Source organism: Magnolia sinica, chromosome 13, assembly GCF_029962835.1.
Source record: "Magnolia sinica isolate HGM2019 chromosome 13, MsV1, whole genome shotgun sequence".
NCBI classification, from domain to species: Eukaryota; Viridiplantae; Streptophyta; class Magnoliopsida; order Magnoliales; family Magnoliaceae; genus Magnolia; species Magnolia sinica.
The window spans coordinates 58,906,822-59,051,000 of record NC_080585.1 but is presented as its reverse complement, the minus strand read 5'-3'; the positions used below and the strand labels follow the sequence as shown (position 1 = coordinate 59,051,000).

Below are 144,179 nucleotides of genomic sequence, written 5' to 3'. Positions count from 1 at the left end.
TCAAACTCAAGCATGGAGACTATAAGAGGGCAACAAATGTAAAATAATAACAAAGCAAATGCCCTTGTAGTTGATTTTCCTGTGTAACCCATGTTGTGTGAGTGTTGTTCAAGGTATATCAACAACGATCATAAATGGTCACCTCCAGTCATTGCGCATAGTGCTTTGTCTTGACCATCATAGTCATATGGTGCGTATTCTAGATCCACACACTAGACAACTGTGGCCATTCCTCACCAACAACCCCGAAGGCCATGCCCACAAACCGAATATGCTGAAAGAGTCCACCATAATCGCATCGCACTCTGGGACAGGGCGAGGAGACCCGTTTAAAACTGAAACTGGGGTGGGGTCCAAGGAATTATGATCTGAGGATTCGGCAACAACCTCACAGTGCCCCAAAGAGATGTGTCTTAGAGGGGTATGACTACCCATCTAAGAGATCATCCGAGCATGAAGAATGGTCAAACCAACAGCGGCCAGGATAGATCGTTAGACCATAGTTGTTCATTAAAATTTTCCACAGATACCTAAGGGCTAAAAATGCATGCTACAAAGATAGAGGTCTGCAGTTAGAGCATTCACGATAGCAGAACATATTATCCAAAAGAAGCACGACTGATAGTTGAACGCCTAGGGCCTCAAATTAAAGACCGAACACCCCAGGAAACGAATGCAAATAATAATAATAATAATAATAACCAAATGACACCATCATGAATGAAGATTTCAGAGAAGAAAACCTTTACCTCTAAAGGGTTGTTTTTATGAATGAGCAATCATTCGAAGACTCTCTCCAAAGTGGAGACCTTTCAAGGAACATCAAAGATGAAACCGGGTCATCAGAGCACATGAAAGAAGCCAAAAATACCATGGTTTGATTTGAGACCCTACCTATCCTTGCACTCAACTATAGCATGGTCTTTGTACTTTCGATGGTGTTCTAAGAAAAGCATGACCAACCCAATCATATGGTACGGGATGTGGAAGAAGAATGGGAGAGCTCGAAACAAACCGAGTCATCATCTACTACTATGGATCGTGGTTATAAGGCTAAGCTAGCTATTGCCATTAAATAGGGAGATGAAGCAGAAAAGGTTGTGATCACTAAGTCATCTCACCTAATGACGAAGCATCTCAAGCCCCTGTATGAATCAACACACATGGATAGCTGCCCAGTTACTTGAGTTTTGGTTGACAATGGCATTGTCGTCAACATTATGCCTATGACTATGGTCTGAAAGCTTAGAAAATGCCATGGAATTTAATGCCAACCGAAGTTATGGTCTCTAGCTTTACCGACGGATCACAAATACCAAAGGTGTTCTATTCATTGAGCTATGAGTAGGAAGTAGAAAAGTTATGGCCGCTTTTTTCATCATCAAACCTACCCTTAATTATAATGCACCATTGGTCAGGATTGGATTCATTCCAATTTTTGCATCCCTCTATCCCTTCACCAATTCCTGATAATTTGGAACAGAAATAAGGTTAAGATTGTTTGTTAGGATAATCGACCATTTTTAGCTAAGTCTAACACGGTCGAAGCCCACCTTTATGATGGGTAGATAGGGCCATTGCAATTCATTGATCAAGACAAATATGACCATCTGACGGGATCACAGCCGCAACAGACCTCGATTCGGACCTTAGCTCCCTGATTAGCAGTGTTTCTACTCTAATGCAAGAAATGTCAAGCGAGTTGAATGCGATCATTCCATATCTGCCGCTTGTGAACTACTTTGTCAAAGAAGCTCCCTGATGGATTACAAATCTAAGATTGAGAAAGAAGTTGAAACCATGGCTACCCTTCAAAGGGAAAAAGATTACCTTGAACATGCAGAAGTTCATAATAGACACCACTTCAATATAGCAAAGTGTCTACTCGAGAAGGACGAGGTTGCTAAGGATGGTGTGGCAGTCCATGAACTTGAGTCAACACCTGTAAAGATGGACAATGCTATGGCTGATGTCTAGGACTTGCTATTAAAGTTATATCTCGGCACGACAGAGAACCCACATGCGACCTATATCAGTGTAGCAACGGATCCTCAAGCTCAAATAGAGATGATTGCATTGCTTAAGGAGTTCTCTAACTATTTTGTCTGAGATTATCATGAGATGTCTTGCCTAGACAGAGACCTAAGGAGGAGTTCAAGCTATTCAAACAAGAAGTAAGGAGGATGACTCTTAAAGTTGAGCAACTACTAAAGGATGGTTTCATACAACCAATCTATTATACTGACTAGATCCCGAACATCATACTAGTCATAAAGAAGAATAGGAAACTGAGAGTTTGTATTGACTTCAGAAACCTCAATCTAGCAACTCTAAAAGTTAAGTATCCAATGTCAATTGCACATCAGCTAATGAATAGAGCCACTGAACATAAGATTTTGTTGCTCATGAATAGCCATTCAAGATATAATCAAATCTACATTGCCACCGAAGACATCCACAAAGCAGCCTTCATGTGTCCAAGAGCTATTGGGACCTCTTGTTGGGTTGTGATTCCTTTTGGACTAAAGAATGCCAGTACAATACATTAGAGAGCCATGAATGTGATATTTGATGACACGATTGGAAAATTCATGAAGGTCTACATCAAAGAATATTTGATGAAGCTGCAGATGTTAATTCTTCAATGAAGAGAGTGGTCGTTCCGGCTTTATATTATGGTAGATGAAGAGTTGATCAAAGTGTTATTAGCCCAAGAAAATAATGAAGGTCTACATCAAAGAATATTTGATGAAGCTGTAGATGTTAATTCCTCAATGAAGAGATTGGTCGTTCCAAATTTATATTGTGGCGGATGAAGAGTTGATCAAAGCGTTATTAGCCCAAGAAAATAATGAATGAAAAGAGCAGAAAATCTAATGTCTCTCCAGAACTATCTATGATACCGAGCGACGATATTCATCCATAGAGAAGTTTTGCCTATCTTTGTTCTTTACCACCACCAAACTCTAACATTATTTACTTATAGGTACAATTTACATTATTGTTTCAACCAATCTTATAAATACATACTTACATAGTCAATTCTCAAGGGGAGAATCGAAAAATGGATTATGGCTTCGTCAGAGTTCTGCTTCAAGTATGTTCCTCAGAAGGCCATCAAGGGTTGGGTCTTGGCAAATTTCCTGAGTGACTACCCATTGAGAGTAAACAACCAAATTTCATCAGATATTCTAGGGATATACGATGTCCACCTCAATCCTTATAGGCCGACCTTCGACAGATCAAAGATAGATTGGTCGTCTGGAGTTGGGATTATTATTATATCTCCAAATGAAAAGAAGAAGACTACACTTTCCAACTCGAATTCGAAAATACAAATAATTAAGTAGAGCATGAGGCCTTGATTATTAGACTTGAAATATTAATGATGCTCAGGCAAGGAATGTGAAAATCATCAGAGATTTTTAACTAGTCATCAATCAGTTCATCGACTTATATAAATATTTGAGTTGGTCGTTGATGCCTTACTATGGGATGATGTTGCAGATAATGTCAGACTTCGATGACGTAGTCTTAGACTACATCCCCCGAGAGTGAAATGCCAACATGAATGAGATAGCGTAGATTACAGCGGGACTCGTGTTGCTTGAATGGATGACCTTCCTCATAGTCCAAAGACAATCACTCCCAGTCGCCCAAAAAAGAGTAATGACCATGGAGATCATCTCTTTGGATATTCATAAAGACAATTAGAGAGTGTCGATCATTCATTATTTTATGAGACTTATCAATAGGACTAATCGTTCTATTCAGAGGATTGCCCGTTAAGCGGGACAAAAAAATGTGGTAGCTTATCTGGAGACACTATTATTATTAACCGACAATATTATAACATGTCTCTGACATCAAATTACATTTTATTCTTAAGACATGGCCTTTTTGTGGATGGGTTATTAATCTTATTGGAAAAATATTGTCGTCATCTTCAGACCAGCATTGTTTCATAATCGTGGTGACCTATTATTTCACCAAGTGGGTAGAAACAACATCGATGAGGAAAGTTGGCCAAGTGAAAGTTATTGATTTTATCGAAGAACATATCATCCATTGGTTTAGTATTCCTTAAACCATTACAGTAGACAAAGGAGCTACATTTTCAGGCAACCGGATACAAGCTTTAGCCAACACCTATAAGTTCAAGCTGGTGTATTTGACTTCGTACTATACTTAGGCCAATGGATAGGCTGATTCAACTAATAAAATCTTGAATAACATGTTGAAGCGTATGACGAAAGAGGACCCACGATCATGGAATAAGATCCTGTTAGAAGTTTTATGAGCCTATTGGACATCCCAAAAGACAAGCACAGGGGTCACGCCATTTTCCTTAACATACGGGCACGACATTGTGTTGCCTATGGAGGTAAATATAACATCTCTTCAAGTTACTTTTCAGCATTAGTTAACTCCACAAGAGTTCACTGAGTCAGTGATGATTGCTCTGGAAGAGTTGGATCATGTAAGGATGCGAGAAATAAACTCACTGAAAGTTCATAAAGCTAAGGTGGTCAAGGCATATAACAAGAAAGTAAAAGGGAAGTTATTCGATGAAGGTGAACTAGTTTGGAAAATCATACTTCCTATTATTGCCAAAAATGCCCGAATTTGAAAAATAGTCCTCGACTTGGGAAGGACCATTCATCATAAAGAAAGTACTATAAGGAAGTGTTTATCTGTTGCAAGATTTAAATGGCCATGAAAGCTAGAATTCCATTAACAATCGTTATTTGAAAAAGTGCGTGCCCACTTTATGAGAATTCATGTAGTCACAGACTTAAATGACCAAAGAGATTTTTCTTTTTAAATCATTCATCTTCTTACATAAAAGACGCCGAAAATTATCAAATAAAAGAGAAAATCTAATCTATATATGGTTGATTGTCCATGCAAAAGGATAGATCCTTAGCTTAATGGTTTTTAAAATAGTGGTCGAGCCTTTGACTTTTGGCCACCGCCCGTACAAAGCATCACTCTTTCAGACCTTCATTCCACAAACAGTTGAGTGAAGGAAGAACGACATTAGCAAGCTAGAATGCTGATGAGAGGAGGAGGCAATGAAAGTCGAGTAGTGAGGTCAATCGAGCTGAGAAGTCCATTCATATAATGCCATGTCATCAATTGTTTCGTTGACAATAAATTCAAGGCAATTTTTGATGCAAGAGGATGCATGCGATAACCAAATCCTAACCCCGTGCCGGCACGCGTCGCCTACCACTCCTGATGAGAAGCCAAAAGGATGCAACATCTCTTCACATTCTTCAAATGCAAAGAGACGTGAGGGGCATTGTTTGCACCTGACTTGACACAATCCAAATCAGTGAATGAGAAGGCACCATGTATTGGCACACTCAAACGAAAGATGGGAGAGAAACATGCTTGCACTAGGAGAGACCGCTGACACTTATCTCTCGATGACATGTATCGTGCTAAAAGAGTTGGATGCTTAGAGTCGTACGCACAACCAGGACCTAAAAGGGCAGTTATCTCTTGTATGACACGTGGCCGACGGAAGCAAGGGGTGAACGATTCTTAGCATGCACAAGAAGTTTTTCAAGACATACTGTTGTTGGATTCTTCATAGTTAGCATACACATGACATGATCGTCCGATAAACCTAGAAGGAAAAATTTTCTAGAAAACATCCGAGATCTTCTCGGAAGTCGTAAGAAAGTTAGAGCGAACAACAGAAAGTCATTTGAAAATAGAAGCAAATTGTCTAAGATGGCATAACCCATCAAGGACTCCAAATTCGAGTAGGATACAACCGCTTTGTAATTAGAAGATTCATATGCAAGTCACGGGACCTCGCCAATACAAATCGATCAATCTCTTCTCAGCTCTATATTGCTCATCCCTTTTGTCCTCCATGTACACATTAGTTTAGCTTCTTAGCTTAGTATCTTCACTTCTGTCTAACCATACTATAGTAAGTTTATAGCAATTAGTTCTTAGCATAGTTTTGCTACTGTCCAGCACAGCGTTGCAATATGAGCATAGGAGCAGTTTAAATATCAACAAGCTAGTCGCTGGACCCTCAAATTACTAAGTTCTTACTTGGTACATATTTGGTTAAGTCTTGTAGATCTCACGCCATGACCATCACACAATTATCTGGTCTTTTCCACAACCACTTTACCAGCACAGACTGCCATATTTTTCTTCTGCTTATTTTCTTTCTTTTTACCGATTATACTTATCGAATATCTTTATTAATAAAATTAGCGACCAAATCTTTATTTTTAATTTATTTTTCTTTCTTGTTTTATTGACAAATGCGGTTTAAACTATCACGATTGAAAGAAAGTTCTTGTCTTCAAGACAAAAAGATTTCATTTGGAACAAACCTCTCCTTTTAAAATCTCATGATCATTGTAACAATTAGTGACTTAACAATCAAGCCAATCTTCATAAATTTGATCCTAATCCAGCTACTTAGCCCATATGGTCACAAAAATTATGTTAGTTTTGAGTCGAACATGACTCTAGGGTACCCGGCATCTATTCTAATCACACGTGTTTAATTGAAATCGAGCCATTAATCATACGCCTGGCCATGTGTCTGGATTTACCATCTACAGATACAAGTTCCTCTTGCCAATTGATTTCATCCATCTGGATTCATCTCATCTCTTGTCAATGTATGTGCCTTTGTGGAGTTTGTTAGGGAAAAATCTACAAGTCCATAAGTCAATTTATGGAATGGACCAACTCTATTGAACCAGCATGGGCCCATGGGAACCCGAGCCTAATAAGGCCTCTACGTCCAAAAATAAAGCACCCTCCAAGGAGAGCGATGCAATTGTAAGGTCACACAAAGAGCTTCCAAGCTCACACTAGTGGTTGAAAGACCGACCTAATTAATAGGTCGGCTAAAGGACAGTTATGGATCGCCTATAAATCAGCCATGTGTTGATTACAGATCCATCATAGATCAGTCATAGATCGATCACAAATCAATTACAGATTGGTCACAGACCGGCCATATCTCGGTCATAGATCGGCCATAGATCGACGAGGTCAAAATGTCTCAACACCCAGATGAAGGGAACACAAACCTTTCGGCCCATCTGATGGTCAAGAATGGTGAATGTCGATCTGTCGATCAGGACAGTATCATCAGTTCCAACTCCGCGCCCGCCTTGGGATCCGACCAAAAGCCGAACTATAAATTTGAGGAATCCTCGTAAGACTCGAAGATCTCTCCCAAAATCTTTGGGAGATAAGATTAAATCCCGATGACCGTGGGAACCTACAATCTCAGGAAGATCCTGAATCATATCAGATCTCCAAGATATCAGGAAAGGATTCCCATGACGAGGGATCCTCTCTCTCCTATAAATATATGAGCATCTCTCACCGTTTGAAGTACGTTCACTCAAACCCTAATACTCGACTGGTCTCTTTTTTGAAGACCCTACCCTACTTCAAAGACCTCAAGCCTAACTTAGGCATCAGAGAGTCCCCTGTACAAGTCAAGGCCTCCTTTGTTTCTCACCTTTGCCTGTGCAGGTACAGGAAGGTGAGCTTGGAGGGTCTATTAGAAAATTGCATCAACAGTTTAGCGCTGTCTATGGGAACGACATAGTTAAGCCGTTCTAGTTCTACCGGTGAACGTTTCAAGTCCAGTAATGGTGAAAGGAAAGAAGAAAGCCCAATCCCCTCCCGTAGCCATTCCGATCACCGCTATGCCTGCGCCCGCTCAGGCCCGTAACCTATCGAGCATCCTGAATGACATGAGAGCCGTTAGGGCTCTCCGCAGCATCAGGCCACTTCAGGTTCGAGTCAGCGCGGTCAGCAAAGGCACAGTAGAAATGGTCGACGGGACGCTCTCGAGAGGGAGGTTGGAGATATTAGGGCTGACCTAGGCTATTTGAAGTAAATGATGGAAAATATGTAGCCCCAATGTGTTCATGAGCCCGATCATCAGAGGGAAGGACAGTCGAGCTATGTTCGACCATGCGCTAATCCTCCCCAACCCTCTATTGTGCAGGTCGCCTCACAACCAAGCCGACAAAATGCTCCTGCTGAACCTGCTCTATCCCATGTTTCAAGGACTGTTCCATTGCCTGCCTCCGACCTACGGCATGAAATAGATCGGAGAAGGCGTAGCAGAGCCCTAGTCGAGGCCAATGCTAACAACGAGGAACCTTGGAGGACCGAGTTGCAAAGCCTACAACGACAGATCGTGGACATGAAGTAGACCTACCGAGGCAATGTGACTGTCCTAAAAGAGATTGAATCCCCATTCACGGTTGACATCATGCGAGCGCGATTGCCGGATAGGTTCTAACTACCCCAGATCACACCTTACACAGGAAATACCGACCCGTCGGAGCACATGGAATCTTTTCGAACCTATATGGAACTCCATAATGCTTCCGACGTGGTCATGTGCTGAGCCTTCTCACTAACTCTAGCCGATGCTGCTCAACTCTGGTTCAAGCAGTTAAAATCGAGGTCCATCAACTCATTTTCCGAACTTAGTCAGACCTTCCTCACTAATTTCATCGGAGGGAAAAAGAGGCTCAAAGCACCAGCCCACCTTATGAACATAGTTCAAAAAGATGGCGAGCTCCTAAAGGATTACATTAAATGCTTCAATTTGAAGGCATTACAGGTTTGGAAACACTTGGATGAGACTGCATTGAACGCCATCATGACTGGGCTGAGAGACAAGTCGTTCCTCTTTTCTCTAGACAAGAATCCTCCTACTACATTGGCCGAGTTCCTGAAATGATTGCAAAAGTACATAATGCCGAGGAATCTTGAATTTTGTGAGACGCTATCCAAAACAAAAACCTCCCAGCCAAAGAACAGACGAAGAAGGAACTTGATCCGACCAACAGAAGTAAAAAAAGCAGAAGGATGATCGTTCTCGGGATGATTGTAGGTCGAACAAATGACCTAATAGTAAGTTCACCACTTACGCACTACTCAACAAATCCCAAGAACAGGTCCTGATGGAGATAAAAGATGAGAGCTTCATTCAATGGCCGAACAAGTTACAAGGGAATCTTGATCGAAGAAGTAAGAACAAATACTGCTATTTTCATGGTGATCATGGGCATAACACGAGCGACTTCTATCACCTCTAATAGAAAATTGGGAGGCTCATCTGAGAGGGTTACCTCAGCGAACATGTAGATCAGAAAGGAAGTTGGATTATAGCTACCGAAGAGCAACCGATCGACAACTGACCGACTGGGGAGATCCGCATGATTATCGAGGGCCACAAAGGTGGAGGCAATTCGAATAATGCCCGAAAGATACATGCGAGAAGCATCAGCCACCCTGAGGCAGAAATTATGGTCCTCGCTCGACCCTCGAAAGAGATAAAGCTAGAAAGGTACAGTGTAGCCTTCACCGACAAAGACACCGGAGGTGTTCACCACCCACATGAGGATGCGTTGGTGATTACTATTACCATAGCCAATCAGAAGGTCTTCTGGATTCTCATTGATACAGGGTTGTCTGCGGACGTACTTTTCCTCCAAGCCTTCGATAAGATGGGCATTGGTTGGGCTTCACTCTGACCCATGAAGACTCCCCTGGTTAGGTTTTCGGGGGAACAGGTTATGTCAGAAGGAGCTCTCTAGCTCTCTCTCATGGCCGGAGATGACCAAAATCAAACCACCATACTAATTGACTTCCTAGTAGTCGACTAGTCATCTGTCTACAATGCCATCCTTGGCCGACCATCATTATACCTCCTTAGGGCAGTGGTATCAACCTACCACCTCACCATGAAGTTTCCAACTGAGCATGGTGTACGAATTCTCGAGGGTGACCAACAGGACTCTCGACAATGCTACACGACGGCATTAAGGGCTCCACATGACACGATTACATTGAATCCTTGGATCCGCACGAGGAATCTCAAGAACGAGGCCGACCCATGGAAGATCTTGTTCTGATCCCTCTAGATGAGTTCGATCACTCCAAGACCGTACAGATTGGGTCGTCCCTGACGCCACCGCTGCGAGACAAGTTGGTAGCCCTCCTTCGACGCTTTGTTGACATTTTCGCGTGGTCCCATGAGGACATGCCGGGCATTGACCCCAACATCATCACACATCGACTATATATCGACTCGTCCTACCGGCCAGTTCGACAGAAGTGACGCACCCTTGGCCCGGAGAGATATGTAGCGATTGGAGAAGAGTATGGTTGTACACGAGTCGAGCTAGCTCGAAAAGCTCGCTCGACTTGGCTCGAGTCAACTTGGATTGACTCGGCTTGAAAGGTCGACTCAAGCCGAGTTAAGCTTGTTTTCTAAAGCTCGAGTTGAGTTCGAGCCAAGTTTGACCATGGTGCATTTCAACTCGACTCGACTCGAAGCTCGAGCTCAACTCAGCTCGAGTAATATATTATATTAATATTAAATACATATAATATATATTTAAGTTAAAAAAAGTTAAAATTTAAAGGTTTTTACTAAAAAAATCCTATCCAACCCTACCCGTACCCATTCCTTCTTTTTCTTTCCCTTACCCTACTGAGGTAAACTAGACTCGACTCGAACCACTAGCTCGACTCAAACTCGACTCGAAAGTTTTGGCAAACAAGCCAAGCTTCAATGTTGAGCTTGAGCTCGAACTCGAGTATAGCATGGATGAGTCGAGCCGAGCTTGGCCTACCTTGACTCGACTCGGCTCGGTGTATAGCCATAGAGAAGAGGTCGGCAAGCTCCTCAGAGCCAACTTCATCGAAGAAGTCTACTACTCGGACTGGGTGGCCAACGTCGTATTGGTCAAGAAAGCTAATGGGAAGTGGCGTATCTGTGTAGACTATACAGACCTAAACAAAGTCTGCCCCAAGGACAACTTTCTTCTTCTCAGAATCAATCAGTTAGTCGACAATACCACGGGCCATGAACTGCTTAGTTTTATGGATGCATATTTAGGATATAATCAGATTGTAATGCACCCAGTAGATAAATCTAAGACCACCTTTGTCACTGACAAAGGTCTTTATTGTTACTGCGTGATGCCTTTCGGTTTAAAGAATGCAGGTGCGACCTATCAGAGGTTGGTCAACATGATGTTCACTTGCCAAATAGGGTGAACCATGGAGGTCTATATTGACGACATGCTCGTCAAGAGAATAAAAGGCATAGATCACATGGCCAACCTAGAGGAGATGTTTCTCATTCTCTGTAAATACCGGATGAAACTAAACCCGAGTAAATACGCTTTCGGCGTAAGCTCGAGAAAGTTCCTCGGGTTTTTGGCAAGCCATTGAGGGATCGAGGCGAATCCAAAAAAAATTCAAGCCCTCCTCGACATGCACTCTCCAAAGACGATCAAAGACATACAGAGGCTAACTTGAAGAATAGTTGCTCTCAACCGCTTCGTGTCCAAAGCTACTGATAAATGCCTCCCTTTCTTCAAACAGTTGAAGGGGATACAAACTATAGAATGGACCGAAGATTGTGAGACAGCTTTCCAGCAGCTCAAAGAATACCAGGGATCGTTGCCTTTACTCTCCAAACCCGAGCTGGGCGAATCTCTGCTACTGTATCTGGCCGTTGTTGCGCAGCACGCCAACAACGCAGTGTGCTTAGATCTAATCTCAGGCCTCACCCACAAACGATAAATAAGAAGAAATATAAACTAGAAATAGATCAAAGTAATGCAAACAAACCACAAGACAAGATATACGTGGAAAAACTCCAAACTAGGGTAAAAAACTACAGATGCAAACTTCCACTATGAAGAACGAACAGAGATTACAAGGCAATATACTAAGTTCTCCCTTTGAAGTACAGAGAAAATCCCTTGCCCACACTTAAGAAATATTTCTTAATATTCACCTTAACCCTAGAATAACCCTAGGGACCCCAATTTATAGTTTTGGCAACTTCCTTTTTGCACCCTTGCGAAAGGCGACATAGAAATCAACAGTCCACATCAGATTCGGAAACGAATCTGCGTAACTATGACCGGTCGAGCAGATTGTACGACCGGTCGAGCGGACCCCACGACCAGTCGAGCATGGGCTACGACCAGTCGAGCACCTCGAAACCAAAAACTAATGCTCGTTGGACTTTGAGTCGAGCCAGTCAACGATTGGTCGAGCAGGGGGCCACGACCGGTCGAGGAGATCCCACGACCGGTTGTGCGCGGCCCTAGATGTGGCTGTTAAGGGTCAAATATTGCATATCAGACCCCAGCTATTAGAACACGATATTATTTAATGTCTTATTTTAATCATGTTGTGGTGCAAGGTGAATTTAGAAAGCTTGGACTAAAAATGATGCTGAATGCATGGAATTGACGTTCCGAAGCCACCAAGGCAGGGGACGGACTCCAGGGGACTGATATCGATGGATTTACATGCCAGAGATCCGAGAAAATCTAGAAATTGAAGCTCAAGTGGCCCGAAATTGGTCTAAAATGCAAGATCACAGGGTTCCCACCATCTACTTGGCTCGAAACTCCATACATGGCCTGATGACCATAAATTAACCGTACACGTCGAATTTCAATGATTCGATCCCTCTGAAAGTGGCCCAACGGATAGATCATTATATAAATCAGCGAATTGGGGCCCACATAAGATCTGGATATACTTCAATTTTGGTCTCGGCCATTTAAATTAGATGGGGAAGAAGATGGACGGAGAAGATTTCATATATACATCACGAGTGGACCCCACTGGCAGTGCCAGTGCACAGTGCACAAGTGCACTCGATGTGCACTGGATCGGGACAACCGGTCAGCACCCGCTGACCCATTCCATCTCACACATGGAGACAGCGGACGGACGATGTCCATCCGTTTTTGTGTAGTGGGCCCCATCCATCATCTGTATCAATGATCTGGACCGTTCATTCGTCCTTTGGGGCGGCAAAAACTCATGCCTAGGTGGAATAATTGCAAAATATCGTGAAGATTGGTTTTTAGCCCTTCAAACGCAATTCATACAGCGGAGTAAACTATTCTGTGAGCCAAACCGAATCCAATATGAAACCAGCCATTTCTTACTGGTTTTTCGATGTAATTGCAATGGACGGAGTGGATTTCGTAGAAACTGAAAGGAGTGGGCCCCACCGACAGCCAGCGCAAGAAGCGCTGGCTCTGCTTCGCAGTCTGAAAAAACCGGACGTAACGTGAAGCTAGTGGGCCACCATCATGGTCCATCTGTCTAATCCAAACCGTCCATCAGGTAGCCTGGACAAAACCGTCCCAACCTAAGAAATTTCAGGAGAAATAGTAAGCAGGTACACATTCAATGTTCAGCCAAAGTTAGCCTTTGCACTACAACATTAATAGGAAGCCGACCGTTTGAGGGACGTTGTGGACCACTATCAAGACTCCTCTGAACAATCTACACCGTTCATTTGTTTGGCCATAAAAAATAGACCGTAGGGACGTTCTCCCTTTTTGAAGGAGCAGCGTTATGCATGAAATATGCAAGCAGAATTCCTGTCTTTCCAGTCGGTTACGCAAGACAGTTGGCTGTGTCGCTGCATAAACAGGTTGCGTAAAGAGGTCTTCGTAGGAGGATCCAAAGGGAGTGGGCCACGCATGGAGAAGGTTGAAAGAAAAAAAATGGAAAGTAATTTTGCAAGGAATCCCGGAATCAATGGGATTTTCCATTGCACACGTGAACAGGGTAGCCTTACTGTTGTACTTGATGTGGCCACCCCTGTGATCGGACTGGGTAATCCAATCTGTCTATCATGTTCAGAGGATAGGTTTAGCCCTAACCTAGCTTGTTTTGCACTCATAAAACACTCACCGAGCATGCAAATTGGTCGGCAACCGGGCTCGTTACACAATCTTTTGCTCAATCTGTTTACGCAACTGCTCTTCCTACGCACGTGACTCCCTTCGCCGACTGATACAGCCAACTGACTCCACCTAGCTTCTTGCTGCCTATAAGAAGGAGAGAAAGAAGTGGAGGGGATGGAATTTTTCAGGGAGTGCTTGAAGTCAGAGAACGTCAAAGATAGAGAGTTTGTTATTTAGAGTGTTAATTTTTTATTATTTTTATTTATTTATTATTTGAGAGATCAAGCCCAATCATGTTGGGCTAAACCTCTTAGCTAGGGCTAAGAGGTGAAGCTTTTAGCGTGATGGGGGACTTTTAGCTGGTGCTTTTTATTTACACTGAATTAAATTTGATATTAGTTTGATTTTAAGGGAATGTTTTTAGTTTTTAATGGCCTATTATGACTAAAATTACAATAGGTCTGCGATAGCTTTGAGTATGTTCCTTTCCTTTTATGTTTATGACGTCAGGAAGCCCTATTATTCACTATCGTCTCCTGGGCATGGTCGGATGATGGTACCCTTCCTAACCTTCATATGACGTTGATTAGCTTTTAATTAGTTTAATTATGTTGTTTACTTTGTCTCCTGGGCATGGTTTGGTGATGGAATCCATTCTAATTCATATACCTTTCATCTCTTGAAAACTATATCAAAGGAAGTTCAGTTGATTACACCCTTCAACTGGATGAAGATGAGACTCTAAGTCCAGTTGAGTTCTTGAAACAGGCATAAGATCTCCCTGATCTCTACAAGTGGATCCTCTAAATCCCTAGTTTCCTACCTCTGAATTCTCTAAGTTTTAGATAAGTATTTCACCATTATTCGTCAAATTTCATTCGATTTAAATTTCATCTTATTCTAGTTCTAGTTCTATTTAATTTCAAATTACGTACAGGTTTCAGTCCCTTGGGATTCGACCTCGGTCTTACCAAGTTTATTACTACATCACAACCCTATACTTAGGGAGTGAATAAGTTTTTGGTGCAGTTGCCGGGGATTGACGGTTACGATTCTTTGAAAGTAATTAGTTTTAGAATTAGTTTGAGATTAGGACTTTACTAACTTTAGTTTTAGATTTTTATTTGAACTAACTTGTTTCCTGTTTTGTAGGATCTTGACATAAACTTCTAAATTGGTAATCCTTTTCTAATTCCTCTACTTTTTCTACTTTTAGAATTAGGGCTTGAGTTTTAGAAATTTTCTAATTCTAGTGGTTTTCTATTTTTAGGAAATAGTTTATTTTTAGAAACTTTCCTCTTTTGTTTTTAGAAACTAGGTTAGTTATTTCCCTTTTTAGAAATTCTTTCTAATTTTAGAAACTAACTCATCTTTCCTTTATTTTATTTTTAAAAACTTTCTAATTCTGGATCTTCTTTTTAGCAACTAACTTTCTATTTTTATTTTTAGTAACTTTCTAATTCTAACTCTTTTAGAATCTAACTTTGTTTCCTAATTTATTTTTAGAAATTTTCTACTTGTAGATTTTTTGTTTAAAAACTAACTTTCCTATTTTGTAGGCTTTTAAGATAGAAATTTCTAATTCGGTAAGCTCCTTCTCTACTTTCTATTTTCCAGATCTCTTTTAATAACCTACTTTCTAGTTTAGGACTTTCCTAATTTATTTTAGAAATTTTCACTTTCCTTTAGGAATTTCTTCTTTTAGAAACTAGTTTACTTCTATCTTTCTTTTTAAGGATTTTCTAATTTTAGATCTTCTCTTTAGAAATTGACTTGTTTTTTCTTTTGCAGGTTTTTTTTTAACTTAGGGATTCTAATCTGGTAACTTCTTTCCAACCCTCTCTTTCTTTCTAGATTTTCTTTTCCTTTCTTAGGATTAGGTTTCAAATTTGATTGAGGGCTGTAAGTGTTTCATGCCCAAGTGGGCCCGTGACAACATTCGACGTCTCCTGACTGAAGGAGGATTGGTTGAGGGGTTAACTATCCATCGCAGGACTAGACACCACTCGAAATCCTCTGAGTTAATTGAAGTGATGGTTGAAAACCAACCTCTTCTACCCCATCCTAGGGTGGAAGACATTCAGGATGAGAATGAGGTGCATCAAGCACCCCCGCCTCATACTTTACGAGATTATTTACAACCAGCGGGGGTGAGTACGCCCTCATGCATGATTTTTTCTGAAAATGCAGGACATATGGACATCAAGCCAGGGGTTATCCAACTCCTTCCTAAGTTCCATGGGCTTGAATCTGAAGAACCATATCTACATTTGAAAGAGTTTGATGAGATCATAGCCACTTTATATTTTCAAAATGTGTCTGAGGACACAGTCAGGCTGAGACTCTTTCCTTTTTCCTTAAAGGAGAAGGCTAAGACGTAGTTACATTCACTGCGTCCTAGATCCATTGGCACATGGAATGATATGCAGAGGGAATTTATAAAGAAATTTTTTCCACATCATAAAACGATTACCCTTAGAAAAGCAATCATGAACTTCACCCAAAGGAGGATGAAACATTTTACCAATGTTGGGAAAGGTTCAAGGATTTGGTCAGTTCATGCCCACAACACGGCTTTGAAACGTGGCGCATTACAAATTTTTTATATGATGGACTGACATCTTCCATGCGCCAAATGGTTGAGACAATGTGTAATGGGGAATTCATTAATAAAAATGTTGACGAGGTATGGGATTACCTCGATAGTCTTGCTGAAAAAACATAATCATGGGACTATTACCCAAAATCGAACACCATGTCTAGGCCGACTCAATCTAAGGAGAAAGGTGGATTGTATCTCTTGAAAGAAGAGGATGATCTCAAGTATAAAGTGACTACGCTCATAAGAAAAGTTGAGGCCATGGAAGGAAAGAAGGATAAGGTTAATGAAAGTGTTTGCGGCATCTGTGATTGCAACATTCATACAACTGAAAATTGTCCTACGATACCCGCTTTTCGAGAAGTGTTGAATGAACAATCCAATGCCGTAAATAATTATCAAAAACCTTTCAATGGACCAACCTCTAATACGTATAATCCTGGTTGGAAAAATCATCCAAACTTTAGTTGGAGAAATGGACAAACTGCTACCCCTCAAGGTTTCTTCAATCAAAATCCAAATCAGGGGAAACCTCAAGAAGAACCGGTTCAAAATTCCATGCAAGAGCTAACCCAGGCAATGCGAGACTTTATGCAAAAGATGGATTCACGTATGACGGTTATAGAAAAGGGGATGCTTCCGGCACAACCGCTCCCCAATCCTAAACCGCAATATGAGATAAGTGATCCCAGGGCACGCTAAATCCATCACCACTCTTAGGAGTGGGAAGATCATTGATAAAACCCTTCCGGTTAGGCCCGAAAAGCCTCAAGAACTAGAAGAGGATAATAATAATGGATCTAGTGAGGCCCCATAAAAATTAGAACCAGAACTTCTAGAAAAGCCAGTTGCTCCATTTCCCCAACGGTTGGTCGCACCAAAACCTCTCTCTAACTCTCAGGATATCCTAGAGGTGTTGAAACAAGTGAAAGTCAACATTCCTCTGCTTGATGTCGTAAAACAGATACCTTCATATGCCAAATTCCTGAAAGACTTATGCACGACCAAACGACGGCAGAATATTCAAAAGAAGATCTTCTTGACTGAGAAAGTGAGTGCTATCCTAAAGCAAGACGTGCCACAGAAATTCAAAGATCCTGGTAGCCCAACCATATCATGTGTAATCGGGAACTATTGAATTGATCACGCACTTCTTGACTTAGGAGCGAGCGTCAATCTGATTCCCTACTCGGTATACAAACAGTTAGGTTTGGGTGAATTAAAACTCACCCTAACCACACTACAACTTGCTGATCGCTCTGTTTGTGTACCCAGAGGGATAATTGAGGATGTGTTGGTCTAAGTTGATAGATTTTACATCCCTATAGATTTTATCATCCTGGACACCGAACCCATCAATAACATGAGCACTCAGATCCCCGTCATTCTTGGTCGCCCATTCCTTGCCACTTCAAACGCAATTATCAATTGCAGGAATGGTGTCATGACTATGTCTTTTGGGAATATGACATTGGAGTCAAACATCTTTTTCAATAACAGTAGAAACTTAGAGGACGATGACGATTTCCACGACGTTAACATAATTGACTCTTTAGTGGAAGATACGACACCTCTGACCTTATCCTCTGACCCTCTAGAAACGTGCCTGGCCCACTCCCATGATTTTGATGATGAAATGATTAGGGAGACGTATGTCTTGCTTAATACTGCACCGGTACTTGAAGTTAACCGGTGGAGGCCACAATTTAAAGAGTTGCCCGAACTGATGTAGTGCCTCTACCGTCTAACCTCAAGCCGCCGAAGCTTGACCTAAAACATTTGCCCTCTAATTTGAAATATGTCTATTTAGGTCAAGATGAGACATAACCGGTGGTGATCTCGGCCCACCTGGAGAAAGAACAAGAGAGTATTCTTATATCTACTCTCATTGAGCATAAGGGAGCCCTTGGATGGACGATAGCGGATCTCAAGGGAATCGACCCCTCGATTTCTACTCACTGCATATATCTTGAGGATAATGCGAAGACTGCTCGGCAATCACAACGTAGACTAAATCCAAACATGAGGGAGGTGGTTAAGGCCGAGGTTCTTAAACTATTGGATGTGGGTATCATATACCCCATATCCGATAGTCAATGGGTGAGTCCAACTCAGGTGGTTCCTAAGAAGTCCGGGATCACCATCGTAGCCAATGCTAATAATGAACTCGTACCAACAAGAGTTACTACTGGTTGGAGAATGTGCATTGACTATAGGAAGCTGAATACCGTCACGAGGAAAGACCACTTTTCTTTACCCTTCATTGATCAAATCTTGGAAAAGCTAGCTGGTCATTCCTATTACTGTTTCCTTGACGGGTATTCAGGCTACAATCATATTGAAATCGCTCCTGAGGATCAGAAAAAGACCACATTTACATGTCCCTACGGCACCTTTGCCTACAGAAGGATGACATTTGGATTATGTAATGCCCCTGCCACCTTTCAGCGATGTATGATAAGTATCTTTTCTGACATTGTGGGGAAATATCTAGAGGTCTTCATGGATGATTTCTCTATTTTCGGTTCATCTTTCAGCGAGTGCTTAGAGAGTCTTTAATGTGTGCTGAAAAGATGTGAAGAAAAGAACTTGGTACTTAATTAGGAGAAGTGTCATTTCATGGTTCATAAGGGAATTGTCCTCGGGCATATCATCTCGTCCAAGGGAATCGAGGTAGATAAGGCAAAAATCGATCTTATCTCTAACCTACCTCCACCCAAGAACATCAGAGATGTACGATCCTTCTTAGGACACGCAAGGTTTTACAGACGATTCATAAAGGACTTTAGTCTCCTCTCTCATATCTTATATAATTTTTTACAAAAGGATGCACCATACGAGTGGACTGAACAATGCCAGGAAGCTTTCACCAAGCTTAAGGGCATGTTAACTACTGCACCTATCATGCAGCCACCCGATTGGAGCCTTCCTTTTGAGCTTATGTGCGACGCTTCTGATTATGCTCTTGGAGCGGTTCTAGGCCAGAGAAAAGATAAGAGGCCCTACGTCATTCATTACACAAGTAGAACTTTAAATTCTGCCCAAGTGAACTACTCGACTACGGAAAAGGAGCTCTTGGCCGTAGTGTTCGCTTTGGATAAATTTAGGTCCTACCTGATCGGATCCAAGATCATTATCTACACAGATCATGCGGTACTTAAGTATCTTCTTTCTAAGAATGATTCTAAGCCCCATTTGATACGAGGGATCCTTCTACTCCAAGAATTTGATTTGGAAATTAAAGATAAAAAGGGAGTAGAGAACGTAGTGGTCGATCATCTGTCTCGCCTTAATACCTCTGATTCCCCTGAGGCAACCCATATCAATGACATGTTCCCTGATGAACAACTGTTCAGAGTCTCACATTCACCTTGGTTCGCTGATATTGCTAATTATCTTGCCACAGGTTCCATACCGACACATTGGACTGCGCAAGATAAGAAGAAATTCTTTACCAAGGTACGCAACTTTTTCTGGGACGATCTATATTTATTCAAATGTTGCCCAGACCAAATTCTAAGGAGATGTGTGCCAGATGACGAGTATCAGAGTGTCATCTCCTTCTGTCATTCACAGGCCTGTGGTGGTCACTTTTCTGCTAAAAAGACCACGGCCAAGATTTTACAGTGTGGCTTTTATTGGCCCACTATGTTCAGGGACACTCATGAGTTTTGCAAGGCTTGTGAGCATTGTCAAAAATTGGGAGCATTATCCCGTCGAAATATGATGCCTTTGAATCCCATCCTTATCATAGAAGCATTTGACTGCTGGGGCATTGATTTCATGGGACCATTCCCCCAATCATTTGGAAATTTATATATTTTGCTCGCCGTAGATTATGTTACTAAATGGGTTGAAGCAATTCCGTGCCGAAATAATGACCATCGCACGGTCATTAAATTCTTAAAAGAGAACATCCTTTCGCGGTTCGGGATGCCTCGAGCCATCATTAGTGATGGGGGCTCACACTTTTGTAATAGACCATTCGAGAGCTTAATGAAGAAATACGGTATCTCTCATAAGGTGAGCACCCCATATCACCCACAGACAAGTGGACAAGTTGAGATTTCTAATAGGGAGATCAAATATATTTTGGAAAAAACGGTTAACCCTGACTGTAAGGATTGGTCAATCCGATTGACCAATGCCTTATGGGCTTACCGTACTGCATTTAAAACCCCTATTGGAATGTCTCCCTTTAGACTTGTCTATGGAAAGGCTTGCCACTTGCCTGTGGAGTTGGAACATAGAGCCTACTGGGCAATCAAAAAATTGAATTTCAATCTGGACAACGCTGGCTCGCTACGTAAACTTCAGTTGAATGAACTCGAAGAAATCCGGAACGATGCATATGAGAACTCGAGAATTTATAAGGACAGAATGAAGGCGTTTCATGACCAACGTATTCTACGAAAATCATTCACACCTGGTCAGAAAGTTCTTTTGTATAATTCTCGATTACATCTCTTTCCAGGTAAGCTTTGATCTCGTTGGACTGGCCCTTACATTGTGGTCACTGCCTATCCTCATGGGGCCGTTGAGATAAGAGATCCTGACAATGGCAAGGAGTTTAAAGTAAATGGACATCGCTTAAAGCCATTTGTCGAGAAATTTGATTCAGAGGACATGTCCATACCTCTGACTGATCCTATTTACCAGGATTAATCTCCTAATCTGATGGAGGTATAGGTAGGTTTCCTGTTTTCATAGAACTAGGGTAGTTTGCTTCATGCTTTTTTTTATTTTTATTCCATTTCATTTTCCTAGTTCAATGTTTGTGGGTAACATTACTGCAAACCCTCACAAGACTATAACTCGTCCACTAAGGGCAACCTAGGGGTTTAAAGGCTTATTGTAAAAGCTAAATGCAATCAAGAGCACCTGCGAAGTGGTATAGGTAAGATCTTCTTTTTGTGATGTTATTTTTATTATTTTGCTTTTGTTGATTTCTCTCTTGTGCTGACACGCTCTCACGCTGATGTATCTTTGGAAAAAGCTTCTTGAGCCCTTCGTCTAGGTACTATCTTTCCATCACTTCTCTTTCAATTTCATTGTCTCATATACATTGCATGATCATATCTTTTACATTGAGGACAATGTAGATTTTAGGTTGGGGGTGGGAGATTAGGTGTCCTAATCAATGTTTTCTTAGTCATGAGCAAAAATTGTGAAAATTTTTAAATTTTTCTGGAATTTCGCATGAATTCGAAGTGATTTGGACGCCCATCTCGGATTCAAACTTGTAAAATACATGATGTTGGTAATTTATGACTCTTGGATTCAGTATCTGTTAAACTTCACAGTTAAGTTCGAACTATTAATCCATGATTAGAAGTTTTAAACATTGATTGAGTCATAATTTCACATGCCACATCTCGCTTACACATTGAGGTTTCAATTCAATATTAAAGGATTAAATTGGTGATCACTAAGCTTGAAAGGAACCAACCAGGGAAATTGAAAGGATTGGACGAATGGTCTTCACCATAGGTTTGCTCCCTATAGGTGCAGTTGATATTTGGAAAAGGTAGGGCGTACGGTCTTCACCATAGGTTTGCTCCCTATAGGTGCAGATTCGATTCCCCTCCTTGGCGTTACTGGTAAAAAGTTGATATAGTGTGAAAATCATTAAAAGCTGGAAGAATGGGGCAAGTTTAATTTAGGTTTTGGTTGTCCTAAATGCTTTTGTTGAGTACCAATGACATCATGAAATAGAGAAGTGAACCTTGATGATAAGCAGAGATTTCATTATACACTCATGGTACTCAATGTTTAGAATTGTTCTAATTAATACATAAATACTTTAAACTTGATTATGAAATTTACTGGGGCTTGATTTCAGGAGGAAGTAATGTCCAACATTCATGCATCTTAGAATTCTCGTATCTAGATTGCTTTTCAAAAATCACTCGAGTTCATAGAAATTGTCCTGTAATTCTCAACTAATTTTTCGCGTACTTTGCTCCGGACTAGCAAAATGCTGGTTGGGGTTGTGTTAAGGGTCAAATATTGCATATCAGACCCCAGTTATTACCTGCTTTTACGAACATGATATTATTTAATGTCTTATTTTAATCGTGTTGTGGTGCAAGGTGAATTTAGAAAGCTTGGACTAAAAATGATGCTGAATGCATGGAATTGACGTTCCGAAGCCACCAAGACAAGGGACGGACCCCAGGGGACTGATATCGATGGATTTACATGCCAGAGATCCGAGAAAATCTAGAAATTGAAGCTCAAGTGGCCCGAAATTGGTCTAGAATGCAAGATCACAGGGTTCCCACCATCTACTTGGCTCGAAACTCCATACATGGCCTGATGACCATAAATTAACCGTACACGTTGAATTTCAATGATTCGATCCCTCTGAAAGTGGCCCAACGGATAGATCATTATATAAATCAGCGAATTGGGGCCCACATAAGATCTGGATATACTTCAATTTTGGTCTCGGCCATTTAAATTAGATGGGGAAGAAGATGGACGGAGAAGATTTCATATATACATCACGAGTGGACCCCACTGGCAGTGCCAGTGCACAGTGCACAAGTGCACTCGATGTGCACTGGATCGGGACAACCGGTCAGCGCCCGCTGACCCAATCCATCTCACACACGGAGACAGCGGACGGACGTTGTCCCTCCGTTTTTGTGTAATGGGCACCACCCATCATCTGTATCAACGATCTGGACTGTTCATTCATCCATTGGGGCGGCAAAAACTAAGCCTAGGTGGAATAATTTCAAAATATCGTGAAGATTGGTTTTTAGCCCTTCAAACGCAATTCGGACGGCGGAGTAAACTATTTTGTGGGCCACACCGAATCCAATATGAAACCAGCCATTTCTTACTGGTTTTCCGATGTAATTGCAATGGACGGAGTGGATTTCGTAGAAACTGAAAGGAGTGGGCCCCACCGACAGCCAGCGCAAGAAGCGCTGGCCCTGCTTCGCAGTCCGAAAAAATAGGACACAACATGAAGATGGTGGCCACCGTCAAGGACCATCTATCTAATCCAAACCATCCATTAGGTAGCCTGGACAAAACCGTCCCAACCCAAGAAATTTCAGGAGAAATAGTAAGCAGGTACACATTCAATGTTCAGCCAAAGTTAGCCTTTGCACTACAACATTAATAGGAAGCCGACCGTTTGAGGGACGTTGTGGACCACTATCAAGACTCCTCTGAACAATCTACACCGTTCATTTGTTTGGCGATAAAAAATAGACCGTAGGGACGTTCTCCCTTTTTGAAGGAGTAGCGTTGTGCATGAAATATGCAAGCAGAATTCATGTCTTTCCAGTCGGTTACGCAAGACAGCTGGCTGTGTCACTGCATAAACAGGTTGCGTAAAGTGGTCTTCGCAGGAGGATCCGAAGGGAGTGGGCCACGCATGGAGAAGGTTGAAAGAAAAAAAAAATGGAAAGTAATTTCCCAAGGAATCCCGGAATCAATAGGATTTTCCATTGTGCACGTGAACATGGCAGCCTTATCGTTGTACTTGATGTGACCACCCCTGTGATCGGACTAGGTAATCCAATCCGTCTATCATGTTCAGAGGATAGGTTTAGCCCTAACCTAGCTTGTTTTGCACTCATAAAACACTCACCGAGCATGCAAATTGGTCGGCAACCGGGCTCGTTACACAATCTTTTGCGCAATCTATTTACGCAACTACTCTTCCTACGCACGTGACTCCCTTTGCCGACTGATATAGCCAGCTGACTCCACCTAGCTTCTTGCTGCCTATAAGAAGGAGAGAGAAAGAAGTGGAGGGGATGGAATTTTTCAGGGAGTGCTTGAAGTCAGAGAACGTCAGAGATAGAGAGTTTGTTATTTAGAGTGTTAATTTTTTATTATTTTTATTTATTTATTATTTGAGAGATCAAGCCCAATCATGTTGGGCTAAACCTCTTAGCTAGGGCTAAGAGGTGAAGCTTTTAGCGTGATGGGGGACTTTTAGCTGGTGCTTTTTATTTACACTGAATTAAATTTGATATTAGTTTGATTTTAAGGGAATGTTTTTAGTTTTTAATGGTCTATTATGACTAAAATTACAATAGGTCTGCGATAGCTTTGAGTATGTTCTTTTCCTTTTATGTTTATGACGTCAGGAAGCCCTATTGTTCACTATCGTCTCCTGGGCATGGTCGGATGATGGTACCCTTCCTAACCTGCATATCACGTTGATTAGTTTTTAATTAGTTTAATTCTGTTGTTTACTTTGTCTCCTAGGCATGGTTTGGTGATGAAATCCATTCTAATTCATATACCTTTCATCTCTTGAAAACTATATCAAAAGAATTTCAGTTGATTACACCCTTCAACTGGATGAAGATGAGACTCTAAGTCCAGTTGAGTTCTTGAAACAGGCATAAGATCTCCCTGATCTCTACAAGTGGATCATCTGAATCCCTAGTTTCCTACCTCTGAATTCTCTAAGTTTTAGATAAGTATTTCACCATTATTCGTCAAATTTCATTTGATTTAAATTTCATCTTATTCTAGTTCTAGTTCTATTTAATTTCAAATTACGTACAGGTTTCAGTCCCTTGGGATTCGACGTCGGTCTTACCAAGTTTATTAGTACATCACAACCCTATACTTAGGGAGTGAACAGTGGCTCCACTTCTCAACAATCTCCCACTTAGAGACACATCGCCATAAACATCGTCTTCTTCATCCAGAGTGTACCACCTCCCCGTCTTCAAGCCTAAAGACCAATCAAAGCTGAACAGAGCTTCAGCTTCTTTCGTGTGACCACCTTTGTCAGCATATCCGCAGGATTCTCACTTGTATGAATCTTCTCCAGAGCAATCGATCCATCTTCTAGTAATGAACGTATGAAGTAATATCTGATGGCAATATGCTTGGTCCTTAAATGAAAGGCTGAATTCTTAGCCAAGTGTATTGCACTCTGACTATCACTGTACAGCTTGCAATCTGCTTGCTTCTTACCCAACTCTTTCATGAAACCTTGCATCCACACCATCTCCTTGCATGCTTCTGTAGTCGCAACATAATCTGCTTCCGTCGTACTGATAGATACTATCTTCTGTAACTGAGAGACCCAAGTGACTGCAGCACTACCCAGAGTAAAGACATAACCTGTAGTGCTTCTTCTGCTGTCGATATCTCCTGCCAAATCTGAATCCACGTAGCCTTGTAGCTTGATTTTTGATCCACCATATCACAGCCCTACATCCTTAGTACCTACAAGGTATCTAAGAATCCACTTCACAGCTTCCCAATGTTCCTTCCCGGGGTTGTTCATGAACCTGCTAACAACTCCCACTGCTTGAGCAATGTCTGGCCTCGTGCTCACCATAGCATATATGAGACTCCCAATAGCTGACGCGTATAGGACTTTAGCCATGTAGTCTCGTTCCTCCTGCGTCTTTGCCCCTTGCTCCTTAGATAACTTGAAGTGGTTGGCTAATGGAGTGTTAACCGGCTTAGCACCTCCCATATTGAATCGATCAAATACCTTGGCTATGTACTCTGCCTGTAACAGAACTAATTTCTTATTTTCCCTGTCACACTTTATCCTCATGCTTAGGATTTGTTTTACAGCTCCTAAATCCTTCATGGTAAATTCTCTACACAGTTGTCTTTTGAGATCTGAGATGTCCTTCATGTTTGAACCGGCCACAAGCATATCATCAATGTACAGAAGAATGATGATGTACGGCGTATCAAACTTCTTCAAGTAACAACAGTGGTCTGCATAACATCTCCTGAAATCATTTCCTGACATGAAACTGTCGAACTTCTTGTACCACTGCCTCGGGGCCTGATTCAAGCCATATAAACTCTTCTTTAGTCTGCATACCTTGTTCTCCTTTCCTGGTGCCACGTATCCTGTCGGCTGATACATATATATCTCTTCTTCAAGGTCCCCATGAAGAAAGGCTATCTTAACATCTAGCTGCTTTAGATGTAAGTCTTTTGTAGCCACTATACTCAAGACCATACAAATCATAGACATTTTCACCACAGGTGAAAATATTTTAGTGAAATCAATACCTGCCTTTTATTGAAAACCTTTTACAACCAATCTAGTCTTGACCATTTCGAACCATCGTGCTCCTCCTTCAATCTGTAAACCCACTTGTTACGAAGAGCTTTCTTACCCTTGGGTAGAGTGACTAGCTCCCATGTAAGATTAGACTCAAGAGAGTCCATCTCATCATCCATGGCCTGTTCCTACTTAACTCATGTATCCGACTGTAATGCCTCTTCAAAACACTCTAGTTCACCATTATCTATCAGCAGTAGATAATGTAAGGAAGGTGAGTATCGGACCGTCAGTCTCCTCTCCTAAGTAGACCTCCTCACAACCGGTGTATGCGGCTCTGCCTCATAATGCTCATGTGTATGATCATCATGTGGCACTGTAACACTCTTGTCCGGTAACTCTTCCATCTCTACGAACTCCTTTTTATCAGCCTTATTTTCCTGCACACTGTCTTTATGCATCACTTTTTCATTGAAGACTACGTCCTTTCTTCTGATGATTTTCCTATTTTTTGCATCCCAAAACCTGTAGCCAAAATCATGCTGCCCGTAGCCTATAAACATCACCTTCTGGACTTCGCATCCAGCTTGCTTCTGTGCCCTGCATCAATGTGAAGATATGAAGTGCAACTGAACACTCTGAGATGTGCAAGGTTCACCTCCTTCCCAGTCCATGTTTCTTTTGGTAGCCCACCATCCAATGGTGCTGAGGGACTTCTATTGATGAGATATGCGGCAGTATTCACAGATCTGCCCACAAGGTCTTGGGCAACCCTGCATGTAACCTCATGCTCATGGCGCGCTCAAGGATGGTCCTGTTAATACGCTCAGCCATACCGTTCTACTGCAATGTCCCTAGAATTATTTTTTGATGCTTGATTCCATTTGCTGCACAATACTACTCAAACCTTTTATCACAGTACTCTCCCCCATTATCAGATTTGAGACATTTTACTGTTTTACCTGTCTCGTTTTCTAACATAACTTTTCATTTCTTAAATACATCAAATACATCAGATTTATTCTTTAAGAAATAGACCCACAGTTTTCTACTAGCATCATCAATAAAAGAAACAAAATAACGTGAGCAACCAAGAGATAATACCTGTGTCGGTCCCCACACATCAGTGTGTACAAGCTCCAACAGATGCATCTTTGGAACGCGTCCCGTCTTCTTAAAACTTATCCTCTTCTGCTTGCATACACGCAATCCTCACAGAATTTCAAGTCAATAGACTTTAGCCCTGATAGCTTCCCTTTTGACAATAACACTTTCATCCCTTTCTCACTCATATGTCCCAACCTCTGATGCCATAACTGCCCATTCACTCCAGTTGATGCGACTGTGAGTGAACTATATGATCCTGAAGTCACGTACAAAGTACCTTCCTTTTTGCCTCGAGATATCACCAATGCACCTTTTGTGATCTTTCAGGAATCACTGGTGAATGTCGTCACATATACGGTATCGGCCAATTGCCCCACTGAGATCAGATTCCTTATCAAACTCGGTACATGTCTAACATCCTTTAATTTCAACATCGTTCCGTCTTTCTGATTCATATGAACGTCTCCCTTTCCAACAATACTGCACGGCTCATCATCACCGAGGTAGACTCTTCCGAAGTCACCTGATACATAGTTACGCAGAACTTCCTTACACGAAGTGGCATGAAATGAAGCACCTGAGTCTATAACCCAAGACTCATTCCTCGCATCAAGAGACAAGATCAATGCCTCTGTGTCACTCTCCTCAAATAGATTCACTGAATCCCTCCCACCTTGAGAGCTTCCTTCTTGTTTCTTGAGCGCCCTGCAATCACGTTTCATGTGCCCCTTCTTGCCGCAATGCCAACACCCGTCTTTGTCTTTCGGTCTCTTAGACTTCTTCCTCGACTTAGAACGCCCGTGTTTATTGCCTCCTTTGTTCAGCGATCTTCCTCTTCCTTCAATGTTTAGAGCATTCCCTGAATCCCCTAAAACTCTTGATGCCTTTCTTCTAGATTCTTCGCTGAGAATTAGACCGGCCACATCATCAAATTTCAGCTTTGTCGACCCTGAAGAATTGCTCACAGCAATCACCAAACCATCCCAACTGTCTGGCAAACTGGATAAGATCAATAAAGCCCTGACCTCATCCTCAAAAATAATGCCAACGGATTTCAACTAGCTCGTGACTGTATTGAACTCGTTTAGATGTTCAGCCACGCTCCCACCATCTGACATCTTCATGTTGAATAGCTGTTTCATAAGATGAACCTTGTTGGATGCTGAGGGCTTTTCATACATGGTGGTTAAGGCTTCCATTAATTCTTTTGTAGTTTTCATCTTAAATATGTTGAAGGTGACGCTCTTAGACAAAGAGAGTCAGATCGTTCCTAAAGCCTTCCTATCCAGTAAAAACCATTCATCATCTGTTATCTTTTCTGGTCTCTTCTCTTTTCCTCCTAGAGGAATATAGAGGTCCTTCTGATACAGATAATCTTCCATCTGCATCTTCCAGAAGGCAAAGTTTGAACCATCAAACTTCTCAATTCTAGTTTTCCCTTCTTCTGTCATCGCTCGCAATAGAATTAAACCAATAGCTCTGATAACAGTTGTTGCGCAGCACGCCAACAACGCAGTTAGCCTAGATCCAATCTCAGGCCTCACCCACAAATGATAAACAAGAAGAAATATAAACTAGAAACAGATCAAAGCAGTGCAAACAAACCACGAGACAAGATATATATGGAAAAACCCCAAACTAGGGTAAAAAAACCATAGATGCAAACTTCCACTATGAAGAACGAACAGAGATTACAAGGCAATATACTAAGCTCTCCCTTTGAAGTACAGAGAAAATCCCTTGCCCACACCTTAGAAATATTTCTCAATATTCACCTTAACCCTAGAATAGCCCTAGGGACCCCAAGTTATAGTTTTGACAACTTTCCTTTCGTACCCTTGCGAAAAGCGATACAGAAATTCGCAGTCCGCATCAGATTCAGAAACGAATCTGCATAACTACGACCGGTCGAGCAGACTGCACAATCGATCGAGTGGACCCCATGACCGGTCGAGTATGGGCCATGACCGGTCGAGCACCTCGGAACCAAAAACTAATGTTTTCTGAACTTTGAGTCGAGCCAATCCACGACTGGTCGAGCAGGGGGCCACGACCGGTCGAGCAGATCCCACGACCGGTCGTGCGCGGCCCTAGATGTGGCTCCACTTCTCAACAGCCGTATCCAATGAAGCAGTCAACTCGACATTGATAAGGGAATATGAGGGAAAGCAATTGTCAGTCTATTACGTCAGCAAAGCATTAGTTCCTGCAGAGATAAGGTATCCGACCTCGGAAAAGTTGGCTCTGGCTCTAGTCACATCCTCCCGACTCGCGGCCATATTTCCAAGCTCACTTGATCGTCGTTTTAACCGATCACCCACTGCACTAAGTCTTATAGAAACCTGACGCCTCAGGCTGGCTGACTAAGTGGGTGATCGAGCTAAGTGAGTTCGACATCAAGTATCAGCCACGAGCCGCAATCAAAGGCCAAACAGTGGCCAACTTCATTATTGAACTGACAAAATCTCTAGAGCAAGAACTGACCGATGACCGATACATGGCCGACTTACCTAGGTTAAGGTTCCTCCCAGAGAGGTCGGCGGAATAACATCTTGCAGGACCGTCCGACACCCAAGCTCTTCTCGACCCTACCCTATGGACGCTTTACATTGATGGCTCCTCCAACTCCAAGGCAAGCGGGGTCGGGATACTCCTGGAGACTCCTGACCATATGTGCATGCAGTATGCCTTAAGATTTAGATTCCAAGCCTCCAACAATACGGCAAAATATGAAACCTTGATTATCAGACTCAAACTAGCTGCAAACATGGGGACTCATCATCTAGAAGTCTTCAGTGACTCACAATTGATTGTCAACCAAATAGCTAACATTTACCAAGCCAAGAAAGAACACCTAAAAGCCTATCTCTAAAAATCCAAGGAATTGATCGAAAGTTTCCAGAAGTGCAACATCACCTTGATTCTACGAGCAGAGAATTTCAAAGCCGACATGTTGGCAAAGCTTGCTACAACAAATGAGGACGAAATCCCAAGATCCATCCCGATTGAGTTCTTAGCTAAACCGAGCATCGATGAGGTCGACCCTACGCCCATCCTTCTGGTTAGTTCAGAACTAACATGGATGGACCTGATTATCCAATACCTCGAGAGCAACGAACTTCCCGAGGACCGAGTGAAAGCGCGATAAATGAAAGTCAAGGCTACCCAGTATACCATACTCAATGGCTTGATCTACAAGAAAGGATGTTACCTCCCTTACTCAAGGTGTGTCAAACCAAAGGAAGCAAAGTATGTCCTAAGGGAGATCCATGAAGGAATTTGTGGAAATCACTCGGGAGGACGCTCACTGGCACACAAAGTTGTCCGATAAGGATATTACTGGCCGACCATCCAGCACAATGCCCGAAAGCTCATCCAGAGATGTAACAAGTGCCAGAGGTTCGCGAACATCCCTCGGCAACCACTGGAAGAGCTCACACCAATGGCTAGACCTTGGCTGTTTGCTCAATGGGGGGTCGACATCACCGGCCCACTCCCTACAAGCAAAGGCTAGACCATGTTTGCCGTAGTGGTAGAAACGTTAGCGAAGATAACCGAACAAAAGATTACAGATTTCGTTTAGAAAAATATCATATGTAAGTTCAGAATACCTCGGACTATTGTCTCTGATCATGGAAAATAGATCTACAATAAGCAATATAAAAAGATGTGCAAGAACCTTGGGATTTGCAATGTTTACTCATCACCACAACATCCACAGGCAAATGGGCAAGTAGAAGCAGTCAACGAGATCATTAAAAATCATCTTCAGACCAAGCTCGAGAATGCTAAAGGAGCGTAGGCCGAGGAACTTTCCAAAGTTTTATGGGCTTATTGAACTACCGCCCGGACAGCCACTGGAGAGACCTCGTTCTCTCTGACATAAGGAGCAGAGGCAGTTACCCCCATAGAGATCGAATTACCTATAGCCCGAATGGTCTCGTTCGACGAACAGGCCAATAGCGAGCTTATGTTCCTCAGTCTCGACCTCCTGAAAGAGCAAAGGGAGCAAGTTCAACTTTGAACCGTTGTCCATCAGCAGCAAGTATCACGGTTTTACAATGCTCGGGTCAAGATCAGAAGGTTTCAAGTTGGGGATCTAGTTCTCTGAAAGATATTCTAGAACACCAAAGAAGCAGGAATAGGAGCCCTGGGCCCGAACTGGGAAGGACCCTACGTGGTATCACATACAAGCCAACCTAGATCGTATCGACTAGAAGAACTCGATGGCTAATTGCTCCCACACCCATGGAATGCCGAACATCTAAAGATCTACTACCCGTAAACGAGTCAGAGCGATAAATCATTTTTTGTACTGATTAAAGTTACATCAATAAAGTCACCGGTTCTCTGACCGACCAAGATCTGACCTATATTTGATCAGGATCTGACCAAGATCTGGCAAAGATCTAACTAAGATCCAATCTACCCGGCCGCAGGAACTTTGATAAAATTCTGATCAACACTGGATTGATGACTGAGCAATAGCTCAGCTTCAATCTGACCAAACAGTAGCAAAGTTAAAGAGACAATTCTGATTGTTCGACTCAAACAAATGAAGATCAACAAAAAAGGAATGTTTCACCTTGATAAAACCCAAAATGGTTTGATTACATCGGCTTTACATCAACTACAAAGTCAAGTTTGTACATCAGACAATGAACAGAATCTTAAAGAAGGAAAATACAAAAGGAAGCTCGGGCGCTTGGTGTGCATGAAGTGCCTGAAGTTGAAAAAGGGAGGAAATACTTCTCTACAAAATTAACTTCAAGACTCGAGCGCCGACTCAGAAGCTGCATCGGGGGCCGCATCATCGCCTGACCCATCAGAGCTCTACTAAACCTCGTCGAAAGTAGAGAGATCGAGGTCGAGGAAGGAAGCCCTCATGTCCTTCATACACTCGGCGTAACCTTGGCGAAAGAGGTCGTCTCTCTCTTCCATGAACGCCTGGGAAGATACGAACTAACGAATGGCCTCCTCCTGAGCATTGGTAATGATGCCCTTGGTCTCTGCCTTCAGCTTGTTGAGCTTCCCCTCAGCCTTGAGCAGCTTGGTGTGACATTCATTGTGCACACGCCTGGCCTCCTCCAGCTGCGTAGCCATCGCAGCCTTCTCAGCAAAAGACGCTTCAAGAGTCGTCTTCGTCTCAAGCTCAGCATCCAGCTGAGCTACCTTTTGCTCGGCTCCCTTAGCCCGATCATACATCTGAGAAAAATTTGCACGCACGGAGCAAACTATAGAAGAAAAAGAAGAAAGATGAGTACGAGCAAATCTGGAAGACGGGATCTACTTTGGACATACTTACCCCAAGAAGGGTGGTCGTCACATGAGCGAGAATCGTCTCTATCGAAGAGTCAAACAAGGTGACATATTCCGCGTCGGCCGTATGGCAATCGACCTAAGGGAGGATCTCCTCCACAGTTTGACAAAGGCTCGGCTTCCGCCCCTTCAAGAGGGTAAGCCTCAGAAAGAAGCTCTGCAGCTCCTTGAGCTTCAGCAAGAACAGGGCGGTCAGGGATGACCATCCCCGCCACTCCAGAGGAGGTCTCCACCTCCCTGCCTTCTCCCTTGTCCTCGATGATGACCGGGCAAGAGGGACCGACCTTCCCCTTGGATTTCTAGGAGGTCTTCTGCCGCTTCTTCTTCGGGGTAGCCACCTCATCTCGAGGAGGCGCACGGACCTTAGAGAGAGGGAGGATGAAGGGTCGAGCCTCAGGCATCTCTACATAAAGATAAATGCATCAAAAGTCTTCAAGCAAGGAAATTTCTCAAAATCGCGAAGCTCGGCTAAAGGTCTTACCCAAGGTCGTACCTATGAGGGCCGAATCTAAGCCTACCTGGAGAAGTCACTCAAGTTGGAGAAGCACTCTCCAAGATCACCTACCTTCGTCCAGGGTCCGCAGATCCCTAATCCAAGTTAACGACCCGCTATCAAGCAAAGGATGATGCTTAGGAACAACTGCGACAAGAGACAAGTGAACAAGGTTAGCCGACAGTGTAAGCCTAACAATAAAAGATGAACGACCGTAGCAATGCGAACCTGCTTCGGAGAAAGCTCGGGGGATGAGAGACTGTCTCTATTCTGGGTCGACCGTCTCCCAGCATCCATAGGCCCAGAACCATTTATCCCTCCAGTGTTTATTGGAGGAGGGATGATCAGTTATCAAGGCCCCGTCGGTGTTTCACCATGCAGAAAAGTAATACCAGTCGGGTTGAAGGGTGTTCGGTTTTACTTGGTACAAGTGGAGGAACTCATCCACTAATAGCTTGGGCTGCTCCAGCTCAGCCCATAAGACTGCACAGCCGAACAAGTCCCTCCACTCATTCGGAGTCAGTTGCCCCGAGGCCAAGCCGAGGCAAGACAGAAGACACTGAACAATTCCCGGAAGTGGGAATCGCAGGCCACACTTCAGGGCAACCTGAAAAATCGTCACTACCCCTTAAGGAGGTCGGTTTGGGAGTTCATCGCCAATGGAAGCCTAAGAATCACAGACTCGGGGACTTGATACCCGAGCCTGATCCGGACTAACTCCTCCTCGAATAAGGTCGAAGGCACCGGCCCTCGGGTTCCCCGACTTTAACCTCATCGGGTGGGTCACATGCTTCAGTGACTTGTTTAGTCACCGAGGGCGCGTTCACTTCCCATGCTCCGGGCACCGTCTCACGCCTGGGAGACAGATTCAATGCCCTAGCAGCGGGCGCCAGTCTCTACGTTGGGGACCGCTCCAGCGCTCTCCTCGACGATGAATACCGAAAAGCGGCATTCGCCATCACCACCAATGGCAATGGTGGGTTCAACATTACCCTAAGGCGACTACTCGACCCACTTTCACCACCGAAAACCTCCCCTGTAAGCTCATGGAGCCAGACATGATGATTGAATAGAAAAGCTAAATGAGGAGGGGGAAGAGAGGCTCACTGGTGTTGAGATTTGCAGAACGACTAGGTTGCGGCAAGAACAGTTGCAGGAATGCACGCAAAAGAAGCAGAAAGGGGGAGAGGACGAAATGTGAAAGAGAAAAGCCCTAAGCATTAGGGCACCCCTTAAATAGCTAGGCCACGTGGTAACCATTTAAGGCGCTCATCAATGCTGCACCATACAACACCCCATCGGCTACCCCGACTCGACACATGGCGAGACCGGTCGCACTACTCGACCCTAACATCGAGTACGACACCACGTGTCGCGACCCCGTTAGACTGTCACCGAAGTGACGGCTTGACGCCCCACGTGACCTCGAGTCACGAGACAACACGTCATGATTACGGACTGATAATGCTTTGACTACCGTGCAGGCCGCCATACCTGGCATTAATGACAATGCGACTCGACCTAGTCCATGCATAACACGACCTAGCTACAACTGAGCTTACTTTCCGAACTTCGATCAAAAAGCAAGGGGGGCTCACTGTTGGGGAAAAATCTACAAGTCCATAAGTCAGTTTATGGAATGGACCAACTCTACTGAACTAGCATAGGCCCATGGGAACCCGAGCCTGATAAGGCCTCTACGTCCAAAAACAAAGCACCCTCCAAGGAGAGCGATACAATTGTAAGGACACACAAAGAGCTCCAAGCTCACACCAGTGGTTAAAAGACCGACCTAATTTATAAATCGGCTAAAGGACGGTTATGGATCGCCTATAAATCAGCCACATGTCGATTACAGATCGATCATAGTTCGGTCATAGATCAGTCATAGATCGATCACAGATCAGCCACAGATCGGTCACAAACCAACCATAGCTCGGTCATAGATCGGCTATAGATCGACGAGGTGAAAAGGTCTCAACACCCAGATGAAGGGAACACAAACCTTCCAGCCCATCTGACGATCAAGAATGGTGAATGCCAATCTGTCGATCCAGACAGTATCATTCAGTTCCGACTTGGCGCCCGGCTTGGGATCCGACCAAAAGTCGAACTATAGATTCTAGGAATCCTCGTAAGACTCGAAGATCTCTCCTGAAATCTTTGGAAGATAAGATCAAATCCCGATGATCGCGGGAACCTACAATCTCGGGAAGATCCTGAATCATATCGGATTTCCAAAATATCAGGAAAGGATTCCCGTGATGAGGGATCCTCTCTCCTACAAATATATGAGCATCTCCCACCGTTTGAGGTACGTTTACTCAAATCCTAATACTTGACTGGTCTCTTTTCTAAAGACCCTATCCTACTTCAAAGACCTCAAGCCACTTAGGCATCGGAGAGTCTCCTATACAAGCCAGGGCCTCCTTTGTCTCTCACATTTGCCTGCGTAGGTACAAGAAGGTGTGCTGTGAAGGGGGTCCACCGGAGAAATGCATCAACAGAGTTGATTCATTAAAACAAATGTCGATTCGACTCGGCATGTGCATCCCATGTGGAGTTTGGTAAGATCATATCTTCCAGAATCCGCCTTTGACTGATGAAATATATATTTTATTATTTTTTAAATGCATTAAATAAAACAAAACAACTCCGCTTCTTTTTCTCATCTTCTTTTTCTTTCTGCTTGGCTAGCGTGGGCATGGTGGGAGACTGGGAGGTGTGGCAAAAGGAAAATGTCTTTTTTACTAAACTTATTTTATTTTATTTTTATTTTTTCTCTTTACCGCCGGTGCGAAAGGAGAAGAAAACGAAAATGACTTGGGTTGCTGCCCACTCTGTACAGTTTAAATTACAGTGCTGCCCCTAAAGGACTCGAAAGGCCCGTTTGAACTCTACGGTTCACTCATTGACTTGGAAAACTGGGACTGACTCTTGTACATCCCTAGCTTTTCGACTCACTAACCGAGTAACCAGCCTGGGTTGACTCAGCCGAGTCGCTGGTGATCAACTCGGCCCAATGTTGATGTGATCAAATACTTACATTTCAATCTTAATTAGACATGGTAGATTAGTGGAGGAAAATCTTATACTTCAAGCTTGGAACCAACACCTGATTTCCAACACTGTAGGAGGTTGATTGCTATTTTGGCATTTTACGACTTAGTTTTGATGAGACAGTTAGATCCGATGGTTCTTGAGGAATAATTTGAAAGCACTTTGCGCAGCTCATGGCTGGTTTTCACTGCAAAATTACACAATTGCTTGCTGATTGCATCCTGCCCCCTGCCAGGACGGAATCGGTCAGGGAAGGGGCTATGTGGGGCCCACCATGATGTATGGGTTTTATCCACATCATCCATCTATCTGTTTTGCCATATTATTTTATTTAAGGTATGTTCCAAAAAAAATAGGGAGATCAAAGGTTCAAGTGGACCACATCGTAGGAAGCAGTCGTGATAATGGCACCCCTCCCATAAACCTTTCAAAGGCCTACCATGATGTTTATTTGCCATCCAAACTGTTCATAAGGTCTCGTGGACATTGATGAAAGTAAAACAGCGTCTAGTTGAGACTTGGGTCTGATTCATTTTTAAGCTTTATAATCATAGGGATAAAACTCATATATCATGGTGGGACCAACGGAGCCCCAACCTAGGCCGGGTCCATCCTAGCAGTGCCGGATACAATCAGCTTCCTGATAAAAAATCCAAAAGCCATATCTTTAGATGTGATTTGGACAACTACTACTTATTTTTATTTAGCTTCTTGAACTAAAGCCGAGGTTGTAGTTCCCATCAGTTGCCTTGAATCGTGATTTCCAAGCGGCCGGCCGCTGGGCATATTTTACTCCAAGTGCCCTTTCACGATACACATGGTTCGTCCCATAACTGTATGGGCGTAATTCTTGGTGAGACCCACCTGATGAATGGCCGTAGCTTGGAAATCACGCCTCCTGGACATGATGTACAGTGAAAAGGACCATCAATCTCACGCACGCGAGTGCAGTTAGAAGAGTTGCAGAGTAATTCAGTAGATATGGAGTTATCTTTCAAAAGGGATTTGCCATCTAGTGGGACCCACTACGGGTGGAAGTTGATTATGGACACGTGTGGTTCGGATTATCCTAGCCGTCTAGAAGTGGCCTTCAAATTTACGGTGAAAAAAAAAAAAGAGAAGCTAATGAAGAGCATTAAATGCACGAAAGTAAGGATAACCGATGGCTATTGTCCCCTGGTATTCACATCCATCCATTGCTATGGCCACTACTTATACAAGCTTAGATTGATGATAACGTGAAGAGTGATGGCTGTTCCATATTCCAGTTCTTCGCGCTCTATCTTCTCCACAACGCATGCGTATCCGACTCCAATGCGAAGGCGATTTGCTGCACACATCCCCAACGTGGCATTTGTGTGAGGCATCAGATCACTAATCAGGTGGGTCCCACCCTAAACATGCTCGGACGCGAATTTCCTACAACAAGAGCCCAAGCAGGAAAAAGATTTGTGGGGCCACACCACCTGAGACATATAGTAGAAAGGGTAAATTTGTCTTTTCCTACTACATTATCTTTATTTTTCACCGTAGATCATGCATAGCCTCAGTGGGGTGCGGTTCGGCCACCGACGCTTCCGCTGGTCAAGGGCTACTGGTGGGTGATCTGTGGACCCCACTATGATGTATGTGTTTCATTCATGCCGTCTGTTACGGGAGAGATAAGATGGTACATGAAAAGATGTCGAAACAAGAACCAGCATGAACCCTTGGAACAAACTACCCTGAAAAAAACTACTCACTGAGAAGAGCCGACCAATAGCTCGGTCCGATCATAGGTCAGTCCAATCATAGGTTGGCATGACTATGGCTCAGCCTAATCATAGGTTGGTCCAATTACAAGTCGGCATGACTATGGCTTGGCCCGATCATAGGTCGGTCCAGTCACAGGTCGGCATGACTATGGCTCGGCCCGATCATATGTCGGTCCAGTCACAGGTCGATGCGACTATAGCTCGGCCTAATTATAGGTCGGAGCCACCATGGGTTGGCACGACCTTCAACAAGGGGAGCCGATAACTACCAGAACCAACGATCACAAGGACACTACAAGCCAATTGACATCGAAATGATATCGACCTATAAATAGGTCGGTACTACCTGCCTCTGAGGCTTGATCTGCCTCAACCATTTGATCTTACCTAAAGGTCGGATAGACTTATCGGTTCCTGATTAAACGTTTGGTCTTATCCAAAGCAAACGGCATGAAAATCTTTCTCGAAGATCTCGGAAGATAAGGCCAGGATCCTGGAGATCTTGGAAACCCATGATCTAAGGAGGTTCCCCGGCATATCAGGAATCCCAAACTGGAAAGATCTCCAACGGTGTGATCTTCCCTCTTAGTAGAGAAGATTTTCCGCTCGTGTGATCTTCCCTCTCATTAAATAGGGGAGCCCCTAGACGATGAAAGGTACGCACACATTCGCACAACCCATAAACCTGAAAAGACTGGTGACTCTTTCCCTTTGAACCATTCTCTACAAAGACCCAAATACATGACTTTAGCATCGGAGGGTCCCCTACATTAGCCAGGGTCTTCCTTTTGTCATTTGTTTCTTTTGTGCAAGTGCTTAAGGATCCAAGGAGGGTTCATTAGAAAACTGCATCAACAGTTTGGCACCATCTGTGGAAAACAACATCGAAAGCTATTTTCCGCTTTACCAGAGAGACCGTGATGGCTAGAAAAAAAAAGAAAAGAAAACCTGGGTCTCCTCGATTATGCATGACCTCACGCCACCACCGGAACAACCCGACAGTCATCGAGGTTCTTCCTCCCAACAGTAGGCTGACTTCGGTCCTGGAAGGCAAGGTCAACAGTCCCATAACAAAGGAGGACAGTTGAACTCCCTCGAGTAACAGGTCGAAATGCTAAACAACAATATGAATTCCAAGAGGTAGTTGTTGGAACAACTACAGCCTCAGCAAGTGCAAAAGACCACTAAGGAGGATGAGCAAATAGGCCACAACCCCGCTCAGCCTTCCAGTGCGCCCGCCACCTCTCAAAGAAGTCAACAGCACGACTCCACCAAACCAGCCTCATCTCACGTTTCCGAAACTGCAACCTTGCCTACTTCCGATCTACACCATGAACTAGACCGAAAGAAGCGAGGCAAACCACCGGTCGAGGCTACTACTGAGAACGACGAACCATGGGAAGCCGAGCTTAAAGATTTGCAAGGTCAGATCGGAGACATGCGACAAGCCTACCGTACGAACGTGCCACTCCGATGGAAGTAAAAATGGAAGAAACTGAACCTCCATTTACATCTGACATTATGCAGGCCTGGCTTCAAGACAGATTCTGTATGCCTCAGATCACTCCCTTCTCTAGAGCGACTGACCCATCAGAACATCTGAAATCCTTCAGGATTTGGATAGAGCTCCATAATGCATCCGTCGTGGTGATGTGCCGAGCTTTCTCCCTAACCTTAACCGGAGCTGCTCGATTATGGTTCAAATAATTGAGTCAAACTCCATCAGCTCATTCTCCCAGCTCGGCCAAATCTTCGTTGCGAACTTCATCGGGGAAAAGAAAAGACTCAAACCGGCCTCCCACTTACTTCACATCATTTAAAAAGACGGTAAACTATTGAAGGATTGCATTAAGCGCTTCAATCTTGAAGCAGTGCAAGTACGGAAGCACTCTGAGGAACTTGCCTTGACCGCAATAATGGGAGGACTAAGAGATCGCCAATTTCTCTTCTCACTGGATAAGAACCCACCAACGACGATGGCTGATCTACTGAATAGGTCGCAAAAATATGCCAATGTCGAAGAAGCCCGTACCCTACAAGATGTCGTCCAGAACAAAGGCATCCCAACTAAAGAGCGAAAAATGAGAGTAGAGCCTAGTTCGGCCGCTACAAGCGGGAAAAGGAAGGATGACCAATCACGTGATAATCAGCGTCCGAGCAAGAGACCTGACAGTAAGTTCAAAACGCACACTCCTCTTAACAAGACACCCAGACAAGTTCTAATGGAAATTTATGACAAATGTATCCTCACCTAGCCGAGCAAGTGAAATCTGATCCTAATAAAAGGAGCAAAAACAAATATTGTCCTTTTCATCGGGATCACAGTCATTTGACGCACGACTGCTTCGACCTCAAGTAAGAAATCGAAGCATTCATTCGCAATGGACACCTCGGGGAATACGCCAGTCATCGAGAAGATCGGGTCGCATCAAAAGATTCACAGCCTGTCAATAATGAGCCACTAGGAGAAATCCGCACCATCTTCAAGGGCCCTGACAGTGGAGGAGATTCGAACCAAGCTCGGAAAGCTCACACACGAAGCATCGTTCACTCCGACTCAGAATGTGAGATCTTTACCACCAGCCGACCTTCGAAAGAACAAAAAGTAGAGACCTGCAACCTAACCTTCACCGATGAGAATGCCCGAGGAGTCCACCATCCGCATGATGATGCACTTGTGGTTATACTGACTATAACCAACCGCAAGGTATTCCGAATCCTCGTGGACACTAAATCGTCGACTGACATCCTCTTCACGCAGGCGTTCGACAAGATGGGAGTTGGTCGGTCAAGACTTCGACCCGTCAAGACTCCTCTACTCGGTTTCTCAGGTGGCAAAGTCATACCAGAAGGATCAATACAACTTCCACTTACTGCCGGAGATGGATAGAACCAGGTAACCATGATGATCGACTTCTTAGTGGTAGATTGTCCCTCTATTTACAACACGATTCTCGGCCGACCTTTCCTCAATGCCCTCCGAGCAGTGGTTTCAACCTACCACTCAGCCATGAAGTTCCCGACCGAGAAGGGCATTGGATTGGTGAAGGGAGATCAACATGAAGCTCGACAATGCTACACGATGACACTCAGGGCGTCGCATCAGACGATGACTATTGCATCTCTCGACCCCCGAGAAGATTCTAAAGAAAGAGGTTGCCCCATGGAGGATCTTGTTCTCATCCCGCTCGGCAACTCTGATCCGTCAAGAACAATCCAAATTGGGTCGTCCTTGACACGCCCGCTGAGGGATGAGATGATAAACCTCCTTCGATAGTATGCAGACGTCTTCGCATGGTCTCACGAAGACATGCCCGACATTAATCCAAAAATCATGGTACATCAGCTGAACGTCGACCCTGACCACCGACCAATTCAACAGAAGCATCGAGCACTTGGCCCAGAGTAATATGCAGTGATCGGAGAGGAAGTCGACAAGCTGCTTAAAGTCAAATTCATTGAAGAGGTTTACTATCCGGACTAGATAGCCAACATCGTGTTGGTTAAAAAGTCTAATGGGAATTGGCGGGTCTGTATTGACTACACTGACCTGAACAAAACCTGTCCCAAAGATAGTTTTCCTCTACTACGAATTGATCAGCTGGTTTACATTACTACAAGGCATGAACTAGTTAGCTTTATGGACTCTTATTCTGGTTATAATCAAATTGTAATGCATCCATATGATAAGTCAAAAACAACCTTTGTCACCGACAAAGGTCTTTATTGTTATCAAGTTATGCCATTTGGATTGAAAAATGCTGGATCCACTTATCAACATCTCGTCAACAAGATGTTCGTTCGCCAGATCAGGCAAACAATAGAAGTCTACACAGATGATATGCTCGTCAAGAGCATCAAAGCCACAGATCACATGTCTGATCTCGAAGAAATGTTCCTCGTTCTCCACGAGTATCAGATGAAGTTGAATCCAAACAAATGCGCCTTCGGGGTTAGCTCGGGCAAATTCCTCAGCTTTTGGTCAGCCAACGAGAAATCGATGCCAACCCTGAGAAAATCAAAGCTCTACTCGATATGAGTTCAACGAGGACAACGAAAGACGTCCAGCGCCTCACGGGAAGGATCATCGTGCTCAATCACTTCGTGTCCCAAGCAACGAACAAATGTCGCCCCTTCTTCAAACAGTTGAAAGGGAAGCAGGTCGTAGACTGGATAGAAGAATGCGAGACAGCTTTTCAAAAGCTCAAACAATATTTAGGGTCACCACCACTGCTTTCTAAACCTGAACAAAGAGAATCGTTGTTGTTGTATTTGATTGTCAAATGTGACAATCAGTTCAGCCTTGATTAGGGAGCACGAAGGGAAGCACTCCCAGTATACTACGTAAGTAAGGCTCTGGTCTTAGTTGAAACTAGATATCCAGACCTGAAAAAATTGGCGTGGGCACTAGTCATTTCCTCTCAACGATTGCGGCCATACTTCCAGGCCCCACAATGGTCGTTCTAACAGATTAACCTCTCCACCAAGTACTACAAAAGCTTGAAGCTTCAGGAAGACTGACCAAGTGGGCGATCAAACTAAGCAAATTCGACATCAAGTATCAACCACGAACGACTATTAAAGGTTAGATAGTGGCTGACTTTATTATCGAGCTCACTCTAACACACGTACAAGGATCCGACCTAAACACTCAAACCGACCTATCTAGGTTAGAATTTGTTCCGGGGAATCCGCCCGACCAAATATCTGGTTCCTGGGTTGATTCCGACCTACCCAAGTGGACCTTATATGTTGATGGCTCATCCAGCTCTAAAGCCAGTGGGGTCGGGATAGTCCTAGAGACATTGCTCGTCACGTATGCATACAATATGCCTTAAGATTTGGATTCTAGGCATCCAACAATGTAACAGAATACGAAACATTGCTCGTCAAACTAAGATTGGCAGCCACCATGGAAGCCCTACACATTCAAGTTTTCAACGATTCTCAATTGGTCGTCAATCAAATAGTTGAAGAATATCAAGCTAAGAAGGAACACATGAGAGCATATTTACAGAACGCAAAAGAATTGATCGGCGGAAAGCAAAAGAATTAATCGGCAGATTCCAGAAGCGCAATGTCACCTTGATCCCCCGACCAGAAAATTTCAAAGCCGACATGTTAGCAAAGTTAGCCACTGCAGACGAAGATGACGTTCCAAGATCAGTTCTAATCGAATTTCTTACCAAACCTGGCATTGACGAAGTCGACCTTGCCATATCTCTTCCAGTAAACTAGGAACCAACGTGGATGGATCTAATCATTGAGTTCCTTAAGGAAGCAAAGCTACCCGAAGATTGAATGGAAGCACGCAAGCTACGAACCAAGGCAGCTCGTTACACCTTGGTCAACGATATCCTCTACAAGAAAGGATTCTATCTTCCTTATCTCATATGCCTTCAACCAGAGGAAGCAGAGTACGTCCTAAGGGAAACCCATGAGGGTATTTACGGAAATCACTTCGAAGGTCGAGCCTTATCCCACAAGGTCGTTCTGCAAGGGTACTATTGACCGACCATTCAAGCCTATGCTCGGTAGTATACCCGAAAATGCGATAAATGTCAGCGCTTCGCGAATATACCTCGGCAACCTCTCAAAGAACTAACTCTTATGACCAGTCCATGGCCATTTGCCTAGTGGGGGATCAATATCATTGGCCCTCTCCCGACCAGCAAAGGCCATACTAAGTTTGTTGTGGTCGCGGTCGACTACTTCATGAAGTGGACTGAAGTTGAACCTCTGGCAAAAATCACCGATCAAAAAATAACAGAATTTGTTTGGAAGAACATCATATGTAGGTTCGACATTCTTCGTACGATCATCTCTGATAATGAAAAGTAATTCAATAACAAGCAATTCGAATTGATGTGTGAAAACCTCGGAATCCGGAATGTTTACTCCTCACCACGACATTCGTAGGCCAACGGACAAGTCAAAGCGGTCAACAAGATCATCAAACACCATCTCCGAACCAAGCTCGAGAAGGCTAAGGGAGCGTGGGCTGAAGAACTCCCTAACGTTTTTTAGGCATTCTGAACTACAGCCCGGACAACCACTAGAGAAACTCCCTTTTCTTTAGCCTATGGGGCCAAAGTCATCGCCCCAGTAAAAATCATACTACCAATAGCTCGGACTAAGTCCTTCGACAATCAACAAAATTCTGAACTAATGGCCTTGGATCTTGTTCTTCTCGAGGAAAGAAGAGAGCAAGCTCAGATTTGGACTGTAATCCGCCAACAATAAGTAGCACCTGTCTACAATACCAAGGTAAAGGTTAGGAGGTTTTAAGTTGGAGACTTGGTCCTTTGCAAAACCTTCCAAAACACTAAGGAACTCGGCTCAGGAACCTTAGGCCCGAACTAGGAAGGACCCTACGTGGTAACGAGTACGAGCCGACCTGGATCATACTGCTTCGAAGATCTGGATGGGCAGCTCTTACCTCATCCTTAGAATGCTGAACAGCTTAAGATCTATCATCCTTAAGGGGTAAATTTATAATTTATTATGTATAGGTCGCGTTTAAAATAGTATAAATGAGAATCTTGCAGCCTATTCCCTATTTCCATAGGATTATTCGTTGAATCGATTTACTAGGGGCTTCCCAAGATAACCGGGTAGAACAGCCCCTATCAATGCATCAAACCCTTCTAGGAGAGGTCGGATCCCATGTCACGCAGGTTTCTCCCTAAAGGGAGAAGAAACCTATTCGACTATGCCGAACTCTGAAAGGAAGAGTAACCCTTCGATGATTTCCACAACTAAGACGGTCGATTGAACAACCCTCTTCTCAAAGGCCAACCTATCTACTAGATCTGATCTATCTACTTAATTCATTATATTTACTTGGAAGAATTTGAACACGAAACACCATACCCAAAAAGTGAATTATATTGATAAAAGCTCCTAGGAGTGTATTACATTAAAGAGTTCACAAAATAACAGGGAGAGTTAGTCTTCATGCCTCAAGGGGCTGCTCGGAAGGTGTGTCTTCGGCAAAACTCTCGGAGTCAGCATCCTCGAAACCAGAGAGGTCCAAATCTAGAAAGGCCTCCTTAACCTCTTCGATGCACTTCGAAAAGGCCATTTGGTACAACGTATCTCTAGCTTCCGAATATTCTTCAGAAGACTTATACTCCTCGACGAAGGCTACTCGAGCCGAAGAAATAGCCGCCTGAGCTTCTACCTTAGCTGCCTCGAGCTTCTCCTCAGCCTCCCCGAGCTTCACCTTCAGCTCCCCATTGTCGGCTTCCCACCGAGCCGACCTATCAGAGGCCTTTACAAGAAGCTTCTTTGTCGGCCTAAGTTCGGCCTCCATGGCTAAAGCACGAGCTTTCACAGTAGAACAGGCTTGTTCAGCTGTAACAGCTATAACCCAAGACTGTTCAGCTTCAGTCTCTTTCTGCAAAAGCTTTTGCTCGCCCTTGCTCACCATCGTTGCAAGTGTACGATATCGCGGTGCACTTTCAGCATGTTAGGGGTCAACTGCCAAAAGAGCAAAAGAGAATATCAACAGCCAAACAGAGAGAGAAAAATAATGGGTGCTTAGGGGATCTACTTACTGTGAGGAAGCTCTTTGTTTCAGATGCAAGGACCCCGTCCGGAGTGCAGTTTAGTGAATGGAAGAATTCCTTTTAGGGCAGATTCCGCTCGGCCCAAGGAAGCTCTCCTATAACTTCGCTAACCATCCTGGAAGGACATTCTCCCTCCTTCTAAGCTTCGGAAGGCATCGCAAAAGGCATGCTAGCTTCTTCAGCTTCCAAAGGCCGAGCGTTAACAGAAGGCTCGACAGCTCCCTGGGTCACCAAAGGGGGAGCCTCCTCACGAGCGGTCATCTCGATCGTCGTCTCAGGGCAGCAAGAGTAGGGACTACTACCGTCCCTTCGTCTTCAACCTTCACAATAGTGGGAGAGGAAGGACCGACCCTCCCCTTGCTCTTGGAGGTCGTCTTCTTCTGCTTCTTCGTCTTCTTCTTCGTCACAGTCTCCTCAAGAGAAGGAGTCTTGCACTTGGAGACGGGCCTCATCAAAGGACGAGCTTTAGGCATTTCTACATTAGAGCAAAAAGAGATTTAGTTACAAAATTCAACAGAATTCTTCCAAGTCCTATAGGTCGGCTAAAGCTCTTACCAAAGCTCTTACCAGTGAGGGCGGTATCAAGACCTGATTTCAGCAAGAGCTTTGGTTGGAGAAGTCTTCTCCAAGACCGATCGTCCTCTTTCAACGATCTTGCTCCCTTAATCCGAGGAAGAGCTCTAGCATCCAGTACAAAAGGATATTTGGGAATAACTGCAGTAAGAGAAAAGACATGCGTGAACAATCAGGAATACTTAAGGTCGACCGATTTTATAAAAAAAAAAACTAAGAAAGAGCTAAGTCCTAGGAAAGCCGACCTGGATCAGTGAATGTAGTAGGGACCAAACTACGATGAAAGGTCAAGCCTGCCACTTCCCAACTACCAGAGGCCCAAAACCACTTGTCCCTCCAGTTCTTGTTGGAGTTCAGAGCGTCTATGATCATACTTCCTCCAGTCCCCCTCTAGGCAAAGAGAGTACCAGCCTTCGTGAAAACGGTTAGGCTTCAGCTAGTACATGTGAAGGAATTCATTGATGATAATCTTGGGCTGCTTAAGCTCGGACCAAAGAGCGGTGCAGCTGATCAACGTTCTCCACGCATTAGGAATCAGCTACCCCGGAGCCAAGTTTAGATGGCTGAACACCCGTCTTACTATACTCTGCAAAGGGAGCCTCAGCCTACACTAGAGAGCAACATGAAAAATGGCAACTTTGGGGGACGAGTCGGAAGCTCATCCAACGAAGGAACTTAGAGAACCATCGACTTTGGGATATGATATCCCAATTTAATCCAAGCAAAATCGGCTTCGTTGAGGGACGACCGTAAGGGACCCTTTGTCCCTTCGTCACTGGAGGATTCCTCATCATCCCCTTCATCAAATAAATTGCGCGATGCCCTAATCGGCCGCTCTGTCGGGAACTTCTCCAGTGCTCTTGATGACTACAACACTTAAAAATCAACGTCACTCATCATCACCAGCGATGATGGTGGGTTCGACATCGGTCTGAGGCTACTCTCCCCACTGTCACCACCAGAGACCCCCTCCTATGAACTTAAAGAGTCGGACATGGCAGCTAGCTCTATAAGTGCCGGAAACCAGCAAAAAAGAAGAAAAAAGGAAAGGGAGGGGGTGAATTGCAGAACGACGCTCACCGACAAAGGAGGATCTCGCCCCAACACCGACAACTCCACAAGATGCCAGAAATCACCTCTGGAAGTGTCGAACGGAAATTAGAAACGAAGAAAGGGGATATGCAAACGAAATAGATTAAGGGTTAAGACTTTCCTTATATAAGATAGCCATGTGGTGACACTTGAGTGCATCTATCAATACAGATGTCGTACGACGTCCCCTCGGCTACCCCGTCTCGACAGATGGCGCGACCCCATTCAATGCCCGACTCTGCTATCAAGAAAATGCCACGCGTCACTCTCCCATTGATTGGGCACCGAAGCGGCGACCTAACAAGTCATGTGGCCTCGAGCCACGCTATGCCACATCGACTTCACATTACATAATTATTGACGCGCCTCGACTCCTGTGCTAGCCACCGTATTCAGCATTTATGACTGAATGGTTCGACCTACTACATTCCAACCTACTTTCCGAGCCCATATAGCAGACTCGAAAGTAGGGGGCTTACTGTTATAGAAGAGATAGGATGGTTCATGAAAAGAGGTCGAACCAAGAACCAGCATGAACCCATGGACCACACCACCCGAAAGAAAACTATTGGCTGAGAAGAGCCGACCAATAGCTCGATACGATCATAGGTCGGTCTAGTCACAAGTCGGCACGACTATGGCTCGGCCTTTTTTTTAACACATGCACACACACCCCCACTCACGCCATAGTGGGATTTCACCACCTATGAATACTCGAACCCTTGACCGGGTGTTGAAACTCCTAAAAGTCTACCACCGGAGCAAGAGTACGGATCCAAAACTATGGCTTGGCCTGATCATAGGTCGGTCCAGTCACAAGTCGGCACGACTATGGCTCAACCCGATCATAAGTCGGTCCAGTCATAGGTCGGCATGACTATGGCTCGGGCCGATCATAGGTCGATCCAGTCACAGGTCGATGTGACTATAGCTCAGCCTAATTATAGGTCGGAGCCACCATGGGTCAGCACGACCTTCGGCAAGGGGAGCCGATAGCTACTAGAACCAACGATCACAAGGACACTTTAAGCCAATCGACATCAGAATGATATCGACCTATAAGTAGCTCGGTACTACCTGCCTCCGAGGCTTGATCTACCTCAACCATTCGATCTTACCTAAAGGTCGGATAGACTTATCAGTTCCCGACTAAACGTTTGGTCTTATCCAAAGCAAACGGCATGAAAATCTCTCCCGAAGATCTCGGAAGATAAGGCCAGGATCTCGGAGATCTCGGACACCCATGATCTAAGGAGGAACCCCGACATATCAGGAGTCCCAAACGGAAAAGATCTCAAACGGTGTGATCTTCCTTTTAAATATAAAAGATTTCCTGCTCGTGTGATCTTCCCTCTCGATAAATAGGGGAGCCCTTAGACGGTTAAAGGTACGCACACATTCGCACAACTGTTCACAACCCCAAGTGTAGGGTCGTGATGTAGTAATAATCTCGGTAAGACTGAGGTCGAATCTACAGGGACTGATCTTGTGTGTTTCTGAAATTAACTAGAAGTAGAACTAGAAGAAGATGTAAAACTAATTCTGAAGTGATTGAGAGAGTAATTGTGAATTAAGTAATTAAAATTAAGAATTTAAAGGTGGGAACTAGGGTGCCAAGGATTCACTTGTAGTGATTAGGGAGCCATCTTGCTTGATTCAAGTAACATAATTAGAATTGGAGTCCTATCCTATCCAATTGGAAAATACATCAATAAAACCAAATCTGAACTTACATTGATCTAATTCTCAATGAAGGAGAACTATGATAATTGGCAGGGATTCCATCACCAAACTATGCCCAGGAGACAATGGCAAACAACAGGATTTTCCAATCTCATAATCTCAAAGTAGGAGAATTGTGAAGATTAGGAAGGATTCCATCACCCCACTATGCCCAAGGGACGATGGTAAACAACAGGACTTACTAATTTCCCAATATCAAATTAGCAAAAGAAGATACTCAAAGCTATTGCAGATCTACTGAAATTTGAGTCACAATAAACCATTAAAAACTGAAAGTATTCCTTAAATAACAAATTAGAATCCATGGAGTTCAACATAAACATGAATTAAAACAATAGAAACATCCTATCATGCTACAAGCTTCACCTCTTAGCCCTAGCTAAGAGGTTTAGCCAACTATAGACATGATTAGATCTAAAACCCTATAAGAAAGCATGAAAACAACTAAGGAAGAAGAAAAAAAATACTTGGTGACGGCTTCTCCACCCTTTTTCTCCACTCCTTAAACCCTAGAAGATGCCTAGGAACATCATAGGGAGAACTATTTATAGTTCTGGAACTCTAACTTTCGCACCTAGTTGGAAAACTCTAGAAACTGCCTCAAATTTAAGCAGTTTGCTAAAATAGACTTCACTCTGCGTAGTTTTCCAAAATAGACTTCACTTTGCGCAATTTCACAAAATGACCCGGAGTTTCAAAATATACTTTTTCATGACAATTTCAGGATTCCTTTTCTTCACTTCAAATCTTTGATTCTCTTCAATCCTCACTTGGTTTTCTTAGATCTTGGCATGTGAATTCTTCAATCTTGGTTTCCTAAGATCCATCCCTTGCCTTGGTGATTCTTGAGCATCAAATACATGCTTTTAGCACCCTTTTCAATCCAAGTTCTTAAATTCACCTTACAACACAAACATGAGTAAAATAGAACATTAAGCATTATCATGTTCATAAAACCAAGATATAAATGGGGGATAATATGCAACGTTTGACCCTCAACAACAACCCAGAAACTTGAAAAGATTGATGACTCTTTCCCTTTGAACCATTCTCTACAAAGACCCAGATCCCGGACTTTGGCATCGGAGGGTCCCATGCATTAGCCAGGGTCTTCCTTTTATCCTGTGTTTCTTTCATGCAGGTGCTTAAGGGTCCAAGGAGGGTTCATCGGAAAACTGCATCAACACCGTCCATCCTTTTTCTCCAATAATTTTATGGCAATGAGTCCAAAAATAGGTATATCCAAATCTTAATTAGACCACATCACTAGAAACAGTGTTTATTGAACCCCTGTCATTAAAAACTTCTTAAGAGCCACAAAAGTTTTGGTCTATTTATTTTTTTCCCTTCAACCAGGTCTCCGTGACCTAATCAGCAAGTTGGATGTTAAATCAACATTATAGTGAGCCTTAAGATGTTTTTAATGGTGGACATTCAATCACTAACTTTTCCATATGGTGTGGTCTGCCTGAGATTTAGAACTACCTCATTTTTTGGATCAATCACTAAAATGATCTGTAAAAATGGATGGATGGCATGGATAAAGCAAATACATCATGGTGGGCCTACAGAGCATCAACCAGTTAGCTAGGTGGTAGTGTAATTAACCAAACTATGCTGCCTAAGTGCTGTGGGAGGAAGCCCATGGGGGAGCAGATTTGGTGTTTCGTCGTAACACTTTAGTGGGTGCTTTCCTAGTGGTATGTCACACCCCAAATCCGGAGATCGGACTCACAGGAATCCCGATCGCTGAACCCAGTACCGACAGCCTTCGTAGTACCCCATTCTCGGCTCCCAACACTCATACACCAGATTTCGATCCTGGGATCCTACAAGGAGGATTTTTCAACGTACATTTATCTCATAAGAAGCATAACCACAAGTTTACCCAAATCATAAAGGCAACATCATTATCACATATCCATTAATATAAACATTTGAATACAATGTTGAAAGGGAAATACATATGTCAAAATCAAAGCTCCAAAGGTCTGCTGCATGCTCCAAGCCCAATGCTGTTGCAACCCAACGCCACCTACACGCATCTATCGTGCATAAGCTTATAGAAAGCTTAGTGGGTGGTGAAAGTGTGTGCACAAGGTAAGTACCAAGTAAGCAATATCAGAGTAATCAGAGTTAGCAAAAATATTGACAAGCCCATAAATAATGCAATATCAAAAATACTAGTAAGTTTATAAACCATACAATATCGGAGTAACGCGAAATCATGCTGGTAAGCCCATAAATACAACCTTATGCAAGCTATGCGATGTAAAAATATAATAAACTAATATCATATACTGAGGAAGCAATATATATCAGCTATGCAATGCAGAGACAAAGTAAGCCAAATGCTATGTGCTGAGGATGCAATGCAATATGCGATGCGAATGAAATGACTAAGCTGAACTGTGAAGTCAGGATGATAGTACATAGTATTGCAGGCTATGAGGTCTATCACAAAGGACTTTCATCCAAACCAGTCCCATACCTAAATTTGGATAGTCAGACTCAATGTGGTAGACTCTTGATCTCAAGTTAGTTGCGTGCCCAACCGAAATCCTGGCCATGTAAAGGTACACAACAATTAGTTGCGCACCACCAGCCTGAGTGGATAGTGAGTGGATGAATGAATGAGAAATCAGTGGGGTCTATTACACTCCAAACCAGATTGCCACCCCATCGCACGCAACAAGGTGAGTGGAAGAGACCTTACTATCCACCTGTCAATATCAGGCCCGGCTCGTCAATAGTGGACCTATTCCTCGAGCTGGTCAAATTCAGCCTAGCTTTGCCCCCTCCTCTCGGCCAGGTAAGGCCACAACCCCTTCCAACCGACCACAACACAGCGGGAAACAAGACCTAACGATATACGGCCCTCATGCGCTCATGCATCCACTTGGTTTAGACGTTGGAGCAACCTCTGGAACCAAGAGGGTTTAAGGACTTTCACCCAGGGATATCTATAGCACCTCATGTAGAATAGATTTTCGATGTCCCATCTGACCATCCACAATATGCCTGTGAAGGCTATGGCCCTGATGTCACTAGAGCGTACAGTAATCACAACATAATGTGAGATGCATGAGTCACATAGTCCAATCATGCATCAATCTTGCACATACTATGCGCTCATGTGGGGCAACTCCGCCTATCAGGGAATCTCATGAACAACTTGTCAAATGCAATGGCCAACCATATCTCATAATTAAACATGTAGATGATGCATATGGGCATGTATCAGGATGTTATGTTGTCACATACTCATAATCAGCCTCGATACTCGGAATCGAGCTCGACAATCGGAATCAGCCACAACTACCGGAATCGGTTACAACTATTGGAATCGGCAACAACTATCAAAATCGGTCTTAACAATCGGAATCGGTCTCGATTATCAGAATCGACCTCGATACTCGGAAACAGCCTCAATAATCAGAATCGGCCTCGACACTCGAAATCGGCCTTGACAATCAGAATCGACCTCGATACTCGAAATTGACAATGGGAATTGGCCTCGACATACGGAATCGGCCTCGATACTCGGAATTGGCCTCGACAATCAGAATCGGCCGATACTCGGAATCGACAATCAGAATCATCCTCGATAATCGGCCTCGCCATACGGAATCGGCCTCGACATACGAAATCGGCCTCGTCAATTGGACTCGGTCATGACAATCAGAATCGACAATTGGAATCGGCCTCATCAATCAGACTCGGCCTCGACTAACGGAATCGGCCTCATCAATTGGACTCCGCCTTGACAATCAGAATCGGCCTCAACATAAGGAATCGGCCTCGTCAATCGGACTCAGCCTCGACAATCGGTGAGAATGGGCCTAAAAAGGACTAAGGGAAGGTCACAATGTGGACATCCAACCATCATCGCCCATTAATGTGGACATTCAACCAACATTGCTCCCAAGGAGCGGCCCACATAGGGTTAAACATATAGTGGGCCCATGGCCTCACACAAAGGCCTAATACACATCACAATGGGCCCCATATAAGGGCTACATACACATCACTATGGGCCGCATCACATGGACCTTGAATACATCACAATGGGCCTCACTCATGGGCCCCGAATACATCACATTGGGCCTCGCCCATGGGCCTTGAATACATCACATTAGGCCTCGCCCATGGGCCTTGAATGCATCATAATGGGCCTCACTCATGGGCTTCGAATACATCACATTGGGCCTCGCCAATGGGCCTCCTATGCATCAAGTGGGCCGCATCAATGGGCCGCACTAATGGGCCTCATATACATCAAGTGGAAGGTGTCACGGGTCGCACCAATGGGCCTAGAAAAGTTGATGAACCATGTGCATGCAACACACACATCATGGTAGGGCATACAAATGAACGTCATAAATATACAATACATGCATCAATGGTAGGCCCACGTGGCACCGTCTAAATGTGGCGTTGTGAATATAGAATACGTACACCAGGGTGGGCCCCATGATTTGAACGGTTTGGAGAAACACATACATTACATGTGTCCCACCGTCTATACCTAGATGGTGGACTCCATGGATGAACGCATGCATCATGATAGGGCCCACCGTCCATATCATGGTGGGCCACATCCAAAAGAAAGAGAAATAGATGGACGGCTTGGAATAAAACACATATATCATGGTAGGCCACAGCCCATAAGCGGCGTGCATTTACAACATACCTCAGGTGGGTCCTGTCCCAACTGGATGGTGCCGATAAAATACATACACCACGGTAGGGCCCACCATCCTATGGATGGTGTAGATAAAACACATATCTCATTGTGGGACCCACTGTCCACGTGCTGCAAGATGGATGGATGGCTGGAGAAACACATACATTCAATGCACACCACATCTGGACGAGTGGATAAAAACATACATCATGGTTGCCCACACATCACACCGTCCAGATGGACAGTGTGAATACAGAATATAAACATCAAGGTGGGTCCCACCCCCACACATGTCATACGTGCAGGGTGGGCCCCTCGTCCCAAAACAGATGGACAAAATGGATACAACCAATTCACCATGTCATGTGGGCCACACTATCCACGTGTGGACAGCTTGGTATCAAACACATACATCAAAGCTGGCCCCACTCAGCACACCGTCCGGATGGATGATGTGGACATAAATCACATATATCAAGGTGGGGCCCCATACATATGAATGTAAGGCATCCAACAAGGTGGGCCCCACGTCCATGTATTGGACAAACGGTTGGGATATACTGCATACTTCCTATTAGATCCACAGAACTTCTAACGTTAATCTAGTAGCTAAACTGCTGCTGGACAGTGAGGATTTCATGGATAAAATATATACATTGGTGGGTCCACACATGTGGGACCCACCAGTAATGAATGGAGGTGGAATACAACATATACCTTGTGATCAGGGCCCACAGAACTGACGTTTTACGGCAGCTACAGCTGCTGATGGATGGTTGGATCTCACACAGTAGCAAGTGGGGTCCACAGCTGGACAGAGTGGATATAGAATAAATACTTTAAGCTGGATCTCTACCGTCCAAGCAGTGGATGGTGTGAATAATAAACAAATCAAGGTGGCTGCCACCATCCAATACATCTGGACAGTGCAGATCAGATACATAAATCAGGGTGGGGGCACGTCCAGACGCTGGAAGGTCTGGAAACAACACATACATGGGCCCCACATCCATGCAATGGACGACATGGATATACATCACCATGGGTCCAGCACTGTCCATAAGCTGTTGGACGGTGTGGGTACATCATAGATATATACACATATATATCAAGGTGGGTCCCACCCACACGTGTGGGGTGGGCCACGTCCTGGACGGACGGTCTGATATAACATATACCTCATAATCAACCCACATGGCTGATGTTAATGCAGCTACCGTGGCTGCTAGCCGTCCAACAGATGGACAGATATATATATATATATATATATATATTGAGGTGGGTCCAGACGTGTGGGACCCACCAGCTATGCACCTAGCTGATATTTGTATTTCCACTCCATCCAGATGTCCTGGAGCTCCAGAGGACGGACGTTCTAGATGGAAGGCGTCATCAAGGTGGGCTCACATCTAGCCAGGGACAGATGGCGTGGATACAATGCACACATCAAGTGGGTCCCACGTGATGGCCCACCGTGGGTTGGATCAAACCGATATTTATATTTTTCCTTCACCCAGGATCTGCCCAAAAATGGACAGTAGCAAGGTGGGCCTCACGATCAAACGGCATGGATAAAACGTACATCATAATGGGTCCACGATCAGTGTGGATCTAGTGGGCCACATGCATCATAAGAGAGAAAGATAGAGAAAAGGGAGAAAGATCGGATGAGGTGGGAGGAGCTCCGCCACTATGTGCTCCTCCATGATACAATGCTTAGATCAAGATGGGTCCCACTATATGTGGGCCCTTAAATCATAAAAAATCAAATCATAAAAACACCCACCTTTGATCTCCTCTTCCTTCTTCCGCCTATAGCCTCTAGAGCTCCAAGGGAACATTTTTAACGGTTGAGATGGACTTTGGATGGTGGGATTAGTTGGTAGGAAGGTGGGTCACACCAAGCTCTCTCATGGAGATTGGAGGAGCTTGGACGTTGGGTTGCTTGCTTTAAAAAATGGAGAAATGAGAGAGAAAGAGGATGGGATGTAAAAAGAGCGAGAGAGAGGGATGGTTGAGTGAGTGATGGGTGATGGGTGTAATTCACATGTATGGGTTGTAAGAGAAAAAGTTTGACTTTGGGGTTGCTTGGGGATGGGGTGTGAGGTGATGTGTACTTGACATGAGATGTGATTGATGTGTACTTGATTGATGGGACATGTTGTAGAGATTCTCTTAGGATTATAAATGCACGACGTTTTCCTCGAATTGAATGCGGGCCCACATCTTCTGGCTTGGGTATCGCCTCGCCACGTGAGACGCAACATCAGAACCGCAGCGACGGCGCGGTCACTAGGGTACAAGTCTCGAGTCGAGCTAACTCTGAAATACGGGATACGTCTCAGGGTCGTGCAAACTGCCGATAACAGATCGCGGATCGCTGAAATTCGATCGAAGGACCGCGGAAGCATACAGAATAGTACGGGCTAGGATACAGGCCTTATAGTTCTCCCCTCCTAATAAAAAATTTTGTCCTCAAAATTTAAAACACAACACAACTAGAACAGAGCTCACGAAGGAGGAGAAATCCTACCACTATAGATATAATCATCAAACACCTAAGAGATGGGGACAACGACCATAAATATCAGTCCCTTACTCCCAAGACGCCTCTTTAGCACTATGATGATCCCACTGAACCTTAGATCCTGGATTAGAGATGATCGAAACTAGAATACTTTGCAGCCTTACAACCTCAATGTCAGGGAGCTATATCTGAAAATCTCTAAGTTGTTCGAACTCGGGGATGTAACCATTCTAAGTTCTCAATAATCATAGAGTGTAGGGTAGCTATTAGTTGAATGTGATGTTATTCTCAGGTATTCTCAAGTTATGCTCTGAAACCAACTTCTGTCTTGCCCCGAATCCGGAGATCAGACTCACAGGAATCCCGATCGTCGAACCCAGTGCCGACAGCCTCTGTAGTACCCCATTCTCGGCTCCCGGCACTCATACGCCAGATTTCGATCCTAGGATCTTACAATGAGGATTTTTCAACATACATTTATCTCGTAAGAAGCATAACCACAAGTTTACCCAAATCACAAAGGCAACATCATCATCACATATCCACTAATATAAACATTTGAATACAATGCTGAAAGGGAAATACATATGTCAAAATTAAAGCTCCAGAGGTCTGCCGCATGCTTCAAGCCCAACGCTGCGGCAACCTAACGTCACCTGCACGCATCTATCATGCATAAGCTTATAGAAAGCTTAGTGGGTGGTAAAAGTGTGTGCACAAGGTAAGTGCTAAGTAAGCAATATCAGAGTAATCAGAGTAAGCGGAAATACTGATAAGCCCATAAATAATGCAATATCAGAAATACTGGTAAGTTCATAAACCATACAATATAGGAGGAACGCGAAATCATGCTGGTAAGCCCATAAATACCATCAGCCTTATGCAAGCTATGCGATGTAAAAATATAATAAACCAACATCATATACTGAGGAAGCAATATATATCAACTATGCAATACGGAGACAAAGTAAGCCAAATGCTATGTGCTGAGGATGCAATGCAATATGCGATGCGAATGAAATGACTAAGCTGGAGTGTGAAATCAGGATGATAGTACCTAGTATCGCAGGGTATGATGTCTATGATAAAGGGCTTTTATCCAAACCAGTCGCATACCTAAATTTGGATAGTCAGACTCAATGTGGTTGACTCCTAATCTCAAGTTAGTCGCGCACACAACCGAAATCCTGGCCATGCGAAGGTACATAACAATTAGTTGTGTACCACCATCCCGAGTGGATATTAAGTGGATGAATTAATGGGAAATCAGTGGGGTCTATTACACTCCAAACCAGATTGTTGCCCCATCACGCGTAACAAAGCGCGTAACAAAGTGAGTGGAAGAGACCTCACTATTCGCCTGCCAATATCGGGCCCGGCTCGTTGATAGCGGACCCATTCCTCAAGCTGGTCAAACTCAGCCTAGCTTTGCCCCATCCTCTCGGTCAGGTAAGGCCGCACCCCCTTCCAACCGACCACAACACAGCGGGAGACGTGGCCTAACGGTATAAGGCCCTCATGCTCTCATGCATCCACTCGGTCTAGACGTTGGAGCAACCTTTGGAACCAAGAGGGTTTAGGGACTTTCACTCAGGGATATCTATAGCACCCCATGTAGAACAGATTTTTAATGTCCCATCTGGCTATCCATGATATGCCTGTGGAGGCTACGGTCTTGATGTCGCTAGGGCGTACAGTAATCACAACACACAATGCAAGATACATGAGTCACACAGTCCGATCATGCATCAATCCTGTGCATACTGTGTGCTCATGTGGGGCAACTCCGCCTATCAGGAAGTCTCATGAACAACTTGACATATGCAATGGCCAACCATATCTCATAATCAAACATGCAGATGATGCGTATGGGCATGTATCATGATGATATGCTGTCACATACTCAAAATCAGCATCGATACTCGGAATTGACCTCGACAATCGGAATCGGCTACAACTATCAGAATCGGTCACAACTATCGAAATCGGCCACAACTATCAGAATCAGCCTCAACAATTGAAATCAGTCTCAATAATCAAAATCGGCCTCGATAATCAGAATCGGCCTCGATACTCGGAATCGGCCTCCACAATCAGAATCGGCCTCGATACTCGGAATCGACAATCGGAATCGACCTCGACAATCGGCCTCAACAAACGGCCTCAATAATCGACCTCGACTAACGGAATCGCCTCATCAATCAGACTCGGCCTCGACAATCTGCCTCGTCAATTGGACTCGGCCTCGACAATCAGAATTGACTAACAGAATCGACCTCGTCAATCGGACTCGGCCTTGATAATCAGAATCGACCTCGACAATCGGCCTCAACTAACGGAATTGTCCTCTTCAATCGGACTTGGCCTCGATAAAAGGAATCGATAATCGAAATCGGCTACAGAATCGGCCTCGTTAATCAGACTCGGCCTCGACAATCAGAATCAGCCTCGACATACAGAATCAACCTCGTCAATCAGACTCAGCCTTGGCAATCGGAATCGACAATCGGTGAGAATGGGCCTAACAAGGCCTAAGGGAAGGTCACAATGTGGACATCCAACAATCATTGCCCATTAATGTGGACATTCAACCAATATTGCTCCCAAGGAGTGGCCCACATAGGGTTAAACATATAGTGGGCCCATGGCCTCACACAAAGGCCTAATACACATCGTAATGGGCCCCATACAAGGGCTACATACACAGCACTATGGGCCGCATCACATGGACCTTGAATACATCACAATGGGCCTCACTCATGGGCCCCAAATACATCACATTAGGCCTCGTCCATGGGCCTCGAATACATCACAATGGGCCTCACTCATGGGCCTCAAATACATCACATTGGGCCTTGCCCATGGGCCTCGAATACATCACATTGGGCCTCAACACATGGGCCGGGTATAAATCAAGTGGGTTGTATCAATGGGCCGCACCAATGGGCCTCCTATACATCAAGTGGGCTGCATCAATGGGCCGCACCAATGGGCCTCATATACATCAAGTGGAAGGTGTCACGGGTCGCACCAATGGGCCTAAAAAAGTGGATGAACCATGTGCATGCAACACACACATCATGGTAGGCCGCGCAAATGAACGACATAAATATACAATACATGCATTAATGGTAGGCCCCACGTGGCACCGTCTAAAGGTGGCGTTGTGAACATAGAATACGTACACCAGGGTGGGCCCCATGATTTGAACGGTTTGGCGAAACACATACATTACATGTGTCCCACCGTCCATACCAGGATGGTGGACTGCATGGATGAACGCATGCATCATGATAGGGCCCACCGTCCATATCATGGTGGGCCACGTCCAAAAGAAAGAGAAATAGATGGATGGCTTGGAATAAAACACATATATCATGGTAGGCCACAGCCCATGAGCGGCGTGCATTTAAAACATACCTCGGGTGGGTCCCATCCCAGTTGGATGGTGCCGATAAAATACATATACCATGGTAGGGCCCACCATCCTATGAATGGTGTAGATAAAACACATACGTCATTGCGAGACCCACCGTTCACATGCTGTAAGATGGATGGACGGCTGGAGAAACACATACATTCAATGCGCACCACATCTGGACGGGTGGATAAAAACATACATCATGGTCGCCTACACATCACATCGTCCAGATGGATAGTGTGAATACAGAATATAAACATCAAGGTGGTCCCACCCCCACACGTGCCACACGTGCAGGGTGGGCCCCTCGTCCCAAAATGGATGGACAAAATGGATACAACCAATGCATCATGTCATGTGGGCCACACTATCCATGTGTGGACAGCTTGGTATCAAACACATACATCAAAGCTGGCCCCACTCAGCACATGGTCCGGATGGACAATGTGGACATAAATCACATATATCAAGGTGGGGCCCCATACGTGTGAATAAAAGGCATCCATCAAGTTGGGCCCCACGTCCGTGTATTGGATAGACGGTTGGGATATACCGCATACTTCCTGTCAGATCCACAGAACTTCTGACATTAATCCAGCAGTTAAACTGCTGCTGGACAGTGAGGATTTCATGGATAAAATATATACATTGGTGAGTCCACACGTGTGGCACCCACCAGCAATGAATGGAGGTGGAATATATCATATACCTTATGATCAGGGCCTATAGAACTGATGTCTTACAGCAGCTACAGCTGCTGATGGACGGTTGGATCTCACACAATAGCAAGTGGGGTCCACGGCTGGACAGAGTGGATATAGAATAAATACTTCAAGCTAGATCTCCACCGTCCAAGCAGTGGACGGTGTGAATAATACATAAATCATGGTGGCTTCCACCGTCCAATACATCTGGACAGTGCAGATCAGGTACATAAATCAGGGTGGGGGCATGTCCAGACGCTGGAAGGTCTGGATACAACACATACATGGGCCCCACGCCCATGCAATGGACGACATGGATATACATCACCGTGGGTCCAACACCGTCCACAAGCTACTGGACGTATTATAACTTACTGATATATATATATATATATGCTCAACTTCTCTATTGCATATGGGAAAACTCCTGTTGGGCTGGCCCGTGATTGTAAGGTATGTATGCTGTTATAAATTGTTGTGACAGGGGGTAGATGAACATGTGGCTGCCTGTGGCCAGATATATATATATATATATATATATATATATATATATATATATATATATATATATATATATATATTGAGGTGGGTCCACACATGTGGGACCCACCAGCTATGCACCTAGCTGATATTTGTATTTCCACTCCATCCAGACATCCTGGACGTCTAGAGGACGGACTGTCTAGATGGAAGGCGTCATTAAGGTGGGCTCACATCTGGCCAGGGACAGATGGCGTGGATACAATGCACACATCAAGTGGGTCCCACATGATGGCCCACCGTGGGTTGGATCAAACCGATATTTATATTTTTCCTTCACCCAGGATCTACCCCAAAACGGGCAGCAGCAAGGTGAGCCTCACGATCGAACGACATGGATAAAACGTACATCATAGTGGGTCCACGATCAGTGTGGATCTAGTGGGCCACATGCATCACAAGAGAGAGAGAGAGAGAGAGAGAGAGATCGGATGAGGTGGGAGGAGCTCCGCCACTATGAGCTCCTCTATGACACAATGCTTTGATCAAGATGGGTCCCACTATATGTGGGCCCTCAAATCACAAAAAAATTAAATCATAAAAACACCCACCTTTGATCTCCTCTTCCTTCTTCCGCCTATAGCCTCTAAAGCTCCAAGGGAACGTTTTTAACGGTTAAGATGGACTTTGGATGGTTGGATTGGGTGGTAGGAAGGTAGGCCACACCAAGCTCTCTTATGGAGATTGGAGGAGCTTGGACGTTGGGTTGCTTGCTTGAAAGAAATGGAGAAATGAGAGAGAAAGAGGATGAGATGTAAAGAGAGAGAGAGGGATGGGTGAGTGAGTGATGGGTGATGGGTATACTTGACATGTATGAGTTGTAAGAAAGAGAGTTTGACTTTGGGGTTGCTTGGGGATGGGATGTGAGGTGATGTGTACTTGACATGAGATGTAATTGATGTGTACTTGATTGATGGGACATGTTGTAGAGATTCTCTTGGGATTACAAATGCACGGTGTTTTCCTCGAACTGAACGCGGGCCTACATCTCCTGGCCTAGGTATCGCCTTAGCGCGCGAGAGGCGGCATCGGAACCGCGGCGACGGCGTGGTCGCTATAGTACAAGTCTTGGGTCGAGCTAACTCTGAAATACAGGATACGTCTCAGGGTCGCGCACAAATGCCGATAACAAATCGCGGATAGCCGGAATTCAACCGGGAGGACCGTAGAAACCTACGGAACAGTACGGGCTAGGATACGGGCTTTACAGGTAGGGCTTACCTTAACGTGTGTGTTATATACCCACGCTAGTCAGCTCATTTCATGGCATGTTTCAAAAAGTAGGCAAATCTAAGGGCTTATTTGGATGTCATTAAGTTAAGTTAGTAGGAAGTGACTTACAAGAAAGTAACTTATGGTTACTATTTATGGGAGAAAGGATACTATTTATGGGAGAAAATTCACATGTAAGTCACTTATGGGCAAAACTATCAGAAAACTTCAACAGTTTATGGGTGAGAAGTCACTTCCCTGTAAGTGACTTATAGGCCAATGGTCTAATTTTTTAAAAGAGGGGAAGATGGGGAAACAAACCTCCATTAATCTCTCTCTCTCTCTCACCAACTCTTTCTCTCACCTCTAGCCATTGAAGAAGCTCTAGTAAGCTCTCTCTCTCACTCCAACGATTGAAGAAGCTCCAGTCAACTCTCTCTCTCTCTCTCTCTCTCTCTCTCTCTCTCTCTCTCTCTCTGCAATTAGGGTCGTCGTGCACCTCCCTCTCTTCACCTCTCTCCCTCTCTGCTGCTAAGGTTATGAGTTTTTCTTTCTTTCTTTCTTTCTTTTTTAATTTGAATCGGCCAAATCAATGAGGCTATGATAGTGGGCTCACCTTAATATATTTTTTAGTATATCCATGCCATCCATCAGTTTTCCCAACTCATTTTAGGGCTTGGCCCAAACATGAAGTAGATCCAAATCTTAAGTGAGCCACACCATAAGTCAAGAAACGGTCAACTTGTTAGCAATGATAGAATTAAGGGCTTTTATTTGGGTTTCATCTAACCTTTCAAACTCGACCAACATTGCATCTATAAACTCGAGAGAGGGAACTAAGCTTATTGGGTGATCCTCAAAGATGGCACAGTGACTTCCAAAAGTACCACCATATCATGCTCATATGTTAATACAAATGGACTCATCCTAGTACTAGTGCGAGGCGAGTTTTTGTATGTCTAAAGCACCTCAGACAGTTTCATATGACATTCTCGAGAATTTTCCTCAATCATCTTTCTCAAGATGTTCTTGAAAATTCACCAGTGGTGTAATGAGATTACCATGGCTATGCGTACAGAAGCTTGGTGGAGCTAATGAATGAAGGCTATATGTTCTAGAGGGGGGATTATGACCAATTAAAAATTTTCATCTTTTAATACTCAATTGCCTACTTAAGCTAACATACAATTAATCTAATCAAGGTAATTAAATATAAGGCTTCCAAGCCAATAGAGGATCTAATCACATAGACTATAAATCATATGCCAATTAAGCAACTAGTCTATAAACATCACAGTGTACATGTGTGTGGGATGTGCTAACTATCAATTCCTAGCATTCATCTAATCATACATACATATAATTAAACATTCAATCACATAAGCATAATTAAACAAGTATGCAAATACAATCCCAAACACAAGCATATATAGTGGTTTGGTTTCCCTACTTCACTCCCAATGGATGCTCTCAACCCATAAGTGTACTGGATTTCACTCTCAAGAGTTTTAAATCGAGTTAACCTCTAACATTTACAATCTTACACAAGGATTGGCTCCCACAAGAGACTTCCTGTGGTTTTCTATGGGCTCCCCACAAATCTTGATCCTACACAAGAGCTTACTAGCATACACTCCCATCGGAAGCTCCTACAAGAGACTTTAGTTAGTTTTTTTAGGCTAACCAAAACATCAGTCATAATCCAAGGACATGCATTTACTCCCGTTGGAGGCTCCCATGAAAACTAACACATACACACCCGTTTATGGTGGCCTATATAAGGACTTAATTTAGGCCCTACATAAGAGCCAAGGTCTTACATAAGAACTTAGTCGAGTTTGGGTTACAAACTCTTACCCTCAATCCTACACAAAGAAAGAGAGTATACAGACTGTTCTAATTAAGTATACAGATTCTTATAATTGACAACTTACTTGTTGGATTGAGCCCCTTTTGTAGCGTTGTCTCGAGTTGCTTGATCGATGCTCTCTCGTGCTTCAATCAGCTCCCCTAATCGTGATGCTGATGTTTTGTCAAGGCTTCAACTCCAAGATCAAACACCTTGTATGTAGTGCTCCTTTGAGGTGACCAAAATGATGAGATGTTGGTTGGATCTCCTACAACTTATAAAAAGATGTAATTCCTAAGGGATTTACCTATATGGGTCTTCTAGAGGATTTAGACAGTGATATACCTATAGAGGTTGAGTCTAATCTCTAGAAAATGGATGAGTTCAAGTGGAGGTTGAAATCCTTGTTAGAGTGTTAATCTTGAGGACAATGACTTAAACTCATTAGTTTAGAGGCCTAGGATGAGGGATATAATCATGAAATTACTTAAGCTTCTATTGCACCAAAAATCATCGAATTTTCCAAGAACTAAATGCCCCTTATAAGACATTCAAGTTCCAATGGTTAACAAACAAACAAATAACATCTCTTTCGATGTGATCGAGTAGGGCTTCGGTGGCATCGAGCAAGGCATCGAAAAAATTAGATTTCTAACTGAATTGTTACTTAACAGTTTACACATTGTTATCCGACACCATTGAGTGATTTTTGATGGCATCAAGGATATCCTTCGATGTCATCAAAGGTTCCTCAATTCCATCGAGAAACTCAGATAACTTACTGGACATATCTGAGTTACCTACTCGATTCCATCGAAGATCCCTTGAAGTCTGCTTGATGGGATCGAGTAGCACTTAAAGTCTGCTGCTTAGGGCGCATGATTTCATAGCAGCTTCGCACTTCTTCAAGCCTTATTTATCATGTTTTAATTAGGTTTCTAAGGCAAATAGATAATCAACGATGTTTATCTATTAAGTTAAGATCATATAGAGGTTCAAGGGTTGTTTTGGGTAAAGCGTTATGGTCACCAAGGTACCTCATTTACCTCTTTGTTGGTCATTGATGCTCTTGTCCTCTTATGTCTTCAGTATTCAACTTTCAGAGGCTTAACCGACTACATGACACAATAACTCACGTGATCGACAAACTAGTGCACTAACAATTTCCCAATTTGTCAATTACATGACAAAAAACCTTACCTAGACCATATCATAGTCCATACAAATGACATATTAAAATAATATAAATATTACATGTCAAATATAAATGATTTACAACTTGATACACTTAAGATATGTAACACTTGCAATGCTCCCCCATAATTGCTTCTCCTATTTCAACAATTCCTACATTAACAAATAAATCCTGCAAAATAGAATTCATTTTTTTGGTGGAATTTGATCTTTCTCCCAATTTTTGTCAGTATTTGACAAAGAGTTAGTTTCAATAAATACACAAATAAAAACATAGTATAAAATAAATTTTATTGGTCATAGATTTATTATTTGTAAGGTTAATACTAACAGGGGTTAAAGGGTGCATATGATCATTAAAAAAAATATAGAGCATGCTAATTATGGTCATTTAAAATATATACCAGTTAAAATGAGAATGACCAATGATAGTCTAAGCCAAAATATATGATACTAAAATTTAGCAAATTTAAGGTTTAAACTATCAATACAAATGAGGCTTAACCCTTAGATTTACTGATGTTCTCAATATGAGGTTAAATCCTCTAGTCTAACTATAGAGCACTCATATGAGGTTAAAATCCTCTGATTTTTTTTTTTTTACTTTGGTTCATTAATGAGGCTTAAAACTTCAGGTTTTATCAATTGATCTCATGATGAGGCTTGATCCTCTAATTTAACTATTCAGCCCAAGGGGACCTTCTAAGGTCACCTTCTTAAGGTGTTATGGTCTCTCAAATCTCTAGGGATGGATGTTATAGTGTAGGCTGATAAGACACGTAAGTGACTAAGGTCTTCAACATTAGAGGAGTCTTCTGAAGCGGATTCGGACTCCTTCATATAATCCCATATTAGCACCATAACCTTGCCTTTAGATCTTGTTTTCCCAGGGCAATCGGGGGTAAATGTCCATAACCCTCACAGTTGTAATATTGGACTTGCTTAAGTGGTTTAACAGATTTACCTTTACATTTGTCAACCATCTTGTCATTCTTGTCACAAATCTTCCATCTACTAAACTCGATGAATTTATTAAATTTTTTAGATAATTCCTCATCCTCCTCTTCATCATCACTTTCACTTTCAAATTTAATCTCTTTATATTTATGTGAATGCCTATGAGATGTTTTGAGGGTGGCTAATTTTTTTACTCTAGAAGGGATCTTAAAGAGTAGTTCAAATGTTTACAGGGAACTTAAAAGTTCTTCTACTTTCATCTCCTATACTCTTCTATTGAGATTATCTTGGGAGTGAACCTATTTAGTAGGGATATAAGTATTTTCCTATATATATACTCTTCCAAAATCTTCTGTCCTAAACCTTACATGGAATTACAAATATCATTCAGTTTAAAGTAGAATTCCATGAAAGTTTTATACTCTTCCATTTTAATGTTTTCGAAATGAGTCATTAAAAGATGAAGCTTCAATTTTTTTACTGTACTAGTTCTCTCGTGGGAGATTTTCAATATTTCTCATGCTTCCTTCCCGATTTCACATGTGCAAATGCATTTAAATTCATCGGGAAAAACTGCACAGTAAATAGCATTGAGAGTTTTGGCATCATAGGTATACACGTTCTCTCATCGACACCCCATTTGGATCTGTCTTTTGGGAGCGTTAATGGTTTTACCATCAACCACGACTTGTTCTATGGGCATCGTCCATCCTTATTCGACAATAGCCTAAACCATAGGGTCAAGAGATCTTAGAAAGACCTTCATCCTAGCCTTCCAATAGGCATAGTTATACCCATAAAAAAATGATGGTCGTGTGACAACATACCTCTCTTGGGTAGGCATCATTCTTAAACCCCTTGAATTAACCCAAGGTGGTTAAGTCCTTTAAGAGCAACCTTCTCTGATATCAATTGAAAATTCACTAGTGGTGTAATGGGATTACCACGGCTGCGCATCTAGAAGCTTGGAGGAGCTAAGAAATGAAGGTTATGTCCTAGAGGCGGTGATTAGGACCAATTAAAAAATTTCATCTTTTAATACCCAATTGCCTACTTAAGGTAATATGCAATTAAGCTAAGTAAGACAATTAACTCTAAGGCTTCCAAGCCAATAGATGGTCCAATCACATAGACTACAAATGATATTTCAATTAAGCAACTACTCTATAAACAAGATAGTGTACATGTGTGTGTGGGATGTGCTAACTATCAATTCCCAAAATTCATCTAATCATGCATACATATAATTAAACATTCAATCACATAAGCATAATTAAACAAGTGCACAAATACAATCCCAAACACAAGCACGTATAGTGGTTCGATTTCCCTACTTCACTCCCGGTTGACGCACTCAACACATGAGTGTACTATATTTTAATATCAAGGGTTTTAAAGCGGTTTGACCTCTAACCTTTATAATCCTATAGAGGTTGAGTCTAATATCTAGAAAATAGATGAGTTCAAGCAAATCTTAAAGGTGGAGGTTGAAATCCTCATTAGAGTACTAATCTCAAGGACAATGCCTTAAAACTCATTGGTTTAGAGGCGTAGGATGAGGGATATAATCATGAAATCACTTAAACTTCTATTGCACTAAAAATCCTTTGAATTTTCCAAGAATCGATGCCCTTTATAAGAAGTTCAAGTTCCAACAGTCAAAAAAGGGTAAATAACGGCTCTTTCGATGGGATCGAGTAGGGCTTTGATGGCATCGAGCAAGGTTTTGATGATATTAAGCGATGCTTCGATGGGATAAAAAAATTGGATTTGCAACTAAATTGTTGCTGGACATTTTACACACCGTTATCCAATGTCATCGAGTAGTTTTTGATGGTATCGAGGATATCCTTCAATGTCATCGAAGGTTCCTCAATTTCATCGAGAGACTTAGATAAGTTGTTGGGCATATATGAGTTATCTACTCGATTCCATCAAGTGGTCTTCAATTCCATGAAAGACCCCCTCAAGGTATGCTCGACGAGATCAAGCAGCATTCGAAATCTGTTGTTTTGGGTGTATGATTTCATAGCAGCTTGGCACCTCTTTAAGTCTTATTTATCATGTTTCAATTAGGTTTCTAAGGCTAAGGAATGATCAATAAGGTTTACCTATTAAGCCAAGATTATCTAGAGGTTCAAGGGTTGTTTTGAGTTAAGGGTTAAGGTTATAAATGCACCTCATTTACCTCTTCTTTACTCCTTGATGGTCTTGTCCTCTTGTGTTTTCGATCTTCAGCTTCTTGAGACTCAACTGACTACATGGCACAAAGACTCACATGATCAACAAACAAGATGCACAAATCAATGCACTAATAGTTCTTGATTACCTTATTGCTAGCCTTGGGCTGGCCATTTGGCCTGTGCATAATACAACATCGAGTGCAAAATTTTATCACATATTTGTTCGCCATAGCCCTCACCTTCTTTACTGGAAATGCTGAACCTCGGTCGATGGATAGTGTTACTTTCAATGAATTCTATGATTTCTGTGGTTAGCCCTTTCATGGGCTTTGCCTCTACCCATTTGGTGAAATAATCGGTAGCCATGATGATAAATGAATCCATATGTGTTGAAGGTGGGTGGATCTGACCTATCAGATTGATCGCCCATCCTTAGAAATGCTAAGGCTTGATGATTGAATGGATTTTAGTATCGGGCATGTGTTGAATCGGCCCATTCTTTTGGTAATCCTCACAACCTTTGGCATATCGAATGCAGTCGACCATCATCGTTGGCTAAAAATACTCATAACACCTAAGTGTAAGCCCCATTTTTCTTCCTGCTTTGTGGGTCCCACATACCCTTTGTGGACTTCACCCATTGCCAATAAGCTTATTTTTTTGGATAAACATCGGAGCAACACTCCATCGTCCTCTTTTTTGGTTCATGCTCGATCGTGACATAATTAGTGGCCGATCTCCTCACATCCCTGCCAACTTTAGTGCGTGGGCTCTGAAGGTATGAGAGGAGCTCTCCAATCCTCTTTTTATAACTTTACTCGGTATATATCCATAACAACTTCGCTTTCAAAAATTGATGGTAGAGACCTCCTCTATACAACAATTGTCCTTTCGGCCAATCCCCTCAAGACATCGAGCCCTACCGCCAACTACATCATTTTGTTACGTCTATGTTATGATCCCTAGTAATATGCATTAGCTCTACTTTCTCAAAATTGTCTATCATTCGCGATGCTAAGGCGTAGTATGATAAAAGGGCTACACTTGTACATTTAAAAAGCTCTGTCATTTGGTTAATAACTAACTGTGAATCGCCCACAATTATCACGCTTCTTGCACCCAATTCCATCGATAATTTGAAGCCAATTATCATGGCTTCGTACTCACCTTCATTATTAGTGCACTCGAACTCCATTTGGAATGCATTCTGTTGATTTCCATTTGGGGCAATTAAGATAATTTCGGCTCTTAATGCTTTATAAATCTTTGATCCGTCGAAGATCAACTTCCATGGGGTCAAATGTATGCAATATAGATTTCAAACACTTGGAGAATTTTGATCTTTAAAGTCAGATGGATGGTCGACCAAGAAATTGGCTATGGCCTGACCTTCTACTACTTTTTGAGGAACATAACAAAGATCAAGTACGGATAAAGCTAACACCCATTTTTCAATTCGGTCATTCAAAATTGACCGATTCAACATGTATTTTACTAAATCAGTTACTATTATTACATGTACTCTTTTAGCCAGCAAATAATATCTTAATTTGGTAGCCGCAAAGTACAATGATAAGCATAATTTTTCTATGGTGGAATAGCGTTTCTTGATGTCAAGGAGTGTTTGGCTCAGATAATAAATTGCATACTCCTTCCGATCATCATTGTCTTGTGCTAAGAGGGCTCCTACCGACTTTACAGATGCTTCAACATATAGCTTGAGTGGTTGACCTTCAACTGCCGGCATCAACACTGATGGCTTCATCGGATACTCTTTGATCTTCTCAAAAGCTTGTTGATACTCTATCTCCCATTTAAATTCAAGCCATTGCATCAGTTTTACCAATGGAGAACATATATTTGTATTTCCTATGCAATTGGGTTTACACCTTCACATATAGTTAACCCACCCTAGGAACCACTGCAGCTACGGTTTATTCCTCGATGAGTGAGTGTTTATAATCACTCAAGCCTTGTTCTGATTGACCTTGATATCTCGCTGATGTACCAAGAATCTTAGGAATTTACCGGCCAAGACCCCGAATGCACACTTGAGAGGGTTTATTTTCAACTTATGGTGTCTCATCCGTTTGAATTATTTGCACAATTAAGCAATATGACTCTCTACGTCGGCTGACTTTACTACTACGTCATCAACATAAACCTCAATAAACTGGTCGATTTTACCATGAAATATGACATTCATCGCCCTCTGATATGTGACCCTTGCATTTTTAAGCCCAAAAGGCATTACCACCCAACAATAAGTCCTTAGAGGGCTTGGGCACCTAAATGTTATTTTTGGCACATCGTCTAGCGCAATATAAATTTGCTTATTCCTAGAATGACCATCCATAAAGGATATAACTCGATGCCAAATAGCCCTATCGTTCAGTTGATCGACCACCGACATTGGATATTCATCATTTGACATTATTAAGTTTAAGTTTCGGAAGTCGATACAAACCTGCAACTTACCATTCATTTTTTACTGGAACTACATTCGAGATCCAGTCAGCATGCTTAATGAGCCTGATGAAACCAGCCTTCAATAGTTATTCGATCTCTTCCTTTGTTTTTTAGGTCACTTTCGCTATCATCCGCTTAAGTGGCTATTTATTGGCCGATACCCTTCTTTTATAGGTAGTCTATGTTTGACCAAACTCTGGTCGAGTCCTAGCATCTCAAGGTAATCCCAAGCAAAGCAATCAGAAAATTCTTTGAGAAGATTGGTCATTTGCAATTTATCTTGAGGCCTAAGTAGGTCGTTAATAAACGTAGGCTTTGGTTCTTGCTCAGTTCCTAGGTTTATCTCCACTAAGGGATCTTAAACTTGTACTTAAGAATCTTTTAGCTTATCAAGAGCTTCCTTAAGCTCCGTGACCTTCTTTTTTATTAAGACATCTACATCGGCCATGTTCATAAAACAATTGTCGTTGATATCTTTCAGGCTTTCTTCGAGACTTCTCATTCTGGCCATGAAATTAGCTCGACACTGGCTATCTTTTGGTGTACCAATCATTGGATCTCTTCGATGGTACAATGTAGAACCAACTAAAAAGGAACAATGTCCTTCAACAGGTTATTGACTAGACAAATTACTTCTATGATATTTTACATAATGTTGTTTGGATTCTTTTTTATAAATATTCCAATCGGTCATCCGTGCTTTATTTCTCCCAATGATCAAAATTGGCCCTAACTCTTTGTAACGCCCTGAATTTCGAGGGTCGAGCAAAGCTCAACTCCCGAGATCCAACGCATCACTTATGCAACATAGATAATGATATTTAAATGTTGTCCATATTAGTGCATAAACATGAGAGGGATTATACTACATATCATACTCCAGAGTTAATGTAATTAAGCAAGCGGAAGACTAAGATAAATATATAAAGTATATATGTGTTTCATAACCTCCAGAGTATGAGTGCGTTACCAGGCTGAATATATACATGTTTTGTTTCAAAGTATATACAAAATCAAAATGTGAATGTCTAACTAATCCATATAATCCCTGTGATCCTGTCGATCAGTGCATGGTCTACATAGACCCGTATGATAGTTGTACATAGGAGAACTCCTCCTCGTCAAAGAAGTCCATCTTAGATGTATAGACTCCGTCATCACCCGCATCTACAACAGAGTCTGGTTGGTGTTTTAAAACACTATCCCAGAGTGGGAGTGAGTGATCAACTCAGTGGTACTATAAGGCAAAGGTTAACATGTTACAATTCAGTCAAGCAGTAATGATAAAGCAGTACAAAAATCATATCCTAAGTACTCTTGTTAATGCAAGGATGGTATGTTGTAATGATGCATGCCCTTGCACGAAGCTCCCTCACAAGCGATTCCGTCAACTATTCGTGCATAACAAACTCCCTAAACATGTCCTTCATCGCCAAAGCACATGCAATGCAGTGCATGGTCGTGTTAGCCAAGTACTTAATTAGGCTTATTCATACAGCAGATTTGGGAGGCTAAGGCAGCTCCCTTTATATCACTAACCCTAAACAGAGATCCATCTAGGGTCGTCAATCCTAGTTAATCACATAGGATAGGCAAGTTGTAAGGCATCACTCCTAATGAAAGCAGTGGATAGGCAAATTCAAGTATTTATACTCGAGGTCACTACAGGGAGTCTCGTCACCTCAGCGTAGGCCGACAGCTCGAATACAATGTCCCATGCTACTGTATTCGGCTCACGAGTTTTGGGTTACTCATTGGTCATTACGGGGGGGCTCGTCATCCCAGAGTAAGCCGACAGTTCGACCACGGTGTCCCATACCACCATGCCTGGCTCATGAGTCTTAGCGGATCATGGCACCATGGTTGAATTGAGTCTTTTCATTGGAAGGTGGTACCTTAGATTCAAGCAGGGATGTCCATACATGGTAAACACACTATAGGCCAATCGGTTTTGTTAGATAAGTTCGTTTGGTACAAGCGTACGCTGAATTAATCGACATGAAGCGCATAAACACTTCATGTGGCCTATCCACTGTCGACAATCGTCATGCGACCCGGATTCACCGAACGTATCGAATGTGGCAAGACTAATTCTGCCACTCAAATAAGAATTTTTACCGATTGCCTGAGCCAGGTTATAGCCGCAAGCTTACTCAAGTGCAGTAGGTAAACACATGTGATAATCATAACAGCATTTAACAAATAATTCAAATACAATTCTCATTTGAGCATTTTGTCAAACACATTGAACATGTTACCAAATATTTGCATTTCATCCATAAATTGCGTAATTGAAATTATGATTACATGAAGGAAGCTATACATATAGATAAGGTAATTGAGAACCCTGTCTCAATACCCTTATTAAATACAAATCATCAATAATTTCTCATTCAGACATTTAATCAAACACTTAGACTACACAATACCAAATACATAGCCTAGATTAGTTACGACATATATTATGACAAATCCTTACACAGAGTGATCGTAATACCAATGATAAACATGAATCCTAGGTTTACAATCATGACAAGCACACATCTTAATTTTATGTTCATTCAATCATTTCAACAAATACTTGGAATGCATCATATACTCAACATAGTTCACACATATATAATATATCGAAAACATCGTAACTAAGACATATATGGCAGCATTCCAGTCAGAAATAAATCATTAGCTGACATTGAAAGCCTTGAAAACCATAACCTTCATAATTCTCATTTCGAACGTGGTTCGAATCCTATATTCCCAATGCAGAACAACGGGTACCTAAATCACGAAATAGGTCAACTATTTCATCGATTAGTCAATCCGGCTTTCTAAACCCAGATTAAGGTTAGGATTTCTTACCCAAGTCGTAGTTGAAATGGATCAGTTAGCTAGATTTAAAGGCGATTCAGTGCGTGGAGTAGCAGGAACGAATCACTGCAGCAAACTCCAAGGATCTCTCTTCTTTCCCTCACACTTTTCTCCTCTTTTCTCTTCTCTCTCCTAGGGTTAGAGAAATTCATATGAAATGGGAATGGGGTGGTTTAAAGACATTATATAGGCCTAGAACTGATGTCAATGGACCCAGGGCCATGATATACTTAGGTTATAGTTAAAGGGTGTCTGTTTTGGGCAGACGGGACACATCTGGAGATCCATTACCTGTGTATGACGCAGAGTAAGTTCCCTGACAATGGATCTAGGCCAAGATGCGATTTCAGCGCGTTTTGATAGGTCGATCAACCGTGACGGACCTGTATCAGATCAACAGTCGTTGTCACTCAATCAGGGCCACAAGTATACCGATATGTGCAAGGAAATTTCCCTGATCCATAGGTGAAGTTTGGTCAGAAACTGATGGTTTGAAATCTTCAATTTTGCTTACAAGCCAATGGCCCAATTCACTTAAGTTTCAATGCATTTTCCTAGAATATTTGCGTTTCTCGCACACTTCGCTCAAGGCACAAGTTGTGCGTTTTTTGACACTATTTGGGCTCGATTTTTGCGTTGGTTGTCAAGCCCAGTAAAGTGGACATAACCCTATAGTTTCGCGGTCATCGGACTCTCGACGTGCGGTCCAGGTCCGATTCAGAGTTTCAATGTGCTCCTGAGAGCAACTGGCTTTTGGGATTTCTCCTAGGTTATTAAGTAGTGTTGAGTCATTGCTGATAGTTTTGGGTCTTGCCGTTTGTATAGATAGTGGTTCAAGCTAAATCCACCGCCTATTTAGCTTAGTATTTAACTAAATTCGCCTAAATTTCTACAACATACAATCTTTAGGGATTTCTGCCTGAGGTGGTACTCGGGCCTTTGCACGGATATTTCTGAGATGTTACACTCTTCACCATTGTAATAGGTTTCGTTTTGCATTCGACATGGCCAAGAAGGATTTATTATCGGTCAAAACCAATTAAACTTTATCATGAATCTAGGAAATTATGAATTGGCACAGAGATGATAGAATACATGCAAACGAGTGGATCTAGTCCCTGTCAAATAGAACATTATAGCTAAATGAGGTCTCGATCATAAAAAATGGGGCCAACACTATTTTAGTCTTGACAGTTAGGTTGATTGGCAGGATCCCATGAGTATTCGTAATGTGACCAGTGAAATTACTGATTGTGACCTCAGACGAGATCAAATTGACCGCTGTCTTCCCTAATTTTAACATAATTCTCAGTGGTAGGAGATCGATAACAACACCATTGTTGACCAGAATCCTAGTGATTGGACAACCTTCAAGATGAGCAGAAATATACAATGGCTTAAGATGTTGCATTATGCTATGAGTGGGTCTTTCTATGACTACCCTTTTCGACGTGGCTCCTGATTCCACCATAATTGTATTCACATGTGGTGTTTTGTCCAATCCATGCTTCCCTTTAATTGCTTTCTCTAATGGAAAAGAAGTATGTTGTGTCACCACAGGAGTGCTGAACTCCTCCACATCACCCGCCATCTTACTTGGCTAGGACGCTTTAGCTTGAAAACTGGAAGGCAAAGTGAATACTATGTTGCAATGGAACACGACGGGTGACAATGTCCCAAACATAATCTCTGCACTCTGACATTACTCCCCTAATTTTTATGAGCTCTCTTGAGTATTGGGATTTTGAATGTGCTCAGTGCTCTCGTCAACCACAATGTTGGACAATGTAGTTGTTAGTGAGACCACTTGTAATGCTTCTGTGGTCGCTATTAGTTCGTTCACCAACCACTCATCCCCTATAAAACATTCATCACTGAGATAATCTAACAATTTATCACGGTCATTTTTTTGTCCCGTCGATTCATAGGATTGGTCTAAAATGTTGACATCATGTTCGCACAACACAAAAGGTAGAACCACTTCGACCGTGTTAATGGATACTTGTTCTTCATGCAAAAGGATTCTCCAAAATGATTGCGGTTGTACTACTCTCGATCGGGGTACGTCTTCAGCTTTTATCAATTCTCTCCCATCGCCACTCTATGCCTTTACCAATGGCATTTTTGAGTTCGAGTCAATGCTTCTGGTACTGTCAAAAATTTAGGTTGCATGACCCACTCCCGGATTCCCTTCTAAGTTGTTGGAGGTTTAACCATCTTTTGACTTGATATACCACCTGGAGAGTAACAACTAAGTGGTGAAGGCACCCCGCGGGTGATGCTGACTGCTACCTTCAGTCCTCAGAGCCGTGTATTGGCTTTGCAACCTTGGTTGAGGAGGATCTCCCCATCCCAGAATGGTCCTTCTGGCATATTGGTCGTGCAGTTGTGAGCCTCGACTGCCTTGTCGAATTACGTTCGGCCGAGTGGTGACCAAGTGGGAAGGTCGACGTCGCCCTTACCCTAGTTGTTGCGGTGTGCTTTCATGGCTGGTTGGCTAAGATCAACCCTTGATCGCAGTCGATTAGCCCTTCTCAGATTTTGCGTAACCATATTGACTTCAAGATTAGGCAGGAAGGAATTTTTATCGATCAACATCACCTCCTTGCCCTTCTCAAGAAATTTCAGCAGCTAGCAATCGATATTGTCCTAGACTATGTTTCTGAATACAACACATTTGTTAGTTGAATGAGAACGAGTTTCGTGCCATTTGCAGTATTCTATTTTCTGTAATTTGTCGGACGAAGGTATCTTATGATATATGAGAATCTTGATAAACTTTCTGATCAATGGAATTTTGAATATCTCATTAACCTGTGTGATGTTAAAAGTGTAAACTTTTTAGGCCTTTTGTGCAGTCGATTCCGCTTTGACCAACGTCGAACATATGAGTGACTTTTTACTTACCACTTCAGCAATTGCGACCTCATAATTTGGGTCATGATAATATGCCCCAATTGACAAGTTCTTTTGCCTAGCACCTTCTTGTAAGAGTTATTCACACATGTAGACCTTCTTAATTAGGTCGTATAGGTCCATTAATTATGTCCCAATAAACGTCTTACAAAGTTTGTGCTTGAGCATGTCTTGTGCAAGTTGCACAAATTTAGCTTTGGTCATAACAATCTTACATTGGCTTTTTGCCATTTTAAAACCGGGTAATATAGCTCTCGCGGGTTTCTCATGGGAGCTGTCGAAAACGGGCGAGATAGGCCATAGTTATTTCCTTATTCTTGGAGAAAAATAGAGCATTGAATCTTTCTTCCATTTCTTGCCAAGTATGAATCGAATATGGCAATAGATTGGAATACCTCGTGAAAGCCGCGACTGTTAGCGAATGACCGAATAATTACAGTTTGTGATAGTCATTGTTTGCTAACTCCCCATACTGCATAGTGAATCGGCCAACGTGCTTGATGGTCGACTACCAGGATCACCTAAAAATAGGGCAAAATTAGCTCGATAATTTTTTGGTAACAGATGCTGCCAATCGATCCACTTAGGATAAGGATTATGATAGACTAGAATAGTATTGCAACCCAGTACTTGGCCCGCCACTTCCTGAACTATTTGTATGATTTGGTCGCGATCCACTCGTTGAGGTTTAACTAATGGTGGTAGATCGGGACCTTATTGGTTTAGACCCTCTTGGAACAATGAATTCCTATGGAATTGTTGGGGGTTATATCCTCCCGGTAAGCCTTGATTTTGAATTTCAGGAACAAAATTCCTAGCCTCCCACTCTAGTCGTCTAAACTCAGGAGGAGGCAGAGCATTTTGTATCTCATGAACTGGAATTAGTGGCGGATTCTTTTGAGGAGAAGGCATAGATGGTGGTTGAACCACATTGCCGATAGAATTTTCCTCGACATTATAATGTGTTGCCATTGGCGATCGTTCGGCCATCATAGCGATCAATCGATGCATGGGCTCAGTCTGACTGGCCATCTATCTATTAGTGTTCTTGGTTTGAATATGGAATTTCTTGACTTGAGCCCTTCCATATTCCTAAACATGTTGGATACTTAGCTGTACATCTCGGACTACTGTTCTTATCTCTTTTAGAGAAATGGTTCGAGAGGTCGACACCCATTCTTGGTTCCTAGTGCCAAGTGTCGGGCTATTATTTATATTTAATGTTTCAGGGGCCACTTGAACCAGCACATCCTTGGTTGGAGTTGGTGCGATTGGTGTGGAGGGTTTGACCCTAGGGATTTGATTGCTCCTTCTATTTATAATTCTGATTGGCAAGGTTATGTCAGTAAGTTAGAGACATGGTCCCATCGAGCATGCCAAAAACTTGTTGCTCGTTGATTTTGACAGTTTGATCACATGGTGAATGTGGGCGTGCCAGAATTTGCGGCTCAATTCAAACTAAACAAATATGACCCCAAGTACCGAGATGGGCAAATACACAGTATATGACTGAGATTGAATGAGATCGACCGCCTATTCAGCCACTCGCTCAATGTGTAAATAAGATCAGGCGATATTCAGAGGGTAGAGTTCGTTCTTTGATGGTGGGTTACACATTTGCCTTTCGTACGAAATGACTTTTCAGTACAAATAAAAGAAAAACGAGAAAGAGATTCTTACCGTCGGTTGCGGAGATCGGTTGCGAAATACCTTCTTAAATAAGGAACCGAATCTAGCGTATGAGCATAAACCCAAATTACAACTAAGATTATCAACTACTTGATTAACACTATAAATTACACTGTAATGTAAACGGTAGGTGAAAAGTAAGGATTACATTAAAAAATGTAATTTACTTGGTAGAAAAATAGAATAATGTCATTAAGAAATGTAATTGAAAAATTTGTTTGGGTTGTATAAGACCTCTTTCTTGCCGAACTCCCCCGCTATTTATAGTTTTACCTTGGCCATTTAGATTCTTCCTACATTCTAAAAGTTACTATAACCGTTTGACACTATATGGCCTTTTTTTACTCCTGCTCTTGCCATCACTGGCCATTCCGTCGACTACTTAAGCAATGTTGTGGCATTGATTAGTGTGCTCCAATTATACTATTGTAGGATCTTCGTATATCTCCATGAATTTTTAAATACATCACACAAATCCATTGAAATTGCATGTAACTTACTTTGATTGGTAACCGCATGAAACAACGACGATAACAGGGGATGATCAGCCATGAGAAATAGTGGGATTGAAAGCCCACCATCAAAATATTCTTGGAGCCAACAGGAGTTTTGGATCCTTCTGACGCTTGTTTTTCTCTTCATCCGCGTGAGAATCAGTCATGAGAAGGTTGGATGTCATACAAGCATCGTAAATGTGAGATTTTAATACCCACTATTTCTGTGGGTAGGGCCCACTTAATATTCGGATCTGCCTTCACGTCTTAACATGAGTTGGAGTGTTTGATGGCCGGAGTGGATGTCATATGGACATCGTGGTGCACCCAAGAGCTTTTATCTACATGGGCTAGCTGTGGGAAATTGCATCCTTCGTTCAATTCTGACAAGTGGGCCGCGTTTCAGTAATCCACCTAAAAAACACTCTCGCACTGGAAGATCTCTCTAGCACCAATTTAGGGAACTTTTATTTATTTTTTTGTCTGAGATGAATGTGGGCCGTTGCTGTATCTCTCTTTTCCACCGTCTATCTTTAGGCCATGAAACGAAAGGTTAAAAGGTTATCCCGGTTAGTTATTCCATTCAAGATATCATTTTAGCGTAGTAAACCAATGGTCAGGATCACGAACCTAATGGTCCCACTCATTAAAAAAAAAACCAAGAACCCGCGTTCTCATTAAAAAACAATAAGGAACACGCGTGTACTGAAGAAAGAGCGGGCCGCGTTTCAGAAAAATCCTCCCGAACAAAAGCCCTTTCTTCATCTTCGTTTCGCAGGCAGAATATTAAAAAAGAAAAGAAACGAGGGAAGAAAAAAAACTCTCCGAAACCCTTCTCTCCCTTCCTATAAATACCCCTCGCATCATTTTCTCATTTCGAAACGCCATTCGATTGACATAAAAAACCTCCAAAGACAAAATCCCCAATTTCTCTCTCTCTCTCTCTCTCTCTCTCTCTCTATATATATATATATCTGGATTAGGTTTAGGGTTTCTGAGCATAAATTCTCTGCTCATCATTCGCCGATCGTTCAAGAAGCTCCGGAGGTAGGTAGGTTTTATCTCTCGATCCTCCTTCGATTCTCTGAAATTTATGTGAATTATCGCTTCAATCTCCTCGTATCGCCGTCGAAATCCGTTCTGGAAGAATCTCCGCTCTTGATTTTTTGCCTCTCTCTAATTTCAACGGGAAATTCGTGGATTTCTTTGTCCTTGATGGAGATAGATCGAGATTAGGGTTAGGGTGTTGCAGTAACGCAAGAATTATTGCTTCGGTTTCTTTCCGTCACTGCTGGAAGCTGTTCCATCGATTCCTGTTTCTTAGGGGTTTTCATAGGTAAGGAAAAGGTTGTGGTTAGGATCAGCGTTCTGGAGAAATGGAAACATCTGGCGGGAATTCCGATTCATACAGGAGTTCTTCAGGCAGTAGCAGTTCGAGAAGATATGGGATGCAGTTTTCAGCATCAAGTTTTATCCAGGCGCCATTATCTGCGCTGTTGGAGTATTCGGGTATTCTCCGAGCCCGGTCGAGTCATCAGGAAAATGAGGGTCTGATTGATGGGCAAAATCGGTTGGATGATTCTGCTGCTGGGGAGGTCTCGATAAGGATAATTGGTGCTGGAGATCAAGACAATATTCGTACAGGCCTGCCTGTGGGTCAGGTGAGGGATGCGGATTCTCTTCAGAATGGCAGTCCTGTGGAGCAGATTACTGGGGCACCACTGTTAGGGGCGGACCGTCCAGCAGATGGTGGGAGTGGAGATAGGGGTCCGTCGTCATCATCACCAATCTTGCCTGCTAGTTCGCCAACTGGGGGTTCGGATGGAGAGGCTGGGAATGCCACGGGAGGTAGCACTAATAATAGGGATTCCTCATATCAGAGATATGATATTCAGCAGGTAGCAAGGTGGATTGAGCAGATTCTGCCGTTTTCATTGCTTCTGTTGGTCGTATTCATTCGACAGCATTTGCAAGGTATTGGATCTTACAAATTTGATTTGGGTTCTGTTGTGTTCTTGTAGTATTTCTGTTGCTTCCATTGCTGTTTTTTTGGTTACTGGAATGATTTCATGGGAATGGAAAACAAACCATCTGTCTATATGCTTTCTATTTGTGAGCCAAAGGCTATTACCCCTTAGTAATATACATTACACTATCCTGAATGAATACTTGGAAGTACAGTTTATTTCGACGTAGTGGGGTTCGTCTGAAGCCTCATTGTTGCATTTACTTATTATAAGTTTCTTTCCCCAGTAATGTTCCTTTCAAACTAGTGACATGTGTCCTTTCTGTAAGGACTCACAGGTTTCTTTGTTACAATTTGGATCGCTGCTGTGATGTTCAAGTCAAACGATGTTCTACGGAAGCAGACAGCCCTAAAGGTGTTGTGATTTATTTTACTATCATCAAATATGCTACTCTTTTCCTTGTTACATAATGGATGTGCTCATCTATATTCATATTTTTTGCTCTATAACTGTCATTATTTGGTTATCAGTTCAACCAGAAAAGGTATATGTTACCATTTATGGTTAATTGTTTGGTTTTTACTTTTTATAAATAGAAAAAACCAAAGCTTCAAATTCTTTTTGTTTGATATTTTATTTTCTTATTTTTGAGAGGTAAACTAAAATTTTATTAATTTATGGACAAAAACTCAGAATATACAAAGACGATGAAGAATCATTGAAAGCATAGGGACTCCAATCCCACTAAAAACATAACTTACATTTCCTATATTAATTCCCATCCTTGATGCCCAACTCGGCTTCCTCCTGGGGCTTGCTCAAGGAAAACCTCATTAGGGCCCATTTGGATGTACTTCCTCAAAGTAGGGTTTCTGAAAAAGGAGGTTTCAAGCCTGCTTTTTTCCATTGACTTGGCAAAAACTCGTCGGATTGGTTTTTGTTGAGTCGCGTTTTAGCGCCTATTTTTCTGGGTGGGAGAGGAGAATGGAGTTTGTAAAGTTCATACAAATGCAAAAGATCAACTGCCGTTTGGATCGAAACCTTGTTTAGGCTGCAAATGCCCTTCCGGGTTCATCCAAACGGGCCCTTAAAGTCAGTCGAATTCCAAAAATGCTCTAAAGTTAACCTCTTTCAAAACGACAAAATGATTTCTAGCATTGGTGACTGCCATAGGGAGTTTTCTTCATTTGGGTTCCTTTACAAGCCTTGAAGTCTTGGTCTGTCTCAACATCAAACTTTTACCATTGAAAGAGGCCAACTACTAGATGGGTCGTCGAGAGTTCATAATGAAAATATGAAATAAATGGCAAACTATCTTCCCATAGGCATAAATAAATAGAAACCATTAAAGACAACCATATTCCTGTATACCAAATGGTCAATTGTGAAAATGTTTTTCCTACCCACTAACCAACAAAAGGTAATGACTCTTGGGGGTCCTTGATACTTCCAAGTTTTTTTCCGTCGAAATAGGATGAGGCCGATTGGGTAACCCGTCCAAGAATGAGTAGGTATAAAGTGGTAATCCCTTACAACATTTTTTTTTGCTCATTTAACCAATAGAAATACACCCAATGGCCTTTTTCCAGCTTGTTTTGTGGATGCTCGGGTATAAATTCATAATGGATGCGCCCAAACACTCCAAAATGCAACATTGCTGGCTGCAAGAGCTTCATACTTCAACAAGTCTTGTTGAGGTGACAATTCTTCCTCTCAACAACTTCATTTTGCGGTGGAGTGTAAGGACATGAAACTGCCTTCAAATTCTGTGCTTCTTCAGATGCGCACTGAATTCCTGAGATGTGTACTCACCTCTATTATCTGTCTAAAGTTATTTGATTCTTTTAGGAAACTCATTCTTCACCATACTCTTGAACTCGATGAACTTTTGGAACACCTTTGATTTTTCACTAGGAGAGATCTAGACATACATTGGCATCAATGAAGTTGTAGAAAACTGTGAGTAGGCATCATGAATGTAATAATATTCTACTTGGCATGAGGGAATCGACACTAACCCAAATGCATTTGAATGAACGAGCTTCAGGGGTTGTTTGTATTGATGGTATTTGAATGACTTGGATATTTCAATTGCCAAGTATTATAATACCTGGATATTGCCATTGCTGACAATTATGATTTCTCTTTCTGGATAACACTTTGTTGTAGTGCATGTGATTCCCTGAAATTGTAATGTTTGTGTCAGTTGACTAATAAAATAAAAATCACAATTGGTTATTTGTTTTTTAAGAAGTTTCTGAACTGAAAGAACAAAGATGGCCCACCCTTTCACATGATCAAATTCGAATGTTTACTTAAAACTGTAAATTGTGCAATCGAAATAATGAGCAGACTGGGTGTTGCACACATGTGTGAAATTTGTACGTGTATGATGCATGAGTACAAATGAATTGATGGAATGTTATGAATCAAGGTATCTTTATGATGCTTTACTAAATCAATTGATATGAATTAATGGCATCAATGCATGACCCACATGTATGTACTGGATGGTTAGATCAAGTGGCTCACATGTGAATATGAAATGATTATGATTAGGTGGAAAGCAATGGCTTGTAGTTTTAGAAGAGATCGCTTTCAAGCCTGGGAATGGAGATCGGGTGAGGTTTAGGTTAAATAGATGGTGCTAGAACTTGTTTCTAAAAGAGAGGCTCCTCAAAATCCTTCATATAGTGACAAAAGAGGATGGGCAAATCTCGAGTTACATGTATAGTGCAACCTAGTTATTGAGTCTATGAGATCTCGATGCCTGGATCACAATTAAATGGACAAGAGCACATACATCCACAAGAATATTTGAGTAGAGGGGGAGATATACTTTATTTACATCAAACTTCTTCTTACAATACTTAAGAAAACAAAACTCACAATTAAATTTTTTTTTTTTTTTTATAGAATGCCTACCTCCTACATCACCTTTCTTTTTTCTAAAGGATAAACATCACCTTCCATTTTATAAACCCTAAATGAATTTTCATTGAGAATCCCCCTAACCAAGAGATTGATTTCAAATCAATCTAATCTAGTGTTTTCAGTAGCGCTTGTAGCGTAGTGTTGCTAAAATGTTACGTAGCATATGCAGGTAGTGTAAGCTACAGAGCATTTAGCATACCATACATGTAGCGTGTAGCGCAAGTAGCGTTCTCTACTCGAAATCTCCTTTCTTTTTAAGTGTTTCTTCTATGTTAGTTCAACACCTATTTTAAATTGGTGGTGACTCATCTCCATCACATGTGACACTGCATTAGATCAATTCGGACCATTCAAATTGTGGTCCATGTCATGGATAGAGCACTTAGATCAATCTGGACCATCCAAATTGTGTTCCATATCGTGAATTTGTGATGTTTCAATAAATAAAAAAAGAGGTCACATTTAGAGATGTTGCAAGGCAAAGAGACAGATTTTGCATGGAAATATGTAGTTGATGATATGGATTCACAGTTAAGAACTCATTCGAATTATGCATATTGTAAAATTTATCATATATATATATATATTTTTATTATTTTAATTAAAAATATTAAGTATCATGTAGCTCACGCTACACACTATAAAGGGCCAAATGCTATGTTATATGTTACATGGTATTAAAACATTGAATCTACCTAACATGTTAAAAGCTTAATAATGGTAAAAGCAAATATAGGAAATAATCCCTCAAATCTTCAATCACATATTCAAATTAGCCTCTATATCATCAATCACATCCTTAAATCAGCTCCCACATTTTTCACAAATAGTAAAATGCAAATCTTGATTTTTAGGCCCTAAATCTATAAATAAACAGTCCAAAATCAGCACATGTTAGGCCCTATAGTGGGTCGTGGGCCTGCATCAATTCTACCTAGCTTTGAAAGAACTTGTCCTCGAGTTGGAAACTAAACTCAACCTTTAGACTTGTACTACCACTACGACAAATCTTCTTCTTTGGTGGAAGCTGGTGTAACCCTAAACATTGGCTCAGCACAACCTTTGTTGGAGTCCACTAAAGATGATGTCTCTTTCGCCTGTGCTTTTGTGTGTGCCAACTTGTTGTAATTTTGAAGTTCTTTGTGGAATTGTCTAGCCTTATGAGCCTCATCCATCAAGTGGATGCTGATTGTTTCATCACATACCTCGGCTTTGGGTACTTGATAAGTTTGGTCATTTTTTCAGTTGTTGTGTTCTAGTAAAAAAATCGTGCGTAACCCTTCTATCCGGCAGTGTGATCCTTTGTCCCACTCCCACATTTGGAAGTATAAAGCCCCCTTTTATCCTTTTAAAAAAAAAAGGGCCCCTCATGTGCTAGCTTTTGCCTAGCTAGTTAGGAAAAACAAGATGCTCGCTACAGATTACCAAGGAAAAGAAGGATGTCCATCATGAATGTGTTTATAATGTGTCTGAAGTAGAATCTATTGATCACTTGTTCATCCATGGTTCCTTCACTCAAGGCATCTGGTGGAAGCTCCTTCAACCTTTTGAATTAGAATGGGTCATGCTGGGTTTTATGTTGGACCTTTTGAAGGCATGCCAAGGCGAGGTAGTTGGTGGCAAGAAGAGGATACTGTTGTGGAGAATTTCTTTCCTTCCAGTTGTTGGCAGTTTGGCTCAAGCGGAATAGCTGGATTTCGGGCCCTTGATACAATAAAATTTTCTATAGCCGATAGAAAACAAAGCATCTGGACTACATGGGTGGTTTTGATCAATTACCAATGAAGATTTGCTTGATAGGGGGCCTAAGCTGTTGGTTGCATTTGTTTCTGCAGTTTTAATGGGCCCTAAAGATTTTTAAGTAGAAAACTGACTTCGTATTGGGGTTGCTTTTCTTCCTTCGCATGTTTCCAGAATCTTGTAGTACTTTGTGGTTCACTCTTTAGATGACCAAAATTGCAGAGTATCCCATGTAATTTCTTGTTGTGATGGATATATATATATATATATATATATATATATATATATATATATATATATATATATATATATATATATAATTAAATTGTTGTGATGGATTATAGGTGGTCATCAACCAAAGGTTTCTTCTGTTGCTGGTAAATTTTTTAGCCATTTAAACTTTTCTTGGTTTGATATATTGGGCATCTTCTTGTAGTTTTTAATAGTTCTTGTGTCACTTGAAAGGATTTGAGAGGCCTTTTCTAGTTTTCTTGTAATTGCTTCAAGGCTTATAGATTGGCCTCAGCATTTTGGTGACTCAACACTGTCATGTCAATGTTTCTATTTGATGCTGAAAGCATGCTTTAGCATATGTGCTTTTCTGTTATTGGTTTTTGAAGGTTATTCCCATACACTTCTATTGGTGAAATCTTCAAGCACCAAAATGTGGGTGAAATAAGACTGATACTGTCTTTCTTTTGTGATTTTCTTAACATAATAGATGATTCTTGGTCTCTGTAGGGTGAGAGAAGAATCTCTGTTCTGGTTGGAATCACAATAGTTTTCATGCTTCATGTGATTGGAGTTTACTGGTGGTACAGAAATGATGATCTTTTATACCCCCTGGTCATGCTTCCACCGAAAGCAATACCACCATTCTGGCATGCTATATTCATCATCATGGTGAACGGTATCTATCTGATCCCTATCTATATTACCCCTAATTTTCTGAAGAATGTTATATATGGGCTTGTATTTGGCAATGAAATATTGAGGTTGCATATTACTTGGTGAGCATTCCAACTTGGAATGTCTAGATTCCTCTATGGGGGTTCCTTGCAATTGTGAACTGTTTGTATACAATATCATTGTCATTGCACGTTACTACATCTTCTTTTAACCATTTATTTTGAGTGTCAGGAGACTGCAAATAGATTTGTGAGTTGTGACTAATGTGTCTTTGCTTGTGCTAAACTGCACCAGAAGACTGCTAAGAGAGGATGTTTTGGCAATACATTCTGTATAGCGAATAATTTCATAGTGACTTGCATGAGGAGTGATTGAAAACATGAATCGTACAAATGTGCCAGTTTGGCATATTTGTACTAGATCCAGGTCATGTAATAGTCCATGTGGACATGCCATGTCCCGAAACACGAGCTGCTCTGCTCTTCATGTGGCTAGATGTGTATGTTGAATATAGACTGTTGGTGGTTTTCTAACCATTCAGTTTCCTCTTATGAGTGTCGGCCCCCCTTATGAGGGGACCTGATTTATGGTCAATGTACGTTCATAGTCAGCCTTGTCTGATTGGGTCAAATCTCATAAATGCGAGCCATGTTGGCATGTGTCATGATTTACCTCCTCAATCTCTTCCGGAAATTGCCTTAGCATTCCCTTTTTTTTTTTAAAATTTACGGTGGGTCCTCTTGGAAATTTTTTTTTTTTTTTTCTCTTTCATTAATGAGGCATAATTAAAGCAAAAAACTAAAAAATACAACTATCCATTAGGGCAATGAAAAATGGTTCCCAATACATGAAGTCTGTCAAGAAACACCATCCATGGCTAACACATCTATTGATGGGGAGGGGATGCACCTCCTTAGATACTTCTCTGTAAGTGATTGCTGACAAAGCATCCAGCTCCTTTTTTGGCATTCTTTGAGAATTTGGAGGGCAAATGTTGAAGTTATGGTCTCACTTCACATTGCGCGTCAGTTATGGCAGATTCAGTGGTTTCGGTGCCCAGTTTCCAAAGAAGTTCAAGAGATGCAGAAATTGATGTACATGATAGATTTCCTAGGTCTTGTCCATCACCATTAGACATGGATAGTGGAGAGGAAATTCAATAGATTTGGATGTTTCGGTTGAATCATGCTATTTAGTTCTTAGTCAGGATGTAGGGGCCGGTACTGAGGTTCTGACAACAAGAATTTGGTCGTGCCATCACCATCAAAGTTATGGCTTTTAGATGGTTGGTCAGTAAAAGGCAGATTCAGTGGTTTGGGTGCCCAGTTTCCAAAGAAGTTTAAGAGATGCAGAAATTGATGCACATAATAGATTTCCTAGGTCTGGTCTATCTCCATTTGATATGGATAGTTGATGAGGAAATTCAATAGGTTTGGATGTTTCGGTTGAATCATGCTATTTAGTTCTTAGTCAAGATGTAGGGGCCAGTACTGATGCTCTAACATCAAGAATTTGGTCATGCCATCACCGCCAAAGTTCTGGCTTTCGGATGGTTGGTCAGTAAAGACAAAGTTCTCACTGTTGATCATTTAAGTGATTCAAAGATGCTAATCATTAATGGGTGCTACATGTGTTTGAGGAATGCAGATGGTAGATCATTTGTTTATCTATTGTCTCTTTGCTTCTGGCGTTTGGATGTGGGCGTTAGCTTGGTTTTCTGGATTTGTGGGTGATGCCAAGGATGTTCACGTTCTTCCAAGCTTGGGCCCATGGCTGTGGTGGCAAGAGAAATGGGTTGTGGAGGTCGGTTCTTTTGGCAGGTTTGTGATCTATTTGGAAAGACTGGAATAACAGAACTTCGAACAATAGATCAGAGTCGTTGGAAGTGGCAAGGGCAGGTTTCTTTAGTGGGTTTTAGTTCTTTACCTCTTCGTTGGTTTACTGTATTGCTGAGATTATCCAGTTAGGGGATGATAACCTGTCTGGTTGGGGGAGGATGACTCATTATCTGACTCTTTTAATTAAGCCTTGTGGTCTTCTCTTCAGAATTTGTCTCTTTCTAATGAAGCTTTACAGTCTTCTTTTTCTTTTTATTAAGTTTCTCCCTTGTAGAGAAAAATCTATTCGAAGATGGTCAAGAATAAGGATCTTGTTAGCCATGACTTTTTGTCGCCCTACAGTTTTTGTACTTGCTGAAGGGGGATGCATCATCTAACACATTGAGGAGGTTTTCCAAAATCTGAATTTCATTGTCCCATACTTTTATCCTTCAAAAAAAAATAAAAAATTGTCCCATAATTTTTCCCTAAAAGCTCCACAAGACTGTTCCTCCTAAAACCTAAAAGCAATCCTTTAACCTTGTTTTTGGTGGAGAGAATATAATATAGGGAATTCACAATCAATCAGTCTCATATTCTCATAGATCTTCGTAGAGGCAAATTCTTTTGCCATTTTGAACTTGATCTCGTCAATTACTTTAGAGTCGTCTTCACATTTAGAAATAGCTTTCCGCACAAGCGAGCCCCTCCCATTCACACTCATGCTTATCCTTGTCCTCTGGATATTTGTCAGCAATGGCACACACCTATCCAATGCGCCCTTTGCTAACAACTACCAATTCTCCAACAGCTACTTGGATATGTATGTCCAATTTCTCTGCCCAACTCTTCCGTTCCTGATGCTTTCTTCTTCGTCCTGGTTCTGAGTATCTTCCCATATCATGTAAACTCACTGCATTGGCAGATTTCCAGTAGCCCTCTTGTAAACTGACTGCAATGGAAGATTTTCGTTCTTTGTTTATGGTTTCACCTTCTTAAGAACATCTCTCCTCTTCGCCCTCCAAAGTTCTTTAGCACCTTCCATTCATTATTCTCTGACAGGCCATGCAGTTTCAGAAGCGCTTCCTTTTTATATTTTATGCTAGGAATAGCATATATGCATGGTTACCTATATTATGTACTGTTTTAGAACATCATCATCAAAGTCCTTTTTGTAAAGTTTCGGCTTCGGCTTTTAGGAATAATTTTATCAATGTTCAAAAAAATAAAATAAAATCAGCATCTAAGCTCTCTCCCAGTTTTTTGGGGTCAGGCTGATTCTCAGCATTGCTTAGCAAAAGTATGATGATTGGCTACCTTCATGATGTATAGATGTCGCATCTACATGTACAGATTTTCAATGTTTGACCATATAGCAACTGTGAAGTAGCCCCTGTGAGTATCAGTTTTGTTGTTAACTGAGGTTCAATCTGATGATGACAACCTTTCTGTACACTATGCAATGCCTAGTTTCTATAATTGATATTCTTGGTCGGATATATAAATTGCTTTTTATGTGCTTGCAATGCATAGACAGATGGCCACATGGTCAAACATATGGTTAGTTTTAAAGTGTTGTTTGCAGTTAGCAAGCCTGTAGATTTTGGGATGTTGGTGTTATTTTGTTCATCCACTTTATCCGCTGTGAGAATCACATGAGTTAAATGGTTGATGAGGATTTGGAAAAATGGTCAAATGTTGGCTTTAACAATCGACCTGCCACAGGCATAAACCTGATCCTTTAAAAATCGACCTGCCCTGGACACTGAGGTTGAAAGGCATTGGATATTGTTGGCTTAGTACAATACATTTATTGGATGTCATGGATCCTGTACTATGGATCCTTGAGATCCAGTTTCTCAGGATAGAAGAAGTACGGCAAGGACTGGTCTCGTCTTCTTTTTTCACTATTGGCCCCTTCTATTTCCAATTAAATTGAGTTGCTAATAAAAAAGGATGGCAATGATTGGTCTCCTCTCGCAAATATAATTATCTTAGTGCTTGGCTAACAATACCACAAGTTAAATGTCTTTCCCAATTGTCACAATTTTTAGAGAGATTCCCAATTGGAGTTCAAGACCATAGCAGAACGGATGGGAAATCCACTTTCCTAACATTCCAATACAAATTCTAAATAGCTGACAGATCTGGAGTTCAAAATCCCGACAATCTGGATTTCAATTCCTAGGAAGGGGGGCTCCCTAATCCTGCCTTTTTTGAGGATCCCAATTAGGCCCGGGCCCGGGCCTGGGCTGGGCAAAATTAATAATTTGAATAGGCCTGGCCTGGTAAACCCGATCCAACTAGTTCAAAATCCAGGCCCGAGGCTACCCATTGCCTGGCCTAATCCCAAAAATCCCACTCAGGTTCTCCAGTTTTTTGAAGGACCGGGTATCATCATAATTTAAAACTATATCATGTGTAAAGTGTTAGTGAAGTGCCGTTGTATCTGACTTGGTTCTTTTTCTTTTTCTGTTTCCTTTTGGGAGGATTCGAGTATAATGGCCCCATATTTTATGCTGAAAACATGTCTTACGCAGAAGAGGATGAATTGTTCAGGTCCAAATTGATTTTTGACCTTATTGTCAAAAGCTAAAATCCAAGCTAAATCTTCAAGAGGATTTGGAACCAAACAATCCAAGTCTATTGACATGCCACAACTGCTAAGGAAAGACTGTGAGAAGGCCGTAGAAGTTACCCTTGAATGGACTTGTATTCATCCTTCGAGCAAACCCCCCTTTTGCATGTAAATGGAATGAGAGTGGACCCTGCTCTCTCAATTTGGTTCTTGTGGTGTATTGCTGCCTAATATCTTGCACCTAATTCCCATTGCCTAATGTCCATGAGAACCCTCTGTGGAGGAAGCCTAGCTATTACATTGGATGACACCCATTCTATTCCCCTGCATGCACCCACCCGTAGATGTGAGTTAGCTCTCTAACACCTGTCAGCGATTTTCTAGACCTCTGCTTCATTTGAACTGTAGCATTCCATGATCCCGTTCCCTGTGTATACCTAACACCTACCTCCTACCACATCCATCCACCATTAACCAAGCTGGCTTTTGAATTGTGTCAAATTTCTTCTAGAGAAGAGCCCGGGGGATACTCTACGAAGGGTGCACTGATGCAGGACATGGAAAATTAAATATGATATGCAAGATTGCAGGCTTAGATCACACCAATTCAGAAACAATCACACAAATTCCACATCCCACATAAAAATCCAAACATTCAATTAAAGGGGAATCTATGCGGGTCCAAGCCGACACAGGCTAGGACTGGACCAATAAAATTATAAACCAAACAATGTCAAAGGGAAATAAAATCAACTACTCATGCATAAAAATCAGTCCCTAATCCAAGGGATTCCCTAATTTCAATTCAAGGAACCCTAAGGTGATAAAAAGGGGCAAATCAATTAGGGATCATGTAATATAAGGTTAGGATTCATGAAAAAATGACTATGAGAGGATAAAAACCTGAGCCAAAAGATGATCCCGCGTGTGGACAACAATGGCCCAAACGGACGTGCGTGTGATCCCGGCCGCACGTGTGTGGGGCCCACTATTCAGAAAAAGGCCACCTTGGCCCTGGTCGGCCAGGGATGGACTCCAAAACCTCCAAATTTCAGCTCGATCCGATGTACGGTTTGTGCGTGGTGCTCCGCCGAAGTTTCAGCTCGCCTGTAGGCCGAAATCTGGAAACCTGCTGCAATGAAGAAATTTGATGCAATAAAAAGACAAATTCGAAGTATGGATGGTGGGGGAAGATGAAAAAAAAGATGATGGAAGATGGGGTGAATTAGGATCGATGTGGCTTCGCACCACGGTAGTTAGCCCTTCGAAAAGGGAGGGCTTCGCACCCACTTTTGAATTCTTCCACAACTCACGAAGAGAGCAGAAAAATAAAGCAGGAATTTTTTATTAACTTCAATCAATGAAAAGAACTACAAGGGGTGCCTATTTATAGGGAGAACCCTATACCCAAAACTCGCACCATGTGCGACACCTATTACTTGGCGATGAAGTAAACTAAAATAAAAACCAAATAAGGAAATCTAAAGCGTTCACGATGTTCTAAATAATAACAATAAGCAAAACCTAAAATATAAAACCAATCTGACGAGTGGGCCACGATCATGAGATCCCATGGTGGGCTTTTCTTGACTATCGGGCCACTTTTCTGAACCAAAACTTGACTTCTAGCTAGGAGGCCCTCCCTGGACATCATCATTGAGCCAAATCGATGGTGGGGTCCTCCTTCTATGTACGTACGTGCGTAGGGGGCGCGTGAGTGCGCGTGTGCGCGTGATGTCCCCATCAATTCTCCCGAGCTGCAAAGAGTTCGCCACCGGCGAAATAAAACTCCTGAACCACTCTAGGATGTCAGGATCAAGTCTCTGAAGCTCCTCCTCAGTGAGCCACATGCTGCTTGAAGCTGGGCGTGACTTCCATTTAACCACGTACTTCTGAAACCCGCCGTCCGACGTTGAAACTATTTGATGGTCCTGGATATCCTCTATTTCCTTTTTGGGTGTGTGAAGGTTAGGTATGGGAGATAGAGGCTGGGAAAATGAGTCGGGAAGGATAGGTATGGGAGGTAGAGGCTGAAAAAATGGGTTGGGAAGGGTAGATATGGGAGGTAGAGGCTGGGAAAATGGGTTGGGACGGGTAGGTATGGGACGTAGAAGCTGGGAAAATGGGTTGAGAATGGTAGGTATGGGAGGTAGAGGCTGGGAAGAAAGGTTAGGAAAAGTAGATATGGGAGGTAGAGGTTGGGAAAATGGGTTGGAAAAGGGCCATGGTTCAAGGGATAAATATGAGGAATCAGGATGGGTGGGTGAAGGGTCGGACAAAGTATCAGTGGTCTCTTGAAAAGTAACTAGATCCTCCACATCGAATGTGAAACTAATTCCCATGGAAGGTGGAAGATCTATCTCATACACATTGAAACCGTTTTGTTTTATAATTTTGAAGGGTCCAGCGCTACACGCGTGTAACTTACGAACGACCCTCGAAGGATACCGCTCGGGCCTGATGCAGACCATCATAGAGTCCCCAATATTGAATCCTTTGAAACATTTATACTGGTCTGTATAAAATGTGCAATGTTCATTATTAGTCATGATCTTCTGCCTGATTTCTTGATGCCATGAATGAATGTGATGCGCAAAAGACTCTGCAGACTCTGACGGCCTATGGGACAGTGACATAGGGACAAGATTAATAAGTTTCCTAGGTTTATAATCAATAACGACTTCACAAGGACTTAGACCCGTGGACCTATCGACAAACTTATTCAACGTGAACTCGGTTGTAGGTATTACGATGTCCCATATTCTGGTGTGCTCTATATCCTTCCTAGGGGACTCATCCGGTAGATCATCAGGAAAGATATCACGTAACTCATCCATTACCGGAATGGCCTCAGTGGGTAACTCTACACTAGCCGCTGGTGCACTCTCTCTAGCCACAAGGCCACACATGTTGTACCCCTCAAAATAGTGGTCTTTATGTCTCTCATGGGGTGGGTGTCTGGATGCACACCTATAACTGATTCCTTGACCAACTCCATTCATTGGTGTATCCTCCAGGCCACCTGCTTGAGATTGGACATCTACCCCAATGGTGGGGTTTGTCCTGGCGATGATCTTTAGTCGGGCAATGCGTTCATCAAGCTGCTCAAAGCATTGGTCCATTTCCAAGTGCTTAATCATAAACTCCAACTTCTGAGACAACTTGTTTAATGAATCTTGCAATTGTTCCATATTTAGTGTAGGGTGCCAACCAAAATTCAGCAATATAGTTGTCAAAATATAAGAGATTTTTTTTTTTTTTTTTTTTTTTAAAATTTTTTTATTTTAAAGAATCGACCTAGTTTCTAAAAAACGAAAAAGGAAAGTTTCTAAAGAAACAAATTAGGAAAGCTTCTAAAAAAAAACAACCTAGTTTCTAAAGAAAAAGAAAAAAAGGAAAGTTGCTAAAAATAGAAAGTTAGTTTCTAAAAAAGAAAAAGGAAAGTAAATTAGTTTCTAAAAAAGAAAAAGGAAAGAAAATTAGTTTCTAAAAACAGATTAAGAAAGTTTCTAAAAAAATAGTTTATAAAAAAACAGAAAAGAAAAGTTTCTAAACCTAGAAATAGAAAACTAAGTTAATTTCTAAAATAATTCAAATAAGGGGATAACAGAAAATTTCAGCGGCTTATTTCAGGGTTTATGGACCTCTAAACAGCCATATATGATGAGAATTGATGCGTAATGGACATAAACAACCAAACCTTAAACATGTAATGAATTCCCCTACAAGAACCCTAGGCTTTGATACCAAATTTGATGCAGGACATGGAAAATTAAATATGATATGCAAGATTGCAGGCTTAGATCACACCAATTCAGAAACAATCACACAAATTCCACATCCCACATAAAAATCCAAACATTCAATTAAAGGGGAATCTATGCGGGTCCAAGCCGACACAGGCTAGGACTGGACCAATAAAATTATAAACCAAACAATGTCAAAGGGAAATAAAATCAACTACTCATGCATAAAAATCAGTCCCTAATCCAAGGGATTCCCTAATTTCAATTCAAGGAACCCTAAGGTGATAAAAATGGACAAATCAATTAGGGATCATGTAATATAGGGTTAGGATTTATGAAAAAATGACTATGAGAGGATAAAAACCTGAGCCAAAAGATGATCCCGCGTGTGGACAACAATGGCCCAAACGGACGTGCGTGTGATCTCGGCCGCACGTGTGTGGGGCCCACTATTCAGAAAAAGGCCACCTTGGCCCTGGTCAGCCAGGGATGGACTCCAAAACCTCCAAATTTCAGCTCGATCCGATGTACGGTTTGTGCGTGGTGCTCCGCCGAAGTTTCAGCCCTGGCCGAAATCTGGAAACCTGCTTCAATGAAGAAATCTGATGCAACAAAAGGACAAATTCAAAGTACGGATGGTGGGGGAAGATGGAAAAAAAAGATGATGGAAGATGGGGGTGAATTGGGATCGATGTGGCTTCGCACCACGGTAGTTAGCCCTTCGAAAAGGGAGGGCTTCGCACCCACTTTTGAATTCTTCCACAACTCACGAAGAGAGCAGAAAAATAAAGCAGGAATTTTTTTATTAACTTCAATGAATGAAAAGAACTACAAGGGGTGCCTATTTATAGGGAGAACCCTATACCCAAAACTCGCACCATGTGCGACACCTATTACTTGGCGATGAAGTAAACTAAAATAAAAACCAAATAAGGAAATCTAAAGCGTTCACGATGTTCTAAATAATAACAATAAGCAAAACCTAAAATATAAAACCAATCTGACGAGTGGGCCACGATCATGAGATCCCATGGTGGGCTTTTCTTGACTATCGGGCCACTTTTCTGAACTAAAACTTGTCTTCTAGCTAGGAGACCCTCTCTGGACGTCGTCATCGAGCCAGATCGATGGTGGGGTCCTCCTTCTACGTACGTACGTGCGTAGGGGGGCGGCGTGAGTGCGCGTGATGTCCCCATCATGCACTCAAAACCTTATCAACCCTTTCTTCCTTGTTTTTGTCGATCTTATTTATTTCTTCCTAATATATGCTTATTGTGCAAGGAAGATGCAGAATCAACTGATCATCTCTTTCTTCAATGTCCTTTCGGTCGGGCTGTTTGGAGTGCATTTCTAGCTATCTTTGAGGTCAGCTGGGTGATGCCTTCATCGGTTGATATTCTTTTCAAATTATGACATGGGGGGTTGCTTCCGAAGAAAGAGATAGTTACTTGGCGCTTGGTCCTGCTTGTGGTGTTATGGAATATCTGGGGGGAGTGAAATAGGTGTTGCTTTCTAAGGCAGGATCAACGGATTTGGTGGTGTGGGGGGCCAAAAGAGATGTATTAGATTGGGTTGCTGGGTCAAAGTTTGTAACTGATTCTAATATTTTGGGTTTGCTCAGCCTGTAATGCCTGGTTGTATTTGTTCCACTATGACCTTTGTTGTTGCAGTTTTTTAATAAAATCGTATCAATTATTCCTTCAGGAAAAAAACCACTTGGTCGAAAGAATGCCAAGGTCCCACAAGATGTGATCTTTTGGGTCCATGACACAACCCTCACGAGCTTCAACACTCGAACTTGGAAAAAAATGGTAGACTTAATTGGGTGGAATAATGCAGTCGATGGCATCGCTGTACCCACCTTCACCGCCTCTCTTTGAATCCAGTCAGGAATACTTGATCAACATGATGATTAGACTCAGTCCATTTGCGTGGTTTATTGATTTGGACCCATATACCAAGTTAAAAAATGTATTCAGTACTTGTACAAGACATTAGCATGGAGGCTTCATATGTCAGTAATAGAAAATTCTTTGAATTTGCAAACAAGAAATCTGAGACTTCATGGGATATATCTTACTGAATATGCCAACAAGTCTTCATTAGCATTTATGGGGGAATACATCTTGTTCTTAATTTCATATTTTTCTTAAATAAACAGTACCAGATTCATTTGTGGTTGATAACGCACTGAGATAATTGTATTTGATGTTCGATGCCTTTATCTCCAAGCATTTCTGGAATCATTACTTGTTACTGGAAGTTGTATGATGCATGAATAATTTTAATAAACTTTTAGGATGAAATATATCTTCCAAACACTCACTCAAAATTGGTTTAATTTCCAGATACCATGGTACGGCAGGCAGCGATGGTTTTCAAGTGTATGCTACTGATGTACTACAAGAACAGCAGAGGCCGTAATTACCGTAAGCAGGTGATATACCACATCGTTGTCTATGCAACATTGTACATGTAAATTTGTATGTTTATTTAGGGGCCCGTTGTTGCCATTACATTTTAGTTATACTTGGACTAGATGATTGCACGATTATTACGCCTGCATAAGTCACAAGATTTTCATGCTAAGTATGCTAGATCCCCAAAGCTTCGTGACAACTCTTCATTCATTTAGGAATCTATGAAAGATCCCATGCATGTGTATTTATATATGTTTGTGTGCGCATGCATGCATGTCCATATACAACTGTCCACTCCTTCATACCACTAGTGGTAGGCCAGGGTGCAAAACACATCTGGATCAGATGATTCTCATTTTTTTGAATGGTAAGATTAGATTTTATTTCCAGTCAAAGGGCCTAAGCCAATTACAAAACTACAAAGCAGGGGGATAGCAAAAAAAGAAGCCAACACCAGGCCTAAGAATTACAAAAGCTGCTGGTTTTTTGTTTCGCACATAACTTTGGGAAGGGAAGATTAAAAGGGGATGCGACCTAGCTTGATCAGCTTTTGCTTGTGGGGGTCGGGAATCCTGCAGATCCTAACTTGGTTAAACACAGAGAATGGATTTCGAGACCTTAACATGGAGATGGAGCTGCCAACTATCCCAACAAGGGTTCCAAATAGCAAAAGTCTTTTTTACTATGCTGAGCTTTCAAGGTAATGCTGCGGATGCCATTGGCATGGAGGCTGCGAAGGCCGAAGGAGATGGCTTGAATGCTGGCATCTTTGGTGGTGCTGTAGTCATTTGGAAGAAGAGCTCCCCAATGAATTAGATCTTCAACGTCCCTGCACGAGGCCAATCTTATTGTAGTCAAGAACGTTGACAGCAATAGACTATCTGACAGGAGAGGGATGATGTCTAATCATATTTTGGACAGTAGGAAGGGAATGATGAGAGGTAATGGGATGTTCCACATGGCAGAGATGCTAGAGGGGGCCTTCAAGAGCTCTTTGGGAGAGAAGATGAATATCACTCACAACCAAATTTCTTCAAGGATTAATTGAATAATTCTTTCTTTTGACAAAGGTCTATTCTTCAAGATGTGATGATTCCGCTCATGCCAGATGTGCCAAGTGGTATGGGAAATGATAGTTTAACCAGTGAGCTCACCCACTTTGGAAGAAGACATTGAGCACAGCCAGATTAGCAATTTCTGTCGAAGGTTGGCCAAACTTAAATCAATTTTTTTTTTTTCCAAATCCAGTTGTAGAAATGGCATTTGATAACAAGATGTGAGTTCTTTGTCACGTTTCAACAATCAAAGGATTTGATCATGAGTATCTTCATTAGCTAAGGCCTCTTGTTGTTGGTTAGGACCTTGGTGGGGACGCTCTCCCACTTGGTTAGTTGGATTGGTCGTTGCATGTGTGAGTTAATTTACTCGCTTTGTGAGTGCCTCGATCAATTGGGTTATTTGTTGAGTCACCCCTTTCGAAGCCATCGGGATATGATGTAGAGTCGAAAATCATCAAAGATTACTCGCTCTGATACCAAAATGGTGTAACCTTGCTATCGAGCCAATGGGATTTCACTACTGGAATTGCAAAGAAATGGACAAAAGTACACCCATAAGAATATTTGAGTATAGAGGGAGAAATACTTCATTGATATCAATCTTCTTTTTATAATACTTAAGAAAAAACTCACAGTTGGAAAATTTTCGAATGCCTACCTCCCACACCACTCTTCCTTTTATAGACCTTAAATGAATCTTCAATGACAATCCGCCAAACTAAGAGATTGCTTTCAAATAAATCATAATTGATTTCAAATCAATCTAATCTACCTAAGATGATAAAAGCCTAATAATAGTAAAAGCGAATCTAGGAAATTATCCTCCAAATCTTCAATCACATCTTCAAATTAGCCCAGTTATTTTCAATCACATCTCCCCATGTTTTCAGCCACACCTATAAAACAACCCTCGTGTATTTCACAAATAGAAAAAAATGCAAATCTTGATATTTTGGCCCTAAATCTATAAATAAACAGTCTAGAATCAGCGCAAATTGGGTCTTGCGGTGGGTGATTGGTCTGCATCATGGGGCCCACCTGGTTCACGTATTGGCATAATTATTGGGCCATGGGTCTAACATGATGGTCGACTTGGATATATCATGCACGCATCATGGTGGGGCCCACAACAATCGATTGTATGGTAAGCTACGATGCACTAGACTGCATATGATCATTTCGCTATGTATAAAGAAAATATGTTGGAATAAGGGACTTAGATGATGTTGACGTCGTTTTTTTTTTTTTTTTGGGGGGGGGGGGGGGGGGGGGGGGCTAACACCCAAAAAACCTAATTGGTCCAAGATTTAGGTGGGCCACACCATAGGAAACAGTAGAGAGTGGACGCTGACAATAGGTGTGCTTGTGGGTCTTCCCATGGTGTGGTTCTGACATAACCCATTCATTATGTGCATCCTAGGTGAGTGGGTTGACCAAATTTCAAGCCTTCACATTGTTCAAAAGGGTGTGGCCAACCTGACTTCCTTTTCCAACTGATTTTTGGGGGATCCCATTTTTGGCCCCCATACACAGTCAAGCGTATGTACAATTGAGTCTACGCAAACATGTCACACACACACACACAAGTAAAATGCATGTGCAAGGCACATGGAATCCATTTCAATTAGAGTCATGAACCAATGAGGGCCTCTCATGTGATGAGGTGGAACACGTGTCAAATATCCGGCAGACAGAACATGTGTTAGAGATCCAAGCCACTCATCAGGTGGCGCACAGTGTGAACGTGCCATATTACAAAATCAGGGTAGTAACTCACAGTCACAAGTAAGCCACAAATGCACATTGAATTTGGGCTATCTGGAATTTTCTTTCTAACTGCCCATTTTCCCATACAAGTTTGTCCTTGATCGATGGGCCAACTTTATTTTCCCCATAACTCACGTGGTGCCTGTACAAATATGAAACACACAAGGTTGGAAATTATGCTTGGATCTTCTGCCAAAAATTCACCCTTTAGATGGCCACAACTTACAATGTAAGTTTATGGTTAAATTTTTATTCTAAACATTCATTTTTTTGATATGATGTGGCCCAACTGAGGCATGAAATTGCCTGACTTTCATGTTGGAAGATCTAAACAATGTAGCACACTTGATAAGAAAACTCAGATCTCACATGTTTCATATTATGACTTGTGCACGTGAGTGTGGCTGTACATGGCTCCCACATGCGTGTGGAATTAGCAGATCTCCAAAATAGGATAGGTGGATACAGGGGATTTGTTTAACTCTGAAATAGGAAGTTATGGTTTTACAAGACTTATTTGCTAAATGGTTGGTGACATCCTTTTACTGATTGTTGCTTAAACAGGAGATTAGGACTCTCATCCCATCACGCAGTAGGAACCATTGTCTATGCCTATCACATATTTTGTTTTGTCAGAAAAAAAAGAAAAAGAAATGGAGTAAAATATTGTGGGGCCTGTATGGTGTGTATTAAATCCAACCCATCCAACAGGTGTATCCCACCATGATGATTGGATGACCCAAAGATCAGGCTGATCCAATAATAAACCAGGCCTCACATGAATTCAGAAAATTCTGGCCGTTGGACATTGTTTTCTATATTGTGGCTACAAAAGGATCGGCCTGATTTTTGGGTCATCTTATCCTCATGGTAGTGTTCACCTATTGGATGGGTTGGATTTTATTAGGTACCAGCAGGCCGAACAATGCTCGGTTCTGTAAGTTTTTAGAGAAAACTAGGCGAAGGGCATTTTAGTAATTCCCAAAGAAGTTTGCAAAAGGATAGATGGGATGATACTAGGGGGTAGATTTATTTATTTTCATAAATTTGCATGGGCATCTCACTAAGGGGTAATTTGTCATAGATTTACAAGAGCAATTTAGTCAAGTTAGTCATGAAAAAAAATAAATGATTTAGAAAAAGAGAGAATTCTTAAAACTTATGCTGACTTTTAGTTGCAGTATAGATATATAATGTTATATGAGGTCTCACAAACTTCTAGCTTGGTTATAGAGCTATCCTGCAACTAGTAATAAATGGCAATGTGTGAATGTACAATTTCTAACCCGTCCAAAGGGTTGGCAGTAGTATGAGGAACACGTGATGAAAAAATCAGGCTGATACATTTACTGTGCATGCTACACCATAGAAAATATTCGACAACTGCCAATTTGATCCAAAGTATGTATAGCCCACCTGATGAGTATAGCGGCATGGTTTTTGCAGTAGGTGACATTTACAGTGGAGCCAACATTTTGGATGGGTTCACTGTCATTCATAGATGACTCACTGGCAATTGTGCACTAGTTGGACGATCAGCTTCTTGTCCAACTAGTTGCATGTAAGGCCTCATACATGCACATGCCCACAAACATAATAAATAACATACATGCCTACATATATTTAGTGGTCATATGGCAAGTCAATCAAATATGGGCTGAAAATTGTAATATTCCTGTAACTGCCATTGTTTTCCTCATATGATAGGGTTTGATATCCTTCATCAAATTGTAGTCTGTGAATCTTCACCCGCGTTCACTGGCACCGATCGGCAAATGTGCTTGTTGATAGGGCCACTTCATTGAAACGGCTGCTTCTTGGATAGTTATTTTGGCCAAAACTGAGATTGATCACCTGAATTATGTGGAAGTAGCCTATAATATCCATGAATTGGGTGGTCAAAAAGATCACTGCCTGGATAGTTGGAAAAAAGCAGTCTATAACTGTACGGACCATCCAATTAATGAACATTGTAGGCTACCAGGAGGTGAATGATAATTGATAACACACTTGACCAACGGAGTGTAGGTTAACAAAACCCTAGAGGGGATTTCTTACAATTGCAATTTTTATTGAATCCAGCAACAATGCTTGCATTGATAGATATCTTCAGTGATTAGTAATGGAGCATTTTCTTACATGGTTGTTCTCCTTTTCAATTTTAGGGTCAAATGCTAACCCTTATTGAGTATTTCCTGCTGCTGTACCGTGCTCTGCTTCCAGCACCAGTTTGGTATCGGTTCTTCTTGAACAAGGAATATGGAAGTCTCTTTTCTTCCCTTACTACAGGGCTCTACCTGACTTTTAAACTGACATCAGTTGTCGAGAAGGTGTGCTTTTCCACATAGATTATCTTTTATGTTTTTCACTATCACATGGTGGCCCCACATTCCTTAATGCATACAAGGACAATTTCCTTAACCAAATTGCTAAGCTTTCATTGTTGTCATCATTATCATAACCTTGTCCCAGCTATTTGGGTTGGCTTTACAAATCCTGTCTTGTCAATCATATAGAAAGCAAGAATTCTTATGATTGCTTAGCAAGAGTAATAAAGACAATCCGACAGGAATGGTTCGATTACCAAGGTTCCTTAAAATTGAAATTTGCAGGTCCAATCATTCTTTGCTGCATTGAAGGCATTGTCACGTAAAGAGGTGCATTATGGGTCATATGCAACGGCTGAGCAGGTAATGGTTCCATCATCCCCCATTTCCTGCACACATGCATGCACAAACGAAGGCCCTCTCTAGGGGCTTACATCTTTGCTTAATTTGAGTCCAGCATGGTTGGACTTGGAAAGACACCCTAGTAGCTCTGTTCTAATCATATAATAATGACACTACCACTCATTGCACCTGTATTACAGCTTGATTGCCCTTAAAAGTTTCCAGTACCTGACAGGTAGGTGTTTTGATGGGGATTAGCCCCTTACATTTACAGCAAGAGAGAGAAAACTAATGTAATGAGAATGATGTGGGCCCCATTGACGAAGATAGGCCCATAAGCTTTAAGGCCTACAGCTGCAAGCCCTAGAAGGTTCATGACTGTTCAAAAAAACATGTAGATTGGGCCCATAATTCTACTACACTAACAAGTCATTCAAACTATTTTCTAGAAGGCTCATATCTTAATTGGAAGTTGTTTTCATTTAAGAATTCTCTAGGTAGTCGTGTTTTGAAAGTAGAGTTCTAGAAAGATGTTCTTAGGATGTTGTTGTCCTCTTTGGGACTAAGGCTTTAGTGTTATTAATTCTCCTTGAAACAAGATTGACTTTTAGTTTTCCTAAGACCTTGAGTTAATGTAGGAAGTTCTATCTAGTCTATAAAAGGGGAAGTCCATGGCATTGTAAACCATTTCAGATTTGAGATTGAATGAATAGTTTGTTAATGGTGAGAGTCCATTAAATTCTTCTAGGTGAGACTGTAAGGCATATGCCATATTCTCCACTCTTTTACTCTTTTACTCTTAGAGTCCATTAAAAATTTCCAGCAGATAAAGTCGAATTTTTAGCTGTCCAAAATTAGTTCCCAACAATGACATATATAGATGTGTCACTCAAACAACAATAAACTTACCCGTGTACTGCCGCAACACTAGAAGTAGAGAACTGCAAGCATCAAAGAACTCAGGGTTTAAGCCCTCCAAATCCAGAAAATGTTATGTTTTTCTCAAAATTAAACAAAGCGCAATTGCTACAACTTTTTTGTGTTTATCCCATCACCGGTAACCCTTGGTTACCATTCCTCTTGACCTATTGTCACGGTACTTTGTACTGTAGATGGCTGTGGAACAGGTTTTCCAACAGTCTTTCTAAAAGTCTGTAGGACAGTCTTTATGTAGTTCTTCAATAACCTGGAAACTTCATTCTAATCTCAGCCCTGGATTAGATTTTAATCTCAACATGCATAATACCTATTCTTGTACCCCTAACAAATTAAACAAAGCCTCGCAATCCCTCTTGTAAACACAAGTGGAGTCCAGTTTCTGGACCAATGGATAGGCTTCAAAGCCATCTAAACTCAATCATTTGACCTGTACAATGATTCCAAGGAAGGAAGAATAAAATGCTATGTAAATAACTACAAACCAGTCCTCACTTCGACAGCTTCTTCCATAATCCCATGTTTATCGGATTCTTTCATGCACAAATACCTTATACGTACTCAACCATTTGTAAGCAAATGAGACCCTATTTGATTGGCGATGCTGATGTCAGCACATGGATGGGATCCTTTGCTTAATTATGCTCAAAAGTCAAAACTCCCTATACTGATATTTGGCTGTGATTGCTGCAGCTGCTGCTATTGGGCTGACTGATGGGTTTTATTAGTTACTGAAGAGGGATATGGGCAACAGTGTAAGGATGTCTTATTTGGTTATCCTGTGCCCTTTTGTTGGAGGAAAGGAATGACTACAACCTGGTTTTGGCCTTGTTCAGTTCCAGCCATTATTTCGACCAAGTGGCTTTTGGGCCCTGGCCCATCTATTTTGGCCTGTCAGATGAGTGATTGGGATCTTGTAGGTGTCTGTCACGTGTACCCATAGGAACCTGTGTGCAAAACTTTGGATGCAGTTACAGTTTACTGCCTTTGTGTATTTCTTGTGTTGAGAGTTGTTTTTGTTTCCTTTGCATAAGGACTAGAATGGTAACAGTAACACTGATTAGACGTTATTAACTTATGAGTTTACCTGTTGCATTTGGACCTATACCATTTTCTTATTAATTGCCTATTATTGGTCCCTAGTCCGGTGAAGGAAGGTCGATAATAAAATAAAATAAAACAAAAAATGCAGATATTAGTTCAGAGCAAAACATAATATATTGCATTAAAAAAACAGCAGGATAGCCTTCATGGGGACGTTAGCAACGTCCCTGAAGCTTTTAAATGGCGCATGGAGTAACCCATCATTGATTTGAACCATTCATTCATTCAAACAACTATGAGCAAGCCATGGTGTAAAAATCATGCCAATCGGATGATCCTTAGCGTCCAATCAATAGTATGGAAAATGGACAGCCAAGATTGAGCTGCGAAACAAAGTAGCTCCAATCATCATCTTGAAACATCCAGTAGATAGATCCCACTCTATTTTGGTTATGATTCCAAAGTAGTGCTTTGGTTTGATGATTCTAACCATGTCATCTATGGCCTGTAAAAAAGTTGACGGTTGTAACAAATTAGCCCATTCAAAGGATAAGGATCATCCAATCAGTGTGATTTTTGCACCATGTCTTGCTCCCATGTGTCATTCACATACATGCATTATATATATATATATATATATATATATATATATATATATATATATATATATGAGAGGCAAATAATCCAGGGCTAGGGCACTTGCATGGTAGGTCCCAGTGCATGGTGACCCAATCTTGGACACGTGAGAGCAGGATATTTAGCTAGCTACATATGTGCAGCTATCCAAGTTCATTGCCAGGTTCTCCATTGAATTTTCTGAAGTTATGGTGGATTGATGCAGGTTATTGCAGCAGGTGATCTATGTGCAATTTGCCAGGAGAAGATGCATGCACCGATCTTGCTTAGGTGCAAACACATCTTCTGTGAAGACTGTGTATCTGAATGGTAAGGCATTTAGTTCACATTCCTTTTGGTCTAATTCATTTTCCTGTTTGGCTTTCTGCCTTCCTGCCACCTGATCATAGTTTATGCATGTGGCTCCTGTATGTGTGATCATATGAGAAGGCATAATGCCATGCAAGCACATCCATGTACTTGCTCGGCTCCTAGTTTCATCTGTCACTTAGTCCAATCAACCGATCTGAACTGTCTGTCAACTCCAGAGCCCATTTTATAGGCTACTTGGCAATCAGCCGATCTGTAACTGTCTGTTAAGACCAGAGAACATTTTATAGGTTACTTGAAAAAAAATCACACAGATTGCATGATCCAATTAATCCCTCATTTATCATTTTTTTATAGCCCTTCTTTTTTGAGCCATGACAGGATGGTCAAGGATTTCCTGACAAAAGTGACTCTTTCGAGTCATAAGCAATATATGATGGGATCCAACAAATAGATTGATCTAATTGTTGATTCGACTTATTTTTGTATAAATGGTCTGGACCGTCCAAACTAAAGGCTAATGATTAGATAGTTATGATTGTCAGATTATTCTGGTATTTGCGTGGTTGCCCATAAAATCTGTGTTGGACCTGATGTACAGTCTAGATCAAGCAATTGCAGCATTGTAACTTAATAGAGCTATAAGAGCACTGGATCATTTTCCAGACGCATTTGGCCCTAGATGGAGTGGAATGGGGGAACTAGATTCATGTAGCCTATAAGACCTAAAATGATGATTCACACAGGCTCGAGAATCATGTATGGATGATGCATTCATGAGTATGGCTGCTGTGGATGTGAGTGGAGTTACATGCAACAGCATGTGCTATCGATGTTTGCTGTTCATGCAGAACCCTATACATACCTTATTTATGTAGTAGCTATGTACTTGCAGTCATGTCTGCATGCATGTCAATTAAATGCTGTTGCATCTTAATAATCTGGCATGCACTGGACGCCACATGCAAATTTTAGAAGCACCCTTTTCCATCACTCTTCTAACAAGTTCCTTGGCCTGCCTTTTTCCCCAGGTTTGAGAGAGAGCGAACCTGCCCGTTGTGCAGGGCACTGGTGAAACCCGCAGACCTCAGATCATTCGGTGATGGCTCTACGAGTCTCTTCTTCCAGTTGTTTTAAATTGGCCAAAGATGCGGAATAAATGCTTCACCGCCGCATTGAGATGCTGCTTAAACATGCCTTGCCACTTGATTACCATCTTGCAGTAATTTCTCTGCACATCTTATATTTGATTTTTTCCGTGTTTTTGGTCCTGCGGTCTGCTGTAAAACTGGCTTGAAAGGTTGTTGTGTGTTTATAAGCTGTGTTCATGGGTTGGGTTATGTATATCTTTCATGGGCCCCTTGCTAGGGAATTTTTTAACAAACAGATGAGGGTCTTTGACCGTGTATCTGATATATACCTGTAATTCCAATATATATGAAGTAAAATGTTTAAATGGCCATGGTGGATTGTCATCTGTCCTTAATATGCTCATTGTCGTTGTCTTTATGTTCGTATATATACCTATGAAGTAAATGTTTAAATGGCCATGGTGGATAGGCAAAGGTCCTTATTATGATCATCATTGCCTGTCTTCATGTTCATCGTGTCCTTTTCCAAGCTATTTTTGGGGTGACTTTATGAATCCTTTTCCGCCAATCAGCAAAAAAATAAAAAAAATAAAATACAAAATAGAAATATGTAATCCCCACCTTCAACTCTATATGTTGCAGATTCGCCTTATGCTTGGTGCAACTGTACACCTGTCTATTCGAGACTGAATTATCCTGTACAAAATCTTCACTCCTTGAATCCTTCGTAATGGTTTGGGTCACCTACAGGTGAGGTGGGTTCGGCGGCTCCAAGCTAAATGCGTAGCAGGATGGGTTGGACCTGTTTAATTAAATGACTCTGGCTTGGTTTGTGCGTCCACCATGAGGATTGCGATACGCAGAGGTCCACTACATTAGGCATTGGCTTATTTTTTGCATTAGGTGATCCTCATGATGGGGCTAACACATGACACGGGTTAGGAAGTTGCTTTCACTTAATAGGTTGGAAGTTATCTTATGGATGAACAATAACTTGTGGTCCAACCAGTTGGACTAGAGAACTTTCATACATTGGTTTTGCTAACGTCTCCTTGGGGATGTTAGCAACGTCCCAATGCTTTAATTGACATTTATGACATCTATTCATCAATCTAAACTGTCTACTCGTTTAAACGAGTAGCGACAAGCCATGTTGCAAAACATTACAGTGTTCGCTGTTGATCCTAAATATCTGATGGGTAGCATGGAAAAGGGCAGTCAAGATTGAATGGAGAAATAATGTAGGTCCAATTATTGTTTTGAAACATCTATTTGATAGGTCCCACTTTGTATTTTTTGTGATTTCAAAGCAGCACTTTGGTTCAATGATTCTAACCATTTGACTTGCAGCTCATAAACAACAGTTGTTTCTAACAAATTAGCCCTGTTTTGGTGCTATTCTTGTACCATGGCATTCTACTGAATGAACCGTTCCAATTGCTAATTTGGCATCATGTCATGTGGCATTCAAAAGGTTTGGAGACGTTAGCAAAACATACACACCCAATGCACGCATGCACACACATTTGACTAGTTGGTGTGTGGAACCACCATGGTGTTTGTATGACATTGGAGTTATATGATACTTGGGTCCATATGCAGGCACTAAAAAAATGCACTCAAATAAACCACAATCCCAATATTAGGTTGTTTGAACAATCCTTACATCTGATTCATCACTCTTTTTTTTTTTTTTTTTTTGAATGTCGAAATAGGAGTGTTGGATATTCTTCATTTTTAGCTGTCTAATTAATGCCAATCAATCTGATATTAAGATAATCAAATAAGCTTAGTTTTTTGTTCATGATATATCTACATGAGTTACCATCATTGGGACAATTTAATTGGATTTCTTGTATGCCACATGTGCAATTTATATCATCAATCAGTCTGCCTTGGTATCCAAGTTTTTCTCTTTCTAGGAAATGGGTTGAAATGAAAGGCATTTCCTGTAGTTTTTCAAAGTTTACAACTATGGAGATGCTGTTTCTTTTCTTTTTTTTTTTTTTTTTCCAATTTCTTCTGTTGTGGTGGTTGGAATCCCTGGACAGGTGAGTTGTTGCTAAATGTAATGGTTGGAGACGGATATGGGATTAAGCCATGGTTTAATCTCTAAAAACTGTTACGAGTATAGTCAATTCCCATTTGCTGAGCCATGGGTCTAACCTTCCAAAGTGCACACTGAACTCATGACATGATCAGTGGGCCAAATCAGTCCATATTGCTGGACCTAGATTGCACAACTATACCAACCATAGTGCAATACAACCTGAACCAAGGTCGTCCAGAACTGCAAGTCTCCAACCCCTGCATTGCAGCGTAGGATCCATCGAGATCACTAAATCAAGGCTATAATATGTTCTTTGGATAGTTCATTATGGAGTCCATAACGCCTTATATAACTAATTCATTACATAAATAATCAAGGATCATTGTGATTATAATCTTAAGTTATTATGTATGTAGGATGAATTATTTTGTAAGTGCAAGTCATTTCATGTATTACTCTTTCCATCCGCTCTCTCCCTCATTGCTCTCACATGTCTCATCCTCTCCTTGGACTCCACATCATTTAATAGTCTAAAACAATTATTAGGCCTTATTATAATCAGTATGCACTGTTCATTTTAACATCCATGATGGATATGTAGGATAATCAACTCCAGTGACTTTTGAAAGTGATTGGTAATCGAAAGGTGATACCAAATCTGATCCGTATTGAAGATGAACAGTTTGATTGGGCTAAAGTTGGAGATGAATGTCCTATTAGGCTAATATTAAAGATGAATGGCCTGATTGCTGAACTAAATGATGCAATTTGAATAATACTAAAGATGAATGGTCCAGTGGGTTGGGCCGATATTGAAGATAAACAATCATGTTAAACCGAATAGATGAATGGTCCAATTAGGCTGATTTGGGAGATCAATTGTTCGATAGGGAATATTGAAGACCAACAGCATAATCAATGTTAAAGCCTAATAGTTCGATTAGAATGTATCAAAGATAAATGGTTTGATTAGGCCAAAATTGAAGATTAAGATTCAACTTGATTGATATCAAAGATTAACAGTACAATTGGATTGATATCGGAGATAAATAGTCTGGTGGGGCCAAAGTTTGAGATGAATGGCCTCAGTATGTTGTATTGAAGACCGATGATCCAACATGATCATATATATATATATATATATATATATTGGAAGGTAAGCTTAGAATTTATTACTTCTGAGCGGTAAAAAACTTAAAAATACATAGAGGAGATATTGGCACCAAGAAAAAAACAAGGTAAAGATTTCTCTTAGAATACCGGGAGAGCAAGAAAGAAAAAGCAAAAGGCACCACATCATGGGGAGGAGAACAATACTAGGAAAGGCCCACATCCCAGGTCAGGAGGAAGACTAAAAATAGAGACAAACACCCAAAACACTGGAACAGAATGAGAGCTTACAACAAAGCACCTTGCACACCCAAAGTTAAACAATTGCTGGTGATATGATGACAATCTCAATGTTAGAATGAAGTTGAGCAACCGATCCAAGATGATGAAATCTATTAAGGTCGGTGATAAGGTGTCGATGACGCCCCAAGACAGTGCAAACAGGGAAACATAGGTCAGTGAGGCGAGTGGAGATAGATCTTGCATACTGCCTCACTCTCCAAGAAGAGGCAGAAGGGTCTTCAATGGCTTTAATAGCTTGAGCATTATGCATTTCAAGGGAAATACCTAAAATATCCGTAGATGTTAATTTAGAAAGGCTAGTATATAGAATCTTTAGACATTTATCATGGATATCAGGGTCCAAATCCTGAAGGGTAAAACCCCAACATGCAAAATGAGAAGAGGAGGGAAAACAAATGAGCCCCATGATACTGCCAATGGTATGGGAACAGACAAGCCGCCACTTCCCAACCGAAGGAGATTGGGATGAGGTATGAGGAACGAAAAGCCTAGGACCCCTAAAGAAGGCAGTAGGGAAATTCGAAAGGGCTAAAATAGAGCTAGGTATATTTGATACAATGGAAGAACCCATGATAAATATAACTCTAGCTCTAATATCTCTCAAGGATAGAATGGAGGATGAACTCCTTAGAAGACGACTTGCCTGAAAAAATTCTTGAATTCCTATATTTCCAAATGTGCTAGACAAGGGTTGGGAACAAAAGGTTGGTTAGCAAGTTACACCCTAGATTTAGAGGAAGACTCTCAACAAGATGTCTAATAGATTCTATAAGAGGGTGTATTATGGGGGGCGCTTGGAACCCCAGCCCAGAATACAATTGGCTCTAGATCCAATGGACAAAGGAACAGTTAAAGAAAATGTGGTCAATAGTTTCAACAAGTGAAGCACATAAAGCACAACCATCATCCACATGAAGAAATCCAATCCTTAGTTTTGAGCCTACCAAGGAAGAATATGAACATACAAATTCAATGTTAAAGGTCAACATTATATTTAGACTGATATGAATGATGAACAAATTGATTTGATAAAAATTGGAGATAAATGGTTCAATTGGTCCGATATAATTGCGTGGATATTGAAGATCAACGATACGATTGGATTGATATCCAAGATGAATGGTCAGGTTGAGCCAAAATTAGAGATGAATAATATGATTTGATTGATATTGATAATTAATGATTCAATTATGTTGATCTAAAGATCAATTATATGGCTGAACCAATATCCAAGGTGGATGCTTTGATTATTTGGCTAAAGCTAGAGTAGAATGGTGGAACTGGTTTGATATTGAAGATCAACGATTTGATTAAGCAAATATTGAAGATCAATATATGATAGATTGGAGTGATATCAAAGGTGAACAATATGCTTGGAGTAATGCGAAAGCCAAATGATCTTATTTGAATGATTTTGAAGTTAACAGTCTAATTATTCTAAAATTGGAGATAAACAATATAATAGGACTAATAACGAAAAACAATGGTCTAATTAGCCTAATCAAATAGTTGTTCTTCCATGTCAACCTAATTTTACTGTCAAATCTTCAATATCAGAACAATCAAACCATTGGTCTCCAATGTCAGTGCAATTATACCATTCATTTATAATTTCAACCTAATCAAATTGTTGATCATAGGCCCAATCCGATAGCTGATATTGGCTCAATTGTAGTTTTTATCTCCAATTTCAGCCTTACCAAATCATTCATTTTTGATATCAGTCTCACTCTGGACATCAGTCTTTAATACTGACTCAATCCATTGTCTTTCTTGAAGTTCTGTCCAACCAGAGCATTCATCTCCAATTTTAACCTAATTATACTTTTGGCTATTGATACTGTCCAAATAATCTATTTATCTTCCGTTGGTCTTCAATACATTTGAATCAAATCGTTGGACTTTGATTTCAATCCAATCAGACCATTCATTTTTAATGACTCAATTAGACAGTTGTTCATCAATTTTACCAAATTGGAACACTCATCTCCAATTTTTTGCTCAACAAGACTGCTCATTCTTGATAGGCCCATTCTAACCATTGATTTTGAGATTGACCTAATCAAATGATCGATCTTAGATACATCCCAATTAAACCGCTCATAGTTAATTTTGACTAATCATTGATTTGTACTATCTGCCAAAAAATCACTTTCTATGTGATAGTCTTCATCCATTCAATAAATGGTGGAGGGATGAGCAATCAAAGGTGGCCATAGAGGACTAAATGTATGGATATGAGTTTACTATAATGGTGTAGAAATAAATAACTGATAAATGAGAAAAGAATATAAAATAAGTTTTAATTTGTAATTATAAGTGGGATAGCCAAACTACATATATTACATTTAAAATAGAGTATTTTATCTACTTATAAATATAATGAGACAATACGTTATTAATAGGGGCTTTGATGTAGTATTGCCTGCCTTTTTAGCTATTTGACAAATCAAAGCCCACTTTTAAACTTTTTTCAAAAACCTGTTTATAGATTCCACTATTAGATAGATTTTCACTCACCATCTGATACAAATATGTATTGCATACTACATTTTAAAAAACAGATGATGCTAAACTTATTAAAAGACATGAAAGCTTTTTTTATGACATTGATGTACAACCACTTATCTTTTCTACCATCAACAAATTAGAGCCCATTTTTAAACTTTATATTTTATTTTTCTTCTAAAAACCTACTTATCCTTTCTGAATATGGTGGTAAAACAACCTCATTTGACTTTGGCAGGAAGATGGCTAAATAATTTTGTTGTTATCTTGTGAAAAGACATTTTTATCCATTTTAAAAGACAGATTCAACGTTTTTAATCCCGTGTTAACATATGTGGATTTCATACTGACACTGGACTATTGGACGGGGGTCTATGGGTGTCCTGCCTCAAAATCTGGGTACTCGAATAGGGTCATTCAGGACCCGAATCTTAAGCCCATGAGTTTAATAAATTAATATTCATTACAATCTACATAATTCCATCATATTTAATAGATATTCAGAGTCATCTAAAAGGAAAATACTACTGAAATAATTCTTTTTAATTTAAAGTTCACTAAATTTATCTCTCTTGATAGTTTCTTTTTCATTGAAATTTAGAATTTAAACTAAAACTAAATAATAAAACTAAATTAAAATTCAAACTAAACTAAATGCTAGAAAGAAAAAATTAGTAGTAGAAGCCTGCCTACTCATAGTATTCTAGTTTTGCACTTGTGGATTGTTGTAATAGTGTGAACATAACAACTCAGTGAGATAAATTCTTATCAAAAATTTGAAACATTCAAATTATATATAAAAAAAATTATAAATAAAAGAGATAATTGAAGTAAAATACGGAGAATGAAAGAAGATGAATTTAAGTACTGGAATCATAAATATGCCAAGAATGTAATACTTTTTGTGAATTATCATAAATAATAAATTAAATATAAATAATATGTTAGAGAATTCTATATAATGTTGTATAATTAACAAAGCTTTTTAATATCAATAATAAATATAAATAATTTATATAAACTTTATTTTTTTTTTAAATTATTGAACAATTTAATCTTCTAAATTTTAAAACAGAGCATGATAATAAAATTTTATGAAAATCTAGTGATTCAGAAAACTAAATAAATGCAATTTTCAATATTACTAATTAATGATAAATAAAAATTTTAAAGTTAGAAATGAAAGAAAATTAACGATGAACTAATTACAATTTTAGAAATAATCCTATAAATTAAATGGAATTAATATTTATTTAACAATTAATTACATGAATTAGCCATGTAGAATAATTACTTTCCTAAAATTAAAAAATAAATTAAATAAAAATAATAATAGGATATATTTTATATTATATATGTAATCGTTAATATTTTCTTTTGATAATTTCAAAGGCGATTAAGAGTTAAACTAATAATTTAAAATTTCAGAATTTTAATACTGAATAAAAATTTAAAAAATTGTTGGAATTTGATTACATATTCTAAATAAATAATAATAATAATAATAATATGATTCGAATTTAATTTACAAAAATTAATCTCTTATTTAATTTTACAATAAAAAAAATACAAAAAATGAATTTTCTAGATGTTAAATTATAATTAATCAATATTTCAAAAGAATTAAAATAAAAGGAAAAATTCTTAAAAATATTTAATGACTTAAGTTAGACTTCAGATTAATTTAAATCAATTCAATTATTTTAATTTCTTAGAAACTAAAATTTTAACAATAAATAAATCAAAACAAATAATAAATAAATGATTAAATAGAAAATATGTAAATAATATGAAAATTTAAAAGGAATTAAATCACCCACCTTGATAAAAGCTTTCGGAAATTTATTTTTTTCCTGGTTTCCTTTTTTCTCACGCTTCACTCCTCGAATCCTACACTCACGACCCTATTTATAACAAAGAGTCCCACCATCCTTAACGCACACATGTTAAAAAGACTCTAAATGTACCTTTAAATGACCTCTTTTGTAAATAAAACACCCACTCTCCCATTTATTATAACAATGGCCCCACGTTTATGTATGTTGTGATGCTTGTGGTGCATAACAATGTGTGTGCATGATTGTCATGTGTGGGCAATGTATACATGGATGGACACTTGAAATCATTTATCTACAATGGATGGCTGATTAGGTGGGTGGGTTGATGAATCAAATGGATTGATGGATTTGGGTGGTAGATGGATTTTGAGGGTGAGTTGAGAAGTTTTATGGACAACGTTTATATTTTGTATGAATTTAATGGTTATATGCTGTTAGTTTAAGTTAATGAATGAGTGGTTGGCTGATATTAGTATAGAACTTAGACATTTTATAATAGTTAGGTTGTTAGGTACGATGGAGAGTCTAGATTATTGATCTCTGATCATAATCATGCACCTCTTGCATCCTAAAATCCACACACCCACATGATAATATTACAATATTAATACTTAATTAATACATGCAGGTGTTTTATAAAAAAAAAAACATTTAAACTCTTAACTTAAAAGGAAACATTGAAATACATGCTCTTAATCATCTATTTTTGCATGTGAGATGTGTTGCATTAGTGAGTTATATCGTACGTGGAATGTATGGTCAAGCGAATGAATGGGTAAGATGTATTTTGTTGGACAATCATGTAAACTATAAAATGGATTGATGAATGGGTGATCACATACATTGATCACGTCCATGGCAGATGATCGGGTGGGGGAAGGAGCAAGTGTACAATTGGATGGTCACACATGCACGAAAAAAATTTGGATTACTACATTTTACTCCCCTTAATGAAAATTTTGTCCTTGAAATTTAATTTATTTAAAACAGGCAAGGGTACTTTTTTATAATCTTGTCTTTCCATTCCCATGAAGCTTCTTTTTTGCCGTGATGTCTCACTGCACTTTTTGTCACGCCCCAAACTTGAGAACCGGGCTCACAAAATTTTCGATTGTCGAATCCGGTGCTAATAGCCTCCGTAGTACCCCATTCTCAGCTCCCAGCGTCCATAAGCTAGATTCTGATCCTGAGATCCTACAAGGAGGATTTTCAGTGTGATTTTTTTTAATTTTATTTTGTAAAGAAGCATAAGTATACCCAAATCACAAGAGCAATATCATCACCACATATCCACTAATATGAATATTAGAATACAATGGTGAAAGAGAAATATATAAATAACAAAATCTCCAAAATGATCTTCCACAAGCTCCTGCCTCAATGCTACTACGACTTAACGTCACCTGCACGTAACGGTCGTGTAAAAGTTTACTAAGAAGCTTAGAGGGTGGTGCGTGTGTGCGCAATACATGTGACAAGCACACAAATATCAGAGTAAGTGGAAATGCTTGCAAGTCCATGAATACTATCAATCATAACAAGGCTATGTGATGCAAGACAGTATGTTAAATGTCATATGCTGAGGACGCAATGCAATGTGAAAATCCTGACAAGTCCACAAATACCATCAGCCTTATCTAGGCCATGTAATGCAGAAATATAGTAAACTAAATGTCATATACAGAGGATGCAATGGAATGTGCACTGCGAAAGAAATGACAAAGCTAGAGTGTGTAGTCGGGATGAAAGTATGTGGTATCACAAGCTATGGGGTTCATCACAAGGGACTTCTATCCAAACCAGTCCCATACCTAAATTTGGATAGCTAAACTCAATGTGGTAAAATCTTGATCTTAAGTTGGTCGCGCGCCCAATCGAAATCCTGGCCATTGGGAAGGTACACATAATGATTTGGTTACGCATTACCAGTCCGAGTGGATAGTGAATGAATGAGTCAAGTACTGAGTACGTAACTCTTGCTCAGCAAGTCCACATATGACCGCCACAACACTTCCGATGTGGGACAAGGTTCCGCCTCACTGTATGCACAGTAGCCTGCCAACCACTGGTAGCTCGCCCAAGCCCTTAGGCCTCGCCCACATCAGCATCCGCCCACGTGTGCCCGCCCACGTGTGCAAAAGTGACGGGGCATCACAATATCAGTATCGTACATCTCTGGGATATCACTGGGGTCTAGTACACTCCACACTGGTTGTCGGCTCCCTAGCCGCATAACCTAGTGAGAGGAAAAGACCTCACTACCCACTTGGCCAGTAGTCTGCCAATACTTACCTGGCTCGTCGATATCGGACCCATTTATAAGTTGGTTAAACTCAATGTAGCTTACAGCCCCCTCACTCAGGCCGATAAGGCCACACCCCCTTCACAACCCACTATGACACAGTGGAAGACGCCGCCTACTGGTATTCGGCACTCGGGCGCTCATGTATCCACTCGGTCTAGACATTAGAGCATCCCCTGGCCACGGGGTTTAGGGGCTTTCACTCACGGACATCAAACGTGCTCATATGCTGAGTCCCAAATATTTTTGGTGTCCTATCTGGCCATCTACGATATGCTTGAGGAGGCCACAACCTTGATAATTCAAGGGCGCAAAGTGATTATGCCACACAAAATGTGAGATGCATGAGTCATACCACGCTAGGGCGCAAAGTGATCATGCCACACAAAATGCGAGATGCATGAGTCATACCATCCATTCATGCATCAAACTTACGCGTACTGCGCGATCATGTGGGGCAACTTCGTCTCACAAGGAGTCCCCTGAACATCTCAGGCCAATGACATATGCTATGATCAATCATTCCTCATAACAGTTATACAAATGATGCGTATGGGCATGTATCATGATGTAATACTAAGCATGTTCTCAGTGTGTCCTACTACACTAAGTACACTAACATGATTATTAGATGTAACAGACAATAATCGACCCTGACCAGTATATCACATACAAAGAGTAAGAGCGGAACGATACGCCTCACTAGGCATGAAGCAGTCTATATGGTATGGCCCATGTTAGACCATCCTAACCTTCTTAAGGCACTAATACATCATATATCCTAAGGCGGGGTCCACTGAAAGGACGGTGGATCTAACCCAGTGGATGGCTTAGGTGACACACTAACGTCAAGGATGGGCCTCACACTCGTCCAAAAAGGTAAATGGATGGTGTGGATGATACATACATGACATCGATATCCTAGCAACTGATTACAAAGGTAGGACACATCTCACGGGGTGAGTCAAGCGGGTATACAATAAGGTGAGTTAAGAGGACGAGCGTAAGTACAACAAATGGGCTTCCTCACCCCCTCTATCATGTAATAATTAGGCTTTCCTATGGGGGCTCGATATGAATATAAGGTGGGCTTTGGTAGGGTCCATACATCTAGGACTATATGTCCTTCCAAATGATCTGGGTAGCCCATTCAACATCTAAGTGGGCCTTAGGTTTGGTCTCTAAACTTAGGCAAAGACATGTATCTAGGTGGGCCACATTTCCTATGGGAGGCCCGGTATGAACAAAATATGGGCTCCAAGGTCTGGGTAGTCTTACAGGGTATGGTGGAAAGCATCATTATTAATAGGGGTCCAACGGTTTGGGATAGCCCAATAAAGGTAGGTGGTCATCTCTACATCAATGGGGGCCCAATGATTTGGGTTAGCCCAACAAGAAGGACATGTATCGCTAACACCAATGGGGGCCCAATGATTTGGGTTAGCCCGGTAGGGTGAGATGGGTATCATCAATGGGGGCCCAATGGATTTGGAATAGCCCAATAAGGGAAGGTGTTTATCTCTACATCAATGGGGCCCAATGGTTTGGGTTAACCCAAGAAGATAAGGGTGGAAATAGGCTTAACAATGGGCCCTAGGAAGGTTTATAATGGTGGACTTTTAACCACTATTGCTCCTAAGGTGCGGCCCAATTTAGGATTGGAATCTAACTCACAATGGGCCTAAGGGCCTAGTACTACTTGGGAAAAATGAATGGACAACATGCGTATCATATACATCAAGGTGGGCCTTACAAGGCAGCCCCCAACATGGTGGACGTTGTGTGTATAACACATACATCATGGTGGGCCTGCATAAGGTAGCCCATGGCCCTAAGAATGGATGAACCACATGTATATAACACACATATCATGGTGGGCCTATATAAGGTAGCCCATGGTTGGGCACATTGTAAGACCCGACCCGAGTTCTTATGTGTGCATGTGTGTGTGTAGGTATACATTTCATTTCTCTTGGTCCCGCGGTCTTACCGGTCGAATCCCGGCGACCCGGGACCCTCAGATTGTGTTTGCAGTCATCCTTAAGTCCGGTCATGTAGACCCAACTCGGATTGACCCAAGACCTATGCCATCTTGTTCGCATCGTCTTTGCGGTTCCAACGACGCGTCTCGTGCGTCCACCCGACTTGTAGATCAAAAGTTGTGTACATTGCGTTGAATGACCATCAATCATGTGGCCCACTTTGGTGGAATGCATGTGGACCACCACCACTCTTGGCACAAGTTCCAAGGTACACTACCCACACTACACAAAAGTTCCATATCTAACACCACCTATCTTACTCACTACCAAGAGACCTAGCCTAACCTACAACATTGTAAACTCCTCCCTTAGGTAATGATTGTCTTTCTTACAAAACCATCATGATCTCTCTCTCTCTCTCTCTCTCTCTCTCTCTCTCTCTCTCCTTATCTCTCCCTCCTCATTTCTTCCCTCCATAGCTAGCAAATTTCCTCTCCAACATCCCAAAATCTCCAAAATCTCCAGCCCTCTAAACCCAAAAACCCCTCCAATCCAACCCTTGAAAATACATCTCAACCATCAAAATCTCTCCCTTGGTCCAAGATCTTCATGGTATAGGAGTTTGAGAGATGGATTCCAAGTGGGTGACTATTCTTTGTGCTGATTTCCTTTCTTTTCTTTGATCTTATTATTTCTTCATAGTTGGATCATATGGGACCCACCAATCCATGGTGGGGATCCCATTTGATTCCATGGATGTGGCCCTTTGGCCCATCCTACATGCATGTCATGATCCATGATGGGGCCATTCTTCATGGACCCCATCGTGATGTATTTCATAATCCACTCCATCTCAAGGTCATCTAGATCTTAAAGATCAAGTTGGGATGACATCCCAACCATCTATTGTAGATATAGATCATGCATGTGATAGATTTAAGATCTTAAGTGTAAATCTATGAAGATCCATGTGTTTGATTGTTCTTGGGAGGGCCCATTAATGGTGGGGCCCTACCCCATGGCCGGATTGTACTTCTTCTCCATATTTTCTTTCCTATCTTTATAGTAAATCTAATGTATGTGTGGCCCACCTGATGTGCCATGCAACCAGGCCCAAGTGGTTGGACGCCCAGGCCCACCTTGTTGCCTCATGTTGTTGACATGATTTGGACAGCCTTTGGGCTTGATTTTATGTATGATATTGGAAAGGGCTTGGGTCTGAGAGTTGTGTGACCCATCTAGGTGGACCCCACCTTGAGGAAATGATGATTTATTTCCCTTTTATTTATCTTTTGGGCTGGTTTGGACAATAATATATTGTTGTCCATATTGCTGGAAATTTCTGTTGTAGCTGATTGTTTGGCATAGGTTTGGTTTATAATTTTTCCACTGGTGGGCCACATTCCTAGACCTCACCTTGTAGTACATATATGACGGGATCTAAAACCTATTTTTCTCAATTTTTTTGAGGCCATTGATCCACCCCATTGGAGGCCCAGATCAGGGTCTATCAAAATTCTACACTTAGCAGATTTGCTAGATAGTTTAGATTCCTTAAATTAATTAAAATACTTTTGTTAATTCAAAAATCATGAAAATTTACATAGAGGTGGAAAAACCATGGTACGAGTCACCCACTAATTTTTGGGGCCAACAGACCCCTATGCACACCGTGGAAAGGGTTGGACCGGCCCACTAGGCTGGGACATCCAGGTCAAACAGATTTTTCTGGAAAGTCTATTTTCTTTAAATTAATTAAAATACTTATAATCATCTAAAAATCATGAAATTTTGTGGAGGTGTGGGCCACCCATGTAAAGACCACCCTGAAAATTTTTAGGGCTATCGGGCCCCTGTACCGTTCGTGGTGTGGCCTGGAGTGGCCCACTAGGCTGGGACGCCCAGGCTGGCCGTCCAGGCCACTTTGTGGGCCCACCTTAATGTATTTATATCCCACCGTTCATCCATGTGGGGTCCATAAGGAGCATGATCATTCCTTCCTTCAGTAGCATCCAATTGGGGGCCCATTGGATGAGTTTTTGGGCCAAGTACCCGGCCCCTTGGACTACCCACCATGGGACACCCATCCCATTGAGCCGTTGCTGGACGTCCAGTCTAACAGCATGGCTCACCTGATTTATGTGTCTAATATACTCCCTTCATCTAGTGGACCCCCCTGTGACATGTATGGGTCACCAGGAACTAAAATAAATATATAAATTAATTATTTTTGAATTTCTAGCAAGCCCAGATTGTGGGTGGGCTGGAAGTTCAGCAATAGGCCCAAAACTTGTTGCCCATAAATGTGTGTTTTTGAGGAAGCATGGCCCACCAGATTTGGGAAATATTTTGTACATGTCTTAACTCATTTTAAATTAGATTTTGGGCTTAATTAGTGCATACTTAAGGCCCACTTCAAATGAGATTTTATTGGAATAATATTCATAGTTACATGTTGGGTTTCTTAGGCTCATTGTCTTAGAACCTTCTTGATGGACCCCTGGCCTTTGGGCCTATATTTAATACACCATTGTGATAGGTTTTATGGGCCAAAATACTCAAGTAGTTGGGCCTTTGGTTGCCCATTAAATTAACCCCATACTTGGGCCTAGATGTGATGCCCAACTCACTTGTTTTAAACATAAGAATTGCCCGTGTGGTTGGAATAATGGGTTGCCCATTAGGCCCACCATAATGAGTGGACTCATGATCATTATGGTTGGGCCCAAAACTTACTTGAGGGCCCACCATGTTGCCTAAGTGTTGGGCCTTGTGTATGGCCCACTAGGCCATGGATTGCTTAGGCCTTGGGCCTTGCCTTACATGCGTGTAGTTAGCGGGCTACCTTTTGGGAAACAGTTGAGGTTGAATGTCCTCCTTGGTGGCCCTACGGTAGGCCTATAGGGCCCTTATAGGTGGTTGAAGGCCCACCTTGGACCCCGATTAGGACCGGTTCTTCAATTGACCTTTATGACTCTCTTAGCTTATGGGTTATCCCAAAGTATTGGGGCCCCTACTAGAAGACTACTTCTTAGAGTATATGTCTATGTATCTAGACCTTGTCCCTCCTTGGGAAGGAGGAGTATATTCTACGATATCATCGCCGAGTAGCACACTTACATCATTATAACCTATATGCATCATCTACGTGAATTGATTGCATTGTGTGGTGGTCATAGAGGGATAAAGTTTCTCCCCTTGTGCACATTGAGTGCTTGAAGCTAGTGCATAATTTGTATGTATGACTCATGCATTGGCATCGCATTTCATAATGATACTGCCCTTGCTTCATCAGGGCCTTGCCTCCACAGGGATAATCGTGGATGATTGTATATGTAGACACCGAAAATGTTACTTGAGCATATCGGGTGCATAGGATGCCTATGGGTGAAAGTCCCAAAACTTTCATGGTACCAAGGATCTGCCTCAACGCCGTGACCGAGTGGAAACTATGAGTGCTCAAGGGCCTTATACCGTTAAGCCGCAACTCCCATCGTCGTGTAGTCGGTTGAGTAGGGGTGTGGCCTTACCCGCTTGGTGTAAGAAGGCATTGCTAGGCTGAGTCTGACCAGCTCGTAAATAGGTCCGCTGCCGTCGATCCTTGTTGGTGATTGGCTGTCCACAGGTGGGTAGTGAGGTCTCTTACGCTCGTTTGATTATGCGGGTCTGGAGAGCGGCAGTCATCCAACAGTATAATGGACCCCGGTGATTTTCTTATGATTGAAAATGTACTTGATATGTGGATTGGATATGAGCACTGACATCACTTCGCATTGTGTTTGCATCGGTTATATAAGCCCCCCCTTATACATCGCCTTGGTAAGGTGCCCACTACTCATTACATCGTATTCATGATAAGCCTTAGTAAGGCTAGTGATATTGTCATTAAGCATGTTTCCCTTCCTGTACCTCATTTTATTCTTCTGCGCACTATTGTCACACACTTTCACCACCCTCTATAAGCTTATGCACGATTGATGCGTGTAGGCCATCCTAGGCATGCGTCGTAGCGGCAGAGCTTGGATCAGAGTTGAGCTTGAGGACCCCAGTGTTGCAGACTTTTTCCTCTTTCTTTCATTATCTTATGTACGTCCTTTTGAACCTTTTGTACTTGTAAAAGTTCAAATTTATAGTGGATTTTGTGATGTGTCCCTTTGTTATTTTCGATATGTTACTTACTGTGATTTTGGGTATGCTCTTATTGGAAATGGTTATACTATTATGGAAATCCTCCTTATGGGATCCCAGGATTAGAACCTACCTCAGGAGCCGAGAATGGAATACTACGGAGGCTATTGCGGCTAGAACCAGCTATCGGGTTCCTTATGAGTCCGGTTATCGAGTCTGGGGTGTGACACACATACATAGGGTGGGCCTCTCAAAATAATGGGGCCCACGACCCTAAGGAAAAAAAAGAATGGACAGGGTGTATATAATACACACATCATGGTGAGCCGTACAATACAATGGGGCCCACGGCCCTGGAAAAATGGCTGAACAGTGTGTGTATAATACACACATCATGGTGGGGCCTGGGACTTAAAATCAAGTCAATTTGTGGCTTGTGTGGGACACACAATGCACAATAGTTGAGAGGTTTACCCTCCATTAAAACATTCACAATCATTTGTGGAGCCCACCAAGCCGTGGTTCACAAATCTAGCCCACCCATTATGTGTGGCTTACTTGGTTAAGGGATCAGGCTAAGTTTCAGATGCATTCAAATTTCAGGTGGGTCCCAGTAAATACTTTTATATGTTTTAGCATGTCTTCACATGATTTTGATGGTGTGGGCCACCTGAGTACCGTGTACGGCTGATTTCTGTGATAACCTTATATTTAAAGGGGACCCATCAAATGCACGGTGTTGATGTTCAACATACATCATGGTGTGGCCTGTGGTGGGACCCACGGACCCGGCTACTATTCCAAGCAGCAAGGAACGGGTGAGTGGTTGAGCACTTATATATATATATATATATATATATATATATATATATATTCTTGTGGTTTTTCTTAGGTGGGGCCCACATCATGACGATCTACTTCGTCTACTGGGTTCCAGGGCTGAGCCTAATATTCGATGTATTTCGGTGTATAGAAACATCACAGCGGGCCCTAACAGTTTATATCCCCAAAACTACTGTTTTCTACAATGTGGCCCGCCAGGGACTCGGTTTGGCTTCATTGTTTAGCTCAACCCCTAAAATGAGCTGGGAAATTGGATGGACGGTGAAGATATAACATACATCAAGGTGGGGTCCCGCGTATAGCAAAACAGACAGATGGTGTGAATACACACTTACATCTTGGTGGGTTCCCACCGTCCAGGGACTGGACGGTGTGGATATACATCTTATACATCAAGGTGGGTCCACACGTGTGGCCCACCAGTCCAGCAAAATGGACGAATGGTGTGAATACACACTTACATCATGGTGGGTTCCACCGTCTAGGGACTGGATGGTGGACGATGTGGATATAAAATACATACATCATGTGGGCTCCACGTGTGAGGGCCATGGCCCCACGGACCAAGATGATAATTGTGTTATCCCTTCATCCATGCCGGCCCAAAAATGGACAGCAAGGTGGGCCGGCTAGACATGGCACCGAGGTGGGCCCCACTTCGGACAACGGTATGGTCCACTAAATGCACGACATGGATTAATTCATGCATCATCAAGGTGGGCCATCAACATGGAAAGAGAGAGGTAGAGGGAGAGAAACGCATGAGGGAAGGAAGCCCCGCCACTATGAGCTCCCTTGAGCCATATTACACACTTCAAGATGGGTCCCAAAACATGTGGGCCCTCAAAATAGCAAATTAAGGTGGGGATACTATCCCCACCACAAGATCAAGTGTCTAGATGACCACTACATGTTGAATATCGAATAAACATCATGGTGGGGTCCATGGAGAATGGCCCCAACATGGATTTATATATATATATATATATATATATATATATATATATATATATATATATATATATATATATATATCATGGTGGGCCATTGGCCATGCCTAGGGTCCAAAGTGGGATCCATACCATCAATCGGTAGGCTCCACTTGGCTCATGCATCAAAAATCAAATCTAAACCTAAGATCACCCACCAATTATACTTCTTCTTAGTTCCTTGGGATGCTAAACTCCTTGGCTTCTTCTTTAATGGAGGATGATGAAGATCGAAGGGTTAGGATGAGAGATTTGTGGTAGGGAGTGGGCCACACACTTGGCTTCTTCTCTCCTTGAAATGCTTGGATGTTTGCTCTCTCTTAGGTTGGTTGGGATGGGTGGAGAAAAATGAGAGAGAAAAGGGATGGGATGGAGTGATGGGTGGAGTGACGTGAGAGTTGACTTTGGTTAAGAGGGGATGGGTTGCTTGTCTTGTGGGAAAAGAAAGCATGAGTTTGTGATGGGATGTGTACTTGACTAGTGATGTGAAAGAGGGTAGAGATTCTCTCAAAATTCATAACGTGTGGCGTTTCCTCGAGATATACACGGGCCCATAGCTCCTAGCCTGAGTATTGCATTGGTGCGTGAGATGAGGCATTGGAACCGTGGCGTCGGTGCGGTCACTAAGGTACAAGTCTCGAGTTAAGTCGACTCAAATCTACGGGATGCGACTTAGGGTCGCACACAAATGCTGGCTATAGGTCGTGGGTTGCTGGAATTCGACGGAGAGGATCGTGGGAGTCTAAGGAATGGTACTGTCTAGGATACGGGTCTTACACTTTTATGAATGGTATAGTTTTGGTTTGGAGTACCTGATCCCTTTTATTGAGGATGTGAATTGGTTATTCTACATACGTGATGTCCTCTCAAATTTCTAGTGGCTGTTAGTTAATGATGTGTGAAGTGTCCCTCTTATACCTTTGTAACATTGATATGCAAAATACGTCGTGAATGTCAAATAACTGTGTTAGAGCTATTCTGTAGGCTACGAGCTTACTCTTTGAAGGATCTCAAATGGCTCGATGTGGCGTAGTGCCAACTTCTCTTTCTTTTCCCGAATCTCATGACTTCTTTCATTAGTGATAGCTTGAGTAGTATGTGATCACCCATGAAGAACTCTAAGTCTTTCCTCTAGTTGTTTGCATATCTCTTTTGTCGATTCTGTGCCACACATAGGCAGTCCTTAATGATATGTATCTTTTCGGTTGTTTTATGCACAATCTTTGGTCCAAGCAGGCTTCTTTCGTCAACTTCTGTCCAATAATTTGGTGATCTATATGATCTTTCATACAACACTTCATACGGTTTCATGCTGATGCTAAACTGAAAATTGTTATAATAAACAAACTCGATCAATGGTAGATGCTTGTCCTAGTTCCTTTGAATTCAAAATGCAAGCGCGTAGCATATATTCAAGGATTTGAATCACTCGTTTAGTTTGTTCATCCGTCTGCAGATGAAAAGTAGTAATGAAGTTGAGCGATGTCCCCAAGGCATCCTGAAAATTTCTCTAAAAGCGTGACTTAAGTCTAGAGTCTTGGTTGGATACAATAGATATGAGGATACCACACAGTCTAATGATCTCTCTAATATAAATCTTACTCAGCTCATCTTGGGATGAAGAAATAGGAATATGGAGGAGGTTTGAAGACTTGGTTAATCAGTCAACAATCACCCAAATGGCATCGTGTTGTGTTTAGTCTTCGAAAATCTTACCACGAAATCCATGGTACCGTACTCTCACTTCCATTTTATGACTAGCAAGGGCTAAAGTAACCCTAATGGTTTCTGATGCTCAGCTTTAACTAGTTGACATACATAACACATAGACACGTAGTAGGCTATTTCTCTCTTTATATTGTTCCACCAATATTGTTTTCGAACATCATGATACATTTTCATTCCACCTAGGTGAATTGTGAACTTTATGTGGTGTGCTTTGTCCAAAATTTCCTTATTGAATTCGGGATATGCGCAACACATAATCTTCCTTGAAGTCTGATTCCATCATATGCGACTACTTGCTATTCTGGTTATCATTCTCTGTTGCTTTCACTACTCTGGCATTATCCTTTTGTGCTTTTACAACTCGACGCACTAAAGTAGGCTACACTATTATGTTGTTGAGATAAGCGTGCGAATCATCTGCTTTGAATTGATCATTAAAATCTTTTATTTTATCAAGCATCTTCCACTCTTGGATCATTAGATATGTCATAAGTTTGTGTATTCTTACTTAATGCATTAGCCACAAGATTTGCCTTGCTCGGGTGATAACAGATATCAAAATCATAATCCTTCGAGAATTCTATCAATCTCCTCTACCCCATATTTAATTCTTTCTGGTAAAAAATATTTAAGATTCCTGTGATCAGAATACAATGCAAACTTCTTACCATATACATAATATCTCGAAATTTTTAGGGCAAATATTATCATTGTTAGTTGCAAATTATGTGTAGGATAGTTATGTTTATGCGTTTTTAATTGCCTTGATGCATATGCTATTACTTTATCTCATTGCATAAGAACACATCCCAACCCTTTGTATAACACATCACTGTGAAGTACAAATATCTCTTTAGGCTGGTATGGTTAAAACTGCTGTTGACGTTAGTCGATTCTTTAATTTAAAGAAAACCCATTCAAAATTTTCATTTCATTTAAAATGTGTGCCTTTTCTTATCAACCGAGTTAATGGTTTAACAATTTTGGAGAATCCTTCGATAAATCTCCTATAATATCCAGTTAAACTATGGAACATGCACACTTTAGTTACATTCTTAGGTTGTTCCCATTTCATTATTGCCTCGACCTTTGATGGATGCACAGACACTCCTTTTAAAACCACATGACCTAAGAATTTCACTTCCTATTTCCAAAAATCTCACTTTGTCAACTTAGCGTATAATTGATTTTTCTTTAATATTTGTAAAGTGATCCTTAAGTGTTCCACATGATCTTCTTAGGTCTTGGATATACTAAAATGTCATCTATAAATACTATCATAAATTAATCCAAATACGATTTGAAAATCCTATTCACAATATACATAAATACTGTTGGGGCATTCGTCAGACCAAAGGGCATTGCTAGAAAGTCGTGGTGGCCATATCCTATCCTAAAAGAAATTTTGGATACATCCTCATCTTTAATACTTAACTGGTGATATTCAGACCATAAATGAATCATTGAGAAATACTACGATCCTTTCAATTGATCAAATATGTAATCTATTCTCAGCAATGAGTACTTGTTCACGATGGTTGGCTTATTAAGCTGTTGGTAGTCGATGCATGGCCTCATAGAACCATTCTTTTTCTTCATGAATAAAACTGACGCTCACCATGACAATGTACTCAGCATAATGAAACCTTGATCTAGGAGCTGCTGAATTTGTTCATTTAATTCTTCAAATTCGACTAGGACCATACGATATGGTGCTCTAGAGATCATTGTGGCCCCTGTTACAAGATCGATATTAAAATCCACTTCCCTTCACGGTGATAATCTTAGGATGTCCCAAAATACCTCTGAAAAATTATTAAGAATTGGGATTTGTTCTACTCCTTCCTACAGGTCAACTTCCAAAATAGCTGATAAGCTAGCTAGTGTTTTTTTTTTCTTTGTATCTCATAGAATTGTAATGGCGGTCACTCGACAATATTTAAAGTTACTATTTTCTTGAAGTAATCTATTTTGGCCTGGTATAATGACAATCCACAACGTCAAAATAATGAAAAAAAAATGATAGTTTAAAACCATCTTAAACAACAATTATAGATGGTTTTAGACCGTTGCATGGTTTATCTTTTTTTTTGGGTGCATTGTACTTGGGGCTGGAATTCGTCGTCAGAGTTCGATAGTTATGGACTGTCGCAATAAACGACGGTTCATAACAGTTGTATAGATGGCGTGTAATTTGCAAATTACAATCAGTTTAAGACCGTCAATAATTTTCACATTGAAAACGGTTTCAATCCGTCCGTAATTTTTAAATACAAAAAGGTAGAGACGGCCTGAAGTCGTCGGTAAATCCATCTCATTATAAAAAAGTAATAAATTTCCTGCTGGTTTCTTTCACCATGTAGAGATTACAAACACGAGCATTTCTCATAATCATATATAAATATTAAAAGAGATCTTGGAAAATTTGGCGATGGTTTATAACCGTATCAAAATTCGTTTATTTTGCCCATTTTCACGTAGTGACCAATCCATCCCAAAAATAATATCGTATTCTCTTATCAGCATAACTATAAGGTTGGCTAACAATTCTACATCCTCAAGCATAATCGGGTAGAATTTACATATGTGGCATATGTCTACTAATTTGCCAAGAGGGGTCACTACTACTAACCTTTTATATAATGAAACAAAAGATAAACCTAATGAGCATGGGAGGCAATATGAGATAAATGGATTTGACACTCCAAAATCAAATAATACTCTAGCTAGAGATGTGAATATAATGATGGTACCTTCTACTACATCCCCGATAGCTTTGATGTCTTGCAATGTGGTCATGTCTATTGGTGGTTCTGGATCCTCACATGGGAGTGCTGCATCATCAAATCCATGTGTGGTGTCATTATATGACTATACCGAGTCATCATGTCTCTATGTTGGGTCATCATATTGCTGTGCAGAGTCATCGTACGACTTAGCCATGTCGTCACCAGGCCACACTAAGGTGTAAACACGACCTTGAGCTTGAGGACGAGGTACTTGACCTCCCTGTCTCGGCTGCTGATATTGCAGAGATCCATGTTACTGTTGTGGCTACTAAAGTGGCCTCTGATATACTGACAATAATCCCTGCTGAGGTGGTCTCGGATGTAGCTGAGGTGGTCTCTACATGTATGGCTGAGGTGGTCTCGGATATAATTGAGATGCTGAAAAATATTGTGGGGTCATCGATATGAAGGCAATGACATGAAATACTGTGGTGACCTGAAAGACAATTGTACTGGGACTAGTTTGGCCATTGGTGTCGACATCATTATATACCCTTTGGCTGCATCTTGTTGGATTGACGACATATGCGGAGTGGTTCTGACACTTCTCTTTACATCTCTTTTCTGACCGTGGTTCATCCAAAATTCATTAATATCTTTTTTTACCACCAAGGCATGGTCCAACACTTCCGCATAGTTTTTAAGCCTAAAGGGCGTCAATCTACTTTGAATAGAGGCCCTCAAACCTCTCTCAAACCTTTGTGCCTTTCGGGTTTCCTCATATACTAGGAACGTCGCGAACCGTGAAAACCCTGTGAAATTTAGCCTTGTAATGGTGCACTGACATTTCGCCTTGCTCTAAATTCATAAATTCCTTCATATTCTGCTCTTGTACATACACCGAGGAGTATCTTTTATCAAACTTCTCACATAATAGGGTCCAAGTCCAAACTTTAATTCCCAAATTCGCCCTAACTACTGAATCCCACCAGTAGCCTACCTCCCCCTTTAACAGGTATACGGCTAACTTCACTTTTTTGGTTTTTTTTTTTTTTACATGCACACACACCCCACACGCTCATGCCACAGTGGGATTTCACCACCTATGGATACTCGAACCCTTGACCGAGTGTTGAAACTCCCGACAGTCTACCACCCGAGCAAGAGTAAGGATCCCATCTCTTCATTACACTTCATAGTTATAAAGATCTTTTCAATTTGCTTCTTCCACCTAGTTGCTTTATTTAGATCAGGTCCATCCTTGAATACATGCAGCCTCTTCTTCTTAAATTTCTTAAGTAATGCTCCCACCCCTTCTTGGGCGGCAGGCATGGGTCGAGCCTAACACTGAGTTTGATTTTGGAGTATTTGGGTATCCACGAGGGTCGTGAGATCTTCAATTGCTTTAAGAATTCCAATGACAACTACTCCTACCTTAATAACATTGGGTCCACCTATTCCCAATGAGGCTTCATTGTTCATGTTTCGTTCCGTCATGTCCTATGATCAACAAAACAACGAGCTTAAGTACACGAAAACCCAAGAACATGTTGTAAGAGACAATAAATCTTATGTTATCATCAAAGGAAGCACCATCCTAGATTAACTTTTCTAGTTTGAAAACTACTAGGTCCTCAGTGTAATCCTAAACCTGACTCTGATACCAATTTGTCATACCCTAAAATCTGGGTATCTGAATAGGGTTATTTAAGACTCGAATCCCAAGCTTATGAGTTTAATAGATTGATATTCATTGCAATCCACATAATTTCATCAAATTTAATATATATTCAAAGCCATTTAAAAGGAAAATACTACTAAAATAATTCTCATTAATGTAATGTTCACTAAATTTAGCTCTTTTGATAGTTTTTTTTAAATCAAAATTTAAAATTCAAACTAAACCTAAAGAACAAAATTGAATTGAAATTCAAACTAAACCTAAATTGTTAGAAAGGAAAAACTAGCGTTAACCATTAAAGATAGCCTAAATTTCACATATAATTTTTTTTTTCTTTTTCTTTCTTAAGGGTGAGTATTACAATGGAAGAGAAACAAATTAACATAAAGGAAAGTTTGAATATACATTCAAGATATATGAGTGTTTGCCCATAGGGCTTATACAAACCAATGTCTCAAGATTTATAAATATAGTGAACTTCAAAATCGATATAAGTGAAATCTAGAATCAAGAGTCACAAGATCATCCAACTCCTCATGCTCCATATGAGCACCCACCTACACATCATTTATGTCTCCTACAATAACTGAATATAATTCAATAGCATCAATGGCTATCCTAGTGAAGTATACACCTCATGATTTACCAAACCATCACAATAGTTATTTTTTTTTATATTAAGATATGTCTACACCAAACCATTCATAATGACCATAACAAATAATATTACAATTCATCATAGTAACCAATGATAGTTCTAAAATAAGGATCATACAAAATAATTCATAATTTGATCTTATTTAAATGCATGAACGTATGCATATGCACATCAGCCTGGGGATGCTCATCTAGTTGGCTATTAGGGAAAAAGATCACCAAGTGGGGCAAAACTCACATGTAACCTCAAAGTGATTGGTCACCAATGAAAGTATAACAAGTATGAGCTCAAGTAACTAACTCACACAAATTGGTAAACATACCCACGAGTGGGGCAAAACCGACATGCAATCTCCAGTGGCTAGTCACCAGCGAAAGTACAACAAGTATGTGCTCAAGTGACATCTCACACGAAATTGGATAGATCGATAGTGATCTATGAGCTACAACATCCAGATTAGCCACCAAATATTGCCCACATACCTTGAAATGCATGATTAGCTCAACTGTTATTAGTCTAATTTCAAATAGTCATTTTAAGAAAGCTTAAAGGTCACTATGGGGGGCTTGTTACCCAGCATAGGCCGACAACTCGCGCACAATATCCTGTACCACCATTCCCGACTCTTGAGACTCTAACAAGTAGGGTGTTTAATGGTAACCTCTTCAACTAATGGCTTATCATGATGCAATAGGGAGAACTTACCATCGAAAGTTTATTCAAAATAGTTCATCAAGAGGCACAATAGGCAAAAAGTCCATTTAAGGTTGCGATAAAATGGGGTAAACCAAAAAGCCACATAGGCACAAATGATTCACGAGTTGGTAAGTCTACATTAAAATTCCATCTAATCCATTACACAAATGGCCACTAGTTCGAGGACCCCCAAAAATACCATATAATAATCCCAAATGGCAAAACAAGTCACAAACATTATCGATAGTGAATAAACATGCAAAGTCCTCATTTAAAACTAGAATAGAGATATATGAGATGCATAACATGTTCAAATACTTGAATTTAAATCCAATCAATAATCATATATGAAGAATTACTCAAATACAAACTAACATTTATCATCATTTTCATTGAATACTATATTAAGCAATTATTAAAAATAAATTAACTAAACTAACTATCATGATGTAGGAAAGCTTAAAGGGTGATCCTCACCTTTCAAGAGTCAAACACCTCCCAATGTTGCCCAAATTGAGTGCATGCTCTCTAGAATCCCTTTATAAGTCAACTCGATCGCATGACCCAACCCGCTTTGGACCCATTCAACAAATCTCCTAGGCTAGCTGCTATGTTGCTTGGCGAGATGGATCCTCACACATGGCAGTGAACTCGATGGCTTAAACAAAACCAATTGAATCTTCTGATGTGGTTGGACCTAAGATGGCATGAATCACTTGTGTTTGAACCTAACTTGGTGTGTTTTGTCAACAACTCATTCGCGACTTGACTAGGCATGAGCCGAACTTGATGTGCTCTCTCTCTCTCTCCCCCTTAACCGATCTCTCTTTTTCTTCCTTCCTTTCTTCTTCCTTTCTTAGACATGTTTAGCAAGGTAGCTAGAACAAAAATCGACCCGACTCAGTCTTAGTGAGTTGAATCCACTAGGCATGGCAGCAACCTGAACCAGCGAGTCATTCCCCAACCTTCTTTCTTTTCTTCCCTCTTTCCATTCTTCCTCTTTTTTCTTTCTCTTTCTTCTTCCCTTATCTTCTCTATCACTCAACCAACAATGTCTGGACTCAAACCAAACCCTAATCGACCCTAAGTTGAACCCGAGTCAATAGCGAATTATGGACTTGATGAGATCGGTCGAGTCAATTCAGTGGTGGCTCACAACCCCTACCTCTCTCTGCTCTCCCTCCCTCTCTCTCTCTCTCTCTCTCTCTCTCTCTCTCTCCCCCTCTCTTTCTGGAGTATTCAATGAGCTCCGAACTCGAACCGGACCCAACCGTACGACTCGTCTTGAGTCGATAGTGAGTCGACTCGACTGGAAAACTCGGCAATAACCTTCGATGATGATCTTCTCTTTGCTCTTCCTTTTTCGCTTTGCATTTTTTTTCCTTTCCTTCATCTTCTTTCCTCTTAAAAGTCATGGAGCATTGGACTCGGTTCAAACTCAGCGCCACAACCCAACTCAATAGTGTGGACTTGGTGCGACTCAAAGTGGTGCTACACAAATGAACTCACTCTCTCCCTCTTTTCTTCTCTCTCTTCTTTCTTCTCTTCTGTAGACTAGAGCTTGGACGACCTCACTGCTGGATGATTCAATCTGGAATTAATGGTTGCAACTGACTCTTCTTAGGTGACGCTTCTTGGTAAAGAATATGATGGCCGATAATGGTGGGATCTCCCGCTTCTTCTTTCTTCAATCTCACCATGCTGGGTAGTCTGAATGGATGCATGGAGCTTCTAAGTGAGAGATTTTGAAGCTTCGGTTCTGTTTGGGTGGTGGGTTCGAAAGAAGAAGAGTTCGGCTAGGTTTTTAGAAAGATTAGGAAGAATAGTAGCGACTACAATTTCTCTCATTGCAGCTAGGGTTTTCAAAATTTCCAAGATCAAATATCCCATTTGGATGATCTGGATAGGTTGGAGTAGCTTTTAGAAGCATAAAATTGGCTAGGATCAAGCCAATGAATGAAATAGAAATATTACTTCCTCGCCTTGCTCTAGCTGTGGAAACCCTAAAATGGAGGGTTGGGATCTGTGGATGCTACCTCACAATGCTCACCAGGCTAGGAGCAAATGATTCTCGTTCTCATAATAATTGTTGGATGCGACTCCTCTTATGCCCAAGATCATGCGCACACACAAGTGTAAATACGTGTGGAAGTTATGGGGTTTTGGTTAAAATTAGGTGTTGACACGATGAATGGCTCATATTTAATGAATGGGTCTTGATGATGGGGCCACGATCACAAAATATGGACGTTGTCCATCTATATATCCACTCACATGACAAATGTTTTCGATCAAGACTTTGCACCTTCGTGTGTGCCCTAGTGTACAAAAGTTACAAGGTTTTAGTTGGAATCTCGTGCTCCCGCGGTGGATAGTTTGAATCGTTGACATGAATGATCATGGTGGGCTATAGTCAGTGAGAATAGACAGTGTCCTTTTAATTCGGCTTCGGGTAGGAAACCGATCGAAGAGAGTAAATTCCTCTTTTTCGGGTGTTTATCGGGTCAGCCCCATTTTGACCGTGCTGACGGGTTCGGTGGTTAATGTGTGTACACACGCTGGTGTGCACTTAGGTGTATAGGTGGGGTCTACAGTGATGTTTAGAGAAATACACCCCGATCATTAGGTTCTACTATCCTAAATAGGACATTGTTTCAACTGTAAGTCAGATCTATGGCTCAGGTGGGTCACATGAAGTAATCTTGGTTCAATTTGTTGATAACCGTCAATCTGATGGTCAAATCGATTTCAAACTTGATCATAGTGACTCTTAGGGTTCCTTACCTAATCTGGAGGAAACTTAATGGTTTCTTCTATGACGATGTGTTCAAATTACTTGATTAATGGACGAATTGTTAGATTTAAAACATTGTGGGCCCAAAGAACGGTGGATCTTATGAATTAGAAGCTAAATTTATAGATGTACGATTCATTTGGTTAACCAGATATTGTGTAAAATTTTATCACGATGAGGTGTCTATAAATTGGTGTTTTGAAGTTTGATGTCGTGTATGTCAATGTGACGGTCCCCTTTGAGAATCAACGATTGAAATGGGAGGATTGTGAATCAGATGATGGGTAATAACGTAGGTTAGGTGTGTACTTTCACACAAATATGCTAATTTAGGTTATAATGGTAACACTCGAGTAATGAAAAGTATGGTGTGTTACAATCTACCCTCTTAAAGAAAAAACTCGTGCTCGAGATTCGATATCGTATTTCCCAATTATTAACATTACAAGTAGAAAGTTATCCTAATGGTGTAGTCTATCCTGTATGTGTCCAAGTGTGTCATTGCAACCTAGAGTTTAATAGGTTATATCTAAAATTTTCCACAACCCTTATATCTCTAATCTAACAGATTGACTAATGAATATAGGTTCCATTAAAGGTTAGAAATTCTTCCAGTACTACGAAAAAATTAGGGATTTGTTTTGATGTCACCAAGATCACAATTTCCTATAGTATCTACAAGGATTAAAAGTTCATTCAGGTGACAACTAATAATAATATTATATCTTCTTTTTATTTTTATTTTTAATGATAGTTTCCAACTATCTAGAGTAGAATAATCTTTTCTATTTTCAGTTCTTAGGATAACACGAACAAACGGTTATTGTAAGTTTGAGCTTGATACGCCACACTTCTGTCTAGCCAGGGTAGTGAGTTATCGGTATCCTTCTTAATCCTAGTGAACATCAACCTTATGCTTGATCATGGCATTGAGATCATTATTGTCACCCAAGATTTGGAATTTTGATCAAACAACATATACTTTGCTTAAACATGGTCTCGTCGGTTCATGGTTATGATTATTTGAGACACTTGGAAAAATATCATGTAACTTTCCATTGTCATGAGGATTAGACCCAATTGGTCTAACATGCTTTTACTACGCACTTTGATTATCTATGCACTATCTAAAAAAATTCAAGATAAAATTTATAAAAATTTGAATTTGAAATATTCCAAGTTCATATATATTCTCACATTTAATCTCAAAGTTCAGTCTAAAGGTGAAAATTTACCCAAAAATCTATAACTTTTTCTTTAATTATTTCTAATTGCTGGGATTTATGGAAAATATTGTTTTAAAGTATAGGGTGACTCTGGAAAGTTTACATTTTTTTTTTTTTTAAAATTCGTTATTCGGGAGTTAAGTTCATTGAGTGTTCTTGTTAACTCTTACGTACATCATAGTGGATACTTGTTCTCCCACGGTACCTAAGTTTTGTTTCTAAATTCAACAGTTATCTAAACAATTTTTCAGTGGGAGCCTAAAAGTTTGAGTTTCTATATTCTTAATTTCTCCTAATTCTAAGGGAGATTGACTCAAGTTCAAGTCTTTAGATTTCAATACCTTAACTTGAGACAGTTGAGGTTTGTATAAACTCTTTCCCCAAGGCCTAGTTTGTCCAAACTCCACTCTGATATCATTTTGTAACGCCTTGGATTTCGTAACCCGAGTTTAGCACTCGTTTTCTGAAATCCTAAGTGTTAACCTTTAAAGATAGTCCAAATTTCACATATAATTTTTTTCTTTTTCTTTTTTAAGAGTGAGCACTGCAGCGGAAGAGAAACAAATCAAACATAAATGAAAGTCTGAATACACATTCAAGATATATGAGCGGCTATCCATAAGCTTATACAAACCAATGTCTTAAGATTGACAAATATAGGAAAGTACAAAATCGATATAAGTGAAATCTAGAATCAAGAGCCGCAAGATCATCTAGCTCCTCATACGCTACATCAACACCCACATGCATATCATTTATATCTTTACAACTACTGAATATGGTTCGATAGCATTATTGGCTATCCTAGTGAGGTATACCCCTCAAGATTTACCAAACCATTACAATATTTAAACATAGTTTATCAGGTTAGGTCTACACTAAACCATTCATAATGATCATAACAAATGATATTACAATCCATTATAGTAACCAATGATAGTTCTAAAATGATGATCATATAAAGAAATTCATAATGCGATCTTATTTAAATGCATGGATGTATGCATATGCACATCAGCTTAAGGATCCTCATCCAGTTGGCAATTAGGGAAAAAACCCACCGAGTGGGGCAAAACTCACATGTAACCTCAAAGTGACTAGTCACCAATGAAAGTACAACAAGTACGAGCTCAAGTAACTAACTCACACAAATTGGTAAACAAGCCCACGAGTGGGGTAAAACTGATATGCAATCTCCAGTGGCTAGTCACCGATGAAAGTACAGCAAGTACGTGCTTAAGTGGCAGCTCACACAAAATTGGGTAGATCGACAGTGGTCTGGGAGCTAACGAAAAATACCACAATAAAGGGTACGTGCAACAACATCCAGATTAGGTACTAAATATCGCCCACATATCATGAAATACATGATTAGCTCAACCATTGTTAGTCCAATTTCAAACAGCTATTTTAAGAAAGCTCAAAGGTCACCATGGGGGGGCTCGTTACCTAGCATAGGCCGACAGCTCGGACACAATATCCCATACCACCATTCCCGGCTCATGAGACTCTAACAAGTAGAATGTTTAATGGTAACCTCTTCAACTAATGATTTATCATGGTACAACAAGTAGAACTTACCATCCCAAGTTTATTTAAAATAGTTCGTTAAGAGCCACATTGGGCAAAAAGTCCATTTAAGATTGCAATAAAAAGGGTTTAACCAAAAAGTCAGACGCACAAATTATTCATGAGATGGTAAGTCTACATCAAAATTTCATCTAATTCATTACACAAATGGCCACTAGTTCGAGGAACTCAAATATCATCCAGTAATCTCAAGTGGCAAAACAAGCCACGAACATTATCGATAGCAAATACACATGCAAAGCGCTCATTTTAAACCAGAATGGAGATATATGAGATTCATAATATGTTCAAATACTTGAATTTAAATCCAATCAATAATCATATATGAAGAATTACTCAAATAAAACTTTATTATCATTTTCACTGAATACTATGTCAAGCAATTATTAAAAATAAATTAACTAAACTAACTATCATGATTTAAGAAAGCTTGAAGGGTGATCCTCACCTTTCAAGATTCGAATCGCCTCCCAATGTTGCTAGAATTGAGTGCACGTCCTCTAGAATCCGTTCCTAAGTTGACTCGATCACATGACCCGGTTCGATCCAGGCACGATCAACAAATCTCCTAGGCCAGCTACTATGTTGCATGGTGGGATGAATCCTCGCACATGACAGTGAATTTGGTGCCTGAAACAAAACCAAATGAATCTTTTGATGTGGTTGGATCCAAGATGGCATGACTCACTTTTGTTTGAACCCAACTTGGTGTGTTTCGACAACAACTTGGTTGCGAGTTCTTAGCAAGAGCCGAACTCGATGCTCCGCTTCTCTCTTTCTCTCCCTTAACGGATCTATCTTCTTCTTCCTTCTTTTCTTCTTCCTCTCTCTGACATGTCCAGCAGGGTAGATGGACTAACACTCGACCCGACTTAGTCTCAACGAGTCGAATCCACTTGACTCGACAACAACCCGAACTGGCGAGTGACTTCGCAACCTTCTTCCTCTTCTTCCCTCTTTCCATTCTTCCTCTTTTCTCTCTTTCTTCTTCCCTTATCTTCTCTCAACTCAACCAATAGTGTTTAAACTCAAACCAGACCCTAACTCAGTGCTGAGTCGAACTCGAGTCAACAGCTTATTACGGACCTGGTGAGAATAGCTGGGTCAACTCAGTGGTGGCTCACAGCCCCTACCTCTCTCTGATCCTTCTTCCTTTATCTTCTACCCTCTCTCAAATCAGACCTAACCATCCGACTCGCCTTGACTCGATAATGAGTCAACTCAACTGAAAAACTCAGTGATAACCTTTGATGTTGATCTTCTCTTCGCTCTTTCTTTTCCTCTTTGTGTTTTTGTTCTTTTCCTTCCTCTTCTTTCTTCCTAAAAGTTTGTGGAGCGCTGTACTCAGTCTAGAATCAGCGCCACAACCCAACTCGATAGTGTGGACTTGGTGCGGCACAAAGTGGTGTTACACAATGAACTTGCTCTCTCCCTCTTTTCTTTTATCTCTTCTATCTTCTCTTCTTTAGACCAGAGCTCGAACGACATCATAGCTAGATGATTTAATCTAGAATCGTTGGCCAGAACTGACTCTTCTTAGTTGACACTTATCAGTGAAGAAGATGATGGCCGACAATATCGGGATCTCTCCCGCTGCTTCTTTCTTCAATCTAACCATGTTGGATGGTCTGGATGGATGGTTTCTAGGTGAGAGATTTTGAAGCATATCGAATTTACCAAAGAAAATCTTCTTATATATAAGATAGGCTTTTTGCCTTGGGGCTTAAGTCCCATTCAGGGGGCATGTGAATTTAGTCTTGTAGGGGGGGGGGGGGGTATGCCATTGACCACACACGCGCGTGCCCTCCGAGCCGAGCCAAGTCTGAGTGCGTGTGCGTGCGAGTGTTCGCGTGCGCGTGCATAACACGATGGGATGGGATAGGTTGGGCTGGGCGCGAGCGCTGGTGCGGGTGTACTCGCGTAGGTGTGTGTGTATGGGTACTCGCGTGACTTTATTTATGCGAGAGTGTACTCACACTTGCACCTTTTCGTTTTAAACCAGATAGATGTGACTGTTCAGTTGGTCATACATGTTGGGTTTAAACCCAATGGACCAAACCCTTTCAAAAGGGTGCTTAATGCATCACTTCAGAGTCTATATAAGGACTTCTGTTTCAATTTCTACATTACGAAAAATTCCTTTTTCCTCTTATAAAACTCTCTCTGTTCTAGTTTATAAGTTTTATTGTTGCTAAGTTTGTCACTGAGTTAACTCAGCACTTTCAGGTTAAACTACAAGTGGTTCGAGCCCGCGTACAGTGAGTGCACCGCTGAGACCAGGTCATAGTCGATGTATCCTGGAGGTCGATTGCTCTGGAAACCTGTTATACTTGGGACACTGTCCAAGGGGAGCAAATTCAATTTCAAGTCGAGTGACTTACGTCATGCCTTGACTCAATTCAATACATCTTCTATCTCATTTTTTATGTTCTTTTTTGGTTCTCGATTTTAATAGGTTATTTAATTCAACCAAATATTCCAACAATCTTGAAATCAAATTGTTGAATTACATAAACTATGTCTACCGTAGTAGTTAATGCCTTTACCGAGTTAGCCAAAATCGAACTGTTCACTGGACAATGCTTTAAACGGAGGAAACAGAAACTTAAGGTCGCACTAACCACTCTTAAAGTTTCATACGTATTGTTTGAATCATTTATTATATATCCAGTAATTCAAATTGAAGTAGTATATGAAAATAATTGCAAATATTATATTATGAACTCTTTATCCAACGAACTATATGATGTGTATGCTTCTTACGAGTCTGCTAAAGATATATGGACTACTTTAGAAAAGAAGTACGTTCTAGAAGATGCAGGCGCTAAGAAACATGCAATCGCTAATTTCCTTCATATGAAATGACAGACGATAAACCTGTCACAAATTAGATTCATGATTTTCAAATTCTAGTTCATGAACTATTATAGAAGGAATTAAATTGGATGAAGCGTTTTTATCAGGAGCGCTGATAGAAAAGCTACCACCCTCCTGGAAAGAGTATAAGAATAAAATGAAACATAAAAAATTAGTGTTTCATTGGAAACTACAATCGTACACATCCAAATAGAGGAGACCAATAGAAACAAGGACTAAAAAGAAAATGTAAATGAGATATATTCAAAGGCGAATCTTGTGGAATCAAGTTGGGAAAACAATAAGAAGAAAAGGGAAAATGTCTTAGCTGTGGTAAACCTGGACATTATACCAATGAATGCAGGTTAAAAAAGAAGAATGCAAACAATCAATTCAAGAAAAAAGGAAATTTCTACAATTGTGGAAAGCTTGGGCATCAAATTAAAACCTGTAGGCTTAAGAAAAATAAAGATAAGACACAGGATAATCTTACAGAAACATGCAATGAGTCTGACATGGTAGTAGTTGTTGTGTCAGAAGTCTTTCTTATAAATAACTTAGAGTGAGTGCTAGACGCTGGTGCAACTAGGCACGTGTGCAAGAATTGTAGCATGTTCACATCCTACCAAGTATCAGGAGATGATGAACAGGTGTTCATGGGTAATGTTAGAATATCTCCAGTTGTAGGAAAATGGAAAGTACTTCTAAAACTCACTGTTGGAAAGACTCTGCTATTGAATGATGTCCTACATGTGCCTGACATTAGAAGAAACTTGGTTTCTGGTTCGCTCCTAAATAAGACTGGTGTCAAGTTAGTATTTGATTCATATGAACTCGTAATGCCTAAGAATGAAACTTTTGTTGGTAAGGGATACTGTAGTGATGGTCTATTAATTATAAATGTATCCAATGATAATAATAAGAAGATATCAAGTTCTGTTTATATCGTTGAACCCTTTTATCTATGGCATAGTAATTATTAGGTCATGTGAATGTAGCATCTTTAAAGAAAATGAACAAGCTAGGTTTATTACCTAATATATCTAATGAAAAATTTAATAAATGTGAAACATGTGTAAGATCAAAATTCATTAGAAAATCCTTTAAACGAATAGAACGATCTTCTACTCTATTAGAGTTGAAATATAATGACTTAGGTGGTTTTAGAAATCACATGTTTAGAGGTGGAAAAAGATATTACATAACTTTTGTAGATGACTACTCTAGGTTCATTAGAGTATATCTGTTAAGGAACAAAGACAAAGCTTTAGGTGTTTTTTCTAATTATAAAATTGAACTTAAAAATTAGTTAAATATAAAAATTAAAAGACTTAGAACGCATAGAGGAGGTGAGTATGAATCTTCTCAATTTAGAGAATTATGTGAAAAGAGTGAAATAGTTCACGAAACTACTACTCCTTATATATTAGAACAGAATGAAATATCAGAATGTAAGAATAAAACTCTTAAGAAGATGGTGAATGCTATGTTAAATAATTCAGGTTTACCCTCAAATATGTGGAGAGAAATAATTTTATCTGCCAAAAACTTGTTCACTCCCTAAGTATAGGGTTGTGATGTAGTAATAAACTCGGTGAGACCGAGGTCAAATCCCAAGGGACTGAAACCTGTACGTAATCTGAAACTAAGTAGAACTAAAACCAGACTAAGACAAAATCTAAATCAAATAAATTTAAGGAGTAATGGTAAAATATTTATCTAACATTTAGAGAGATCAGAGGTAGAAAACTAGGGACTCAGAGGATCCACTTGTAGGGATCAGGGAGATCTTATGCCTGCTTTAAGAACTCAACTGGACTTAGAGTCCCATCTTCATCCAATTGAAGAATGTAACCATGGAAATCAAGACTGAACTTCCTTTGATATAGTTTTCAAGAGATGAAAGGTATATGGATTAGAATGGATTCCATCACCAAACCATACCCAGGAGACAAAGTAAACAACAGAATTAAACTAATTACCAACCAATCAATAATGTATGAAGGTTAGGAAGGGTACCGTCATCTGACCATGCCCAGGAGACGATGGTGAACAATAGGGCTTCTTGACGTCATAAACATAAAAAGGAAAGGAACATGCTCAAAGCTATTGCAGACCCATTGTAATTTTAGTCACAATAGACCATTAAAAACTAAAAATATTTCCTTAATTAAACTAAAATCAACATCAGTTCAGCCTAAACAAAAGGCACAAGCAAAAAGTCTCTCATCATGCTACCAGCTTCAGCGAAGAGGTTTAGCCTAGAATAGACATGATTAGGCTAAACATCTTAAAAGAAAAAAGAAACAGTAAAAATAAAAGAAATATGAAATACTACTCTCTCTCTCTGCTCCACGTCCCAGCTGCGAATTGGATGCCCACGTCCCGGCTGCGAATTGGATGCCCTCTCTCTCGTCTCTTCTTCTATTTTATAGCCAATAAGGGAGATGTCGGTGCTGCTGAAGTCGGTTTCGCAGCCTTTACGCATCACCGTGCGCATGCGGAAAAACAACACAAATCAACTTGCGTTTGGCTTGAATTTCTGGACAGTGGACGTCCCATCTTTGGTTCTGACTACATAGTCATGGTCTTGGCCACCTGTTGCAATGTGTGGATGGTCTGGATCAGAGATACGACCATGATCTCGTTTACAAAATGATCGTCAAAACCAAACAGCGTCCGGACGCGCGTAGTGGATAAGAAGTGTGGAATTTTAGATTTTCGGCATCAGTGGGGCCCATGATTGATGTTATAGGAGAGATCCAATCCGTCCATTGAATTTCTCTCAGAATTTCAGTGGAAGGTGTATTTTTTTCCTTCTTTTGATGTGGCCCACAGGATCTTTTATTTCGCCTTCCATCCTGCGTTTAACGACTAGGATCTTACATTCACTTGAATGGTGTCAAAAGGTCACCTAGGTGAGGTTAATACACCCTCTCTGTACACAATGGACGGTCCAGATTGATGATTTGGATGAGGAGTGGGCCCCACTGAGAGAAATCGGTGGACGCTGGTGCGTCAGCTGTTGTTGGTGCGGAAGGAGTCGGGTCAGCCGACTTTGACCTGTTCTTGGTTACTGATGCACGGCTAGTGCACTTGCACCCTGTGTACACTCGATGTACATATGGGGTCCACTGTGATGTATGTGAGCAATCCATTCCGTCCATCCTCTTTTTCGTCTAATATGAGGGGTTGAGACTAAAATTGAAGCATATCCAGATCTCAGGTGGGCCCTGAATCGGGGATTCCTGGGCTGATCTGTCCATTGATCCAATGATTGATTTTTGATGCGTATGGTTAATTTATGGTCCTCCGGCCATTTAGGAAGTTGGTAGCCAAACGGATGGTGGGAACCATGTGATCATGCATTCTGGACGATTTTCAGGCCATTTGAGCTTTAGTTTCTCAATTTTCTCGGATCTCTGGCATGAAAGTCCATCGATCTTGGTCCCCTGGAGTCTGTCCCATGCCTTGGTGACATCAGAGCATTAAATCTCAGCTTTTAGCACCCTGTTTTGGTCCAAGCTCACAAATGTACCTTGCATCACAAACATGATTAAATCAGACCGTTAAACAGTACCATGTTCATAAATCCAGGCAATAACTGGGGTCTGATATGCAATATTTGACCCTCCACACTTGTATATCCTAAATAGGATTCCTTCTAAGTCTTCTGAACAAACACCATACGAACTTTGGAAGAACCATGTTCCTAGTTATAAATATATTAAAGTGTGGGGGTGTCTTGCTA

General features: G+C 41.2%; 1 protein-coding gene and 1 non-coding gene across 4 annotated transcripts; one reads left to right on the top strand and one right to left on the bottom strand.

Moving 5' to 3' along the window:
* Positions 1-16,228: 16,228 nt before the first annotated feature.
* On the bottom strand, positions 16,229-16,334 carry LOC131224547 (small nucleolar RNA R71). The gene has a single exon (XR_009161022.1). It is a non-coding gene; the product is annotated as a small nucleolar RNA R71 (small nucleolar RNA).
* Positions 16,335-79,495: 63,161 nt separating this feature from the next.
* LOC131223787 (uncharacterized) lies at positions 79,496-106,788 on the top strand. Of its 3 annotated transcripts, XM_058219290.1 has the most exons (9): positions 79,497-79,847; positions 80,121-80,770; positions 81,092-81,177; positions 86,179-86,347; positions 96,836-96,924; positions 101,898-102,062; positions 102,345-102,422; positions 105,223-105,326; positions 106,358-106,788. In XM_058219290.1, exons 2-9 carry the CDS (start codon positions 80,173-80,175, stop codon positions 106,461-106,463), a joined length of 1,395 nt encoding a protein of 464 aa, XP_058075273.1. In that variant the 5' UTR covers positions 79,497-79,847; positions 80,121-80,172; the 3' UTR covers positions 106,464-106,788. The 3 variants fall into 3 exon arrangements, with proteins under 3 accessions (XP_058075275.1, XP_058075273.1, XP_058075274.1); XM_058219291.1 differs by having other exon boundaries at positions 79,498-80,770; positions 81,101-81,177; XM_058219292.1 differs by lacking the exon at positions 102,345-102,422 and having other exon boundaries at positions 79,496-80,770.
* The last annotated feature ends 37,391 nt before the right edge of the window (positions 106,789-144,179 follow it).

Bases quoted from the DNA above. Each gene is read 5' to 3' on its own strand.
- LOC131223787 (XM_058219290.1), top strand. From the start codon at position 80,173: ATGGAAACATCTGGCGGGAATTCCGATTCATACAGGAGTTCTTCAGGC. The intron at 80,771-81,091 runs GTATTGGATCTT...CCTTTCTGTAAG, and splicing joins CATTCGACAGCATTTGCAAG to GACTCACAGGTTTCTTTGTT. The intron at 86,348-96,835 runs GTATCTATCTGA...TTTAATTTCCAG, and splicing joins ATTCATCATCATGGTGAACG to ATACCATGGTACGGCAGGCA.